The sequence below is a fragment of the Lactuca serriola genome, chromosome 8 (genome assembly GCF_051521515.1).
Source record: "Lactuca serriola cultivar US96UC23 chromosome 8, Lser_US96UC23_V15, whole genome shotgun sequence".
Taxonomy (NCBI): domain Eukaryota; kingdom Viridiplantae; phylum Streptophyta; class Magnoliopsida; order Asterales; family Asteraceae; genus Lactuca; species Lactuca serriola.
In genome coordinates, this window is record NC_136415.1 from 95,599,233 (window position 1) to 95,743,411 (window position 144,179).

Below are 144,179 nucleotides of genomic sequence, written 5' to 3' on the forward strand. Positions count from 1 at the left end.
AGATCACAGGAGTCTGGTCTAAAATATTGCGCGTAACCTCAGATGAAATGAACTCTCTCATCTGCTCATCTAGCTGCCCGACTCCAGAGCCCGAGCCTAATCCCTAGCCAGTGCCTAAAGTGCCAACTGGCCTAGTACGTAGCGTCACCATACTGAAAATACACAATAACAAACATCAGTATACATATCATCACTCAAGGGATTTCACACACTACAAGCTCCCTGGGTTCATCTCAGCCTTCCTTGATTCGAGTACGGATCCTCTGCTTTCAGTAGTACGGGCCCATACTACCTTCCACATATATCCGTACTTTCCTCAGGAACTGCTTTGACTCCACCAAGTCCCTTTCACTACTACTGCTCTATGTTAATCTCGTCCTAGGTTTGCCCTAGGGTAATCACCAACCCACTCTCCGCCATCAGCTGCATAAGAAGTCCCGACTATCTCCCCTTAACTAGCTCGCGAATACCATTACATATCACTAAGACTAGATAATTCTTCGAATGAGAGGTTCTACCCTACAACGGTTGGACTCAAACAATAGCTGCGAAATAGAGCTAAACCTAACCTTCTGAAATTATTTAGTCCTCGCAATATGTAACTTAACATATTCATTCACTAGTTAGTTTGAGATAACTAGAACTCCAAAAAGCACAAAGCAAGAAGCATTCGATCACTGAGTAAACATAATCAAGCATCCTCTACTCAGACTACCATATCACTAACTAATCAGTACTAGCATGCAGTTTATAAAGTTCATACAAATATAACAGGCACATAAGGCATCCTTCCTAGATCCTTAGCCATAATCTAGCATACAGTTCTCATAAGCATATCATAATATAAACTTCTATGGGTAATTTGGGAGTACTTACTTGAGCTCGGTTGATTTCATGCACCACACCCTTTTTCTCTTTTCAAAATCCTTTTTGTAAAAATGTTTTTCCTTTTTAAAAAACTTTTATACTAAGTCCTCAGTTTGAGTTCAGACACACCCGAGAGTGTACCCGAATCCCTCAAACCAAGGCTCTGATACCAACTTGAAACATCCCAAAAATACAGTCCAAAAATTTCAGTTTTTAGTTTAATAATAATACCATGGTAACCCAAAACATCACATAAAAACAATAATGATAGTATCTCAAAACATCATATCAAAATACTATATCAAATCACATGTCCAATATCAGAGTAAATCATCCCAAAATAAATGTTGTAGTGTGTGCAATGCGGTCATCCCAAGCTCTTCCCCTTACTAGTGGAAGTACCTGAAACCAACACTGAAAACTATAAGCACGAAGATTAGTGAGTCTCCCCAAACTACCACATATCATACACATATCACATAATCACATAACATCATAACTTGGGCCTAGCCCACTACATCAGGCCCCGCTCGGCATCAAACCATAGTTCGACATTGGGCCCTGCCCGACATCAGACCGAAATCCGGCATCAGGCCCCGCCCAGCATCGATCAAAGCTCGGTATACATAAGCATATCAATAAATACATATAAACATAATCATATAGCATACATATAAAAATTCCTAGGGCTTGCCCGAGCATCAGACCGAAGTCCGGAAACATTCTAACAGACACATGCAAGAATCACAAAGACACCAAGAATACAAACATTCCTCGGGCTTGCCCCGGCATCGGACCAAAGTCCGGAAACACATAAACCTACCTCGAGCATAGCCCGACATATACTGACATACATAAACAGGCCAACATTGATGCCTTTGACTCAATCCTACTAGAGGAAAACTCACCTCGCAAAGTATCATTATCACAATAACACTTAGTCAAAATCCAATAATCCTTCTTAGGGTAAAATGACCATTTTACCCTTGGTCAAAGTCAACATTCTGGGTTGACTCAACTCGCCGAGTTCTATAAATCTAAAACTCTGAAATCGCGATCCAACTCATCGAGTCATCCCCCTGACTCGCCGAGTTCCCTTGCTACTCGAACTCATTATAAAGCGAGTCAACTCGTCGACTCCCACCTTAGATTCGTCGGGTTCTACCCTATTCAGAATCGAGACAAATCGACTTAACTCGTCGAGTTCCTCTATGTAATCGACAAGTTCCATAGTTTGTTTGGGCCATCTTAATGGATTCAGCCCCTACTCTTCAGATCCAAGCTTTATACTTCTCATATACACTGAAAATGTCCTTTTAAAGGTAAAGTTTCCAACTTTACCCATTAATTCCTTTACTTAATGGGTTTAGCCCAAACCCTAACTCTTTAAGACCTAGTTCTTGGTCCACAAGCAATCTATACTCCAAACTAAAGCATACAAACAGAGATCTAGATCCTAAACACTACATAAACACGTAAAGCTTCCACTTTGTAACACCGTAAATTTCATGATAAAATTTTCATTTAAAATAATCATTTTAATGTTAAAACACTGGTTTAAAATCTCATTCATAATTGAATTACAAAACATAGCTTCATTTTCACTTGCATAGAAAACCAGGATCCTCCAAAATATGACTCTTTCTCTGATGTGTACAATCAAGCCGGTGCCGTCCCGTGATACTGAAAGAAACCTGAAAACAACATAACACAAAACACTGTAAGCACGAAGCTTAGTGAGTTTCCCAAAATACCACACACATAACACATATAAGCCACTCGAGGCTATAACTCTATGGGTCCGTGCACCCAAACTCTGTGAACCCTCAGGTTCTAACTCTGTGAACCTTCCGGTTCTAACTCTAGGAACCCTTCGGTTCCAACTCTGCAAACATGCACAGCATAATTCACATAGAAATAATGCAGTACAACACATAACATAAATAGCATACAAATACTCTGTCACATAACTCTGGTTACCTACTCAAGGTAAAGTATAGTGAGAAGACTCACCTGGCAAGCAGAAAGCAGATATCTCCACACTTGAATCTCGAACTCGCCACCGCCTAACACGTAAGGCAAGAACTCTCATGACTATAACTCTCGAGACTAGAATCAATCCTCTCAATGCACCCTCTTAAGGGTAGAAGACTATTCTACCCCTCTCTTGGCCCAAAGGCCACATCGCTGACCAAACCCTAAAAGTCAACGGTCAATTCTTGGTCAAAGTCAACCCCTGACTGACCCTACTCGCCGAGTCAACCCTATGACTCGCCGAGTTCCCATAATCAGTACTTCACTCAATCCGCGACCTAACTCGCCGAGTCACCCCGAGACTCGCCGAGTCCAACAACTCTGAGTCCACTCGCACACAACTCACCGAGTCATCCCTTGACTCACCGATTCTCGACTCATCCAGCGAATATCGGGACTCTTCGACAAGACTCGCCGAGTCCAAGAATAGACTCGCCGAGTCCAAGACTATCATCAACCTACTCGCCGAGTTCCAGGCCATCTTCATCCAACTCGCCGAGTTGTTCTTCCAACTCGCCGAGTCCCAGCTCATCTTCAAGCAACTCGTCGAGTACACTCATGTGACTCGCCGAGTACCACCGGTCTGAATCCATTCAGAAGCATTCCAGGCCATGCAATTGCTCCAAAACATAGATCTAGCCTCCTACCACTCATCCATCACGTAAAGTGGCAAACTTTACGTGAATCCAAAGAGATCTATGCATTTTCACTCTAGGGTTTGGGTTTGGGACAAAATAGCTCCATCATTCACTCACAAACAGGGACTTTCATGCTCTCTGATCCTTCTCCCTTCCAGATCTGAGGTAGCAACCTCAGATCTAACCTCTATACTCCAATACATCCAAGGATATGGTCTCTAACACCCCCAAAATGATGCATTAAAGAAATAGCAGCACAAAAGCGAGATATTACCTCCAAGAGGACGCCCCAACTGCAATGAAACTCAATTCCAAGCAAAGCCCCTTGCTCCAAACCTCTTCTTTTCTAGGATCTCTTCAACAATCACCTCTCCAAGCTCCAATTTGCTCAACCATGGTGTTTCTCCTCGAAATTAGGGTTTCTGGGACTCAAGGGGTGATAGAGAGGCTGAGAAGGAGACATAATGATCTTTAAATAGGGCTCAACCCTGAGAATTAGGGTTTTCTCCACTCAGCGCCTACTCGCCGAGTCCATCTCATTGACTCGCCGAGTCGGCTACTTAACACGCGACCCAGTCGCGACTCTACTCGCCGAGTCCACACATGGACTCGCCGAGTTGCTCTTTCCCCATTTACTCTTTTAGCCCTTCACTCTACTCTTGATATTTCAGGATGTTACACACTTTCTCTCCATGCATGGCCTTTTGGAGCTTAAAAGGCCAAAATGACATCTTATAGTTTTCATGGGACTTCAATGGCTATAAAGTTTGCACATTTATGCCATGAAAGCCCTCCATGATTCCAAATCTGAAGGTTTACTCATTGGGACATCCATATCCCAAAGATCAAGCTTCTTGGACCAAAAAACCAATAAAGTGATAATAAAGAGATCTAAAAAGCTACTAATCAATTTTGAGACTTGATTACCGGAAAATGATGAGAATGAAATGGAGTCTCTGGATCTACTAGCTTCTTCTTGAATCCCCAAGCTTCTCCTTCCTTCACACGCTTCAAAACACACCAAGATTTACTCAAAAATTGCTTACAAGCTCAAAATGCATTAGGGTTTCTGAATCTAGGGTTTGGGACCTGGAGGCTGGAAATGAGGCTAGCAAGTGGGGATTAGGATGCTTAAATAGGATACAAAACCCCGAAATTAGGGTTTCATCCTGGAAGCCCTACTCGTCGAGTTGAGGCTCTCAACTCCTCAAGTAGGTGACTTAAAATCCCGCATCAATTTTGATTTCTACTCGACGACTTTGGGGCTCCCAACTTTTCGAGTTGCTTTACATAATGAATAAATGATAATTAAATGCGTACCAAGAACCAGACGTTACAGACTGTCCATTAATAGCATGGTTATTTTTCGATTGTCCTAAATGATCCAACTAGTATTAGAATGTTATAAGATATATATATATATATATATATATATATATATATATATATATATATATATATATATATATATATATATATATATATATATAAATAGTTTATTAATTACCCATGTGATGATTAATTAGCTAGAAACCAGTTTGGAATTAATTAGAATTAATCTGGAATTAATTTATGCTAATTAAAAGGTGCATGGACCGAATGTTAATTATTTAATAGTTGAACAATTCAAACATTCTAGAACCCTTGGAAATGGTTGAACAAAATTGCTAAGGTTTATCGCTATAGATTTTGTCAAAGGCTTAAGATAAGGAACATATTTGAATTTGGATTGAATTGGATTATTTAATTATTCAAACCTACTTTCTGTGCAAGCAATTGAAAACTATATATACCCCCTCCCAAGTATGCATTATTTTCGTCCCGCTCTGTATTGATTAGATTTTCGCTTCGCTCTTTAACTCCTTAGTTGATCTCTATTGTTCTAAGTGTTACTTTTTATCATCAATAGTTTGGTATTGTGAGGTGTGAGCCATTAGAGGTTAACCTACTTTGGTTAATCTTCCTTGGTTTCTTGAAGAATTCAAAATCTACACAAAGGTCTTCAAGCAAATTGTTTTTTCTAAAGGTTAGTAAATTTATATCCCTCTTGTAGTTGTTTATATCATTTTAAGTTAATATCCTTGTAGGTTTTAGAATTTGCTTGCCTTGGATTAAAATTGTTTGTTTCCATTGTCATGCTATTAATCTAGCAAGTATATAGAAAACCTATCAAAAGCTAGAAGATGAGAATGCATGTCACCTTTTAAAGGAGCACCATCGACGTAACTAAATTCTTACAGACTAAAGAATTTTGTGTTGAGTTATTGTACTTCTAACATGAGATATATCATATAAATACAATGAGTTGTTTTAGTGTGTGTGTGTGACAAATTTATTCCCTAACCCGTCAGTTAAAATGCATATTAGAAGAAACCATAAAAAACATTTAAAATCCAGATTTTTTTGAACAAAAAAAAAATACCAAATCCAGTTTTACAAATTCAACCACCAATACATTAAGCATACATCTAAAAGTTGTCTAATACAATATGCCACAAACATAATAAACATAAGTATTTTAGAAGTGTCTAAACGAACAAATATAACACTAAGATGAAAACAAATATAATACTAAGATGAGCTGGGTGGGTTGTTGGGTTGGTTACCAAATCGCCATCTACGTTCTTCCACTAGTTGCTGAAGTGTTAGACGTGCTCTTCATTCATGTTCAATTTCCATTTGAAGTGCAACATGAGCTTGTTGCAAGTCTAGTACCTAGGTATGTTAAAATATATATATATATATATATATATATGTGTGTGTGTGTGTGTGTGTTTGTTTGTTAAAATTAAAACACATTACAACCCTTTGATCAAAACAATTAATGGTCATGATTAAAAATGGTTGGTCGGTTACCAATGGTTATATATCGTTCGGTTGGCTACCTACGAATCATAACCTTCGCATGAATTTGATCCAAGGCTTGTGATGTGTTCTCATGGTTCTCATTTGAGCCTCTCTATAGCAACATAATTTACTTTTCAAACAATATAAGGAGTATACTTACATTTTTTACCCACAATAACAATATATTTAGGCAATGCACTTCATATAAAAAATAGAAAAACAAACTTTATATTTGTATCCATTATACCAAAATATTTTACTTTAGATCTATAATAGAAACATACTTTACGTTTCAAACAATACTAAGTAATCTACTTAAATTTTTACCCACAATAACAATATATTTACATTTTTTAATCCATAATATCAACATTTTTTACTTTTATTCATAATAGCAATATACTTTACTTTTTTCTATTACAACATATAATAGCAACTTTGTATGTGTAATAGAAATATAGTACTCTTTTTACCAATATTGGAAATGTATGTACATTTTTTCCAAAATAGTGAGATACTTTATTTCTTATACATAATAGCAATGTGTTTTACTATTTTATCCATAACATCTAGAAATTTTATATTTATACATGTTAGCAACATACTTTACTTTTTTTATCCATATAGTCACACATAGGGTGTAAAAAGAGTTAAGCTGAGCCGAGCTTGAGCTCATGTAGGCTAAGGTTCAACTCGTTTAAAATTTATCGGGCTCGAGCTCATTTTGAGCTTAGTTTTCAAAGCTCGAATTTGGCTTATGGATGATTTAAAAAGCACAAGTTCAGCTCGCTTGTTAAACGAGCTTAAACAAGCCTAACCTCGAGCCAGTTAATAGTTAAATATTAAGCTCCTTTGTGTTTTTAAGCTCCTCAAAAAGATCGTTTGTCACTATTTGATATTTAATATTTAATATTTAATATTTAATATTTAATATATAAAATTAATAATAAAAATATGCTTTATATAAATATGCATAGGCTTGTTTAGGCTTGCAAGCCTAATCGAGCTCCACATATGAAGCTCATGCCCGAGCTTGTTTAATAAATGAGCCTAAAACTCAAGTTCAGCTCAAACTCGTTTAACTCGAGATCGAATTGAGCTTTTTACGAGTCCATCCCGAATAGCTCAGATGTAGCTCGGTTCACTGACACCCCTAGCCACACACAAAACACACTTTTTACCAATATAGGCGATGTTCTTGCATTTTACCTATAAAAGCAACATATCTTATTTTTCATGCGTAATAACAATGTACTTTATTTTTTTATCCATGATAGCATCACACCTTATATTTTATACAAATTAGTAACATAATTTACTTTTTTTATTCATATGGCAACGTACACTCTTACTACCGATATAAGCAACGTAGAAACATTTTTTTATTTGATGATAGCCACATACTTTATTTTCATACATAATAACGATATACTTATATATTTATCCATAATAGCAACATACTTTATTTATATATATTAGCAACATACTTTACTTTTCTATCCATATAGTAACGTACTATACTCTTTTCATCAATACATAAACATTTTTTATTCATAGTATCAAAATTGTTTTTATACATAATCGGCTAACCACAATGTACTTCACTTGTTTAACCGATAATAGCAACACACTTTATTTTTAGACATATTAACAACACAGTTTAATTTTTTTTTATCCATATACCAATTTTCTATACTCTTTATATACAGCGTATTTCAATATTTATCTTGAGTAGCAACATACTTTATATTTTTCTATAAAAAAATAAGTAATTAAATAAGTATACATACTGTCGAGACTGTGTAATCATGTGAGGAGGGGCTATACATACACATGAAATAATAATAACAATAACAATAACAATAACAATAAATAAATAAACCAATTTAAAAATAAATAAATTTCTTATAGATTAACAACAAAAACATGTTTGTAATTAGTTTTCGATAATAATTTACCGATGGATTAACAACAAATTTGGGTTTTTTATAAATATGTAATTATTTCTATGGTAATTTTCGTAGGAAACCAACCTCTTTTTTGGTAGCGTAATCTTCCCTCGAGAGCCGCTGTTTTTCATTACGAGAAAAATCTACTTGGACCGTTAAATAATTACATATTTAGAGAAAAATCTGCTTCAATGTTGATTTTAGAGAAAAAAAGCTTCACCCAATAATGATCACTTATATATATATATATATATATATATATATATATATATATATATATATATATATATATATAATCATTAACTTTTTTAAAATATCAAGGTCAAAATCCCAACCACTAAATTGAAATGGTGCATATTAATAAGTGAATGTATATATACCGGATTATAACAAAAACTTAGTTAATTTATTTTTTATGTTTATTTAATTTTCAGAGTTATTTTTTATCGAGGAAAAACTAACCAAAATTCATAATTTTTTACTCTATGAATAAACATCTATATTGAAATATATATGTTTTATGTTTTTTACATGTCTATATTGATGATATGTACATATGCACATTTGTGTTTGTATATGTATACACATCACATGAAAAAAAAAAGTTTATTTTTTTTTATTTTTTTAAACGTATCACCTTCTATTGTTGTGTTTTAGCATATTAAAACATTTAAATTAAAATCTGAAAAAAGTTCCCAGATGTGCATATATACATAAACACACAATTATGCATGTGTATATTTATGATGTGCACATATGCATATTTGTGTTTGTACATGTAAAAAATACACATATACACATCACATTAAATAACCTTTTGTTTTATTTTTTTTAAACGAATCAATTTCAATAGGATCGTCTTAGCCTATACATAAAGTGTGTGCATGCACATCATTCGAACAAACCTTTTTTTTTAGATTAGAGCAAATGACACTTTATAGCATTTTTTATTTTATTATGTTTTTTTTAAAAGAAAAAGTTATCAAATGTTTATATATACACAAGTACAAATGTGTGTATGTGCACATCACCTATATACACATGTAAAAATATATAAAAAAAAAATTATATATTAATATTAATGTCTATTTATAAAATACAAAAAATTATTAAATTTGGTATTTTTAGTTTTTTTCAAAAGATAAGCTCAAAAAAAAATTTAGTGGGTTTTTATTCCACGTATTCTCGTCTAATTCACGAAAATAAATCACTTTTAATTTAATGGAAAATGTTTTGATCCTTATTATAAATTAAATGTCAAAAAGAAATTTGTACATGTTAAAAATTGTTATTTTTGGAAACAAACACAAACCATGTGATATGTTTATTTTAATGAGTAAATTTTCGATTACAAATTTTTATTACAATATGTTTATTTTAGTTAACTGCTTAACCTAATTGCAAAGAAATTTGGAAAAATAATCCATGTTTCTAACATTATAAAACATCAGGGGCTGTACATGTGTTTAGCAAAATTTCCCATGATAAAATTCACGGAGGCTATACAGCAAGTCTTGATTGTGACTTATGCAAGAATGAAAATAAGATTTTAAACATAAAAATGTTAACAGGAAAATAAACAGGGCAAGGAAATTAATCGGTGGATTGGATTAACATAAAATAAAGAATAAATGTGGTCTTTTGCTCGAGTTTTTGTTGTAATCCGGTGCGTCTGCGTATAATTTACTCAAGTACACCGCTCTCAATTTGATGGTTAAAGTTTTGATCTTAAGATCTCAAAATACTTAATATCTTAATGGATCTTGGTTCCTTTGAGAATTAAAAAAAAAATAAAAAATAAAGATTTTGAGATTTTTTTTTTCTTATACGATTACTCGGTAATCATATATGAATAATCAAAACGGAATAGACATATTCATATATAAATCATATGTATATGATTATTCATTCTTTTTTGATTATTCATATATGATTAACGAGTAATCATATATGAATATAAATAATATGAAAATCTCTATTTTTTATATCAAAGAAAACTCTCTCTCTCTCTCTCTCTCTCTCTCTATATATATATATATATATATATATATATATATATATATATATATATATATATATATATATTAAATTGCATAAATAGTCCCGGTGATTATATTCGTCCTTAATCGATTTAAAAAGACTAATATGACTCATACAAGTTTTTTAATATCTTTTATTAGTTATATATTCTACTATTTGTTACCAAATCATTTGAACCCCTATCCCACTCTACCCCTTCCGTTTATTTCCACGAAGTCAAAATAGTTGCCATTATTCCTTACACCAAAATATACTCTGTGGCTCAAAGTTACACGATTCGCTCAAAAGGTCGTGTACCATGTTTGGAACGTTCCATACCCAAATGTAGTACAAAATCGATCCCAACGGTGGCCGAAACGCTCTCTGGTACAACACCGATTCAATCAATCATAGATACGATGACGGGAACGCGATTCTATTGACTTGGATTGCTCCGATTCGCGTTTCTAGTACACCGATTTGGCTCTTGGGTCGATAATTTGGCGATTAGGCGGGAATTGGATTGTCGAGTCCAAAAAGCAACGATTCACCAAAAACACGCTTCGACTCTTTTTTCAGATTCCTTGATACTAGGTACGAATTAGGGGTGTGTATGGGGCGGTTTGGTTCGGTTATTGGTTAAAACCAAACCATAACCATTATGATTGGTTAATGGATTTTGGTAGCCATTGGGTATGGTTAATATTGGTTATGGTTAATGGTTTTTATCGGTTGACGGTTTTGGTTAATCGTCAATATTGGTTAACCATAATGTTCCAAATAATATAAACGAAGAAAGTATATTGGCACAAAAAATGAAAATAAAATACCAAAAAGTCATCGACACCGATGTTTGTAACCTAACTTATAGTAATAGAATAAAATGTGTACCTTTAATACTTAGAGTGAGATAACACATAGTCACATTCAAAATCAAAAACATTCAATAAAAATATAAAACATTAAAAAAATTGATATTAATAATTTCATATATTGATAATTGATGTTAATATTAAAATAAAGTCAAACATTCATACACGTTCAATACGATTAAATCAAAACTATGAAATAAAAGAACCAAACATTCATATTATGTGTTATTGGATAAAAAAAGTCAATCACCCATATACATTCAATGTGATTAAGTCAAAAACAATAAATAAAAAAGGCAAAAAATTCAAAAAAATACATTCTTAATATATCATAGAGTCAAGAAGAACCAAAAACTTAACTTACCAAGAAGTCTTGATTATAAAGTTAAAAAATCTTTCGAATAGGATTATAAAGTCCAAACAATCTTTGATTAGGATTAACGGTGTGAGAAGCTTTCGATTAGGATTATGAGTGTGAAGATTAAACTAATTGTGAACAATGTTTACAAATTGTAGAATTAGCCGATTAAGAATTACAACATTAATCAATAATCTAACTCAATGCATGATTGGAAGATTGTGTATGTCTGCGTGATCAGCCTTTGATGGTTTGATTGTCCGTTCTTCTTTTGATAAGTGAGGATTAATGGATTATATTTTCAAAATTTTAATGGATCTTATATAAGTGTGACTATATTAATTTATATATAATCTATAATTTATATATATTAAAATATAAAGTTAGCGATTCGGTTAATAATGGTTCGGTTAACCTATAAAACCATAACCGAACCGTTAGTTATCGGTTAACAAAAATTAGAAACCGAACCAACTGTTTTTAAAATGGTTCGGTTATATCGGTTACTTTGGTTTTGGTTCGGTTTTTCAGTTATTATGCTCACCCTAGTACGAATACCTTGTTAATTCATACCCCTCTCACCATGAACTTCATCTTCTTCAATTACATGATTCTTGTAGTAATCATTTTTCCAATTTCTACCTATTAACATTGACCTCCAGTAATCAATTTCCAATTTCTACTTTTTCTTCTCTTCTACTCTTTTACTGCTATTCTGTTAGTTATTGATAACGGTTTCCGGCACTAGTATTCATCTATCATAGAGTGAGAGTGAAACATAAGCACTAGAAAATTTTGTTGACATTGGTGAGGACGACATATCAGTAGGCGTATCAGGAAGCAAAAAATGATAAAGAAGCTGGCAAACCTCTTTTGGAAGAAATGACTGGTTGGTTCGGTGCTAGTAATAATGTTGGTGGATCAAAGTAATGGATTTGTAACCATCGCAAAGTGAAATATACAATCTCGTACACTAGAATTCATACGCATTTCTTTGGTGCTCAAGCTGAGAAGCTGGCAGAAATTAGAAGTTGTCCAGCTATGATTAAAGATCCATCCAAGCTACAACGAATTTCGAGCAAGGTGAAAGAAGCCGAGAGCGGAGGTGTTTCAAGATCCTTAAAAAATTCAGTCCTTTCAAAAAATTCGTCATCATAAAAACGACTTAAGAAGCTTTTAGTGTCATTGACGTAATATAGTGGACATGAATATCATGAGATGGATATAAACCTCCAGCTAGTGAATAGGCAAGAACGATGAATGTGTGAGAGATCGATAAAGAACAAATACAAGTGAAAGATACTTGGTACACTCAAGGTGTTTCTATTATTCTGGATGGGTGGTCTAATATCAAACAAAAGCCACTTCTCAATGTTCTTGCCATCAACGCTCGTGGTGCAGTGGTCATGTATGTGGAAGATTAGTGGGGGGTCGAGAAAACGGGAGTGGCGATTTCCAAGTTTCTAAAAGGAGGAATTGAAGCCGTTGGTCCTAGTAATGTCTTGCAAGTGGTGACCGACAACGCGGCTAATTGCAAAGCCGTCGGACGCGAGATTGAAAAGGTATTCAAACAAATCTTTTGGTCACCTTGTTGTGTTTATAGTTTAAGCTAGACTTTCAAATATATGACATAAGAATTTTATTGGATGAATGATATCTATAGGAGGGGAAAAGCAATTGTTAAATATTTTATTAACCATACTCATGCCTTGTCGATGTTTCGTGAAAATTCAAAACTAGATTTGTTGAAGGTGGATAAAACTCATTTTGCGTCACACTATATTCTTTTAAAAAGAATTATGGAGTATAGGGAGGCTCTTTCCACAACTATAGTCCTTAATTCTTGGAGAGATTGGGCTAAATGTGGAGATGAAAATACAAGAATTAATGGGGCAAAAGTTTGTGATTCAATTAAAGATAACTCATTTTGGGATGATGTTGAAAGTGCTTTGACTATCACTAAACCCAACTTTCTTCTTATAAATTTTTGTGATGGTTAAGGCCCTGAAATGGGTGATGAAGATTTTTAGCACATAGTTTTTATTTAATATTTGTTTTTTATATTATCTTTTAGGGTCTAGTTTATCTATAAGGAAAGTAGTATAGCTAGCCGGCCCTAATTATTTAGTATATATATTCCTTCTGTTTCATTTTTTGTGCAATGGGAATGTATTGATTTTTCTCTTCTCTATTTTCTGTCTCCTATATGTAAAATTCTAAATGGTATCAGAGTAGATTCGATTCTGCCCTATTCGGTAAGTTGTTCTTCTAATCATATACTTTTATCTATCTTGTCACAATGAAAAACAAATCAATCAAGTTTGAGGAAATACCTACTACCCTAGTTAGTGAAGGCAGGGTCGTCATTGGAAAATCCACCTCAAATCCAGCCAAACTCTAATGATGATTACAGTGTTCTTCCCACAGGCTACAAACTAAATGGCCAAAACTATAGTCTTCGGTCACATTCTATCTTGATTTTCATAGGAGGAAAAGGAAAAGAGGGATACTTGGAGGAAGATCTAATTCAACCTGAAGAGAAAAGTCCCCAGTTTAAAAAATGGAAAGCAGAAAACAACATGGTCATGTCATGGCTCTTAAACTCAATGACACCCGAAATTGGAGAACAATTTATGTTTTATAAAACTGCATCAGAAATTTGGGTTGCAGCCTGACACGTTTTCAAATCAAGACAACACCTCAGCTTTTTGAAATTAAAGGCATCCTACATGATCTTCGTCAGGGGAACTGTAACAAGCTACTTTACAGCTCTAAACCGCCATTGGCAACAACCGGATGTTCTCGATACCTTTACTTGGAGTTGCTCTGCAGATGGAAAACACTAAAAGCATATACTGTAGACGGAAAGAATCTACAGGTTCCTTCTTGGGCTAAATCAAGATCTTGATGAGGTTCGAGGAAGAATACTAGGTACGAAGTGAATACCTAAACTCCGAGAAGTCTTCTCAGAAGTTCGTTGGGAAGAAAGTGGAAGAAGGGGCATGCTTGGTACTAGTAGCAATCCAATAACCGAAGGAACTGCTCTTGCAACTCGATTTCCACCCAACACCAAACCAACATCAGGTTCTGGACCTTCTCAGAACCTTCTCAAAAGAAGATTGGACGACCATGGTGTGATCATTGCAAGTGACCAAGGCATATTAAAGAAACCTATTGGAAGATTCATGGTAAACCTGCTGATTGGAAACCCAGTTCACGTAGAAACGTAGCAACAAGTGACACTCAAGAGATGTTTACAAAGGAACAAATTGAAGCTCTTCGGAGGATTTTGCAATGTCCATCCTTCGAAGAGAAAGGAACAGCCGTTGTCACACAACAAAGTGGGTCCTCATCAGCATTTACAACATGTACTTCAGGTACAAAACCTTTGGTAGTTGATTGTGGTGCTACTAATCACATGACCGGATATCAGAGCATTTTCACTAAATTCCAACCATTGTCGAATGGAAGGACTATACTAGTTACAACTGGAGAGAATGCAAATGTTTTTGGCATCAGTACAGTTGTTATATCCAAGAATATAACATTGAATATAACACTGAGATATGTGTTATATGTTCCTAATCTTGACTTTAATCTGCTTGCTCCTATCAAACTGATGAAGGATCTGAATTGCTTCACCGTTTTAACCCCATTTGTTTCTGAAATTGTATTTCAGGCCTTGAATTTGGGGAAGATGATTGGCAGTGCTAAAGTCTTTGATGAACTCTGCCACTGTGAAACTGAGCATTCGGATAAAAGTCAAGTTGCATCTTCATTTAATGTTTCTAGTCAAAATAGTGTGATGTTATGGCATTATAGATTAGGTCACCCAAACTTCTCCTATCTTCAAAAATTGTTTCCATATTTATTCAATAAAAACCCAAATGATTATAAATGTGAAGTGTGTCAAATATCCAAGCACATTAGACATACTTATTCTCCTTTACAATATAAGCCTTCCCATCCTTTTCATTTAATCCATAGTGATGTTTGGGGACCTAGAGTGAAAAACATATCAGGTGCGAGATGGTTCGTAACATTTATCGCCGATCATACTCGCATCATATGGGTCTTTCTGATGAAAGAAAAATCTGAAGTTGGATCAATCTTTCGGTCATTCTATCAAATGATTCAAAATCAATTTGCAACCAAAATTCAAATCCTTAAATCCGACAACACAAAGGAATATTTCCACTCTGAATTGGGCAATTACCTAACTCAACAAGGAATTGTCCAAGGAATTGTCCATGTTACGTCGTGTGTTGATACCCCACAACAAAATGGCGTCCTTGAGAGGAAGAAACAAGAACAGACGTCTTCTTGAGGTAACCCAGTCTCTATTGTTCTCAAGTCCAGCCCCTGCCTGAAGCACATACTCCTGTCGGAATTATGTGGAATATCAGTATTTAATGTATCATAATTTGAATTCCTCAGAGTCTATTCATCATGCAGAAATTCCCACTTCAGCACATACTCTTGTCAGAATTAACTTTGAAATCGCTACTCCACCGTTAAATGAAACATCAGATAAAGAGGGTGATAAGGATTACATTTTTTAAACTAGACGCCAAAACAACATGTGGTGGTAAAGCAAGTCACAACTGTGGCACACAATCATGAATCATTCCTGGATTCTCAAGGTAACACTCAATCTACAAACTCCGGTCTTAATATTCCTCCTGATGAGTTAAGTGATCTTCATATTCCAATTGCTCTACGGAAAGGGAAGATAAGTTGTACAATTCATCCAATAAGTGATTTTGTTTCATATGATAAACTGTCACCCAAGTAGAAATCGTTTGCACTTTCGGTTTCTGAAATACAGGTTCCAAGAAACATACACGAAGCAAATTCAAAAAAATTAATGGTCTGATGTCGTTCTTTAAGAAGTTAATGCCCTTATGAAATACAGCACATGGGAGTACACAAGTCTTCCGATAGGAAAGAGAACTGTGGGGTGTAGATGGGTGTTCACTTTCAAATATAACTCTGAGGGTAGTATTAGTAGATTCAAAGCAAGACTTATTGTTAAAGGCTTTACACAATCGTATGAAAATTATTATGCAGAAATGTTTGCTCCAGTAGAAAAATTAAACTCTTCAAGTTTTGCTATCATTTTCTCCAAATCTTGATTGGTCGTTGCACCAACTAGATGTGAAAAATGCTTTCCTAAATGGAGAGTTAGAAGAGGAAGTCTACATGGACATCCTCCAGGTCTCGAATCACAAGAGAATAAAGGAATGATGTGTAGACTCAAGAAGTCCTTGTACGGGCTAAAACAATCGCCTCGAGCATGGTTTGAATGTCTTACACAAGTGGTTAAACATAACGGGTTTATTTAAGGACAAACCGATCACACTATGTTTACCAAACACTCGAGTGATGGGCAGGTTGCCATCATGACTATCTATGTCGAAAACATCATCCTGACGGGAAACTACATCAAGGAGATTAATGAGCTTAAACAGGTCTTGGGAAAAGCATTTGAAATTAAAGATCTTGGCCAACTTAGATATTTCCTTGGGATGGAGATCGCACGTTCAAGGAAAGGAATCTCTGTGACACAACGGAAGTACAAACTTGATCTTTTAAAGAAAACGGGGCTTCTGGGATGCAAGCCAGCTAGTATTCTTATGGAACCTGGAAGGAAATTCCAGACAGAAAATGGAGATGAGTTTGAAGATAAATGAAGATATCGGAGATTGGTTGGGAAATTGATCTATCTTGCTTATACAAGACCTGATATTGGATTTGACGTCGGTATGGTGAGTCGATTTATGAATGCCCCCACTAATCGTTACATGGAAGTTGTCTTTCAGATACTTCACTACTTAAAAAGGAATCCAGGATATGGATGATACTTCAAAAAGACTGGTGAAAGGGGAGTTAAAGTCTACACCGATGCGGACTTGGGAGGATATGTTATGGATGGTTGGTCAACAACCGGATATTTCACTTTCGTTCGGGGTAATATCGTTACTTGGAGAAGCAAGAAACAATCTGTAGTTTCTAAAAGCAGCGATGAAGCTGAGTTTTAGGCTATGTGTCAAGGTATTTGTGAAGGAATATGTCCAAAAAGGATGCTTAAGGAACTTAAAATCCCAAATAACCAGAGGATGACTCTCCTAAGTGACAATTCAGCTGCTATTGAAATAGCAAAGAACTCAGTCCATCATGATAGAACGAAACACATGGATATTAATCGTAATTTTATCAAGGAGAAGCTAGAAGCTAGAATATTTGAGTTGTCATACGTTCCCTCCGAATTCTGACCAAATCCCTTCCAAAGAACAAATTTGATACTATGAAGAACAAGCTGGATATGATTGATAATCATATCCAACTTGAGGGGGAGTGAAGATTTTTAGCACATAGTTTTTATTTAATATTTGTTTTTTATATTATCTTTTAGGGTGTAGTTTATCTATAAGGAAAGTAGTATAGCTAGCCGGCCCAAATTATTTAGTATTTATATTCCTTGTGTTTCATTTTTTTGTGCAATGAGAACGTATTGATTTTTCTCTTCTCTTCTTCTCTATTTTTTTGTCTTCTATATGCAGAATTCTAAAGGTGGGATTAATGAGAGGATGGATAATATGATGGGGGGAAATCATAGACATAATGCAAGAAAATACTTATGCTAGCTATTACCAACAAGTGAAGATAATTTTAAATAGATGGGAGAAGATGAATATCCCACTACATTGTTTGGGGTTTGCATTAAACCCACGGTTTTATGATAGGCAATATCTTCAAAAAATGACACCTGGTGGTATGCAAAGGAAACCACCAAATTTAGACAAAGAGGTTATGCAAGGTGTCATGGAATCCTTCAATAGAATTTCTGAAAATGAAGAGGAGGGGCGATCGTTACGAGAGCAATTCGTAACATTCCATATGACGAAATGTATCTACTCTACAGCGGAAACACAAACTTATGCTTTGACAATTGATCCAATAGATTGGTGGTCTACCTATGGAGCCAAAACCCCAAATTTGGCCTTTGTAGCAAAGAAGGTACTTTCACAACCTGTTAGTAGCTCGTTGGCGGAAAGGAATTGGAGTACGTATTCTTATATTCATAATGTGAAAAGAAACCGGTTGAATGAAAAAAGAGCCGACAAATTGGTTTACATTCACTCCAACATTCAACTCGTATCTCGTTTCCATGAATCATACAAATCCGGCCCACACAAAAAGTGGGACATCAATCCCAAAAGCACTTACATTGAAGGCTCAAGTTCTCGATTAGATGACATGATTTGGGAGAATTTAGATGAAGAAAATGTGGAAAATGGACAAGGAAAAAGGCAATGGGTAGATTGACTTGTTAGGTTTTTATTTTTGTTTGTTTACTCTTCCTGTTTCTGTTTTTAAGTGGTTAGAAAACTGTTTCTGTTTTTGATTTCCAGCATGTAAACTTTATAATCCATGCACTTTGATATTATTAATTATGGAATCATGAAATACGCTGCAATTGAGTTTATAAACATACTATTACTGGAATTCTGCTTCTAAATGAAATATGTTGCTGGAAATTGTGTTTATAAGTAAATTATTGCTAAAAATATGTTCTAAAAACAAGTACACCGTATCGGGACCAATGATACACCGTACCGGACACGTATCGAAATGAACCTACCCCCCTCGTCCCCGATACGTCCAATCTCATGAATCATGTTCCCGTTCCTTGTTACCGTACCGGACTGTACCACGAACTACGTGACTTTGTTCCGCCTCCAAAACCTTCGTGAATGTTGATCATCGGCATTCTCTCCTCCTCCAGAAACCCTTTGTCAATTTCTTTCACTGGCACAAAGAAAGTAGGTGGCGACGAGGAAGGATGGCAAGAAGGTGGGCTGTGGTCACCGACTGCGAACGAAATTGAAAAACCGGGAAAATGAAAGAAGTTCTAGATAGATTTTGGAAGAGAGAAAGGGAAATATTGGGAGATTGATAGAAGCACAAGGTATAGGCACTGGTGGCAATGGCGGTGTTGCGAAAGTGGCAAGGGATAAAAGCGCAAGGCAGTGGTGCTGTTGACGATACTGCGCCAGTGGTGGTGGTGTGAGCCCACTGGTAGCGAATTTCCGTTCGAGAACTGATTAGCAATTCTTCTGATGCGCTTTATAAAACTCGATTCAAATGCAGGTAAATAATCTTTGGATGCAGAAACGTGTTTGAGAGTAGGTAAATGAATGTATGGTTTTGGAGATAGAAATAGACATAGAGGAGGTAGAGAAGGTTTTGGAGGTAAATAAATGTATGGAGAAGGCTTTGGTTGCAAAAACAGATTCGAGAGCAAGTAAATAAATGTATGGTTTTAGAGATATAGAAATAGAGTTGGAGAAAACGATGGTTATTGGAAAGACAACCGCTACCGATAGTAGTGCTCGGTAAACAAAAGCGAAACGGAGGAGGGGTGGGGTGGGGTTGGGTGGTGGGCCATTCATTTTAAAATTTTAAAATGATAATTTAAGACAAAAGTATAAATAAAAAAATATGATAATGAAAATTTAGTTATTTCATATTTGTTAGGGACCAAAATCAAATTAAATACTATTACTGAGATGACCAGCGTTACAATTAAAAAAACGGGAGTTGATTCAAAAATACCATATAAACCACAGGGACCATTTTTGTAATTTATTCATATATGAAAGGCTTGTGTTTAGTGCTCTATTGAACACAACTTAAGTGACTTACTGAAAAGATCTCAGATGACTTGTTACCCATTTATCTCATTAATACTAAAAAAAATACTATGTCCTGTGAGTAGGAGGAACGTGAAGAAAAGTACCTCAGCTTTGAAGTCCCTAGGAAATTGATACTTTTTATCCCAAGATATGTCGACTTCCACACGACTCAGCATCAAAGTACTTGATTTGATGAATGCTGTGTTGAACATGGCACGATACATAATCGTCTCCTCCACCAGATCATCATTTAAGTTAATACACTCCAGCACAACGTCGCCTTGAATATCGCAATTAATATCAATTTTAACGAGCTCAATTTGTGCCTGAAATGCATGGAAATTATAATCTATCAGAATAAGAAACGTAAACCTAGAAACATTGTAGTGATATATCCTACCTGATTGTAAGACTGGACATTCTTACTCCTCCTTCGGGTTGAGAATAAAAGTTTAGGGGTTTTATCAAGATGTAACAACCGATCGCGTCCATAAATTCTAAATGCAGGACAACAACCTCCATTTTCATTAAAATCAGGAATCATTCTCATTATCACACAAATTAATTTAAGTGGTTTGTCTGCTGGAGGCCATCGTTCATAAGTGTTCCCATACTATAAGTACCTCAACTGAGAAGCTGTAGCATCCAATTCTGAAAGCAGGGGTACTAAGGGTAACTTATCAGGTGGGGCCTGTTTCAAAACCATCTCAAGGGCCCTACTTTCAGAAGTGAAATGTTTTCTGTCAAGCAAAAGAGCAGCCAACATGAAAGCCAACACAGGCCAACCACCAAGCTCAATGTGCATTAGAAGAACGTTTTGTTGTCCATGTGAGAGCCAGCTTTCGCTTGATTTAAGAAAATGGTGGATCACCTCTATTGGTACCAATGGGCAACCTTCATAGTCCCGAGGGTAGTCCATTATAGTAATATAGTGTTCTAATAGAATTTGGTGGATCTTGCTTGCTGTATCTCCCTCCTGGAAATTCACAATCATGGGTGAAGATTTAGGGTATGTTTCTTTAAATTGAGTTATGATTCTGCTCACGTAGCCTTTGTATTCTTCTTGTTCCCAGGTTTCCATTCTGAAACAGGTGTCGAAGACTATACACCAAAGGGAGCGTCATCAAATCAAACTGATACAACTTCTATTCTTGAATATATATTCATGCATCGAGTTGTACGTACACACATGATGCTTGCCTCTAATCTACTAGAAGATGTCATCATTTTAAGAACAAAAACTTTATAATAGGAGAGATGAAAAAAAAAATATTAATTTTACAATTTTCGTTTACTAATTTGTCCGGAGATGAAAAAAAAAATCTCAATGTTACAATTTTCAATTACTAATTTGTCCAGAGATCACAGGTTTGCAATTTTCGGTATTGTTTTATTTCAATAGTTTCGCTAGAGCTTTAAAGCATTCAAGAATCACAATAATACCACAAGTTCATAATCCAACACTGGTTTGAAGTGTAAAGCTGAACGACAATAATCATACAACTTTTTGCCTCGTAATTCAACTACCTAACGTATAAAAAACCCCAAACTAGAAGTAGCATCTAAGCCTAGATGGAAATGAAATGATAATTTAAGGAGAAAGGTTTTCACAGAAGAGGTAATTGTATTACATAAATACACATATCAAACCAATGACTCCATGGAAGGGGTAAATAATTACCATATAGTCTGTCAAAGACGCAGAAAAGTCCATCGGGCGGCTTCTTATATAACAATTTCCGTAACAGCGCCATTCGAATTCACTGATTTCTGAAACCCTAGAAACAATTTTGATAAATCCCCCAACCTCTGTAAAACAGGTACATTAGCGTTGTGGTTTTCTACATGAGAAAAAACTGTATAACTTTTGGTTGTCTATAGAGTCTACCAACGGCGACTGATTCGTGTCGTGTTGTGCATGAACGAAGTTTTTTTTAGGGTAAATTACACGAATGGTCCCTATGGTTTGGGGTAATCTGCGTAGTTGGTCCCTAAGAAGAATTTTTAACTCGGAAGGTCTCTATTATTTGTTTTTGTTGCGCCGTTAGTCCCTATTTGACCTAAAATGACTTTTTTACCCTTATTAATTTCTTTTTTAATTTGTTTATTTATTATTCATTATTTATCATTTATAATTCTAAAATACAAAAATACCCACCCAGCTCCTCCGACAACCTCTACAGTCCTAGACACAGCTTCTGACAACCTCCACAGCTCCTCCGATAACCACTACAATCCTCTGCCGCCTGGAAAAAGGCAGGTAGCAGACCCACACAACCAACTCGTCTTCTTCCTTCTATTTTAAAAGATCTATGATACTGCATCCATTTCATCTCCGACAAACCTAACAACGTAAATGAAACCAAAACCAAAATTCATACTTGAAATCAAAATCAAAACTAAATATGATGAATATCATAGTCAAACCTGTGAAAATGAATATCAAACCCGAAGGAAATGAAAACCAAAATTGACGTTAATAGAAACTGGGTTTGATGATAATCAAAATAAAATCAAACGATCAAGATGAAAATCAAAATCAAATGAATATCAAAATTTGATTCAATTGTTGGGGTGGCTCTAGTTCACTTCAAGCACCAACGATTTCAAAGGGGGGTTTCAGTGGTGCCCTCACCTTATGAATCATCAGTTTCAATCGGAGGAGAAGGTTGTTAGGGTTTTTAATATAAAGTCTCGACAGTAAGGAATAAATGGGTGGGATGAGCGACGAGGGTGAGGCTAAAATAGAAGGACAACTCGTCGGACTCTCTAGTTTCTCCGGCTTCCTCCACCTTCTCCGGCGATTTGGTTTCTGTAAGGTTTTCCCGATCTGATTTCTCCAATAATTTCGTCGGGTTTGATTTCCAAATTTCCTTTAGATCTGTCGGTTTCTTTTCCTAATTTCTTCGACATTTATTTCGAGTGGAGGTTCTATGACGATCTTGTTGAAGAAGACAAACAGGTTGATGATGGTTGGGTGGAGGATTACCAGAAGAAAACGGTGAACGGGGGGAGGAGTGAGGGGGTGGGTTGGATTGGAGGAGGTAATCCGATTATGTTTTTCAACAATAACAATAATAATATAACTAGTGAAAATAAGAAATAATTATTAAAATGAATTTAAAATATAAAAAAATAACAGTAAGGGCAGAACAGTCTTTTTAAGAGTGGTAGGGACTAACGGCGCAACAAAAACAAACAATAGGGACCTTCCGAGGTAAAAATTCTTCTTAGGGACCAACTACGTAGATTACCCCAAACCATAGGGACCATTCGTGTAATTTACCTTTTTTTATTTCTATAAGTTCTTGAATACCATTTTTCTTTTATTAACTAATTAGTAATTAATACTAAAAATGCATGCATTCATATTTGTTAATCTATTCCGAAGCTTGTGATGCCCTTAATCGATATTAGGTACGCGATACACATTCATAATTGTAACACCTATAAATTCAGGCCGTTTTAGGTATAATAATAATTATTATACATTTAATCAAATAACTCAAACCCTTGAATATGATAATTGTTCTTTGTGAGCATTACGATGTAAATAATATTTATGGTTTACGCGATATGTAAACAAATATTATTATTGTATGATATTTGTAGAAAACATTAACATAAAATTTAATGTTAAGCAATAAAATAACATTAAAAATAAAAGATTGTTTAGGATAAATAATCATAACGAAGGTTGTAGTAGTCGTAATGACAATTTCGTGGATAAAAAGAACGCCTAAATCTAACTTCGTATAAGGACGTTATGATTTTTCTAAGTTTCGCGTTCAACACAATATGACAATGTGTGTCATAAAAAAGTAAAGTAGTAAACCGAACATATGTTTCTTTTTAGCCAAAGTAATGTAAATGAGAGTCGAAGTCCTCGCGAACACAAAACCATTCTTAACAAGAATGCCTAAATCTGAATTCGTATAAGGAAATTATAATTTTTCATAACGACACAATATAGTAGTATGTGTTACAAAGTACAAAATAAAAGATCAGTTGCTCGTTAGACAAAACTATCTAAACGAAAGTTGAAGTCCATGAAATTACAAATATGTCGAGAATGGAGCTCGTATGCAAAAGATATCAACGGAACTTGTTCCTTACTCTTCGAGCGCAACGAATTTGATACAAATTTGTAAATTTGAAGTAGAATGAGAATTAGTCAATGGAGTGTAACATCCGAAAAATTCAAAGAAAATTTTTCATTTTAAAAACAATAAACATACAAACTAATTGTTCCAAAACCAATCAAAGTGAATATATCACTTAAACATTAGAGTAATAATCACAAGGGATAATTACAGTAAAGTCCCAATATTTTGACGAAAGTTTTAAAAAAGTCCCAAATTATTTTTTTTGAATAAAAAAGCCCAGAAAACCGGATAATTCATTCAGTTTAGTCCCTTTTGACATTTTCAACAGGTCACCCATGTCACATGGCATGACAACTGGACAGGTGCTGATGTGGCGAATTATCTTTTTAATATGAAAAAAGAGTTTTTTGAGGAAAAGGAGGAAGTGGGATTCGAACCCACAACCTCCCAAGAAACAAACCAACCACCTTTCCACTAGGATACATGACATTTTATGTTTTTATTCCTCAAAACTGGAATATAACCTTTTAAACGCATAAGTCTTAATTACAATTATTACTATTATTGTTATATTTATTATTGTTAATATTATTAATATTATTATTATTATTTATAAAACGTAAATACTTTTAATATTTCGTAATGCATAAAAATATAAAACGAAAATAATTTTAATATTTTATATATAAAAAATATATAAAATGCATAAAAAAGATATTTAATATACATAAAAATTATGTTTATATATATATATATATATATATATATATATATATATATATATATATATATATAGAGGTTTAGGTTCTACGGAAAACGAAAAACCCTAAAAATCATTAAAATGCATAAAAAAAATACTTAGAGATCACAAAACTTTTTTATCAAAAAATCGCAACTTTTATGTCAAAATCGCTGAAAAAAAATATTGAAAAAAAAAATTACAAAAAAAAAATGATTTTTTATTTTTTTTTCAACGAAATTGTAAAAAATGCTGCGATTTTTTTGATAAAAAATTTCAAAAAAAAAAAAAGTTTTGTGATGTCTTGGTATTTTTTTTATGCATTTTTATGATTTTTTAGGGTTTTTTTGTTTTCCAAATAACCCTATATATATATATATATATATATATATATATATATATATATATATATATATATATATATATATATATATATATATATACACACATACATGTTTTAGAAGGTTTTTCGTAAAAAAAATACATAAAAATTATGCATGTGTATAAATATATAAAATGCATAAAAAAATATTTAATATAAATAAAAATACGTAAAAATACATATAAATACGTATAAAAAACTTTATATATTTAATATATTTTTTACGAAATATTAAAATTATTTACGTTTTATATATTTTAATAATATTAATAATAATAAATTTAATAATAATAATAATAATAATAATAATAATAATAATAATAATAATAATAATTGTAATTAAGACTTATGCGTTTAAAAGGTTATATTCCAGTTTTGAGGAGTAAAAACATAAAATGTCATGTAGCCTGGTGGAAAGGTGGTTGGTTTGTGTTTGGGAGGTTGTCGGTTCGAATCCCATTTCCTCTTTTTCTTCAAAAAAAACTTTTTTTTTTCATATTAAAGAGTAATTCGCTGACGTGGCACATCAGCACCTGTCCAGTTGTCATGCCATGTGGCATGGGTGACCTGCTGAAAAGGTCAAAAGGACTAAACTGAATGAATTATCCGGTTTTCTGGGCTTTTTTATTCAAAAAAAAATTGGGACTTTTTTAAAACTTTTGCCAAAATATTGGGACTTTACTGTAGTTATCCCATAATCACAAATAGCCAATGCGAAAACTCGAGGGGGGGATGTAGTGCAGTCACGTCGAACCCTTCCCTTTGGAACTGGAAGTACCTAAAATGGTAAACGTAAAAACGTAAGCACAAAGCTTGGTGAGTTCACCCAAAATACCACACACAACCAAACAAATAACAACATGCATATATGAGCCTTTAGCCTATCTGGACCGGCTCGTAGGGCCTACAACCTATCTGGACCGCTCTCCGGTCCTTCGGCCTGACTGGACTGCCTCATAGGGCCTACAACCTATTCGGACCGCCCCAGGTATCTTGGCCTTCAACACAAAGCAGGACCGCCTCAACCCAACCAAACAATAACATGTCGACATATACATTAACATTCAATAGACAATAAGTACATTTAATCATACTGATCTACCAATCTAATAGTTTGCTATAGCTAAGCAACATCCTATATACCATGATACATAACCAACCTAGTGGGCCAACATTGGTGCCTTCGACCCACGAGTGTAGTGAGGAAAAACTTACCTGAGCCACAACGTCGACTACAACCCAGCTCAATGTCGCGCCGACCACATCTACAGCTCTCACCGCCAAAAGATGGGTGCTAAACACTTCCTAACAATCCATATGATGCAAACTCTAAGTCTGCCTTCTAAAAAGTAGAACTTTGACCAAAAGTCAACCCATGCCAAAAGTCAACGGTCAGAGTCAACGACCAATGTTGACTTGAGTCAACCGCCACATCGTCGCCCCCCATGGCCATGTTATGGCCTTCATAAAATTGAATAGACTGATAATTCCAAGTTGCCACGTCGTGGCGACCTATGGCCACACTGTGGGCATTGGGTTTCCAACAACTTAATCCCTTAAGTCATTTTCTTTGATTTCAAGAACTCCAAAGCTCAGATCTGATCCATTATATGGTCTAAATGTAGGGCTGTAAACGAACTGAACAATCAACGAACTGTTCGTGAACCGTTCGGCGGGAAGTTTGTTTATGTTCGTTTATTTAATAAATCAACGAACATGAACACAAATTATCGTTCGTTTAGTTAAACGAACGAACATGAACAATAGGCTCGTTTGTTCAATTATGTTCGTGAACGTTCGTTTATATTGTTCGTTTACGTTTGCTTATTTTCGTTCATATAAGTTCCTTTTATCTTTATATATGTTTAATTGTGTTTGATTACATTACTATATTATATGTTCATTTATGTTCATATATATTTGTTTATCTTTGTTCGTTTATATTCGTTTGTTTATGTTAGTTTAACATGTTTACGAACATAAACGAACGAACATGAACAATGTAATTTGTTAAACAAATGAACATGAATAAGAAAACTCGTTCGTTTAACCGTTCGTGTTCGTTCATTTGTTCGGTTAACTTAAACGAACGAACATGAACAAGTTCCGTTCGTATTCGTTCCGTTCATTTACAGCCCTATCTAAATGGATAAAGTTTACAACTTTATCCAATAAAACACACAAAGAGATCAGGATCTCCAATCCTAGGTCCAAATAAAGCCAAATAACATAATGTCTTAACACCATTAAGCCCTTAATCTGAAAAGTCCTCAACCCAACTACTCCAAAAGGCTTTCTAATACTATTCTATCATAAAGATGAAAGATTTATAGACATACGTGTCCAAAACATGTCTATAATCCATTTTAGGCCAATTTGAGCTAAAGAGACCAAAACTCAAGCAATTAACAAGAACTCCAACCAAAGTCTAGATCTACAACATATGTTACTCATGGGACTCAAGAGAGTCATAAAGTTGCCAACTTTATGTGTTACTTCCTTTCAAACTTGCTTAAACATGAAGAATATGGGACAATATCTTAGATCTAACCACTACAAGCAACAAAGTTTGAGCATTTGACACTTACAAAGGTACATAAGCAATATGAGATGGTGATGGTGTTTCTTCCTTGCAAGATCCAACAGTAGAGCACATTCTTCTCCTTTTTTTCTTCTTCTCCAAGCTATCAAATGCTCCAAAAGGGCACAAATCACCAAAGGAATGAAGGCTAGGGTTTCTCTCAAGTGTAAGGACGTTGGAGGATGGTAATGAACCCTAGAAATGGCTTAGAGGGGTTTAAATACAAAACAAAACATAAAAGAATCATGGGTTTGGTCCAGAACAGCTGCCACGCCATGGAAACCCTTGACCACGCCGTGGTCGTCCTAATAAAACACACGATCCTTCTAATCATTGCCATGTCATGGGCATCCTTGCACCACATCGTGGCATATAGTTTCCTCCAAAACTTCATCTTTGGTCCTTGATAAAATAAAGCTTAACCAATCTAGAATATGGGTGTTACAACTCACCCCCACTTAAATTAGATTCGTCATTGAAATCATTCATTACAACTTACTCTGTCACACCCAACAACCCTGCCAAAACTTCTTGAATACTAATTAGGGCTGAGAAATCCTCTTGTGAAGACGCTTGTCATATAATACTGCTATCAAAGTCCCAAACTTAGAATGGTTCACATACCCAAATGAAAAATCAAACCTTAATCATCCGCCCTCGACCAACTATAGAAAATCCCAACTACACTACCTAAAAACCGAAACCCTAAACCATGTCTGAATTCCCAGCAGATCGAACCATCTTATCCCACATTCATAAAGAATCCAATTCGAAACTTGAACTGAACGAAACCTTTCTGACCCTGAATTATATTGTTGACAATCGGAAAAGAGAACTCATGACCTTTCATTGTTGTTGAACTCTTCATTTGAAAACAAAGGCAGCTCACAACACAAGTCTCAATCATTGGTGCCATACAAAAATTTTAGTCACATCCTGCTGACCAACATTTGCATTTTCTATCTAACCGAGATCTCCATGACTTGCACTTACCTACTAATTAATAGTAGTATTAGATTTCCAACTAGTTGTTGTAGCTGACAGCCCCGCAGACGACCGTACCACGAGACTCCAACGAAGAGTCTATCTGACTAACGTTATCCTAGTCTGTTAGCCAACATGGCCCCAATGGCCTACAACCTTCCTCAATCCCATGAATGTTGTGGCCCTCCCACAGTCTCACAACCCATCCTGCCAAGGTCTAACTCTACTTAGTGAAGGCTACAATCCAAATCATAAATTCACAATACTCCCATACTAGTCGTTGTCCTGGTGAATGCTACAAGCACCCCACAGTCTTACAACACTTCCACACTACCTACCAACCTAGTGAATGCTACGGGCCGCCTCACAGTCTTACAACACTTCCACTCTACCATGGCCACAGCCCATGGTCTTACTAAATACCCATATGAATACCTTGCTAAAAATTAACACGATCCGAAATGCTATTTGTTATACCCAACCAGGCGTTAAGGTCATGTTTCGAATCCCAAGTCCTTTATCAGCCAAGAACATGTAGAGAGGTTCTAACACAACCCTCAACCTGAGCCTAGTGACGAATCCATTTTGTGCCATTGTTGTTGCCTCATATCCTCAAACTTGGTAATGTTGAATCTTCACCTATAATCCCCCGATTAAAACTAATCACTAACATTATCCCCTGCATCATCCTTGATTCATACCCCAACCTAACTAGCTACTCCTCACGTTTTTTTATGGAATTTCATGTTGAACCTCATTTGGAAATATCTCCATTGATTCCTAAACGTTTCTCCCCCACTTGGATTCATATATACTCTAAAAGTCTTCTTAACCATTCGAACTTCCTAGTTAGCCCCATTTGTTACCTATTTTATCCTTGACACCCGCTCCTGCCATAACAGGGCATAAGAGAATGCGGGTTTCTCGAACAATATTCCCAAAAGGTTTTACTATATGACTATCGTTCATAGCGACATAACTCTAAGCTTTCCAACATGTGATCACAACCTATGTCAAAGAGTATCCCAACCAAAAGCCTTCTCAACTCAAAGCAAATATCGCAATTATAGTATCCAAAAAGATCCTTCATAAATACACGATATTGGCAGAACTCCCGGGACTGAATAGCATTGATCCGACACCCTAACTCGCAACTAAAATGTCCTCTGTCCCATACTTACCAAAAGATCGTTGCACCTTTAACAATGTCACTAATATAGCTCGAACATCTTCAACAAACTCAATAGCTGAACATTTTCATTTGAAAATGCATTACCCACACCCAGAAGTCGATAGATCATAGTAGTTCTTACTTTACTAACGATAGCTATCAACCCTACGAGATAACCAACCCTACAACTGACATTTCAACATAGAGACACAAGCATATATGGACCCTCTCTCCGTTGTCTTATAAGGGTCAACCGACTACAATGAGATCTTTGTTTAGAAGCCTCTGATGTGGTGACCATATGCACATCCCTGAAAACGTGAATTTAACAACAATTCCCACCGAGCTCGCATTCTGACCAGTCCACGAAAGATCTCAACCATCTTGGATTCTGAAAATAGTTAATATACTAATGCTGCAACTTCTTCTGTCCCCAAAGCACTGAAGCCATCAAAATCAATCTAGCTGATGATCCACCAAAAAATACCCAACTCGCTCAACCTAGGGTTCATGCTAACAATGATTGTCTCCTCATGTGTCAACGCTTACAACCGACTCAATCAGTTACCCTCGAATAGGATTCTCAATATGAAAAAATAGCATATGACAATTTTTGAACGATAACTTAAGAAATCATAAAGGAACCCTGAACCTTAGATAAGGACATCTGAAGCTTTCCAGCTCCATAGCTTTGATCCTAACAAGAGCGATCTACACACCATAATTGATGAGGCACCCTGAGGACTGCACCTTAATCTGCTAAAATTTGTAGATATCCCAATATATTTCTAACAATCTCATCATGCAAAAAGGATTTCCAATCCACCGACACACCACTAGACAAGAACATACTTAATCTAGATAGAAATATTAATACATAAATGGGGATCAAAATACATACCAAATATCTCTTGTGGCTCGACCTTGACCTCATGAAGGACAATGGGTGTTGGGGTCTGTACTCCCTCTACCACACACAGAGGACAATCAGATTTGAAATGACTCGGCCGGTGACAATGAAAACATATATGATCCTTCTTACAATCTCGGTGCACATGCCCTCTTTCTCCACACTTAAAACTTGATGGTTCCTTATGAAAAATCTAGTTTAGGGCTTGATTTTGTGCCTTTTTGGGTCCCTTAACTCATATTTGGGAGTATGAGATACTCCAGAAGCTAGGGATGATAGATCTTGGCATTTCCTAGGTTCGTTGTACATAAAAATGATAGCTTGATAGGTTTAGCTCAACCATACAAGGCTGATGTCCCTTTTAATGGAGTTAAAATGCTAAATTTGGACTTTGGGGTGTTTTTAGCCATGCAAAAGCTTAAGTTTTCAAGTTTATAGTTTAAGGATTTGATATGATGTTATTTTGAGGATTGGTAGTTAAGTTCTTAAGTGGTTAAGACCTTTGGGAAATATTGAAATTCAGGTCATTACGCTGAACATACTCCTGAGTAGTATGGCATACTGGATGCGGGCCACGATTATGGATCATTCATGTCTACATGGAATACTATCCAGGTACGCCAAGCGTATGCTAGTCAGTGGGCCTTTGGAGTTTTGGGATTGGATTTAGTTGGGCCTTGTTTCATTGGGGTTGGACCTTAGACGTTTTATACTATTAGATCATTTTAGGATCTTGGGCCCATATTGGACTTTGGATAACCTTGAAGGAATTAGGCCACTGTTGGGATTTTAGTGCCATTGGGTTGGGCCTATGATTTTGGGCCATGAATATATTATGGACTTAGGCCATTTTGGAGCCTTGAGTGCTACTCAGTTTGGGCCATGTGAGGAAGGGTAAAATGGTCTTTTATCCTTGGAGTTGATAATTATGAATTTATGTCTCGGTTATGATTTATGACCCTAATAATTAATTAGGGTATTATTCGATGACATTTAGTGCAAAGATTTCATGGATCAGCAACCCGAGCTTTTATCTAATTTTTCAGCAGTTTGAGGTGAGTCTCCTCACTGTGTTTGATGGGTTAAAAGCACCAATGCCGACCCTTGCTATATATGATTAGGATGCTAGTTGTTTGTTTTTGGGTTTTGAGCATACTAACACTCCTATAGTGTACATGAAACCCTAGAAACCTTGGATCTATGTTTTCTCTAAAATACATGCAAATATGATTTCCAAGGTTCACAACCTAACTAGCATGTTATGGGGTACTTGTAATACAAAACTTTTAGTAGAATAACATACCTTTCTTTTGTGGTTGATTGCTTGGAGTTTATGAGCCAAGAACCAATAGTGTGGATGCCTCAAGTGGTGTCAGAAATCATCAAAACAAGTTGGAAGCTCTTGAGAGAATAAGAACACTTATAGAAATCGGCTCACTCTTTTGCTCATACACACTCGTGCCATTTCTAGAACCATGGACTCCTTTATATAGTATGGAGGATTAGGGTTAAACCCTAATACCCATGACTCTTCATTTACCTAGGATCCATGGGTTAAAAGCTCATCCATGGATTCCATATACTCTTAGCCCATCCTAAATAAATCTTAGCCCAATCTATATATATAAATAAGAGTCCATATTTAATTAGCTCCATTTTGATCAATAAATTAATTCTAAATTAATTCTTGATCAATACTAATTAAATAATTATGATATCATATTAATATATTATAACTAATAATATATTAATATATCATAAACATCTTATTCTCAAAAGTATATCCATACAAGTTGTTAAGTGAAGTGCAACCCAAATGGACCATGTCGGGTCAGGTCAAGTTGATACCAAATATAGTTACGGACTTAGACACCTTATCCAACAGTCTCCCATTTGGATAAGTCTGATAACTATAGTTGCAAGTATAACTTTAGGAACCAACCAGCAATCGTAGCTCTTTAAAACTCTGTTGAACTATGAAGCGCTATTTTAGATAAGTGATCATATATTCCTCTGTTCTCAAGATATCAGTCGAACAAACACATGGAACAAGGTCTAACTTATTTTCCAACATTTGTTTCTCGATCTCTGATTTGTTTGACATAGAACTAAATTGAACACATCAATTAGGTTCGGACCAGGCCCGACACATAAGTCAAAACCAAATCATCGAGGGCCCAAATATCGCTTTTATTGCTAGAAGGAACACATAAACTTCGACTCATATGTTTGTACTAACTACTTGTTGAATTATGCACAAAAGCACGTTTTATGACATCAAGTTACTGATGTGTTTTCGTACAATCAATGGATAACCAACTCATATCTCTAGGTTTGAAGATATATATGATATTACCGTCTCGCGATCACCCGAGATAAATTCCATGAAGTGATACAAGCGAGCGTGGGTTTAATCCAATACTCATACCTTATGAGCACTCATGAATGTTGTAGCAACCATTGCTATGTCTAATGCACCTTAGACAAATCTTACAAGCCAAATTCATGACAGTCTTGATTCATATCTACTTCCGACATATGACCGACTGTGGAGAGTTTGAATAAAATAATTATTCTAGAAGTCAAAACATGCAAAATTGAAACAATAGTAAATAATCAACATAGGATAGTAACACTTTACTCATAAATAAATAACAACTTTTATTTAATCATCAAATGTCAATTACATTTTACAAGTTTCATAAATCTATTTATTAAAACTAATATCGTCCCTCAGCCCGATGCTCCTTGCATGCTGCAAATGCCTAACCCTAGTCAGTCCCATAATGAGGGGATCTGCAGGGTTCTCTTCTGACGATACCCTCTTTTCCACGAGGAGTCCTTCTTCTATCTTGTGTCTTATGAAGTGGTATTTTCTGTCAATATCTCTGGATCTACCATGATCTCTTGGCTCCTTGGCTAAGGCAACCACACTATTGCTGTCACATAAAATTTCCATAGGCTCTTGTATAGCTGGCATAACTCCAAGGTCTCCAATGTAGTTCTTCAGACATATCGCCTCCTTCGCCGCCTCACTCGCTATTATGTACTCTGATTCACAAGTAGAATCAGCTACTGTCTCCTGCTTGGAACTTTTCCAAGTAATTGCTCCTCTATTTAGGGTAAAGACCCAGCCTGACTGAGAGCGGAAATTATCCCTATCAGTCTGAAAGCTAGCATCAATATACCCAATCACTCTCAAGTCATCACTCCCACCAAGGGTAAGGACCCAGTCCTTAGTCCTCTACAGGTACTTGAGAATATTCTTTACCACAGTCCAGTGCGCCATGTCAGGATTTCCCTGAAACCTGCTAACCATGCTCAAAGCAAAGGCCACATCAGGGCGAGTACAAGTCATAGCATACATGATCGAGCCAACAGCGGAAGCATATGGAAATCGAATCATCTCAGCTATCTCAGCCTCTGTACTTGGACTCTAAGTCTTACTCAGCTTGGCATTGTGATGGATCGGCAAGTCCCCTTTCTTGGAATTCTGTATGTTGAATCTTTTCAACACCTTATCCAAGTAGGTACTCTGACTAAGTCCAATCAGTCTCTTACTCCTATTTCTCATTATCCTTATCCCTAGTATATAGGCGGCTTCTCCAAGGTCCTTCATAGTGAAACACTTCCCAAGAAGAATCAATGTTCAGATGGTTCAACTTGCAATAAAACAACTTAGGGGGTAGGTAAAGAATAAAAAATCGAAACCAATGAAGAAAATTAGGGTTTTTGTATGTACTCATGATTGATGACCAAAATGCCCTTGATAGCAGCGACAATCATAAAGCTTTTATCTGTTCAAGAATCAAGATGAATTTGTTTTATATTACCTTTTCCATGAATTCCCAAAACCAGTCCCACTTGAAGCTTGATTAAGAATTTTTTTTACATGTGTGTATGTTTACACACACATATATATACACACATAAAGGGGATAAAACATTAACTTACATAAACTTGGGTGGTTTTTATGCATGTATCAAACATGAATCATCCTTCAAGTCACTCATACGGTCCTGTTTTGCATTCTCCAATTCAAACAATTCCTACATTGGAAAAAAACAGTACATTTTTGTATAATACAATTGTAAAAAAAAGATTAAACAACAGCTTCAAAAAAACAATCAAAATCATTTACACTCATAACCATTTACTTTTAAGGCAAAACAATCAACTTTAGAATATTTATAATACCTGCAACAATTTGACAAACTCATCACATTCTTTTGCAAGACTCTTATTCTCACTATGAACATCAAAGGCCTGTACAACACTATAATTAGACAAATTTATCCACACACCCACATTAGCAAGTAGCGAATGGCAAATGGTAAATAGCAAGACAACAATCAATTACGGAAAAGAGCTTACATTTCCTCGTCATTCGTTCGCTATTGATGATAGAAGCACGTGAGATGAAGCAATCAACGATTGAAGGAGGGAAGAATCAGTAGTGGAGTTCTTGGATAATTGTAATAAAGTCGAGTAAAGGGACGATTTTTCTGATTTTGAACTGGGTAGTGAAAACCCCCATTGTTTCTTGTCCAAATGTGGAGAAATTTGAGGAAACGATTGCATTTTTGGATTAAGGGATTATAAAGAGATAGAGATGGAGATGGATTGTGATGGGGTTGCGAGGCCGAGGTTTAGTGGAGACAGGTGGTGGTACGCTGCTGGTGTGTGATGTCGCCGGAGTCAGGTGGCGATAGTAGAGACGTTGAATGGTGTTTGATGTTGACGAAAAATTAGGGTTATGATTAGGGTTTCTGGTAGAGAAAGGAGGATATGGCGGTGTTTACAACAGAAAGGGGATTTGGTTTGATGGCGGTTGTTTGTGTGTAGAAGAGATTAGGGTAAATCAATAGATAAGGTATCTTAAGATTTAGATATCACGTACGTATACCATGTACATTGTAAGCTTAATATTATTGTACATTATGTTAAGATAGTGATACCTCTTAAATTTCAAGAAATGTTGAATATGTATTATATAATAGTAAAGATATATATATATATATATATATATATATATATATATATATATATATATATATATATATATAGGGAATGGTTATTTGGAAAACAAAAAACCATAAAATCATAAAAATATATAAAAAAAAAATACTTAGAGATCAAAAAACTTTTTTTTAATTTTTTTTATAGAAAAATCGCAGCTTTTTTAATAAAATCGCTGAAAAAAAAATAAAAAATCAATTTTTTTTAAAATTGTTTTTTTTTTTAAATTTCAGCGATTTTATACTAAAAGTTGTGATTTTTTCATAAAAAAATTCAAAAAAAAGTTTTGTGATCTCTTAGTATTTTTTTAGGGTTTTTTGTTTTCCATAGAACCTAAACCTATATATATATATATATATATATATATATATATATATATATATATAGAGAGAGAGAGAGAGAGGGGGGGATGTGAGTATTATTGCGAAAATAAAAAAGGTTGAAAATGGGGGAATCATTCTCAGCCACTCATTTAATCTAAGCATAAAAAGACACAGTGACAAACTTGTAAATATGTTAATAACCTTCAATCTACGTAACTATAGAGAATTTGATAACAGTTCGTTCATCATCAAAATTTCTCCTCCAACCTTCAACAATCATCTAGATTTCTTCAACTAAACCATCATCAATGTCATCCAGTGTTAATCAATCATCGATATTCGTGGCTGGGAGGTTCGTCGTTCAAGACAGATTCGCAATCCAAATTCATCAAATTTATCGATTTCTTTGTTGAATACTCCGAATGTTCGTAGCTTGCAAGCATTTATTAAAGTTCATAACAGATTTGGAATTGGAATTTCCGAGATTCGCAAACGAAATCAGTTGGAATCGGAATTTCTTCGCTGTTCATGAAATTGGAATCGTAGTTCTGGACTCGCAGTCACAGTTGACATTGAAGGACTCAGAATCGGTACTCACAGGTTCCGAATCGGATTTTCGGAAATCAAAATCAAAATGAGAAACCGATCAGACATAGGATGTCGCATCTGAAATCAAAATCGGAAGTATATGATGATTTTGAATTGATAACTTGATGTTTTTAACATTTTTAAAATAGTTAACTTGTATGCACTCCAACTGTTTGATGAAATGCATAAACTAAATTACCACGTTATATTCACATATGAATATGTTTTCTCACCCGAATCAGTATATGATTATTAAAAACACAAAACAAATATGCAAGTTTGTATGTTATTCATATGTGAATAACATATAAAAATTATATATATTTGTTAAAATACCTTATAATATTCATAAGTGAATATATTCACAAGTGAATATACCTTTTAATATTCATATGTGAATATATTGTGTAATATTCATAAGTGAATATATCATCTAATATTCACAAATGAATATACTATGTAATATTCACATGTGATATACCATATAATACTATGTAATATTCACATATGAAATATCATTTAATATTCATAAGTGAATATACCATCTAATATTCACAAGTAAATATATTATGTTAATATTCACAAATGAATACATCGTCCAATATTTAAATATGAATATACTATCTTTATTATACGCTATATTCATATATGAATGATACTTAAATTGTAAAAAAATATCATACTTTTTATTCATAAGTAAATAACAAATGTACTGTAATAAAACTTGATGCATTTTTATTCACTTATGAATAACGATAGCTGAAAATATAAAAAAAAATTAATTTATCTTAAAACTATATCAATATGGATGTCTATTTGTAGAGAATAAAAAATCATGAATTTTGGTATATTTAAAATCATTTTTTGGTAAAAATAGCTTCTAAAATTTAAAAAAAAAACGAAAAAAAAGTATGTTTTTGTATATATCCTTCCTGTCTAATAAATGAAGGTTTTTTTTGCCACTTGTCAATCTCTCATTAGTTTTGTCACTTGTCATTTTGTAGTATTTTTGAAATAAATATTATCCACTTGTCAATTTCTGATTTGTTTCAATTTTTAAAATTAAAGTCATATATTTATATATGTAAAATATTAAATATAATATATATGAAATTAAATTGCAACGAATACATTTTTCCTTTTTTATTTTAAAGTTTTACATTAAAAAAATATTTACTACTTACGCTTTAATGTTTAATTTTTTTTTAAATTAACCCGTATAATATACGGGTCTCACACCTAGTTAAGGTAATGATTAACATAGTTTAAGGAAATATGTTTTGTTGGAAAACACATGTCTATTCATTTCCCATTTCCGCTGGTACGACGGATGCTTTTGCGGCAAAAATAAATGAGTGACTGAGAATGATTCCCAATTCTCAACATTTTTTTTTCAATTGAACCCTCCTATATATATATATATATATATATATATATATATATATATATATATATATATATATATCATACATACTTATAAAGCTAGCATTTTTTCTTAAATCTCTTGCATTTGAAACCCTCATTCTTTTTTCCTTTAACCACATTCATTTGAAACTCCCATGACTTTTCAATTTCTTTATAATAATAATTATAATTTGGTAATTAGATTAAATAAATATCAAATCTAAAGTGTATTCATATATAAATTAAATTTCAATATTAAAATAATATCTTTAATTCTACTTATAAAATTATGTTTTTTAACTTTTAACATATTATACTTAATTTATTAGTTTTAATATATTGTTGAATGTAAACCATTATCATTTTAAAGGTATAATTTTTGAACAATTTGAATAAAATACTTAAATTATTAATTAAAATATAACATTATAGGCTCAACTTAAATATATATTTTATTTAACTTAAACAATCCAAAGATTATTTTATAAATAATTAAAAGTGATAAATTGTAGTGTCTTTCTAATAATGATTGTAGGTTGGTTAATAAGGTTAAATAAATATCAAACCTAAAGTGTAATCATAAATAGACTAAATTTCAATTTTAAAATAATATCTTTACTTCTATTTATAAAGTTATGTCTTTAAATTTTAACATATTATACTTAATTTATTAGATTTAAAATGTTGTTGCATGTAAACTATTATCAGTTTAAAGCTACAATTTTTTAACAGTTTGGACAAAATACTTAAATTCTTAATTTAAATATAACATTACAGTGTCAACTTAAATATAAATTTCAGTTGGACTAAAAAACCAAATAATATTTTGTAAATAGTTAAAAGTGATAAATTATAGTGATAAATGCAAAAAACTAAATTGTAATATCAATTTAACTAAAATATTTCCTAAATATATTTATATAATCGTTAAAAAGTTTCGAATAAGTAGCTTAAAATAACTTATAATAACAATAGTTAAAAATAACTCTATATATATGATTATATTGTTACCTTTAAAATCAAAAAATAATGTTTGATGTTTTAAATTAATAATTATAATGATAGAAATTAAAACATTAAGCAAATAAATTTTAACAAATTAATTAATAATAAAAACAACTATAAATAACATCAAATCATATATTATATTTAATTTTATTCATGTGTAACTCGCAGGTAAAAGTCATTCAAACGATTGAGATTATGAAGTTATAGTAAATGTATATATTATCATATAATTCAAAATAATCAATATATTATATCAATTTAGTATATACAAATTATTATATCAAATTTAACAACAGCGTTATTGTTATATTCAAAAAATCATATATTTGTAAAGACTTCAACTATATAGGTGTTTCTGCGCAACGCGCGGACATTCGCCTAGTATCTTATAAAGCTAGCATTTTTCTTTGAATCTCATGCATTTGAAACTCCCATGCATTTTTCCTTTCACCACATCCATTTGAAACTCCCATGACTTTTCAATTTCTTTCTAATAATAATTATAAGTTGGTTAATAAGGTTAAAGAAATATAAAACCTAAAGTGTAATCATATATAAACTAAATGTCAATATTAAAATAATATATTTACTTCTACTTATAAAGTTATGTTTTTTAACTTTTAACATATTATATTTAATTTATTAGTTTTAATATATTGTTGGATGTAAACGATTATCATTGTAAAGATATAATTTTGGAACAATTTGAATAAAATAGTTAAATTATTAATTTAAATATAACATTACTGGGTCAACTAAAATATAAATTTTAGTTTACCTTAAACAACCCAAAAAAATATTTTGTAAATAGTTAAAAGTGATAAATTGTAGTGTCTTTCTAATAATGATTATAAGTTGATTAATAAGGTTAAATAAATATCAAACCTAAAGTCTAATCATAAATAAACTAAATTTCAATTTTAAAATAATATATTTACTTCTACTTATAAAGTTATGTCTTTAACTTTTAACATATTATATTTAATTTATTAGATTTAAAATGTTGTTGTATGTAAACCATTATCAGTTTAAAGCTACAACTTTTGAATAGTTTAGAAACATACTTAAATTGTTAATTTAAATATAACATTACAGTGTCAACTTAAATATAAATTTCAGTTCCACTTAAAAAAACCAAAGAATATTTTGTAAATAGTTAAAAGTGATAAATTGTAGTGATAAATACAAAAACTAAATTATAATCTTAATTTAACTAAAATATTTCCTAAAGATATTTTTATAATCATTAAAACTTTTCAAATAAGTAGCTTAAAATAACTTACAATAACAATAGTTAAAAATAACTATATATAAATGATTATATTGTTACCTTTAAAATCAAAAAACAATGTTTCATGTTTTAAATAATTATAATGATAGAAATTAAAACATTAAGCAAATAAATTTTAAAAACTTTATTAACAATAACAATAACTATAAATAACATTAAACCATATATTATATTTAATTTTATTCATGTGTAACTCGCGGGTAGAAGTCATTCAAACAATTGAAATAATACAGTTATAATAAATGTATATATTATAATATAATTCAAAATAATCAATATATTATATCAATTTAGTATATAAATTATTATATCAAATTTAACAACATTATTGTTATATTTAAAAAAAAACATATATTTGTAAAGACTTCAACTATATAGGTGTTTCTGCGCAACGCGGTGGTATTCGTCTAGTATATATATATATATATATATATATATATATATATATATATATATATATATATATATATATATATATATATATATATATATATATATATATCTTAGTGACAGATGGCCTCCAATTGGCAAACCTATAGTAATTAATCATATTTAGTTGTTTATAATTGATGTTTTGTCCGCGTGGATCCCGTTACTAATATTTTTAATTGAAATTTGGTCAAACAATGCAGTTTTGGAACTTTGTTTAATGGTTTATTTGAACTTTGTGTAATAGTTTATTTGATTAATTTTACTGAGACCAGGAAGCAAGACAAAGGTCTTGTGGGGTATTAAGTGATTGTTTTACTCTATCTTGTGTGCAGGTTTTATAATGGTTAGAGGCATTCAAGATTCTTAAATCTTGATGCACATGACCTTAAAGGCTATAGCCCCCTTTTCTGGACCAAGGAACAAGTTTTAATTCCTAATATATAAAACATTTTGGAATTGAGAGTTTCATGTTTTCGGGAAAAAACAATTTTATCAATCTTAGAAGCATTATGTTCAGAGGTTAAATATAGGGGTGTGCAAAAAAACCGCAAAACCGATCCGATCCAGTCAATCCGAAACCGAAAAAACCGAAACCGTAAAAACCGACTCTCTACGGGTCGGTTTCGGTTTCGATATTTAGATATCCGTGGATACCCGAACCGAACCGGTGTGTGTGTGTGTGTGTATATATATATATATATATATATAAAATACTAATCAACATTGTTTGGAATGATCCCTGTGATACTGCGCAATGGCCAAAACAAAATTTAATTGACAATTTTCAGTTTCATCTTTTACATTCATTTTTTTTTATTAATTTTATTATTATATTTATTATATAAATTTAATAAATGATATTTGAACTTTATATTTTCTTTTTGACTTCGTGAGTTACTACTTTTAGAAAAAAAATTGGTCGAAATAGAGTTTATAGTTTTGATTAAATTTGATTTTTTATTTAGCGGGTGTTAGGCGTGTCAAACTCAACAAATAATAGGGGTACAATAGATTCCAAATACACTGCTTTAATGCACTAAAAAGTAGTACAAGGCAAGCAGGGTCGAACCACAGAGACACGGGACAAAAGTCTATACCTTTTTGCACAAGGTACTTTGGTCACAAAGGGGGGTTTGTTCGCAAAAGTAAATAACTAAATAACAATCTACTTTAAAAGCATGCGCAAAATGAAATAGATTTGTAAACAAATTGATTGAATGGTTCTAGTTCTAGTTCTCAATGTTGTTGTTCAACTTGATTATGACTTGATGTAATTCAAGATTGCTATTTTATGTTGGTACTGAAAGATATTAACACGCTCTAATAACTCTCGCTTGCCAAATTATCTAACCAAAACACGCTCTTTGATTAGACCTAGCTTTACTAATTCAACCTAAACACGCTCTTAGATTGTATTGAAAAACTGCATTAAGTTTTGTACAAGCTTCCCAACAATGTTCATTTCTTCTCATACGCTCGGAAGTGTGAAAACATGTGATATATGTTTTACAATAAGAAAACTTATTGCTTGTTACCAATTATTAACTTAATAGAACGATTAGGTGCCCTGAAAGTTAATTAACTGCACAAAAATTCAATTCATGAAAGTGGCCAATCAAACACAAATCAAATTCAAGGATTCTAGTTTAAACAAAAACATAATCACTAGAATAGAATCACAAATCAAACATCAAATCATATGCTTCAAGTCAAGCAATCAACATGTTTTGAACAAGAACTAGAAACTAGGGTTTCTTAGCCACACATGGCTAAGAACAAATCAAACAAGAATAAAGATGGAATTGGGATGTTTAATCCTTACAAAAATGAAATCCAAATGTTTGCAATGATTAAGTCTTCTCAAAAGCTCCAAGAATTCTCCCAAAATTGCCCTAGATCGCCAGAAACTACTCCCAAAACCGTTCTTCCCTTCAAAATGACGTCTCCTGCTCTTTTATTAAAGTTCACGTGACATGCCATGAGGCCATGCGTTTTTAGCATGGCCATGCCTTTTGCCCATGTGTTTTTCTTTGGCATGGCCATTTGTCTTGACCATGTGTTTTTGGCATGGCCCATGCTTTTTGCTAAAATTGCAAAACGTCTTCACTGTTGGCTCCATCTTCATGTTTTCTGCCATGGAATGACCGGTTCATCTTCTCTTCATGTTCCAAAGCTCTACGCTCCAAGCATCCAAGCATCCATGCATCCAAGCTCCACGTTCCATGCTCCATAATGGCTGCAAAATAAATCAAAAATAGTGAATTACCAGGCATTCTTAATGAAATATGTAATTGCCCTAATAATCAACTAAATGCAAGAATTATGAAGTAGAATGCTATAAAAAGACGGAAATAAACATGCAAAATAGGTGCATAAAATGCACCTATCAGCGGGTATCCGTGAACCGAACCGTGGTTATCCGTCTTCACACGGTTCGGTTCGGTTCAGTTTTTTGGCCAATTCGGTTCGGTTTCGGTTAGTGCACACCCAAGATTTTTAGCAATGTACAAATTTAAATGTAGGTCAAAACTGAAGTGACTAGAGGTACAAGTGAACAATGCATATACACTTATACAAGGTCTGTAGCAATGAAATTTTTCCCAAATGTTCCCATACCCTATAATTAGGTACAAGTGAACAATGCATATACACTTATACAAGGTCTGTAGCAATGAAACTTTTCCCAAATGTTCCCATACCCTATAATTAGGTACAAGTGAACAATGCATATACACTTATACAAGGTCTGTAGCAATGAAACTTTTCCCAAATGTTCCCATACCCTATAATTATGTTACCTTATTTTTAAGTATAAAAAGTGGTAGATCCCATATGCTACATAATCACTGTAAGCAGACAGCCACCAATACAAGAAGAGTTAGTTCCGAAGTCAGTTAACAACCACATGGCCAAGAATCACTTTTCAAAAGTGTATGGTCAAAAAGAATTCGGATAAGCTCAAAAGGCCCAACCTAGCCCAGTAGCCCCCTTTCCAATGTACAAGTTTCAGTGCAAAATGTACAAGTCGTTATAGGTACGTTGCCTTGATTTTAAAATTAAAACGCGAGCGTATTAGTTCTAATAGTTTTAAAATAGCATTTGGATTTTTGCATATGAACGAAAATAATAAATAAACTGACTAGAACAAAACAAACTCCTTTTAAATCGTGATAACATATTTTCTATGTGTACTTCTAGAAACAAGTTTTTCAAAGTTTTTAATTTTTTTCGTTTTAAAAAAAGTTTAATTAAAAAAAACGGTATTCAAAATACGAGCCAAAAGTTTCTCATTCAAAAACATTTTTAAATAGCTTTTTTTTTTTTTTTAAATATTAGAGTTCTTAGTTTTTATTATTTTTGTTTTATTGAATTTACACGTAACATATTCAAAACAATTCAACATAAAATAAAAGTTACACATTCGGCAACGTTTATCAAATTTCAAGTACATTTGGGCTATGGTTATCAAATACACTATTAATTTTTGGTAGCATTAAACAATTTAACCTCCTTTTATAAATCTCTATGATTAGCAAGTGATAACTAAACACACTAAAACAGTAAATCACTATGATTAGCATCTGGTAAACTAAAACACACTGAAACAATAACAAATGGAAAAAGAAAGAATCACACAATGGGTGGTGGTGGAGTTTCCCAAATATCGAACACATTTTCTTCACTATGAAGAGCAAAAAGACGATCACCCCCAATTGAAAAATCACAAATCGACCCACCAAAACTCCTTCGAAGCCTCGAAGTAAGAACCCAATCAGACCCACAAAACACCGAGATGCAATCATTCATGGAGGAAAACAGTTGTCCATCGTGCAAAGCTAATTTAGGGTAACATGGCTCGTCGGGCATTTTCCCCTTCATTAATCGAGACCTTGAACTCCATCGAACTGAACCAGCGTCACGTCTCAAATCCATAAACCCTAAATCTTCAAACTCATTCACAACACAAATCGAGCTGTTTTCTTCCATAGCTATGGCGTCACGGACGCGCCGGTCGTCGCTGTTCACCGGAGACCACATGTCGGACCATGACCAGACCATGGATTTTGACCGGAAGTCTAGCAGACTAATGTAACAATTGTCTTTTCTGGGGAACAAAGTGGCGACTAATAAACAGTTGGACCCGTTTAGCCATTGGAGCTTATCGGCGTCTCCGAGCGACCACCCTTGTGGTTCGTAGAAGAAATCGACTTGTTGACCGGTGGTTTGATCCCAAACGCCGATTCCGTATTCGTTACTTCGGCCTTTACAACTTGAGAATAACTTACAATCATCGGAAAAACTCAACGCACCTGCGGTGTAACTTTTGGCGACGCCGTCGTGTGTGACGTTGAATTTGTATCGTAATTCGCCGGTTGTTGAATTGAATAGCCCCATTCCGCCTTGACCACGGCCGAGCCGCTCGCACGTGCTGATCACGAGCCCGGTTGGGTCAACCGGGCCGACCCAACCCGCGTCATTGACCCGTTGGTAATCGAGGTTGATTGGAGGATGTTCTTCTAACATCCAATCGTAAATGTGGACCATGCTTCCATGAGCAACACAGCAGCCGCCGTCGGAGGATGCTCGGATCGCTGTTCCATCGCCTGGTGCTCGGCCGGTGACGGATTTTGACGGCTGAAGACGGTTGCCGTCGAACTGCCCCCATTTCGCTGACCGGACGTGGTCCATGAGGCCGTAGAACAAGGCTTCTCGATACAGGAGTTTTTCCGGTAGGCTTGGTGGAATGTAAAGCTCGCCTGTTCGTAATAAGTCTAAGAGGATTGAAAAACAATCTGGGTTCCGATCAATGAAGTGTTCTCCGGCGGGATTGATTTGAAGGTCCCAGTTTTCATCAAACATGGCTCCGAAGTAAGATTCCCGGCCGGCGATTGCTAGGGTTGTGGCGGTGGTTTCGAAGATCTTACCACCAACGTTAAACCTCACCCTGTCTTTTTGAACCGCCATGAATGAATTATGAATTCCTCTAAATTTGAAACAAAATTCAACACGAATTCAAAATCTAGAATTAGGGGAAGTGTAATAACATCAATAAAAAGCCGATTTCGTAAGAAATAAGTCAAAGGGTTCGATCATTTTTGAAGCTGACCAACCATGAAACAGGACAGCAGTTGAGAAGACGAAAAAGGGTTGATCTGATTAAGAGGAAGATGCTTAAATTTATGAGAAATTGGGATGTGGGTATTGATTAAACAAAGATTTAGGGCGTGGGTATTTGAACATGGAGCATTAGGTAAGAGAGAATTGGGAGAATTTCGGGGGATTGGGTTCAAAATATATACAATTGAATTGACTCTGTTTTTCTTTTTGATCTTTATGCTCTTCTTTGTTGTCATATCTTCCTATTTCCAATTTTGTCCTTCGCACCTTTGAGGTGTTTTATCATCTACTCAAAGTTTAGACTTTAAACAATTGTGGGGCTCTTTAAGGGGATAATCACCAAAATGATTGATTAAAATGGACTATCATATTGGTTTTTGAATGTTTATTATAAATAATTATTGGTTTGACAAAACAAATTGTGTACAATTATTTTATTAATTAAGGTCTCTGTTACAAAAATCTTAGAATTATTCTGTGATTTTTTTATATATAATTTTGCAAAATTCAGTTTATTTTGATGGTTATATCTTTTTTTAGACAAATATTCAAAAGGTGACAATTACTCCCCTCTTCTGATTCTGTTCATATGCTTTTTTTTACCATGAAATGTTCAAAAATTGCACGATTCATTTCATTTTCATTAAATAATTCAATATCCATCATCCATAACAAAACAACGACAAAAGACAGATAAAAAGTAAGTGATGTTAATGTTTGATTATGAAATTTGAATCTTTTGTTATTTGATATAAGGAAATTAGAATGAGGTTGAAGGAAAGTAAACGACATAAACAATACCATATGTGATGATTTTGCCAAAAGGATATAAAGTTTCTATAAAAAAAAATACATATACTTCATGTGATGTTAATTAGATATATACATTAATTTTGTATATTTTAACGCATATGGTCTATATAGTTTTTAAATTTAAAGTATATATTTTAAACAATAGATTAAAGAATGTTTTAATTTTATACAAAGGTCATCAATATTATTACAATTACCTTTATTGTTATCTATGGAGATAAAGAACAAGTTTATTTATAAATGATGGTGGGATTTCATTGTCATATATTGCACCTCATTAACTCATTATTTATTACAAAAACTAGTTTTGAATTTGAATTTGAATTTACTGAGTATCCTATTAATTGGACTTCAGATTTTCTTAAAGGACCCCTCATTAATGATTTTTAAGACATAATTTTTATCATTTAATTCCTATAAACTTTTTATTTATTATATATTTTATTTTTTTTATAATCAAATAATAATACAACACGTCAACGTTTTTATATATTTTAATATTTTCTATATTTTAATATTTATATAAACCAAAAAATAAAAATAAAATGATATTAAATATTTAAATGAAAACTAAGTATTATTATTATATCGTATTTGAAGTCACTTATTATTATGCTTTCATATAAAAATGATTTTAATAAATTGCACTAAAAAACCAAAAATAAATTAAATTTTTTTGTTTAAAATATTTCATTTTATATATTTGAAAAAAAAATAAATATATTTTTATTTTAATACTTTTTTATAAAAATAATATTTTTTTTCTATAAACAAATCTTTATATTGAGCCATTTTATTATGTAATAATTAGTTTTATTTAAAATAAAATATAAAATAATCATGAGGGTCTACTATTATGTAATGATAATTAATAAAAAGATAATTATTTGATAATGATTAGCTTATTTTAAGAAAAAGTTAAAATAATTATTAAAATAATTATTAAGGGTCCTTTAAGAAAATAAAAAAGATCCAAATAGTTGAACCCTTTACTGATTAAAGAAACTATTTTAGTTACTCATTCGATTGATTTAAAAAATAAATAAATAAATTGGAAACTGATTTGTACATAATAGTTTTTGCCATACACAACAATTCATTCATTATATATTTGTATGATACAACATTTTAAAGCACCAACTCGATAAAAATTATTATGTAACATCAATTTCCAAATAAATTATAAAAATAGTTTTTCCCAATTTTAGGAAACTGACCAAAAAAACGTGTATACATTAATTATTAAAAATAACCCGTATTTTTTTTGTAAGTTATCTTTATTTTGGCGTTGTTAATTATTAAAATATTAATTAAAGATAAGATCGTGTGTTGCGCGTTGTTGGTCATGCTTTCAATGTAGCTTCTTTCTCTTTCTTTTTTTTTTTCTTTTTTTCTCTTGGATTTCCCAAATATTTTCTTTAAAATTTACGATGTTTACATAAATAAATTGTTTCTTTTTGTCCTTTTTATTTTGAATCAAAAACTAAATCATTCTTTTTGTCTTTTTATTCGAATTCACATAATAAAACGTTTAATTTACGGATGAGAACAATCTTATAATTTACGATGATAAATTGATAATTAAAAGGTAGATAGGTAAGTTTGAATAAAAGATAATTTACGATGATAAATTATTTTTAATCAAGCAAGTTTTCTATATTTTATACTGAAAGTTAAAACTCCATTTTTTTCTAAATTTTTTTCCCAAAAAGTGAAAATGAATTCCACAAACAAACAAGCCTTACATTTTCTTAAAATAAAAGTTTGTTCTAATTTTTTTTCTAAATTATATATTCTATAATATCTTGTTTAATTATATTCGGGCATGTGGTATTTAAGAGCAAAGTACATCTTTGGTGATTGAATATACTAGATTTCTTTAATTTTTGTAATGATATTTTTATAGCATTTTTGGTCTCTAACCCAAAAAATATTGTAATTTTGGGACTAAAATTTTAAAAACTAGTTGTAAAAATTAAATTAGGAACCAAAAATATAATTCACTCTTAATTTAATTATTGAAGTTTCATATTTGTTTGAGGCTTAAAGTTAAAGCATGACCCTTAAGCATTAATATATCGATATATCCTTATAAATTTAATCGCGATAACACTCTTAATGAATTTGTATTTATTTGGTCCCTTTCCTTTTTTAGGGATATTAAAAAAATATCATATTTGTTTGAGGCTCAGATTTTTTTGGGAAAATGATTCTTGAAGGTAATTAACTTTTGCGTTTGTACTCATTTGGTCCTTTTTTTGTATTCAATATACCATCGAACTTGTTGTTTGTGTTCATCATAACCCTTTTGACCGGCTTTTGACCTGTGATAGTCGGTTAAAGGGTTATGGTGAACACAAACAACAAGTTTGATGGTATATGGAGTACAAAAAAGGAAATTGACCATCACCAAAAAAAAGAAAATGTCTCAGGAGGGTAACCAACTGTTGAGTTCATTCTCATTTGGTTCCTTTCCTTTTTTTGTACTCAATATACCATCGAACTTGTTGTTTGTGTTCACCATAACCCTTTGACCGGCTATCATAGATCAAAAGCCGGTCAAAAGGGTTATGGTGAACGCAAACAACAAGTTTGATGGTATATTGAATATAAAAAACGGGGACCAAATGAGTACAAACGCAAAAGTTAATTACCCTCAAGAGTCATTTTCTCTAAAAAGTAATCAGTTTTAAACAATTGAAGAGGAGTTTTAATAGTTCCATTAGCAACATTTTAATCATATGGTTTATTTCTTTGAATGACACGTTTCTCACGAAATTCAGGTTTTACGTTCATTTCTAAAGCCAATTCTTTTGCATAATCTAAAGCATTTTCAAATCCGTTTTCTCTATATTCTTCAAAGAAACACAAAAGTCCATTTAGTTGATCTATAACATCATTGATACACATATCACTTGATTGCAAGCTTTTAGTAACAGTGTTAATAGCAAACAAAACATCATACCAAAAAATCATTCATAATAACAATTCATAATTTTCAAGTTTATATGTAGCTAAACATTTAGCCTCACTTTTAATTTTTTGATCTCCACACAGGGGCGTAGTATCTATGGGGCCAGGAGGGGCAGTGCCCCCCCCCCCCCCCTGATTTTTGGGCTAGAAGTAGGAATTGTAGTCTAAAAAAAATAGTTATAGGCCTGCTATATCAAGAAATCATAATATACACATATTTGGCCCCTCCCGATTCTTAATCAGACATGTCCACTAGTCCATATTCTCCAAGCGATATCAAGAAATCAGAATCGGTTCATCCCCATTTGCCTAATTCGTCATCCGCTGCCTATTTTGCCTGCTGTCTCCGTGTCTCGCTAGTCGCTTGTGCGACTTGTGTCGCTGTCTCGCCAAGTCGGCAAGTCGCTGGTCTCACTCTCGCCATCGCCATTCACCAAGTGCCCTAATCGCCATTCACAAATTACAGAAAATCAGGTATGGAATCCCGATTACCTTCATCTCGAGACCCGAATCCTACTCTTTCTTTTCTGATTAATGATTGTTGGTGTTGCACTGTTGCTGCTGTTTTATGCTGCTTGCGTTATTGAGTTTCTTTTTTAACTTGGCTGTCATTTGCAATTTGCCAATTTAATTTATGAGTTAAGTTGTGAACTTATGATTTGTCAATTTAGCTCTTCTAGTTTTCTTTTAGTTTTGATTTAATGTAAGATCTACTGCTCTAGGACACCAATTCACCAAACAAAATTAGAAAAAAAATTGATTTGGTTATGTTATGCACTTATGCTGATTTTTTATTTGGTTATTGATTTTCAGCTTTGATTTCTAATTTTTGATTTGGTTATGCTTCACAGCTTCAAACAAAACTGAAAACAAATATTGATTTGGTTATTGTTAAATGAGTTATTGGTTATTGTTCTAATTTTGATTTTGAATTTTTGATTGAATCAATTGTTTCTTCATTTTGATTTTTCTAGATATAATCATGGGAAAGATGAAAACCTTAGATTATTTTTTCAAAAGAAAGGTAGATGATAAAGAAACTAATCATGAAAGTGAAGAGAGTAAACGTCATAAAGCTTCAACAAGTGAGCCACAACCGCAAAAAACGGAAAATCAACAAGAGATTGAGCCACAACCGCAAGGAAAGGAAAATCTACAAGAGAACGAGCCACAACCACAAGAAAAGGAAAATCCTAATGAACTTGATTTGAAGAATCTAGAAAGAGATCCCGCTAAACGCAAGCAAATGTGGGATTATCCGGTCAATTTAAGGGAGCAAGTGAGACGAGCTTATATGAATTTAGGACCTTTCCAAATACGTCTTAAGGATATCAAGCTAAAGGTTCAGCGAAACATCCTTGTAGATTCCAATATTCTTGGTTCAACATTTTTCCTAATTGGCTAGAGTATTCTCCAACAACACACGCCTCTTATTGTTTTATTTGTTATATATTTAATGATAAACCAAGTGTGTGTCATGGTTACGATGCATTTACTGTTAAAGGATTTGATAATTGGAAAAAAGTTAATGACGGGAAAAATTGTGCATTTTTGAAACATATTGGTTGCTCACAACATAGAAATGTTGTTGCATTTGCTGAAAACTTGATGAACCAAGAAGCACACATTGAAAATATCATAGTGAAGCAAAATGAAGCGCAAATATTGAAAAACCGTTTACGATTAAAAGTTTCAATTGACACGGTTCACTGGTTGACCTTCCAAGCTTGTGCTTTACGAGGACATGATGAAAGTCCTAATTCCAAAAATCGTGGTAATTTTCTCCAACTACTAAAACTTCTAGCATCTTATAATGATGAAGTTGCAAACGTTATATTAGAGAAAGCTCCTTATAATTCAAAGTATACTTCTGGGGAAATTCAAAAAGAAATTCTTAGTATTATTGCCATTAAAGTTCGAAAGCATATTCATAGTGAAGTGGGGGATTCATACTTTTGTGTCATGGTTGATGAGTCACGGGATGAGTCTAAAAAAGAGCAAATGGCGATAGTTTTGAGATTTGTTGATGCAGAAGGAATCATACGAGAAAGGTTCTTGGATTTGGTTCATGTTAGGGATACCTTATCATTAACCTTGAAAACAAATATGTGGAGACAAATTTTACACTATCAATTTGATGTTAGTAAAATCCGTGGCCAAGGTTATGATGGTGCTAGTAATATGAGAGGGGAATGGAATGGATTACAAGCACTTGTTCTTAAGGATTGCCCTTATGCATATTATGTTCATTGCTTTGCTCACAGATTGCAACTAGCCTTGGTGGCTGCTTCAAGGGAAATTATTCCGGTACACCAATTTTTCACAAACTTAATTTTTACAATTAACATAGTTTGTGCTTCCAGTAAGCGTCATGATGACTTACAAAAGGCAAAGGCAACTGAGATTGAACAATTATTGGAACTAGGTGAAATCGAATCAGGGAAAAGATTGAATCAAGTTGGGACATTAAGAAGAGCTGGTGATACACGTTGGGGTTCTCATTTTCGTTCCGTTTGCAGTTTGATTGACATGTTTGCTTGTACTCGTGTTGTTCTCCAAGGAATAATTGATGACGTATCTGCTACTTATTCTCAACGCGGAGATGCTGATGCAACTTACTATTATCTGAAATCATTTGAGTTTGTGTTTATTCTTCACCTGATAAAGGAAGTAATGGGAAAGACTGATATACTTTCTCAAGCTCTACAAAAGAAATCCCAAGATATTCTTAATGCTATGGAGTTAGTTTCAGCAACAAAGGAGGGTCTAAATGATTTCAGAAACATAGGATGGGATTCTTTACTTGCACAAGTAAAGTTTTTTTTGTGAAAAACATGAAATAAATATGCCAGATATGAATGCTCCTTATACTTCTACTCGATATCGGCCTCGAAAAATAGATAATCATGTTACTTTTGAACATTTTTATCGAGTGGATTTGTTTATAGCCACATTGGACAAACAGCTACATGAGTTGAATAGTAGATTCAATGATCAGGCAGTGGAGTTGTTAAGTCTTAGTTCTACTTTAGTTTCTAAAGTGATTAACGTTGATCAAATTTGTCTTCTTGTTGAGAAGTATTATCCTGAAGATTTTACGGAGCAAGAGAGGATTCAATTACGATATCAATTGGAGATTTTTAATATTGATATGACAAAGAATCCAAGGCTAAGTGGTGTATCAACTATTGCCGAACTTTGCAAGCATCTTGTGGAAACTCAGAAACGTGAGACATATTATTTGCTTGATAGAGTGGTTAGGTTAATCTTGACACTTCCAGTTTCTACCGCAACAACAGAGAGGGGATTTTCAGCAATGAAAATATTCAAGAACCGTCTTCGCAATAAGATGTCGGATGATTTTCTCGCAAACAACTTGGTGATTTACATAGAAAGAGAAATTGCTGAAAACATTGATTCGAACTTTGTAATTGATGAAATTAAAGACATTAAAGGTCGTCGGGCTAAGTTGTAATTCTTTTTATAGGTGTTTATTTGTTGAAAACAATCTGTGTTTTTTAAGAATGTTAATTTCAGTTTATAATATTTTCGGCCCCCCAAGTTATTTGTGCAAGCTCCGCCACTGTCTCCACAATTTTTGGATAATTGTAAAAGTGTTTTTCTTAATTGTGGTGTTTGAAATCTAATTGTTTTTACACTTTTTACCCTACGTTCCCAATGAGTTTGTGATAATGATTTAAGTGTTAGGTTTGCTATATTATCTTGTAATATTTTCCACATTTAAGTCGATGAAGCAAATATTGGATATATATGTTGTATAACTCCAAAAAATTCACTAGCTTTATCACACGAATTAGCCATATCACAAATTACTAAATTTAAACTATGACAACCACAAGTAGTGTAGAATGCTCTAGGGTTAATATCTAACAATCGTTTATGTACACCTTGATGTTTTCCTTTCATATTTGAACCATTATGGTAACCTTGACCCCTAATATCATTTATATATAGTCATATATTTTTAATTTCATTAACTATAATATCATATAAGCCTTTACTAGTTGTATTATCTACAATTAAAAATCTTAGAAAGTACTCATTAACTTCTATTGGAGTTATTGAAAGATCTAAACATCGTAAGATAATTGACATTTTGCTCCTTATGACTTCTATCAGGAGCACGATCAAGTATTATTGTAAAGTATTTAGCCTCTTTTACTTTTTTTTAATAATTTTAGTTTTAACTTCTTCTCCTAATAAACTAATAAGTTCATTTTGCATATTATGTCCAAGATAATGATTATGAATTTCTTTGTCATTAATTCTCCTAATATGTTCTTGAATAATAAGATCAAATTCCACAATCATTTCAATTATAGTTAAAAAATTACCATTATTTTCTTTATAAAATTTTCATTTGTTCTACAAAATGCTAAATTATTTTTTCCTAAAGTTTTTATTACAGCAATGATTCTTATTAACACATTTTTCCAATGTTCTTTTTCTTTATTTATTTGTTCTTGGATTTTCTTTTCAATTGTTTTATTATTACTAATCTAGTTTCTAAGTCAATCTATGACCTCATTCATGTCTTTTAGTATACTAGAAATATTGTTCCAATTATTGTTACATTTATGTGCTAATGAATATGTAGATGTATTCACATTAAATAATTTACAATAAAAACAAAAACTTTACCTACATCTATGGAATAAACCAACAATGTTTTGTTCGTATTTTTCTCCATTTGGTATTTTTTGAATATAAAGAGATGTACTAAAGGTTATTAAATGTTGATCTTTTGGAAATTTAAAATCATACATTTTAATAGGACCTTTTTCTACAATTAAATTTCTTAAATTAGTACTAATATTATTCCATCTACTTGGATCATATATGTTTAAAGACGTGTTATCATTTTTACTATTAGTTTATTCGTTATCAATTTCAATATTAATATGTTCGTTATCAATTTCAATATTAGTTTGTTCATTATCATTTTCATTATTAGTTTGTTCGTTATCAATTTCAATATTAGTTTGTTTAATATTATTATCAACATTAGCTTGCTCTGGTTCATTATCAACGTTAGTTTGTTCTTGTTCATTAACAACATTTTTGTTTGTAGTTAAATATTTTAAAACGACCCTTTTTGTTTATCTATAAAATCTTCTTCTTGCATTTTTCGTTTCCTTTTTGAAGCACCTGATTCATATTTTCTCTTTGACATGTTCATTAATTATTTAATTAATAATAACTATAAGTATAGAAGATATGGATTAGGATTATACCACCCTTAAGATAATAGAAAGCTCAAAAACAATGGAATCTGCCAATATGGAAATAGTGAACAATGTAATCTGCCAATCTAAAATCAAATATCAAAAAATTGAAAAGATTAACAAATTCGATCATTCACGGCATTTAGAAAAAGCCAAAAACAATTAAAATACAAATTACATAACTTAATAATAAAACACTGTGTTTTAATCAAAAGACATTATATAATTATATGTCAAACAAGAATCTCATTAAAAACAAAACCAAATATTGAGGTCAAACCACAGAATTCAAATCAAATATTGCATGTTTGATCAAAAAAGCTTGTTCTATCATTCGATACAATGCGTACATTCCATCATAATTCAGTTTTGTAGTATTGATGAGACTTTTCCAGATATTGGAGTTTGGGGCCAATCAACCAAATCAAGAGACAAAAAACATAAATCTTTTTAAGGAATGATTCACCAAACAAAGAAAATTGAAGCACTGAGACAAAGATTATTGGCTAGGTGACCATTATTCCATAAATCATCAATATCGATTGAGATTTTTAAAACACCGGTTTCAACTAATCGGCTATTATTTGACCCGAATTACATAATCAGACAATAGGAAAATCGAAACTCAAAAGGGAAAATACAAGCAGTCAAGAACATTACCGTTTCAAATTCAATGAAGAATCAATTGTCTGTGGAGAAACCGAGAGGCAAGAATAGCAGCGAGAATTAGAACAGTTGCGATTCAGTTGACAGCAGTGGAACAGTAGAATAATTGATTAGAGAAGAAGGCCTGGATCGAGTCCGAGAATGTAGAAAAGAGCGGAAGTTTAATCGTCTTTAATGTTGATGTCGTCGCTGGTGTGATTGTAGTCTTTATAATTACAAGCGTGATTTTTTTGGGGAATGGGGAGATGGACCGTGAATAGATGGATAGAAGAGCTGCACTTGGAATTAAATGGGGCCCCTTACAATTTGGGGCCCTAAGCCCTACCTTTACAAATTGAAGCATAAGGTCGATCCTGTGACCACCAAAGCTTCATTATACCTTCTCATTATTGTAAAGTGTTTATTAAGGCTAAAAGGTACGAGCAACGGGAATGTAAGTGTTACAACACCCAAAATTTGCTATATCACCTTCCAACATGCTATAACATGAAGTGGGGGTGGTCTTCTCATGTTATAACATGGTGGAGATATATATATATATATATATATATATATATATATATATATATATATAGAGAGAGAGAGAGTTTCAATATGTTATCACACCCACATCTCTTAACATAACACCCCTTAACATGAAAGGGAGATGGTGTTCCCATGTTATAATGGTGTCAAGAGGTGCCATCTCACCCATAAAACTCTTTCCTATTGCCCACACCGTATAGTCTAAAAACATTGTTATATATAAGTTTCTATTAGAGTTTGCCCGATGCACTTATAGAGGTAACTTTAAATTTTTTTTAAACTACTAGTGAGATTTAGTTATTTTTCAATGTTTTGCCATAAGAAAAATTATCTTTTTTTTTTGAACTTTAAAGAGCTTTAAATTATACAATTTTTTAGAAAATATGTCCTATCAAACAAATTAAGGGTACTCAAAACCTAATTTTTAATTTAGGTTTTATGCAGAAAAATCTCATTATTTTAAGAAAATTTTCAATAAAGTTCTAAATCTTTTTTTAACAGAAATGCTTCATTTCTTTGAAAAATTCACATAATCTGTCGTTTCATGTTAAAAGTAAAAAAAAAAAAAAAAAGCTTTTTTTCGTTAGTTTGGGCAAAATGTAAAATAATCGGTACTTTTCTGTTAAAAAAAGATTTAGGATTTATCAATTTTTTCCAAAAATAATATAACTTTTCTATATTAACCCTTCTAATTTTATCATTCAATATGTATATTGTTTTATTTTTGGTTTATGTAAGATGTTGCTACAGGTCTTAAATCAAAGACAAAACTGCAACAATGGTCCCTGTGGTTTCTCATTTTATGTGGTTAAAGTCCAAAACTTTGAAATGTTGTGGATTTGGTCCTTTTCAACAAGTTATGTTGTGATTTTGGTCTCTTTTCCGTAAACTTTAATGTGATTGTTAACTTTTTTAAAATGACTATTTTATCTTAGGGACCATTTCTGCAGCCAAACTACAAGGATCATTTCTACATATACTCTTTTCATTTTTATTGAATTATTATATATCAAAAAATGTTATTTTTAATATATACTATTTATATATTAATAAATATTGATTAATTAGATTATTAATTTCTTATAATTAAATTATATTAATTTCTTTGTTATCAGATATTTTAATTTGCTTATTATATACGAATGAATATTGTTTTTAGTAAATAATATTTATATATATTAATAAATATTATTATATTGGATTATTAATTTATTTTAGTTAATTTTGTTTATTGGAGTAATTAATTTTATTGGATTATTATTATATATTAATAAATATTATTTTTTTATAATATTTATATCCTAATATAGATAACATTACCAAATTATTAATTTCTTTTAGTTAATTTTTTTTAACTCCTTTTTTTGGATTATTTCTTTTTTTTATTGAAATATTATTTTTAATTTATTATTTTTTAATATAATAAATATAATTTTCTTGGATTCTTAGTTTATTAGTTTATTTTTAATGTATATTGTTAATTCTTTTTAATTTTATCTGTTCTACCACAAAGTTGTCAGAATACGCAAAAGTTTCGACTGCTCATCAACGAAAATCGTCGGGTTCACTGTCAAACCTTTATCAGAGGTCCAACGTAAACCTTACTAACTTTTTCCATCCAAATAAATTAATAATCAAATATAATAATATTACATATTAAAAATAATATTTATTCATATATAATAAATCAATTAAAATATTCGATAACAAAGAAATTAAAAAAATTAATTAAAAGAACTTAATAATCTAATTAAACAATATTTACTAATATATAAATAGTATATATTAAAAATAACATTTATTAATATATAATAATTCAATTAAATTAAAAAGAAGATATGTAGAAATGGTCCTTGTAGTTTGGTTGAGAAATGGTCAATGAGGGTAAAATAGTCATTTTAAAAAGTTAACACCCAAACTGTTAAGGTTAAAGGAAGAGGGGCCAAAACCACAACAAAACGTGACCAAAATGACCAAATATACAACTTTTCAAAGGTTTGGACCTTAACCATATAAAATGAGAAACCACAGGAACCTGTTTTGTAGTTTTGTCTAAATCATATATATATATATATATATATATATATATATATATATATATATATATATATATATATATATATATATAGAGAGAGAGAGAGAGAGAAAGAGAAAGAGAGTGAGTGAGAGAGAGAATTGGTTTAATAACCAATTATTTTAAACCATGAAACCAATGAACCAATCCTGACTGTTAGAGATCTATTGATCACAAGCGTAAAAAATAATTGTACATTTAAACGTTAGATGCGCATGCACCGAATCATAGCAAAAGAAATTGACAACTTTTTTTTTCGTTTTTTATTTTTAAGATTTATTTTTTATCAAAAAAGAACGGATATACCCAAATTCATAGTTTTTTATCCTCTTTTCATATACATCAATATTGATATATAAAAAAATTGAAAAAACCCCACCTAATTTGTTTTTTTTAATATTTACGTTTATTTTTTATCGAAAAAATTAAATATATCAAAATTCAAAAAAATAGAAGACATTCATATCGATGTAAAAAAAATCACTTTGCAAGTTAGATTCACATTGTGAATCTTTTTATTAGAACGATAGAGATTTTATAAAAAACTAACAAGAAGCTAGAAAAAAAAGAGTCATCGCAACAAATTACAAGCTAAAAGAGGATTATGAAGCCAATAGGTCCAACTAATTTTAGCTTTTCTCATAACGTCTGGTTTCCTAATAATTATTTAATTTAATTATTTATTTATTTTGAAAGAAGGACTCGACGAGTTGGGGACCCTAACTCGTCGAGTAGAGGGCAAACTATGCGCGAGGTTTAAGCTATCTACTCGGCGATTCGAGTCCCTGACTCGGCGAGTAGCTCGGCCAGGGTGAAACCCTAGTTTTAGGGTTTTGCACCCTATTTAAGCATCCTAATCCCCACCCCTTGGCCTCATTTACAGCCTCCTTGTCCTAAACCCTAATCCATGAAACCCTAACGCATTTTGGGAGTGTGTGAGCCATCTTTGAGTGGTTTGTGTGTTCTTGAAGCCTAGAAGAAGAGGAAGGAGCTTGAAGGTTCAAGGAGAAGGTTATAGATTTAGGGATTTCGTTCCATTCTCATCACTTTCTGAATCAAGCTCTTAACCTGCCTTATAGTTCATTAGATCTCTTTGTGGTCACTTTACTGGGGTTTTAGTCCATGTAGCATGACTTTTGAGTCATGGATGTCCCAAGTTGATTATACTTTCAGATATGGAGTCATCAAGGGCTGTAAAGGCATAAATGTGCAAACTTTATGCCATTCGAGTCTCATGCAAACCCTAAGGATGTTGTTATGGCCTTTTAAACCCCAAAGGGGCCATGCATGGAAGTAAGCTCGAGACTTTACATGGTTAACTGGTATCTAGGCCCTAGATCTAGGTTTTCATGCTTTGGTTTGGGATACTAAGATTTTTTGGACAAGATCTATGTTCTAAAGGAATTAGGGTTTTAGCTAAACCCTTCAAAAGGGCTATCAACGGGTAAAGCTGGAAACTTTACCCTTAGAAAGGTCATTTCTAGTGAATAAGCGAAATATGGGCTTTAGATCTAGAGAACAAGGGCTTAATCTATTAAGATGACCAAACAGACAGAAGAACTCGTCGAGTCCATGAGGGAACTCAACAAGTCGGGTCGTGTTGTTCCATTCTGGTTTATGGTAGAACTCGACGAGTCTGTAGAGGGACTTGACGAGTTGATTTGCTAAGTCGTGACTACGAGAAGCTCGATATTACTCGACAAGTCGGAGGAACGACTCGGCGAGTTGAGTCGCGATTTCAAGATTTCTGAGTTAAAAGAGCTCGACGAGTTGGTCAACTCAGAATGTTGACTTTGACCATAGGATTGACTTTTACCACGGGTAATAATGGTCATTTTACCCTTAGATGGATTTTCAGTTTTCTTACTAAGTATTATTGTATAGAGTTAGTCGGGGAGTCGTGGGAGCAGCCAGCAGAGATTCCTCACGCATGAGATCAACATCCAGTTTGAGGGGTGAGTTTTTCTCCAGTAGGATCGAGTCAAAGGCACCAGTGTCGGCCGTTCATGTATGTTAGTGTTTTTCGGACTTAGGTCCGATGTCGGGGGATAGCCCGATGCAACTTATATGTTCCGGACTTCGGTCCAATGTCGGGACAAGCCTGAGGAATGTTGTATGCTTGATGTCTTTGTGATTCTTGCATGTACTTGTTCGTATCTTCCGGACTTCGGTCCGATGCTGAGGCAAGCCCGATGAAGATTTAGCTTATATGTCATGTGTTATGTGTCCGATGTCGGGGCAAGCCCGAGGAAGCTTTATATGTTATATGCTATATGTTTATGTGTTATGTGTTTGTTGTTATGATATACGTATTCCGGACTTCAGTTCGATGTCGGTGGGGACCGATGCTCGACTTCGGTCCGATGTTGGGCGAGGCCCGATGAAGTGGGCAAGGCCCCGTATATGCTAATATTTGTTTATAGTAAGGTATGTGGTAGTTTGGGGGAGCTCACTAAGCTTCATGCTTACAGTTTTTAGTTTGGTTTCAGGTACTTCTGCTAGCAAAGGGAAGGTCTTAGGTTGATCGCATGGCACACACCATAGTCTTCTAGGCTGGGATATTTCACTCTGATATTTGATACGATATTTTGATACTTTGACAAGTTGTGATGTTATTTTTGAGATACATGGTTTATGATGTTTATATGTTGATGATATTCATGGTTTTAATAATGACTTAAAAACGAAATTTTTGGACCGTATTTTTAGGATGTTACATTTCTGCACCTATTGGAAATCCAAAAAAAGATCTATCAATCACTTCATCTAAAATGAGAGATTTCCTAGGTTGAGTCGTTCCAAAAATTGTGGAATTACTAAAATTCCATAAACACCATAAGGTAATCAATATGACAGTGTCAAAGGCTTGTCGTTGCCTTCTTTTTAAAGAAAGAGAATCAGACCACGAAAGGAGTTGATCAATAGAGAAAAAATGAGGAGTTTGGACTCCCTTCCAAACAGCAACACGAGTCCATATATTAATCAACTAATTACAATGGAGAAAAAGGTGATCAATAGATTCATCGGTGTTGGAGCGTATGGGGAAAAGAATCAAACCCATAGTAATTCCACGAAGAGAAAGGTTCTCTCTAGTAGGAATACTTCGTAACTGCAATCTCCAAATAAAGATATTCACCTTGATAGGCACCCAGTTATTCCAATGAGTTTCAGGACCCCCAAATGAAACATATGACTATCCAGAAAAAAGCTCTAAGAGAAGAAACAGTAAAGGAATCTAAAACATCAATAGTCCACCCGAAATGATCTGGAGTGGAATGATGAAGAAACCCTTGCATTAAGGTAGTGAAAGCAGTCCATTGAGTCTCCTCAATACCCCCTCTAGGAGCCCGCCTAAGACAATCAAAATCCCATCCAAGATGCACTCTATCACAGACCAATATAGATTTATGAAGATCAAGAGCATAAATCCTATGAAAAGAAGCAACCATGGGGTTATCCCCCTTCCACACATCATGCCAGAAAGAAGTCATATTTCCATCACCAACTCTAATAGGAATAAAAGGCATGAGGTCAAGATCACGATTATTAAGCTGCACCAGCGTCCGAATAACACCATTCCATGGACCAATCGAGCCTCTTCTCTGAGAGAGAGAACTGCAACCACCATTCGGACCATAAAGATCTTTGACAATTTTAACCCATATCAGATCCGGATTATGAAAGAATCTCCAGTGCCATTTATATAACAAGGCCCTATTGAAAGAAAAAAAGACTGCCAACACCAAGACCCCCATCCTTTTTTTGAGCTAAGACCCGATCCCAGCGAACCCAGTGCATGCATCTTTCATCTAAGTCAGCACCCCAGAAGAACCTAGCTCGAAGAGACTCCAAGGTGTTAACAACAGAGATTGGAACCTTGAAGATAGAAATCAAGTAACTACCAAATCTTCCAAGAACCGATTTGATCAAAGAGAGGCGACCTCCAGACGAAGGGCATTTCACTTTCCAACCTGAGAGTTTTGAGCGAAAACGATCAACAACAGGGGACCAAGCAGAAACCATGAGACATATTCTGACCAATAGGGACTCCAAGATGAATAAAAGGACAAGTATCAGGAGCACACCCAACCTTACGAGCCGCTACCTTAACCTGAGTAAAATGAACTCACACTCCGATCAACATACTTTTTTGTAAATTGATTTTTAGACCCGAAGCTAAATAAAAACACCTCAAGATACGAATGATTCAAGATCATTTGTGTCCCAATTTGACATCAGGTTAACATCATCAGCATAAAACAAGTGTGAGATATCAATCTCACTAATAGAAATGCCACAAAACATGCTTGCATTATGAGCTTTCCGTAAAGCTACATGAAGCCCTTCCATAACCAGAATGAATAAAAAAGGGGACAAGGGGTCATGTTGTCGTAGACCACGTTGGATTTGAAATTCATCAGTAGGGGACCCGTTAACAAGAACAGAAGCCTTAGCAGAATGGAGAAGCTCCATGATCCAGGCACACCACAACTTACCAAAGCCCATAATCTGCATAATCTCCAAAAGATACTACCATGAGACAGAATTAAAGGCCTTCTCAAAATCCACTTTAAAAATCATAAGAGTATTATTCGTAGACTTACTCCAAGCAACCACCTCATTGAGAAGAAAAGGACCATTCAAGATTTGTCTACTTTTAACAAAAGCAGACTGCTTCAGACTAATAATAGAACCAATAACCTCCGCCAACCTATTAACTAATAATTCACCAATAATTTTGTATTGTCACCCTATTAGACTAATAGGTCTAAAATCTCTAATATTCTTAGGGTCACGAACTTTAGGGATAACCGTAAAGAAAGAAGCGTTGCAACCTTTAGGAACCGAACAATGACTATGGAAATGTTGAATGAAAGCCACAAATTCATCAGAAGTAAGATCCCAAAATCTTTTCAAGAAACCAAAAGAGAAACCATCTGGCCCAGGAGCCTGATCATCCCAAACAGCCCTTTTAATATCATCATGAGAGAAAGGAGCTTGATGAAAAAGAATTTGATCTTCCGTGAGAGTACAAAACAGATTAGGATCAGTAGAAGGGCATCTTCCTTTTTTTTCTTCTCAAGAAAATATTTTTTTTAATAATTATGGAACTCCATTTTAACTCTCCCAGGATCGTACTACCAAACACCATAAATCCTGATACCTCTTATAGCAAGATGAAACCTCTTCTGATTAATAATGCCATGGAAAAAACCAGAGTTCTCATCCCCTTCATTGGCCCGCTGAATTTTCGCTTTCTGCGCCAACTCGACTCTAGAAAGATGATCTAAGTCCTTCAATTCTTTAATAGCTGAACTCTTTGTTCACGAAGATCAGCACTGCCCCCATCAAGCATAAGAGAAGCATCAATCTCTTCAACATTATCTTGAAGAATTTTCCTTTTACTACTCAAACGATCTCGAGCACTAGAGTTCCATAATCTTAGGTTAGATTTAAGAATTTGGAGCCTCTTCTTGAAAATAACCCAAGGATTATCAATCAAATTCCCAACAACAGTGGAGTTCCAAGAATTATGAACCACTTCATCAAAACCCTCCAGCTCAAACCAAGAATGAAAAATACGGAAAGGAGACAGACCATAATCCACGCGATGCTCTAATAAAACAATAGGACGATGATCTGAGATGTTTTTATCCAGAGCCAAACCTATAATGTGAGGAAAATGCAGCATAAGACCTTCGGAGACCAAAAAACGATCAAGCTTGGAAAACTTAGATCCCCATTTATCACTCCACGTATAAATAGGCCCACCCATAGGAATATCAACTAATTCATTCTGATGAATAAACTGATTAAAGGTTCTAGCTGGAATATGTTGGAATTGAGAACCAAACCTCTCAAACTCGTTTCTGACTTCGTTGAAATCTCCCATAACCACACATTCTCCTAAGAAAGAAGCAATCAAGGTAGAGATTTCATCCCAAAGTTGTCTTTTACAATCGTCTATTTGGGGAGCATAGACGGAAATCAGCAAAACATCCATTCTAGAGACAGCCCAAATCCCCTCCACCGCCACATACCAATCAAAGATTATTACTTTATTATGAATAAATATATTTGGGTCCCAGATAACCAAAATACCACCCGAAGCACCGCGAGAAGGAGAGAAAGAATGAGAAAACGCGAGGTTACCCCAGAAAGAATGAACGAGAGAGAGGTAAATTAGCTCCTTTTTTGTTTCTCGAATAGCCAAAAAGTTAACTTTAAATTTGACACAAAGAGATTTTATCCACACCCGTTTCTATAAAGAACCCGCTCCTTGAATGATAGTATTTTTAACATGTTCAGAACAACTATTCATATTAAGACCAATATTTTCTCCCAGTGCAATTGTTTTTTTTGGATTCAACCATAATTGAGTCGGTGTTGAAAGAGCCTTATGAGAATACATCATTCTCTCCATGAATCATATTTGAGAAACTAGGTGGATGAGATAAAGAATCATCCATAGATGGAATGCCCGACATGCGGATATATCCACCTAAAAAACCAACCAGATCTTGTTTATTTGAAGTATCTGTTCCATTTTTAGAGACCCAGAATTAGCAGTGTGAGCTGAAGAGTTCTCAGAATTCACAACAGGAATTGCTGTCAGATTGGGTGAAGTAGCAGGGGCTGCTTGCAATTCTTTAGCAGCAGCGAGCGGAACAGCAGCAGAGACCTAAACAGTTGCAGCGACAACTAGAAGGTTGACAGCCAGTCCAGGGGCAGTAGAGGAATTTGCTTGTGAAGCAGCAGGTGAACTTGAATCATGAAAGTCAGCAGGAGAATGGTAAAGAACGTTTTCTGTTGCTAAATTCCCATTTTGCCCCTGAAGCCCTTGTCTATTATTTTTATTCTTTTTTCCATTACCCCAACTATTAAATCCTTTTTGAATATCATTGTTGACCTCATCCACTTTCATTTTTTCAGTTGCATAATAAATACCAAACGGGTCCGATGAAACCTCCTCATTCCTTTCAAAATAATGAGAATGTTCTTCATTTTGTTCGTTGCCTTGTAGTTCACTGTTGTCCAGTTCAAGATTAGAAAAATCATGAACAAAGTAGGGAGTCACCTCGGAGCTTCTTTTACTCTAATCTAGTATGTAGCCTCATCGACACGGACTTTGATTACCTCTGAAATTATAGTTTGAATAGAAGTTAATATGCAAATCCTGTTCTTGTAAATATCTTCTCCAAGGTCATCATACTACGCAACTATTCCCCATCTAGAGAAATTTTTTCTAAATGGCTCTTTACTCCAAGCGGAAAGAGGTAATCCTTCAACATCAACCCACACTATACGTTATAAAGGAACAAAGGTTTGATCCCATGCTCTCTTTTCTGAAATCCAATGATCTATTGCAGTACTACACATAAAGTTTTTGCATGCATTATTGAAATTAAGTTCAATCAACACCCACAAACCTCCAATGTATCTTATTTCAAAATTATCAAATCCCTCATCCAAGCATAGCACCCGGAGATTAGGGAGTATGGAAAAATCTCTTGCCTTAACAAGACATTCTCTTTGTTTTTTTTTCAACTATGAAGTGCCCAGAAGTAAGTTCGATAATCTCTTCCATGTTTTTACTGTTTCTCATATCGTTGGCTGAGCCACGGACCACATTCGCATAAGAATTTACACTCACATCACAATGAACTACTGTGGAGAAGCCAATGGTTTGGGATGTACGAACATTTTTTTTCCAAGGAACGAGGGAGGGAGGCAAACCGTTTATATGAACCAAACCATACTTCACGAAGTTGTATAATCAGGGAGTCGCAATTACCAAGGCCTAAAAACCTAATAAATCCAAATTGTTTCCCCGATTTTGATAGTGTTTTTGCAATAAAAACACCAAATAGCTTACCTAAACGATTACAAGCTTGCCTGCAAACCCTCTGAATGTCTCCGACTTGAATAGAATCCAAAAAATTGGTGATAAAGAGAGAGGTTATATTTGACCTTACGTGACTATTTCTTGAATCAGGGCTGATACGATGAATCCTACGGTTTCCATGCACGTTCCTATTCCTGTGACTGACTGTCGTCCATGAGGTATTTCCCATCATATTGAAGACGTGAGATCACCGGCGTTTGATCCCGCCAGTGACTGATTGAGGATCAAAGGGTTTGTTGAGGACCAAAATCGCCGGTGACTTTCGTAAAAAAATTATGTTTTAATTTATATAAATTGATTAATTGATTAGATTCACATTGTGAATATGATCTGCATATAATTTTGTTTTAAGCACTCACAATGTGAATCTGACTTACTATTTCAACACTTTTGATCATTAATAAATTAATTTACTAAAATTTACATGTGAACCGATGTATATTTCCTTGTAATTGTATAATATTTTAACGTTTTAATTACTCATAAATTGAGTTTGTAAAATTAACAAATGATCTTGTTCAGACTGTGAATCTGAATTGTATATACAATTCAATTTTCAAAGATTCATAATAGGAATCCGACTTACTATTATTGCCATTGTAAATATGAATTGTATATAATGGTAATCTGAATTATTATTATTCATACTATGTATCTGAACTATATATATATATATATATATATATATATATATATATATATATATATATATATATATATATATATATATATATATATATATATATATATATATATATATATACTTGAGTTTTTAACATTCACAGCATGAATCTGAGTTAAAATTTCGATTTTCTTTTAAATCCATATGAATGTCTATTTTAAAAGTACCAAAAATTATGAATTTTGTTATATTTATTTATTTTATTTTTTTGATAAAAATAAGCATAAAAATTATAAAAAACTAACAAAATGAAGTAAGTACTTTTTTTTAAAAAGGTTTTTTTTTTTTTTTTTTTTTTTTTTTTTTTTTTTTTTTTTTTGATCCGTTGTATGTGTGTTCAACCTCTTAATGTGCATCTCTTTTTTTTTTTTTGGCCCTTGATCATATTGCTTGTAAGAGTTCCACGGTTTATAATGGTTCCTTGTTGAACTTATATATATATATATATATATATATATATATATATATATATATATATATATATATATATATATATATATAGAGAGAGAGAGAGAGAGAGAGAGAGAGAGAGACGGGGAGATATAAGTCCAATTGAGAAAATAAAAAAATGTTGAGATTGAGGAATCAATCTAAGCCACTCACATATATTTTACCATAAAACCCTCCGTCGTACCAGCACGACGGTGGAGAGGTAAAATTCATATGTGACTATAAATTTACGTATAATCACATATGAATCCACCACGTTCCCTCTCATTCGCCACATATCTACTGCCACTTTCACCACCACCACAACCTTCGTCATCGTCATCACCATCGCCACCACCTCCGTCACCGTTGCCACCACTAACTCTGCTATTACTACCACCTTCTTCACCGCCATGACCACCGTCACCACTGTCACTGTCGCCCCTGCTACCACCTCCGCTACCACGTCAACCGTCATTGCCACCACCACTCACCACAACCAAAACCACAACTACCACCACCACTGCTACCACAAATACCTCCACCACAAATTGCGATATTCATATATAAATAATCACTTGTGAACAGACATATATTTATTCATAAATGAATAAGGGTGTATGTGTGTGTGTGTGTATATATATATATATATATATATATATATATATATATATATATATATATATGAATACATATTCATATATGAGTAAATATTCATATATGAGTAAAATCTGTTTCGTCCTCCCAATACGTTAGAGTGCTTAAGCGACAGATTCGAAATGAGAGGTTCACATTTATTCCCTTGTTCTCAATATTTTTTTCTCAATTGAATCATTATCTCTCTCTCTCTCTCTCTCTATATATATATATATATATATATATATATAGAGAGAGAGAGAGAGAGAGGAGAGAGAGAGAGATAGGTTCAAGTATTGTAACTAATTATTGTGTGGATGTAGGAATGATATCTATTAATTAATTTTGGTAATTAAATAAATATTTAGTTAATCCCAAAAATAGTTGATTACATACCCTTAAAATCCCGTTTCTCTATAACCGATCCATCTTGTCTTCTTCAACCTAAACCCTAAACCACGACAGCTTTGCAACCTTTAATATCATCATCTTGTCACTGGTGCTTCATCCTCCTCATTCTCTATGGTCGGCTCCGACATCGATAGTCGGAATAGGTCCATACACCAATACCCTAGCCCCGATATGTTCACCCTAGTCTTTCATTCACACCACTGTCAACACCTTTTTTTCGTGCAGATATTCGCGATTGCGTCTTCCCACATTTACCCTACTCTGCCACAAGCCACTTGCATTTACGCCTCGTATTCAGCGATCTCCCTCCCCCCGTTTTTCTGGCAGCTTCATATGGCATCTATAGAGAAAGGGTTTCAGTGAAAGATCATTAGGGGCAGTAGGAATGGAGCAATGGAGATTGAATGCAAAAAAATAGGGTCGGTGCCTTGTCGGCAATGGCGACGTCGAGTGACATAGGTGGCCGAAATTTTACCAGTAAATAAGCCTGAATTTTACCAGTACATCAACAAATCAGATGGTGAATGTGACAACTGTCAATTTCCGGTCAAATCAAAGTCAAATAAAGTCAACAAGTCAAATCGATCGACTCAATTAACCCTTGTGTACTAGGGTTTACATTAGGTAATTACTGTACAACTCGCTATTCTAATGAGAAATCATCAATTGAAAAGTTCGTATATCTAGATTTCCTTAACCTAAAACTATGGTAAGTAATGAGCCAAAGCGATAAAACACTATTGCATACTCAACGGGAGTGTGTAAGATCCTTAAACATGGCTTAACGGGGTTTACGGACCTTGCGTTGTGAAGCCAAACACTCAAAAAGGTCACAAAAGAAGCCTCTCCCAATCTCTTTCACTCTATCTCTTTATTTAAAATCTCCTCCAAATCTCTCTCAAAAGTTCCTTTGACTTTTTATAATCATTCGGGTCATCCCGACCCTTAATCGGGTCAAAAACCACTTAAAACGGAGTAAAATGGGCAAAATAGCCTTAAGGAACCGAAACCCCTCTTTATGGGGCGAACCCTCTTAGAACTAAAGGTCCCCTATAGGGACCGAACCTGCTAAGAACCGAAGCTAGAAGAGCCGAACCCGAACCTCGCATAGGACCGAACCCGAAGGTCCTCTCCGACCAAACCTTCCTTTCGCCTTCGCCTCATCTCGCCTTCAGGCCATTTTGCTTCATGCACCTTCGGTCCTATCCTTACAACCGAGCTTCGGTCCCACCCTCTAAAGGAACGAAACCTCGCACCTTCGGTCCCCCATGCGAGAAGCTTCGCAGACTTCACTTTTCCTTCCCGATTTTCGACTAGTTTTGCGTTTTAAGCCCATTTTTTATTATTTTAACGCGGGATTTTTACCCAAAAACATATTTTAACACATAAAACCCCTTATTTCATAATTAATCACGTTTTGGGGCATAATACTTATCCATGAAGAGTGGGTGGGATATTATTGGTGGAGTGTTGACTTTGCTTTAGTGTATGACACAAGCAACCACCCCATGCCCACTCCATGACCAACCCTTGCCCTCCCACCATACCTAGTCATTCCATAGTACCTTTCCCACCATTTTTCAGCCATACACTTTGTCAAGTGCTAGAAAACCCTCATCTCTCCTCACATTTCTCTCATTTCTCTCCTTTTTCCTCCAAAAGACAAACACCTTTTCTCTCTCAATTCTCTCTCTAAATTTTGAGATTCAAGGCTATTCTCCAAGCTTTTCTTCTACTTTTGGTAAGTATTATCATCATCCATATGATTATTTCACTCCTTTCTACTCAAATCATAGATTTGTTACACAAACTCCTTCATATTTGTTTTAGATCTTCGAATCTTCAAACAACCTTCCAAGTGTTCTTGAGTTGAACACTTCCCTTCTTCAACATCCATCCACTGAAATCAATCAAGGTGAGTTCATACCTCTATATTTTCATGTTTGCCTTAAGTTTTAAAGGGGGGGGGGGGGGTAATACAAGTTAAAACACCAAGAACACAACTAAACTCATCCAACAGCTTTCATTAGAAAAGTTTAACTCCATTCACGGACTATTTTGGTCAACTTAAACATTTATTTTTCAAAACTGTATTAGGTGCAAATAGTTCAGGTTTATACCTTTAAAATGACTACTTTCACACCACCATAAGATTTTTCTACAATTTATGGTGATTTTTACAAAACTGCCTATCATTTCAGAAACGAATTCGGACCAGTCTGTGAATATGAACATTTTAACACAAGTTAAAGACTTACAAAAAGCATAATAAAAATTATGAATAAACTAGACACATTTTATGAACTCTAAGAATTTACGGATTCATTTTCGACTTTGTAATATTTTTGTATGATTTTTATAAAACAGTGCAGAACGGTTAAAAACTAGTTAACAACTTATAACTTTCATAACACTTTGTATTATGTTGAGAAAAGTGTATAACAATAAATTCTAAATATTGAATGTATTTTGTTGTTAGTTTATCATCATAAACTGAAATTTAGTCATTTATGATAAGGATTTTTCATTCATTTCGAACACATGTAATAAACTATAATAAGCATTGTTTATGGATTTTTACTGCATGAGAAAGGTTTATTCTCAAAACAAATGAGTTTTTCATATACTACATAATAGTAATAGTTTATGGACTCATAGCACTAGTGTATTTTCATAAAAGGGGTTCTTTTACATTATAAACGTTTTGGATAAACTATAATAGGTATAATTTATGTATCATCTACCTTTCAAACTCATTTACCAAAGGTTTTCAGTTCAGTTCACGTAAATCTGTTAATGAATAAATTTGTGAGACATTCGCTTCGCGTTACATCCAAGTAACGAAATCAAAAGTCCTGTAAATTGTAACCAAAGTCTCTTGTAGGGAGAACGTGATAGTTGTTTATAGATCTATATTGGGTATGACAAACCCACACCTGAGCTGCATGCAACAGCTAGACCGACAGGTCTGAGGTGACAGGTGTCATTTAACTTGCGACGCTTGAAGAACGTCGTATTATGAGGCCGTCTGAGTCATAGTATGGTTATAATAACTCACATGTGGTATTAACAAAACATAAGATTTACGAGTTTTTACTTGTAAAATAATCGAGTTTATGTCGATTTAAACTTGCATAAATTACTTTAAGTATGGAAAAATACTTGTACATTTCAGTCTTGACATTTAAGGCTACATGACTTTTATAAGGAAAATATTGGATTTTCTGTGGAAAGATATTGCTATTAAAACTACATTCATCTAGAATTGTTAGGCTTCAGCTATAATTGCTAAGTGTATATGCTAGAGTTATATAAGACTTTAGTCATAATCGACTTAGAATTGGTGGGCCCTCCTTACTTCTTGTTCATTGTTTGGTTGTGGGCCTAGGGCAGACCCATTATATTCGACGGTTTATTTAATTTAAATTTTATATAACTTATATACAGTGGGTGATTATAGAAGGGATCCACGGGTCTTTCTAGGGTACATTATCACATAACATAGGAGCATTCATTTTACACTTAATAAAGAAAATATTGGATTTTCTGGAATCATACTCTGTCGCTTTTATAAGGAAAACGATTTCTTCCTCAATCAAAACTCTTATGAACTCACCAACTTAATTGTTGACACTTTTTCAAAACTAGTTGTATTCTCAGGAAATCAGTGAAACAAGAAAACAACAACATTGTGAGGATGGGAGGTTAAATCGTCAAACAGTTCATTTTGTCATCATAATGTAATTGATTTTGAAACATGTAAACTTACTATGATGTAACTTTTTCAGTTATATTTATGATGGTTGTATTTACTTTTAGCACTATTATACTCGTTGTTGGGATACTATACATGAAGTCCTCCACCCCCGGACGTTTCCGCCATCCTTGGTTTGGGGGTGTGACAGTGAAGTCATCCAACTTCAGGTACATAGAATATCCATTTTTCATTTCGAATTACATTCAAACAAAACTCTTTGTTTCACAAATTGTTCATTTGTTACCCGAAATCTACTCATTAGTCCTCACAAATTTCTTCTACTGTCAAAGTCCCTCAACTTATGCTTTGGGTTACATTTATGTGAAAGAATATGCAAATTATTTTGCTATCTTTCTACAGTGAATTAAATAAGTGGTTATTTCAGTGACATGAATTTTCTAGTTTCAATTTTGTTATTTTTTTACTATCGATATTGTTGGTGCTACTACTTATTGATTATTTGTTTTGCATTGGTTTTTTTTGGGCAATACCACTTTTTTAATTACAGTTTCAACTTTGTTACCACCCGACAATTGGTATCAAGGAATTTTTTTTGATAAAATCTTGAGTTTAAACATTTCTATTTGTCCATCCTTACTTGATTAAGTGGAGTATTTTTTTAGGGGAAATGTACGCTGATATTAGCGATAACTAGATGCGGTTTTGTATGTGACTGATTATAGTTGATGACTTGAAAAACCCAATTTGGGAGTATGTATTTTGAATTATATGAGTTTCTTTGTTTTTTTCATAATATATAATGGGGAAAGCTAGGTTGTGATTTTACAAAAACATAGATAATATGAGCAAAAAAAAGTAGTTGAGTGTATAACTGTATATATAGCCAATGACTTACAAATGTTTAACTGAAAAGGACATTGGTGAAAATTTTATCTCTCATCTTCATGAATATCAAGCACCAAAGGAATAGCCTTCAAGTAGTAGCACTAGCAACATCACATTGGTATCTAATATGATGAGGGTAATTCTGCTAGAATGGAATCTCGAATTCCAAATCGGTTAGAATGAAATCCTGAATTCCAATGCTTAAGTTCCAATTCAACCTAAGCATTGAATTTTGTATGAGCTATCATGTCTAAAACTTCTTATTTTTTCTGCACTTACTCATTGGTTTGTGCAATTTTCTTCAATTTTTACTTACGGGTTTTGGTGCAATTCACAACTCCTCATATTTGGACAAAGGACTTTAGTTTTTTATTTTTCATTTGGTAATGTATTTTTCGATTCTAAACTAAATTTGGATTTGGTTTCATAGAAGTAGGCCCAAAACCAAAACTCGTGTTGAGAGTGATGGGCTTAAAAGGTCTAGTAATTGTACTATTTGAAGAGCTATTTATTGGTACATTTTCATAATCTCCATTCATCCAAAATACTTCTAGGTTGATTGGAATGGAGAATTGAAAATGATGCTTGACAAATGGAATGTCGAATTGAAATGATACTTGAAGAATGGACTGCAAAATTGAAGAATGGACTGCAAAATTAAAAGTGTTATTCATTTTGATTACATTCTGTTAGAATATGTACAATTATTATAAGATGTATCAGTCTGTAAAAATATTTATGAATTTGTATTTAAGTTCGGATGTGTATGAATATATAAGAATGTTGTTATTATTCAATTTCAGGTTCAAGAATTTTATTATTCTTCATTAATATTCTAATAGAATAACATTATAAAAAAGCAATATAATAGAACATCATTCAAACAGAATAACATTATGACATAATTAAAATTGAATTAATTAAAAAATTTTGAATTCAAAATTAAGATAATAAAAAATACCTTAAAATTTGAAAATTTCCTTATTAAATTTTTGTTTCCTAAATTGAAAGTAATGTAAATGTACATTTTTACCCTTCATTTAATTAAATGTTATTATTCTGTTTTTTTTAAATGTAATAATATGTATGGATGTCTTTATGAAAATAACTAAAATGATTGGTTCAAAATCATTCCTACATTCACACAATAATTAGTTAGAATACAATAACCTATATATATATATATATATATATATATATATATATATATATATATATATATATATATAGAGAGAGAGAGAGAGAGAGAGAGAGAGAGAGAGAAAAGTGAATATACCTTAAAGGTATACAAGTTTTGGTACCCAAACCCACTATAATATATTGTTTGTTTTATATATGCATTATAATTTTCTTGAACTTTAACTTGATTTATTTTCAAAATTTTTGAAATGTCACTATTATCTTCTTTTTAGATCACATCTTTTTGTCGAACACCTACTAGACTATATATATTATAGTTGAAAATGAAAATTATATAAGAGGAAGATAAATGTGAAATTTATAAAAATCTTGGAAATAATCAAGTAAGAATTTGAATTATAAAAACATTTGACAATTATAATTATAATGTATATATGATACCAAACGACATATTATTCTAATATACTTATTAAACTCTTTAATGAGACTAAGTTCAAAAATTATATAAAATACACTTTTGTAAAGTCAAACTATAAATGAGGTTTTTGCATGAATATGAATGAGAACAAGTTAGGATTAGGTTAATGAAGTCTTAAAATGGCATTTGAAGCGTTCAGTCAATATTTTAAATATATAGTTACGTTGAAATGAGATAGAAAAAAAATCACGTTTCATCAAAATATTATTTTCAATCAAATTTGATTCATTTTACTTAATTTGGTAACGATGTTATGAAATGTTGTGACTTTATACATAAGGTCGGTTTTGAGAAATTAAATATTTTCAAAGCCCAAGATGAATTAGTAAAAAAATGCTTTTATTAAGTCTAGCTTTTATTTTTAAATATAATAAGATTTTATTTTTAAATAAATCTATTCTATTAAATGAAAATCTTTTTGACACATGTCATACTCTTATTGATTTGGTCAAATGTCATTTTGTGGTTATTTTCAGTTAATTTTTTTTCCACATGTCATTTTGTGGTTTTTTCCATTTTATTAAATTTCATGTAATATTTAAATGTAATAATTACAATAAATTTAATAATAAATGCACATCAATTTTAATAATTGACTTTCCTTCTAATTTCAACATTTCTAAATTAAAACTTCATTAGTTTCCTTTGTTTATTTATCTAAATTATTTGTTTAAATTTAAAAGATAAAAATCGCTTTAATTTTAATAATTCAATATTTTTTTAATTTTTCTTATAAATTCAAACTTTTTGAAATGTTTAGAATTTTCATATTTTTTTTAAACAAACTCATATAATACATGAGTCTTACACCTGATATATATAATAAAAAATAAGAAAAATTGAGTTTAGTTTCCGCTCTGCCCATGCTTATAGGAGTTCCCTAATGGAGGCCTTTTAACTCATGTTAAAGAACATTGAAATCAATAAAGCACACAACTGCCCTCTAAAGGGTAGCAAAAAAATTAATAACGAAATTGTTTTAAAGTTAGACAATGTAAGAAAAATTATTTGTTATAGAGAATGCGTTTTCATGATTAGCAAGACAAATTTCAAGAACCAAAAAGTATGAAAGTATCTCAAGTTCGACTTGAGAATCATGTGCTTTGATACTAAAATGTGATATATGAAAATAATGTGTTTTTACATATATGTGTTACAACTTACAAATGCGAGAAATGATGCATATGCGATGCATTTGTTTGGGAATTAAGTTGTAGGTTTAGATACAAATGTGCATGTACAATCAGTTTTAAGTGTAAGTTTATTAAAAAGGAAGCGCATCGACAATTCATTTAATGGTTATTCATATAAGTAATTAATTTGGTATACAATTTTATCTTTTAATTTTTTCAGTCGAGGAACTCTATTAAGATTATTTATGTTAAATAATTAAGAATATGAGCCCTTTTATTTTTATTCTTTCAAAAGTTGAATAGACTTGAACTCCAAATTCTAACTTGACATCCCATAGTGTTGAGTTTAATCCATTATGGGGTATTGGGTGAACATCTCAATTTCACAACCAATTTTCATTTTTAAATTAGGTAAAAACATTATTTTCATAAAACCAAGTCAAAAAAATCATAAGTATCAGAATACAGTCATCTCAAAATCAGAATATCATGATAATACAGAATCACAAAAGTTGTCAATGAGTGTGTACAGTCAAGTCTTCGTTTTTCCACGATCATATGAGTACTTGAAACACATTTAAATTCACAATTGTAAGCATAAAACTTAGTGAGTTCGTCAAAATATCACATACAACACAACATAATAAATAGCTATGGGTTATCAACAACCTTAAGACTATCAGCAGTCTTGAGGACTATCAACGGTCTTATGGGCTCATAGCAGCCTTATGGGTTATCAACAACATCGTGGACTATCAACAATCTTAGAATTATCAGCTACTCAATAAATACACATAACAATAATCAACAAATAAGACTCAGCTAGTGTAGTATACACACCATTATGAGAAATGTAATATAGTGAGAAGGTTCACCTCGCAAATAGCAGACTAACACAACAACTCTCTGACAGTGAAGACCGGTACTAAAAATCACCTAATCATCAATATAGAAGTACCTTCTCAGTCTACACCCTAAAATCCTCAAGTTGACCAAAAGTTAATTTATTCAAAAAGTCAATGGTCAAAGTCAACCCCAGCTGACCTCCACGTCATGGCCACCCATAGGCTAGGTCGTGGTACCTACACGACAAAACAGTCGTGGTGACACCAGCCACTATGTTGTGGCAAGCAGTCTATCACGTTGTGGGAACCAGTCTCCCACAGTTTATGGATTAATCTCGTAACCCCATGAGTTACAAATCTCATATCTAAATCTTCCCAAGGTCTTGAGAAAGTTTCCAAATTTATCCATTAAGACATCCCAATAAGCCAAGATCGCAAATCCTAATCTCTTAATGGTTACACCTATTGCATAGACACCAAAATAAGTCATGAAAGTCCCCTTTCTAACCACCACCATGGTTTAGGAGTCAAATAAGGGATAAAAATGTTCTGGAGTTAACTCAAACTCCAAGAACACGAAGATATGGACCAAAAACCTCATAAAATGACCTAGAACTAGATCTAGATATCTAATGAACAAGGTGAAGACTTTATCCCTCCAAAAGACCAGAAATGTGTTGAAGATGTTGATGTGTGTATAATGCACTAGTTTTAATCTTACTACTTCAAACACAAAATAAACACATGAAAGGCAGTGTAACTGTCGATTAGCAATATAGCTCAAGCAAGTAGGGTATCGAACACAAGGAACAGTAACAATTAAGATTAACTACTAGAACTACCTAATTAAAAACAAGTAATAAAAGATAGTTTCTCTAGTTTTGCAAGACTAGAAACTTAATTAAGCAAATAACACTTAAGCAAAACAATTAACAACTAAAGCAAATAGAAGGTAACTAGATTCAATAATTGAAGAGACTTCTGTTTAGAATCGACTCATTTATTCCTATAGTTGATTTCATGGCAAGTGCAATGGACTAATATATCATTGGCTACCGATTCCTAATGTGATTAGATTCATGTTCACTATTACCAATCCTTAGCAAACAGGTTAATTCAAACAGTGGTCAGTTGGTTAAACTAACATGCTTCCTAGTATTTTATTCAGATCAAGTAAGACTTGTAATATTAGCTAACTAAAATTTTCAATTCAATTAACTCATGTATGGTTGTTCATCATACATGCTTACGCATTGATGTACTTATTTTCTTGTTAATCCTAGGTTCATGTTCACTAATACTAGGCATATAATATTGTTTTCACAAAACCATACGATTCAAGCAATTAAGATGATATTCATGCAACTCAATAACTTGATTATTAATAGAAAATATTTATTATCAACACATAAGGGTCTTTAACAAGCTAAACAAGACAATTCACCAAATCAAATTAATCCAAGCCATAAAATCATACCATATTCATAAATTCATCTACTCTAAACAGAAGTTATAAGCTTTTAGCTCATATCTACAACAATTAACGACCTAAAAACGAAATCTAATGATGTAAACATACTTTATGCAAATGATTAAGCAAAAGAATAGTGTTTATTGCCTTTGATCTCTCCTAACTTGATGTCTAAATCGAATTCTTGAAAAACAGAGCTTCCAGAACCCTTTTAATCACCAATGAGTCGCCAAAAGTCGTCCACTCGTCTTTAGATTTCGGGAATGACCGATATATGTATATATATATATATATGTATATATATATATATATATATATATATATATATATATATATAAGAATGTTCATAATTACGCACCGAATCGTCGAGTCCCTAGACCGACTCGACGAGTTCTTTACTTAAATCGTGTGTACGGCGTGTACAGTAAGGCACTTTTGGTTCACGAATATTCCTACTTACTCGTATGGCCAACTCGCCGAGTCTCTCTTCTTTTAAGACTTATTTCTTCAAACTTTAATTCCCAAGCTTCTAATTGCTAATTCTTCTTCCTTTTTCACTTGAGCATGTCTTTAAGGCATAAAAGATAATTTTAACATAATTAAGTACCTTTTGTTCATAAACCATGACAAAATAGCCAAAAAGTATTAAGATATTATACAAAATAAATGATTAAATATGCACATATCAAAATACCGCACACTTGACTTTTGCTTGCCCCCAAGCAAAACTGAATTTTAGCACACTAGCATCTCATAAGACAATCCTAATCAAACCCAACCATTATGCCAAGACTGCAATGCATGCATTTGTGTCCAAAATTTTTCCTAAGGACCCCTCTAATCCTAAATACTTACAATCCTCATAAACACTTGTTCACTTCTTTTACAAAATGCTCATTTTATGCATCCCTCTGAATCCATCTCCAAAAAACTTTCTTAACCTCATGTCGTTTTTGGTTAAACCCCCAAGCACATATACAATAAAATAACATAGAAAATAAAATTACAATGCAAATAAAAATACTCGATACTTTGAATCTTTAATAATTTTTAGCTTTTCTTCTTTGTCTTCATAACTTTATAGATTCTTTCTTTCAAAGATTGCATCACTCTTTTTTTTTTCTTTTTCAATTTCTTTTTTTTCCTGATTTTTTCAACACTCATTTTTTTTCTCTCAAAACTAAAAACATAGAAAAAAAACATATGCTTACGCAAGGGGATTTAACTTCATCCTTTATTGGTTAAAGACATTAGTCTCATGTGCAATGACTACTTAAGTTTTCCTGGATATATTTCTGGTACACGATGCTAAACATAGTACATCCCTCAAACTAAGCGAGGTTATGTTTTTGTCCCATGATTTTACTAAGATAAAGGGGGCCACAAATGCACTATAACGTATATAGGCTCAACTAAACATTTGGGTTCTCATACAATCATCAAAAACAACACTAGCATGGAATCCTAATTGCTTTTACCAAAATTTTCTAAAGTAAGTCCTAGCAATTTTAATGATTTTTTTTTTAAAATTATACTTAAAATTAGGATTCTAATGTTACTAATGTAACCAACCCCCTACCCACACTTAATTCATGCAATGTCCCCATTGCATGTTATGCATGATAATGAAAACATAAAAATAAAGAGAGAATTGGAACAAACTCCCATGAGATAGTAGTTGCGAGGTTGATCTTCTTCTTGTTAAGCTTCATCTTCAATTGACTTTAGGCATGGGAACAAATCATCCATGCCTTGGGTGTCAAAGTCTCATGTGATACAACTCCAAATATAGATGAAAAAAGCTCTTTGAAATGCTTGGAAAATAGTCTTCAAAGAATATGATTAATGTCTGCGTCAAATAAAAGCAAATTGTAAACATGGAAATAGAAGAATGAGCAACTCGTCGAGTTGTAGCTTTAATGGAAGAATGGTCGCGTTTTCTCGATTGGACTTGTCAAGTTCAGATATGGACTCGATGAATTTCCTTCACTGTATGTATAAAACCTTATTTCCTGCTTCAGGTTTGGTTTGGAATTTTAGGATAGTATTAAGGCAATACTCCCCTTGTTTTTCTCCAGTAAAAAGACACTTTTTTAGGTGTTCTAATCGTCGGACTCGATACCAGACTCAAAAATTCTCTTCTTTTTGTCTAGACTCGACTTCTCACGTTATTCCCTCATGCTCTATTCACGCATTTAATCCCTCATCCTAATTCTGAAAAGATCAAAAACAACACACAAGTAATAAAAAAACAAACTAAAAATCCTATTTACTAATTGTTCAAACATCAATCAAACAAATAAAAACAAGAACACACCAAACCAAACAAAAAATGTTTTTAAACAAAACATACAAATAAAACTTAAAAAAGGATAATTAATTTTCATCTTCTTCCTCGGCTCCTCCAAATCCGCTTCTGCCCGCTCCACTTCTTCTTTCATTCAACCGTTCCTCCCAACTTCTGACATAGGGGTACTCGGGGCCATCCATCCTCAGAATGTTCAAGTGGCTCATCATGTAGGCGAGGGTCATATGGTTGTAGTTCATGCTACACCCCAAATCATCTTGATATTGCCTTAACTCCACACTAGCCCAATCCATAGGCAACTCATCATCAACTGGAATCTCGGGCGGGTCTTCATGTACACGCTCTTGCCTTGGCCTTACCCTTCTTCCCGGTTGCTCAGGTGCCACTACTTCATTCTCATCCAAGATAGCATAATCACCACCATAGTCCTCAACAATCCTCACCCTCCTATAAAGAATAATATTAAATGAAGGTGTTGGTAACATGGTCAACATATTCCCGAACCCCCTTTCCAAGACACCAGATGACCTTGCTAATTTTGTTACAAACATTCCCCCACAATTTTTTGAAGTTTTCTTATCTTTCACCGCCCATTCACCCAAATACCTTGGCAAACAGTCTGGGATATTGCAGAAGGTATTTGGCATGATAATACACCACAAATAAAATACATCAAGGCTTGGAACCTTGTCATCATCCTTGCACATGTTGATGGTGTTTGCAATGAGCCGATGGATTAAATGGTGAATCGGGGACCGTATGCTACCCTCTTGGGCCACGGATGGAATATATACACTTTTGCTATTGTGGTCCACCAATTTGAACCATTTGTTCCATCCGGGAACACTTTATGACAACTTTCCAAGAAAATCCTGAAAGCTGAAGTCATGACCACATATTTTTCATATATGCCCATTCTCCAACTCAACTCCACCATGCTGCATTCCCGATACTCACCACCAAGACAAAAAGTCAAGGCATTTGTATTATACAAATCTGTGACATCCCCATTTTCACGGCCAGAAAAGACCGACTTGTTTATGCTTTGTTTTATAAAATCAGAGTAATCTTTTAAAGAAAACGGTTGCGGAATTTGTTCCCAAAACAAATATGATAATAACTTATCAAAACATTTCTCAAAGAGAATGTATTTTCATTTAATAATAAAACCTCGGGATGTCATGTTCCGATACAAACATATAAGCATAAACAGAACTTACATTCAATTACACTAATGATTTATATCTCCTTTAAATCTCTCTGTGCAATATGTCTTCATATCGATACCTGTGATACAAAGAAAACTAAGTGGGTCAGGCTTGGGAGCCTGGTGAGCATATAGGGTTTTCATCCCACAATGTTATATCATATATTTATAAATATAGAACATTCAAAATTGTACAATTTCACCATATAAAGGCAACTCTTATCCCACCCCATCGATCCTCACAACAACACGATCTAAACCCTCATATCTAAAATTTACCTCTTTACCTGATCCCTACTCACGGATCTAAAAACTATCCTCTTCACCCGATCCATACTTACGGATCTAAAACTAACCTTTTCACCTGATCCATACTCACGGATCTAAAACTACCTGATCCATACTCACGGATCTAAAACTAACCTCCTGATCTGATCCATACTCCCGGATCAATAATTATACCCAATCCATACTCCCGGAATAGGGACAGTTAACTATACCTTAATCCTGATCTGATCCATACTCCCGAATCAATAATTGTGCCCAATCCATACTCCCGGACTAGGGACAATTAACTTAGTCTTAATCCATACTCCCGGACTAATAACAAGTTTTATCTCTTTACCTGATCCATACTCCCGGATCTAAAACTAACCTCTTGATCTGATCCCTACTCACGGATCTAAAACTAACCTCTTGATCTGATCCCTACTCACGGATCTAAAACTAACCTCTTGATCTGATCCATACTCATGGATCTCATCTACCCATGTCCTACCCAACATATTTGTAGATATAAATTACATATATAGTTTAACCCATTAAAATCTATATAGTTCATCCATTCCACCAATACCTCAAATAAACAACAATATATAAACACATAGCACGTATTTCGTAGCAAATACTTCATACTTATGTGTTAGAAGAAAGTAACCACACACTCACACATATAAACAACAATATACTTAATACACTCAAACCATACTTGTATTATTATCGTGTTTATGAAAGGTAGTATACACTCACTTGATCAGAAGATGATCGGACAACACTACGGCTTGTAGAAGTAGTATTCTTCGGTGAAACCGGGATCACTTCACACACCGGGTTTCTCGTGGGCAGAGCTTCGACTCGGAAACTCTTTTCTTCTCCGGATCTTCGGACTTCGGGAATTGCTTCGGGTCTCGGGTTTGATACCGGGGCTTCAGGGTTACTTCTTTGCACATAAATCGATGTAATACGGGAGAGAGATGAGAGAATGAGCAACCAAACTTGGCTGACCCTTCAAATCTATTTATAGGGCAAAACTGGCCTTTTCCACGTCGTGGAACCTTTTGCCACGTCGTGGGCTTGGTCGTCACTGCATGCGTCATCGCAAGTTGCATCTGGGGGACTCCCGGAGGTGTCAGGAGACTTGCCACGTCGTGGTCTCTGATAGTTTTGGGGTTTCGCACCCCGAACTTCAGAAATTCATAACTTTCGCATACGAACTCCGTTTTCGACGTTCTGGTGAGATTATGCTTTACAACTCTTGTTTAGACTCCATTGGCTAATTTTGAATTTATTTTTAATATATTATAATTATATTACTTATATATTATTTTTAGTAGGCCGGGACAGGAAAACTCCGTTATAAACTCATAACTCCTTCATCTGAACTCCGTTTTCGTCTGTCTTTTTATCGTTGGACTACTATCGAAGACATATTCGACTCTCGTTTAGATCACTAAGGATAGATATCTATCTACCTTAAATTCACTATTTACGTCACGCTGGGTCGCGCTGGGTCATGCCGGTTCTGTCGCGAAACTTCGACAGGTCATAACTTCTTCGTTATAACTCGGATTTTGGCGTTCTTTATATGCACGGAAACCTTGTGACATATACTAAAACTTGGTTAAGATTAATCCTTCTAAATAATCTTCCATCAAAAAGTCATTTTTGATGCTTATCGTCTCTAATTTGACTAGCCCAGATCTACGGGTGTTACAATTATCTCCCCCTTAGGATGATTACGTCTCGGAATCATCAACGAAATACAGCTTGCATAATGATTCCACATGTTATCTCTTCATCCTAGTTAATAACCGTAACTTCTATGTTTTCCTCGATAGAGTATTTAACTCTATGGCTTTCTTGACCGCAGACGATGCCCAATCTTGCATCTGCCTATCGTACTATGTTGTACTTTCGATCGTAACCTTCGAGTTACCAAAGAAGTCCTTATTGTGGACTCCTTCTTCTTCTTAGGATAAATACTTTCCTTTATCTATTGTAACAGATCGATGGGTCGTGCTCTATTGACCTCTCATCGCACAATGCAACGCTTAGAATCGGTCTTTTTAAAGTTAAATTCCAGAATGGAATATACCTTCCTTCATATTCTAATGTGATATAATCACATTCCAGCATGTAGCATTTCTAGCTACAAACTTTATGAACAACGAGTGCGATACCAATGATCGCATTAACTTCAATCTCTGACTTACGTCCGATGTTACTTCGAACTTGGTTCTTTGAACCACGTAACATACTCACCGTAGTCGGACTCAATTTGAATATGACCACTAGGGTCGGATTAACAATCATCTTACTAGTCACTACCGAAACAAGGGTAGTGACACACTTGAACAAAACGGAATCAATTACTAGCTTCTTGGTAACCTTGTGACTTTCCCTGATCCAAGTGCGAGTCCTGTGCTTCCGGTAGTATATGCATCTACTACCTTTCACACCTACTCATACTCGTCCCAAGTATTGTCCCGCAGTCGACCAATTCACCATACAAGAAAATCAGACAATCATTCAACACATCAGTTAGCAAAACTAGGGTTTATATTAATTCCTTGAAACGATTACACAAAAGTTCAAGTTCACCCTATACTATGCCTCTAATAGGCTACACCACATGTTACTTTTCATATCGCTACTTTATAACTTGATCTTTGGATATAAAATCCTCATTCCTGATTCTTTGCATTGCCATTTGCTTCATCAAGGATCATTTGAAATGCTCTTTCCTTTGGCCTTGGTGGCACATTTGGCTTTGTAATTTCTTCCCTTCCTGGGCAGTTTTGTTTGAAGTGTCCTTCTTCACCACACTTAAAGCAGGCTTCTCTTTTGTTTGGGGATTTGCTGGCGTAATGACCCGTCTTCCCGCATTTGAAACAGGTCATTTCTTTAGAGCATTCCCCAATGTGCTTCCTTTTGCACTTGTCACACCATTGTGCTCCTTCTTCGAGCTTCTTCGAATCAGACTTCAAAAATTTTATCTTCTCATCGGACCTTGAAGATCCTTCAATCTTTCTTTTCTCGCCAACTTCAACCTTGCTGGCGGTTCTTCCCTTAATCATATCTTCAACAGACTTGGCAGCCCAGATAGTTGCCTCTAGAGTAGGCGCCTGACGAAATGACACTGCATACTCCCATGAGAGTCCCTTTGCGTACCGGTCAACCTTTGTCAACTCATCTGGAACGATGCGCAAAGCAAACACCATCTTGTCTGTAAAGTTATTAGTGTATTCATCAACTGACATGTTGCCTTTCATCAATGTCAGAAACTTATTCTCCAATTCCAACAGATTTTGAGCCGAGCAGAACTTGTGCTTGAACTGTGCCAAGAACTCTGCCCATGACAATTGCAGTGGCTCATTAGGGCTTAAAGTCTTCCCTAGAGTGTTCCACCAACGAACGGCTCCACCTCGGAACTGACGCACTACATAGGTATTCTGCAACTTGCCTCTGCAGCCACAAGTCATGAAGGCTAACTCCATTTCGGAGATCCAATCCATCACTCCGATCGGATCCTCCTTTCTAGTGAAGGTCGATGGTTTGCAAGTTAGAAAGTCCTTGTACTTGCATCCCATTCCATCATTCCTTCCATCATGGTTGTTTTGCCTAACTATCGGTGGGTTGGCTTGACCAACCGATCCATTGAAGTTTCCACCTTCCGAGTGCCCTTCATTTAATTCGGGCTCTTCCACTTGAATTGACAGTTCTTCAAGATTCTGTTGAAGCAACCGTCTAGTCTCCTCCATTTGACGATCCAACATCGTTTGAATCATCAATTATACACCAGCCATTGTTATCGGCTCAGGTGCTGCTGCTACGACAGGTATTTGCTCAATCACTGGTGGTTGATTCCTGTTTTCATCAGCATTTCCAACTCCACTTCTTGTTCTCACTATTTTTGATCTACACACCCAATAAGGTGAAATTAGATCCTTATTCACGATAGATATTCAAATCATACTTACCACTCCGAAACGTTTACATGCTAGTTCTAATATCGTAGACGTACGCTTAGAATCCTATACACAGAAGGTTTCCAGATCCGGTCAGCAACAGACCATAGATCCGAACAAATAATAGCATCAAAATAGTAATCACACAAAACATTTAGCACATAAAAGCATTTTAGGCATCATTCCTAAAATAAACTAGTGCTTGTGTCAAATTAGGTGTACTGCCTAACATATTTTAGACACACTCCTCACAATCATTACTTAGCATTCTAAGTTTAAGTCTAGAAATTTCCTACAAATTCCTAGTTCGCTTAAACTAATGCTCTGATACCAACTGTGACATCCCCATTTTCACGGCCATAAAAGACCGATTTGTTTATGCTTTGTTTTATAAAATCAGAGTAATCTTTTAAAGAAAACGGTTGCGGAATTTGTTCCCAAAACAAGATATGATAATAACTTATCAAAACACTTCTCAAAGAGAATGTATTTTCATTTAATAATAAAACCTCGAGATGTCATGTTCCGATATAGACATATAAGCATAAACAGAACTTACATTCAATTACACTAATGATTTATATCTCCTTTAAATCTCTCTGTGAAATATGTCTTCATATCGATACTTGTGATACAAAGAAAACTGAGTGGGTTAGGCTTGGGAGCCTGGTGAGCATATAGGGTTTTCATCTCACAATGTTATATCATATATTTATAAATATAGAACATTCAAACTTGTACAATTTCACCATATAAAGGTAACTCTTATCCCACCCCATGATCCTCACAACGACACGATCTAAACCCTCGTATCTAAAATTTACCTCTTTACCTGATCCCTACTCACGGATCTAAAACTATCCTCTTCACCCGATCCATACTCATGGATCTAAAACTAACCTTTTCACCTGATCCATACTCATGGATCTAAAACTACCTGATCCATACTCACGGATCTAAAACTAACCTCCTGATCTGATCCATATTCCCGGATCAATAATTGTACCCAATCCATACTCCCGGAATAGGGACAATTAACTATACCTTAATCCTGATCTGATCCATACTCCCGGATCAATAATTGTGCCCAATCCATACTCCATGGAGATGAAGTCTCAAATTCAAAGTACATTCCTTTGAACATCCTTCTCTGCATTAAGTTCTTTAATCTTACATAGATTCAAAGAATAACTTCCACATATGGAAACAATTCCATATTCTCATCTTGACCATCACTTTTGAACAAGAGTTGCCTCTTTCCAAAATATGTCTATACGATCCTTACTCTATACTTCCAATTGTCCATGAGTAACCAAACTTTGGAAAACCCCAAATTGTTCTCGACAATTGCTTAATCATCTTAGTCTTATCCAGTTCTAATCCCTTTTCCCTTCTTAACGCCCTAAGCATTAGGAAAATTTAGAATGGATGAATATTATAACACATGCAATCGATCCTATATCCGAAGCATATGGGATACGATTCATGTTATAAAATTTTTATTTGCCATGTTCTCATAATTCGAACTATGAAGAGGGATGCCGTAATCATAATCGAATTTTGAGAAAGCAACATATATAGAAATTCCTTATGTTGAACCATTCCACCATAACATTCATATATATTCTTGACTAAAGTTGATTAAAATCTCAATCTAAGCTTGTAGAATTGGAATGAAGTATAAATTTCTCTCCCTTAATTATAGAAAAACAACGTTTTCAAAGCGAGTTGAAACTTTTGTTTTCTATAATTAACATTGCTAGCTTGCAACATAATCATCATGCTCCCACTAGCATAATGATTATTATCTATCTAGCATAACACTTTATGCTCCTACTAGCTTTGACATGTACCTAGAAATCAGTCAGATTTCTGATACTAGATTGCCTTGATAAGACTTTATCAAATCATACACCTGGAGTCTAATCCTTTCCTTAGATAGCTCACATGTGAGTCTAAACCTTTTCCATTCTCATTAGTTAGTGTGCCGGTTAACCACACACGCTCCACTAACGACATAAGAATGCAAACTTCACACTTACTATCCACTTAAATCTACTTAGTGAAAGAGTTTCCTCACTATCATTTTCATGAATCAGAGAGAAACCTTATGACACTTAGATTTTGATGGTGTATGTGTTCGTATCCATGTGAATTTGACATAACCATAATCACACGACAAGGTTAATGACAAATCCAAATTCATATGGACTGAACTTGTGCAGTCTTAATTTCTTGCCACCTAGTAGCACAAGGGCCTGCCATTGCTTCCAAGTTGTTATGCAACCAGTTGAGAACTCTCAGAACTCCAATGCAAAACCAACTTTAACTGGAATGGGCACATAATATGTCAACACGATAGGTTCCAAACCTCAAGTTGTGGTCTAGTGATTAACAAAACTCTTGATTAGTTCTTGAATCTATCTTAAGATCCTTTTAAGACTCCCACTGACCTCTTGACATATAAGATTTCTCTTTTTCAAGAACCATTCCTTGACAAAAACGAATATTCAAGAGTTAGTGCAGATTCTTATCAAGTTAAGCACTTCTCACAACTGGTCTTAGTTGGTCTTTGTTTTATCCAAAACATCACAACTTACCAATTTCAAATGTACAAGAGTAAGAACACATTTTACTCTACATTTAACAAGTGTTTTAAACCTTTCTTAAGATTATGTCACTCAAGGCTTAATGTTGGAGTATGACTCTAAGATTTAATTTTGGAACGAAGTATAATTTATCTTTTGATCTAACCATTTCAATAATTCACGATTCCTCTCCTTAGTCAAACAAAATGAACTAAGGTGTCCTCAGAGGATCAATTGTGACATGGTTTCATAATCACTAAGATAATCATAAAACAAGATACTCAAGTACTCTCCCATCTCTTCAGATTAGAGAAACTTTTATCTTTCTGCCTTATTTGATTCTTCTTACTCATTATGTCTATCATTGAAACTTCTCCAATGATCCAGAACTATACTTAAACTTGTAAGTATAACCACATTTACTAAAATTTAGTAAATCATAATGAATAATCTTATCAAATTTGTGGTGGACCTGATCAGCGCACACCCAAGTGTATCCGATCCCTTTGTCGTTCACTTGATTCACATATACAAGTGAACAAGGAATTAGACTTAATTTCCCAAATATATAAAAAAATTCTCATGATCATATAATACAAGTTGCATGATTCCAAGTTTCTATCCAACTGAAACTTGGGCGATGAGAATCTTTCCTTATTTGGTAAATTATGACACTTCCACTAATGAAAGAATCAAATCCATTTACCCATATTGCTTATCAATGGAAACATCTAATCAACAATTTTTTCACAAATGCCATTGTAAGGATACTTAAAATAAATAAAATCAAAACCATTTTTCTTTATTTTAAAACTTTGCGGAAAAATTTATCCTTACAATCCATATGGAAAACTTGTTGTTATCTATTCCTAAGCAATATATCATAACTCTTAAGTAACAACTCAAAATTCTGATCACCGAACCATGCGATCGAAATCCATCTTCGCGATCAGAATCAACATATACTTCCTTTAAGTTTCTTCACTTTTTCTTTGATTCTTAAAACATCAACATATGACCTCGTCACATTATGCAATAAGAATCTCATAATAGAAACTTAATAGAGTTAGACAATAGACTTTACCTGAAGTAGAGTCAAACCTATTGACTTTACCATCCTTAAGATGTTTCAGGTAAATTTAGCAGCTTCGCAACCAATGTCTTTCCTTTGGCAACAGAATCTTATGGACTCTTTGGAAACGGTACATGGGACTATCACAAACTTAACCTTTCTCTTTACCATTTGGTCAACCGAGTTGACTATGGCTGATCCCTTTCCATTGGGAAGAGAAAGTTTTTCCTGGACCTCCAATGTCACCATTTTCAATGTCCAAATAGGTTTGGAAAGTAGATCTTCCAATCCAATTTGCTTTACTAATTCTCCAAATCATTTCTGATTTAGCATCATCAAGCAAATAGGTAAGATCATTAAGGGTCTTGTCGCGACCTGTCATCAGGGAGTGACTGAAGAACCAAGTCAGCAGCCAGCTACCTTGAGACTTCGACACCCGACTCTCCCGACTTGTCAATATGTGGCTTAATCCCCAAGATCTAAGCACATATAGACTTTGCTTGCCAATAGGGATTGCGTGACTTAGAACTTATCAAGTCTTAAAACTTGGGGGATAGGAGATTTATTGGAGGAGGTGGATGAAGTGAAGTATGATTTCTAGTCCCACAAATGCCCAACAAAGGGATTGATCTTTCACCTTGATTGCCATTTGGGATATCATCTTCATTAGGAAGCTTGTTCCTAAAGATTTGGGAAGACCATAGCTATCTAAACTAGACATCTATAATGGGAGAAATTCAAGTTAGTTGATTTAAAGTCCTTAATATAACACCCAATATGAAATATTAAGGCTAGGACCCAACAATCTATTTATAACCGGAAGAGGGATGCCGTAATCCAAATTATAAAATAGTTGAAGGTAGGTAAATGACGATTTACCAATTTCCACCATGAAAACGAAATATTTTATTATTAGGTTTTATTGGTTTTGAAACTCCTAGATCTTTTGAGATACATTGAACTTTCAATGGAATGTTTGAATCTCAATTGTGTCCTCTCAAGTTTGTGACTGGGATGCCGAGGATCACAAACAAGGTGTGAATAACCATACAAATTGACTTGGTACCCTCAACAATATTACCTAATCATGTGCCGGTTAACCACACACGCTCCACCGATATATAATAAAGTCAAGTTACCCTTTGCCACTCTTACTAGTCCATGTTAGTGTGCCGGTTAACCACACACGCTCCACTAACGACTTGGTAAGGTACAAAGTGTAATTTTATGGGCTAGCACCTTTTCACATTTTCCTAAGTAACTAAGATTGGGAATTTATAAGTGGTTAGTTACTTAGTATTTTTCATTATACTTTTAATGAAGGGAGAATTATAGTCCATTCCTACCCGTTCGACTAACGACCCTCCACCAGTCAAGGAAGTGGTGGGTGAGAGTGGACACCCATTAAACTGCCATTTTATAGGTAGTAACCTTATACCCCCCTTATAGACCGGCTTCGTGAATGAGGCCTACTAACGGTAAGATTGACTTCCTCTTATACATACCTATATAATTAAAATTATAATAATAGTATAAGGGTTGAATTTTAAAATTTTTAAAATTTCAATGTTCAATTTGGAATTAAAGTATACATGAGTAACTTTTTAAAAACTTGAGGGCAAGTTTTGAAACTATTTCAAGACTCTTTAAATCATAACTTATGAGTTTAATGGTTCATTAAAATGAAGACTCTTCATTTTAATGTAACCCCTTATTCTTTAAAAACACTTTAAAGAAGTGTCTCTTCAACATCCATAACTTGAGGACAAGTTATGTAGTCATTAAACTATTTAATGGAAAAAACTCTTACATTTTATGTAACCTACAAAACTTTTATGAGTTTTTAAGATTCATAAATATGACTTTTCACATAACTTGAAGACAAGTTACAAAAACATATTTTATGAACTTCTTTTAGACTAATATGGATTGAAAACAACTAAAACATAATTTTTTCATTATCAATCTAAACTAACTCATAAATCAAGGAAACATGAAATTCTTGAAAATTCATAACTTGAGGACAATTTATGAACTCCATACAATTTTCAACAAGATCACGAATTATATCTGTTGGATAAGGTGTCTAAGTCCATAACTTATTTGGTATATACTTGACCCGACCGACATGGTCCATTTGGGTTGCATCTCATCCAAACTATTTATGGATAATTTTATGAGAGTTATACACATATGTTTATTAATATATTATAAGTTATAATATATTAATATGAGGTTATGTTATTTAATTAGTCTTAGTCTTAAATTAATTATGAATTAATTTAGAGATTAAAAGAAAGACTAATTAGATTATGGGCTATTGGTTTTATATGGTGTGGGCTAACACTCATTTGTTAATGGGCTAGGCTTGGATGGAAGTCCATGGATGATCCATGGAGCTTTTAACCCATGGGTCCTTGGAAAAGGAAAGGTCATGGGTTATTAGGGTTTCACCCTAACCATGTACACTATATAAGCATGCTTATGGTGCATGAACTGGCAACTAGTGAACTAGTGTGTGTGTGCTTGTGTGTGGCCGAAAATACAAAGTGTGTATACTCTCTCAAAGTTTTCCAAGAGTTTGTGGTGTTTTGTGATTCCATTTGAGGCATTCACACTATTGGTGCTTGGCCCTCAAATTCCTCAAGAACCAAACTCATCAAAAAGGTATGTAATCTCTTTTAACTTTTTATGTTGAAATGTTCCCCATGCCATGTTAGATAGGTTATAAACCTTGGAAAATTATTATTTTGCATGTATTTAGACAAACATAGATCCAAGGTTTATTAGGGTTGCATGCACACTTAGGAAGTGTTAGATTGCTCAAAACCCAACAGTGGTATCAGAGCCTAGGCTTGCTTGTTTGATACTTGAAGCAAAATAGTTGAAAAAGTCGAAAAACTTGCTGTCTGCCTGATGAAATCGCCGAGTCCATGGGGGGACTCGCCGAGTCCTTGTGTATCTTCAACCTACTCGCCGAGTAGGTTCATGCACTCGACGAGTAGGAGCGACAGAGTGCAGATTTTCGACTTTTGCTGCTGGAAATGGACTAGAAACATTACCCTAACTGTTTTGATGTTTTAAAACTTGTTTTAGTTGGTGTAATGGTTGTTCTAATCCATTTACAATAGCATATATCAAAATTCCATGATTTTTATGTATTCATATAATTCTTGAAATTTTGATGATCATGTTCATATTCTTATGAATTTAGAAGATGATAGGAATTATTTGCTGAATAGTTTAGAATTAATTCTTGATCATTTATGTGTTTTAATGGAGTCCATAATTTGTCCTCAAGTTATGGATATCCAAAGGTCACTTTCTTTAACACACACATTTAAACACATAAGTTACATGAAAGCGAATAGTCTTCATTTTTATGAACCTTTAATTCATAAGTTATGAAATGAAAAGTTTTGCATAGTTACAAAACTTGTCCTCAAGTTTTGGAATTTGTAAAGTTTCACACACTTTAATAAACTTTAATTCCAACCCTTAGAGTTTTAATAGTTAAAATTCAACCCTTATACTATTTATAACATTAATGGTTAATTATTATATATATATATATATATATATATATATATATATATATATATATATATATGTATAAGAATAAGTCGTTCTACGTTAGTAGGCCTCATTCACGAAGCCGGTCTATAAGGTGGGTATAAGGTTGTTGCCTATAAAATGGTGACTTAATGGGTGTCCATTCTCACCCACCGCTTGCTTGACTGGTGAAGGGTCGTTAGCCGAACGGGTAGGACAATGACTTTAAATCCTCATTAAAAGTATAATGATTATTATAAAGTAACTAAACCTTTTTAATTCTCAATCTTAGTTATTTTAGGAAAAATGTGAACATGGTGCTAGTCCATGGAATTCACACTTTGTACCTTACCAAGTCGTTGGTGGAGCGTGTGTGGTTAACCGGCACACTAACTTGGACTAGTAAGGATCACGAAGGGTGACTTAATGTTTGTCATGGATCAATGGAGCGTGTGTGGTTTACCGGCACATTGATTAGGTGATAATATTAAGGGTACCAAGTGAATTAGCATGGTTATTCACACCTTGTTTTGTGATCCTCGGCATCCCAGTCACAAAACTTGAAGGGCACAATCGAGATTGAAACATGCCATTGAAAAGTTCAATGAATCTCAAAAGAATCTAGGAATTTCAAATCCAATTAAAACCTAATAATTGATTTTGTTTTTCATGGTGGAAATTGGTGAATCGTCATTCACCTACCTTTCAAATATATTATTACTTAGATTACGGCATCCCTCTTCTAAGTATAATATATTGTGATTGGGTCTTAGCCTTAATATTACATTTGGGTGTCTTATTAAGGATTCTATATATCTAATCTAAACTTGTTTTCTTCCTTCAGATGTCTTCCAACACTAATGCTTCAGGCTCTAACCCAACTGGTTCTTTCTCTCTCATGAATCTTTGTGGGAGGGTCATCTTTGATGGTTCCAACTTCATGGATTGGATTAGGAACATCAGGATGGTTACTCGTTATGAGGACAAGGAATATGTCCTCGATAAGGAGTTAAAAGAGCTTGATGAGTCTACTGCTACTCCTGAGGAGATCGCTGAATTCAGGACACACGAGAGAGATGCTACTAAGGTGGCATGTATCATGATGGCCACGATGACAACCGAGCTCCAAAAGTCATATGAAGATTTCTACCCTTTTGAGATGCACCAAGACCTGATGGAAAGGTACCATCAGAGTGCTCGTCAGGAGCGGTATGAAATAATCTCCGCCATAATAACTACCCGCATGAAGGATGGTGATTCCTTCACGGCTCACATGCAAAAGATGCAAAGGTATGTGGACCGTTTGCTGAAGCTGAATGTGAACATCCCTGAGGAGTTGGCAATTGACATCATTTTGCACTCCTTACCTTCTTGTTATGACCATTTTCGTATGACATATCATATGAACAAGGAGGAAGTTACCCTCAGCAAGCTTCAAGGACTCTTGAAGACCGCGGAAACCGGTCTTAAGGGCAAGGCGGTTCTTACCTCTACTACTCCTACTCCAACATCTACCCCTGTTTTGGCTATCGGGCAAGGCAAAGGGAAAAAGAGGAAGCACCCTTCGAAGGGTACCAAGGGAAAGTCTCTTGAAGGCTCCTCATCGAAGACCAAGAGCGGTTCTGTCACTCCTTCTGCCATTCCCGAGGATGCTGAATGTTTCTATTGCCATGAAAAGGCACACTGGAAGCGAAACTGCCCTAAGTACTTGCAGGATCTAAAGGATGGGAAAGTGAAACCCACCCATGCAGGTATTTACACTATATTGTCTAATTACTCATCATATTCTAACTCTTGGGGTGCTTGATACAGGATGTGGTATTCACATATGTTCTGATATGCAGGGCCTAAGAAGAAGTGAGGATGTGGAGCACGGGAAGATAAACTTGATCATGGGGAATAGGAAGGCTTCACCTGTTTCCAAGATTGGAGTTTATACTTTGTTGCTTAATAATGGGTTAAAATTAGATTTGAATAAATGTGTGTACTCGTCTGAAATGGCGAGAAATATTATTTCTTTTCATGCTTTGTACAAACAAGGTTTTACCTTTTCGTTTGATAATGAATGTGGTGGTATTAATGCTTTCTTTAAAAATGTGTTTTATTTTAAAGCGTTACCTTGTGATGGTGTGTATGAAACTGTGTCGATTGTAGACAACTTAGGAAATAATGTGTTGTATATTGATTCTTCTACTAGCCTAGATAAAGCATCATTGTGGCATTGTCGTCTTGGACATGTAAACAAGAAACACATAGGACAACTCCAAAAGAGTGGAGTTTTGGAATCATTCGACCTTAAATCGGATGATAGTTGTGAATCTTGTCTACTTGGAAAGATGACAAAATCATCCTTCAATGGAACTTGTGAAAGGGGTGAGGGTTTGCTGGACCTAATACATACTGATGTATGTGGGCCATTCAAAACCGCCACAAGGGATGCTAATCGGTATTATGTGACTTTTATTGATGATTTTAGTAGATATGGGTATGTCTACTTAATCAAACATAAGTCAGAAACCTTTGAAAGGTTTAAGGAATTTAAACAGGAAGTAGAAAATCAATTGGGCAGGAACATTAAGATGCTTCGATCCGATCGAGGTGGTGAGTATCTTAGTACCGAGTTCCTTGACTATCTTAAGGAGTGTGGGATTGTCTCACAATTGACTCCTCCCAGGACACCACAACTGAATGGTGTAGCTGAGAGGCGTAATCGAACCTTGTTGGACATGGTTCGCTCTATGATGAGTCGGGTTTCGCTACCAATCTCTTTTTGGGGGTATGCCTTAGAGACTGCCGCCATATCCTTAATTTAGTCCCTACAAAGAAGGTTACCAAATGTCACACCCCAAAACCAAGAACGGCGGAAACGTTCTGGGGCGGAGGACGTCATGTAAGGTAATCACAACACAGTAAATGTAAATAGGCAAACAACATCATCCATTGCATTAAATATATAAATTTAATACATGCGTGTTCTGTACAGTTTTAGACACCAAAAATATAACGTAAATCAAAATAATAAAATGATGAGTCTTGAGTACGCTCCATCATCTCAAAAGCTGGCATCGGTACCTGTCTACTGATGACCTGAGAATACAAGTTATTTTGAAAGAGTTTATCAGCATTAAGTTGGTGAGTTCATAAGTATTTTAGTGTCAATGTTCGTTGTCAAAAACGTTTGAACCTGCCTCAATGTATAAGTTTGTAAAAATGTAAGTAAATGTTTAAAAGTGTTTGCAAAAGTTTGAATCTCTCAGAAAATCCTATATTTTCTATAAAAGTAACCTTCTACCGAGGCTTAAATGTTTTGTAAACTCGTCTGTTGTAAAAGTGTGTAATTACCCAAGTATAACTATCATTTGATAAAATATAGTTCATACATTAATGCTTAAGTGAGATTATCACCAAAATATGTAATGGGTAAATCATTGTAGTACTGTAGTTTTGTATAATAAGAACTACTGTTGTACTAATTACTACTACCTTAAACCGGATTTATATTAAGGTATAATGTGATAATTGCACCATACTATCGACTGATAACAACGACATAAAGAACGGTCGTAATAACGGAATGACGTTTGGCACCCGCAGACCTGCAGGTCCGGCTGTAGCTAGCAGCAAGGTGTAGGATAGTCAATCCAGTATAGATCTATACGCAAACTCAATGCTCTCCCTCCAAGAGAATTCTGGCTACAACTCGGGCCATGACATTTAAGGCATGCTCCGATACAGTGGATCACATTTGTTATCGTATTCTTGCATATGTGATGAAATGTTTCTTGTTCTAGTATAGTTGTATATGTTCTCGTAGTATAGTTGTATATATTCTCTTCCTAGTATAGACTCATGAATGAACTGACTCATTGATCTAGCAGTTGTAATAGTATGGTTCTGTGTTACCCCGATGGTAACTTGTTAACGGTGCGTCTAGTACGTATGGTTATGGAAGTACTTTTATGTCTATATATGTATATTTGATATATACTTAACATGGAAACGACCTTCGGATGGTCACCCAAAATCCCACCAGACCACATCCAAATCGAGGAAAAGGAAATAGGGTGGATGGCCTTCCTAAGCCCTTTAAACATTATTTATACGTTTATACATGTATGGGCATGCAATTTATAATATAAAAACATAAATAAGTATTTATAAGACATTTGAAACATAAGTATTATTTTTAAAGAAAGATTGACTTGATGTCAATCTATAAAACAATTTGAAGGCGTAGATTTGATTAAAACAGATTAAGTATAAGGAACATTTGTTTAAATCACAGTTGCAGTGTAAATTCGAAAAGTAAATGGGTTTGGAAAACAATTAGAAGTAAAACAGTTTGATAGATAGTTTGAATAGTGATAAAATCACTGATTTCCCTAGTTATTAGTCACATGTGATTAGTGCAATCACATGTGATTGAAACAATAACTATAAGTATTTAACTTGTATCCCCCCCCTTTGAAATCATATAAAAGCATTTAGAATATTTAACAGGTTGATTAAGGGGTATGAAACTCACTTGATTGATTGAAGAAAGCGAGATGGAAAACCGGGTAGAGTTTCGTCTCGGAAAACGGATTTTTCTCGGGATTCTCGGGAATCTCGGGAGTAAAATCGACCCTCGGGACTTGAGCAAAAAGACTAGAGCTTCGGGTTATAACGGGCACGGAAAACGAGGCAAGGTTGTGAGAGAGAGAAGAGAAATGAGCAACATTTTTAGAAAGCCTCGCATCCTATTTATAGGAAGGCTGAACTGCCTCCGTACGCGGGGCGTACGCTCGTACGCAGCGCGTACGCGTACGTCATGCATGACCGAAGCCTCGACTGCCTCGGTTCGGATGGGACGGGTTGCTGGGTACGCGGGTCGGATGGGACGGCGAGTCGGACGGGACAGCGGGTCGGACGGGTCGGAGCTTCGGACGGGTCGGACGGTTTAGAATTCTTCGGATAGTGCGACGTGGACGATCCGAGACCCTCGATCTCAGTACGCGGGGCGTACGAAGGTACGCAGGGCGTACTTCGGTCCAATCCGATGCCTCCCCTTCGGATATTACCGGGAATTTATAATTAAATTTATATTTATTATAAATAAACTTCAAAAATTCATATCTCCCTCATACGAACTCCGTTTTTGACGTTCTTTATATCCACGCGAAGGTGAGACCATGATCTACAACTTTCGTTTAGATTCCGATAGCAAATTCCGAAATTATTTTTTTTATTATTTATTTATTAAAATGACGTGATTAAGGAATTTCTTCAAAAATTCATAACTTCCTCATCCGAAGTCAGATTTGGACGTTCTTTTTATGTACGCATACCTTGATATGATTCCTACTACTTTATTTAATCCGAATAAGATTTTTGGAAGGTTACATTTTGACCTAAATTTGATCGGTTTTACATTACATTGACTCGAAATATCGGGTTGTCACACCAAAATACCTCATGAGATGTGGACTGGGAAGGTTCCCAATTTGAACCACATCAAGATTTGGGGTTGTGAGGCTTTCGTGAGGCGTGAGACTCATGATAAGCTCGAACCCCAAAGTGAAAGGTGTATTTTCATCGGCTACCCAAAAAAATCCTTCGGTTACCTCTTCTACAGACCCAGTAAGAATGTGGTCTTTGTAGCAAGAAGAGGGGTCTTTCGTGAGAGAGAATTTATAAGCCAAGGAGACAGTGGGAGGCAAATTGATCTTGAAGAAATTCAAGAAGCAATTGGTGAAGGAACCTCAGACACTAGCAATCAACCTGAGGAGGAAACTCCTGTTGAGCAAGCTGACATGTCTATACCTGCGAGGCGTTCCACACGGGTTAGGAACACACCTTTTGTTTTATTATGGCTTTCATATTACTACGGAAGGTGATACGTTTATCAGTGATAGTACACTGGTAAATTTGGATGAACCTAGCAATGTTAAGGAAGCCATGGCAGGCCCGAAGTCTGCTAAATGGAAGGAGGCTATGGACAGCGAGATACAGTCCATGTATGACAATCAAGTTTGGAACTTGGTTGACCATGTACCAGGCCGTAAAACAGTCGGGTGCAAATGGATCTTCAAGAAGAAGATCGACATGGAAGGAAAAGTGCATACTTATAAGGCTCGACTGGGTGCGAAAGGTTTTACTCAGACTCAGGGTATTGATTATGATGAAACCTTCTCGCCGGTAGCAAAGATTAAGTCTATTAGGGTTATGCTAGCCATTGCAGCATTTCATGATTATGAAATATGGCAAATGGATATCAAAACCGCTTTCCTTAATGGAAAGTTGGCTGAGGATGTGTACATGAATCAGCCAGAGGGTTTTTTCAGTGCAGAGTACCCCAATAGAGTATGCAAGCTTGAGAAATCCATTTATGGATTAAAACAAGCATCTCGTAGCTAGAATCTTTGTTTTGATGAGAAGGTAAAAGAGTTTGGCTTCTCGAGAAGCAAAGATGAGTCTTGCGTGTATGTCAGAGCTAGTGGGAGTATAGTTAGCTTCTTGGTACTATATGTGGATGACATACTACTTATAGGAAATGACATCCCAACCTTGCAGGAGGTTAAGTCCTGGCTTGGGAAGTGCTTTGCTATGAAGGACCTAGGGGAGGGTGCCTATATCCTAGGGATAAGGATATTAAGAGAAAGGAGTAAAAGACTAATTGGACTTAGTCAGAGTACCTACTTGGATAAGGTGTTGAAAAGGTTCAACATGGAGAATTCCAAGAAAGGAGATTTACCAATCCAAAGCAGTGCTAAACTGAGTAAGACTCAGAGTCCGAGTACAGAGGCAGAGATAGCTGAGATGAGCCAACTACCATATGCTTCTGCTGTTGGCTCGATCATGTATGCTATGACTTGTACCCGCCCTGATGTGGCATTTGCTTTGAGCATGGTCAGCAGGTATCAGGGGAACCCTGGCAAGGCTCATTGGACCGCGGTCAAGAACATTCTCAAGTATCTGCGTAGGACTAAGGAATGGATCCTTACCCTTGGTGGGAGTGATGACTTGAGAGTATTAGGGTATAGTGATGCTGGTTTTCAGACTGATAGGGATAACTTCCGCTCTCAGTCGGGCTGGATCTTTACCTTAAATGGAGGGGCAATTTCTTGGAAGAGTTCCAAGCAGGAGACGGTGGCTGATTCGACTTGTGAATCAGAGTATATAGCAGCGAGTGAAGCAGAAAAGGAGGCGATATGGCTAAAGTGTTGGATTAATGTCTAAGTCCATAACTATAATTGGTAAGACTTGACCCGACCCGACATGGTCCATTTGGGTTGCATACCATCATGCACTTGGATGAGAGAAATAAGACACTTATGGTTATTAATATATTATAAGTTCTAGTATATTAATAATAAGAATAATAAGATTATTTAATTAGTATTGATCAAGAATTAATCTAGGATTAATTAAGTGATCAAAAGAAGACTAATTAAATATATGGGTTGATTGTGTAAATCATCCATACTTGTATAGTGGGCTAATGCTCCATGGATAATCAAGTTGGGCTAAAACCCATAGGATGGTCCATGGATGCTCCATGGTGTATTTGAACCCATGGATCCAAGGAAATGGAAAGTCATGACAATTAGGGTTTGCCCTAATTGTAACACTATATAAAGATATTATTCTTGGCAAAATTGGTGACTAGTATTATTCTAGTGAGGGCTAGCCGATTTTGATAAGTGTAGAATTCTCTCAAGTCATTCCAAGTGTTTTGATGATTGTGATTCCATTTGAGGTGTCACACTTGGGGCACTAGGCACTCAAGCTTCATGAAGACTTTCTAAATCAAGAGGTATGTATTCTATCTTGTTACATTCATTGTTTTTGTATGCTAGATTAGGATAATACCTTGGAAGTTCTTATTTGCATGTATAATAGAGAAAACATAGATCCAAGGTATTTAGGGTTGCATGTACACTTAGGAGTGTTAGAATGCTCAAAACCCAACAGTGGTATCAGAGCCTAGGCTTGTTTTCTTGTTATACTTGCAAAAGAAGCTGGAAAATCGAGTTTTGATGCTGTCTGCCCAGCAGACTCGCCGAGTCCATGAATGAACTCGCCGAGTCCAAGGCAAAATGCATCCAACTCGCCGAGTTGGTTGATGCCACTCGCCGAGTAGGAGCCCCAGACAGCATATATTCGAGGTTTTTGGCTAGAAATGGACTAGGAACATTACCCTAAGTTGTTTTTGAACTTATAAACTTGTTTTTGATGTGGTAATGTTCATGCTAATCCATTTTCAGAGATAATTGTCAATAGATTCATGTTTTGTATTAGTTTAAGGTTTAGACTAATTACATGAAAAAGTTTGATTTGAATTATCTTGTTCTTATGAGTTGCTTAGATTAATAGAAATGTTGAGTGAAATAGTTGTTTTCAATCCATTTTAATCTAAGAGTTGAGTATAAAATGTGTTTGTGTAACTTGTCCTCAAGTTACATGAAGAGTCACATTAAAGACTCATAAAACTCATAATAGTTGGCAACGGTTACAAAATGAAGAGTCTTGTGTCATTGAATGTTTTTTTTATGACTCCATAACTTGTCCTCAAGTTATGGAAGTTCAAGAGTCACTTCATTAAAGAAAAATATGTAACCATAATTAAATCCATAAGTTATAAATAAAGAAAAAGTTAGTTCTTTTATTAGTTTAAAGTCTTCCATAACTTGTCCTCAAGTTATGGAACTTGAAGAGTTTTTGGATTAAAACTACTTTAAACACATAAGTTATGGAATTAATTAGTTTTGAATAGTTTCAAAACTTGCCCTCAAGTTTTGGAATTTGAAAAAGTTTTCAAGTATGAATACTTTAATTCCAAGTTAGCCCTTAGAATTTTAAAAGTTAAAATTCAACCCTTATACTTTATAATATTATAAGTTAATAATATATATATGTATAAGAGTAAAGTCAGTCTTACCGCTAGTACGCCTCATTCACGAAGCCGGTCTATAAGGTGGGTATAAGGTTGTTGCCTATAAAATGGCAACTTAATGGGTGTCCACTCTCACCCACCGCTTGCTTGACTGGTGGAGGGTCGTTAGCTGAACGGGTTTGACAGGACTAGAATTTTCCCTTCATTAAAAGTATTAATGAAAATACTAAGTAACTAAACTCTTAATAATACCCAATCTTAGTTACTTAGGAAAAATGTGAATAAGGTGCTAATCCATGAAATTACACTTTGCACTTTGTTTAAGTCGTTAGTGGAGCGTGTGTGGTTAACCGGCACATTAACTTGGACTTAACAAGGTAGGTAAAGGGTGACTTAATATTTATCATAGTATCGATGGAGCGTGTGTGGTTAACCGGCACATCGATTGAGGGGTAATTTATTAAGGGTACCAAGTGATTTGCATGGTTACTTCACACCTCGTTTTGTGATCCTCGGCATCCCAGTCACAAAACTTGGAGGGCACACTCGAGATTGAAACATGCCTTTGAAAAGTTCAATGAATCTCAAAGATCTAGGAGTTTCAAAACCAATTAAAACCTAATAATACATTTCGTTTATCTTGGTGGAAATTGGTGAATCGTCATTCACCTACCTTCAAATATTTTATAGCTTGGATTACGGCATACCTCTTCTAAGTTATAAAATAGTTTGTTGGGTCCTAGCCTTAATATTTCATATTGGGTGTCATATTAAGGACTTTAAATCAACTATCTTGAATATCTCCCAAAAGATGTCTGTAATAAACATCTATGATCTTCCCAAATCTCTTGAAACAAGGTTTCCTAATGAGGATGATGTCCCATGGATATCATACTTCTTTCTCCTCCTCCAATTATTCTCCCTAACCCACAAGTTCTTGAAAAATTTAAGGTCACTCAAGCCCTATTGGCAAGGCAAGGTCTAGGTGTGATCACATCTTGGAGATGTAGTCACATATTGACAAGCCGGGAGAGTTGGGTGTCAAAGTCTTGAGAAAGTTGGTGGTTCAATCACTTTCTAAGTCACATAGTGAGTTCCTTTGGAACACCTATGTAACAGACTATGACAAGACCCTTAATGATCTTATCTATTTGTTAAGATCAACTTCCTTAAAACATGATGGACATTGACAATAGTGACACAGGAAATCCAGAAAAGCTCTCTCTTCCCAATGGAAAGGGATCGGCCATAGTCAACTCGTTTGACCAAATGGTAAAGAGAAAAGCTAAGTCTGTGATAGTCCCGTGTACCATTATCAAAGGGTCCATATGTTTATATTGCCAAAGGAAGGGGCATTGGTCACGAAGCTGCCAAATTTACCTAAGGATGTTAAAGTCAATAAGTTTGACTCTACTTCAGGTAAAGTCCACTATCTAACTCTGTTAAGTTTCTATTCTGAGATTCTTGATACATGATGTGACTGGGTCACATGGTGATGTTTAGGAATCAAAGAAAAGTGAAGAAACTTAAAGAAAGAATATGCTGAATCTGATGGCGTAGATGGATTTCTATCGCATAGTTTGAAGATCGGATTCTTGAGCTACTTCTTAGGAGTTATGAGATATTGCTTAGGAATAGGTAACAACAATTTTTCATATGGATTGTAAGGATAAGTTTTTCCGCAAAGTTTTAAAATAAAAGGAAATTTTTGAGTTTATTTATTTTAAAATATCCTTACAATGGCATTTGAGGAAAAATTGTTGCTTATATGATTCCATTAAGAGCAAGAGTGGAAATATGAAATTGATTCTTTCATTTGTGGTAATGTCTAGATTTACCAAATAAGGAAAGATTTTCATCACCCAAGTTTCAATTGGACCGGAACTTGGAATCATGCAAGTTGTAAAGCATGATGGATGACAACTTTCAAGTTTTGGAAAATTAAGACTAATTACTTGTTCACATGGATGTGTGAGTCAAGTGATGGACTAAGGGATCGAGTACATAGTCTTGTGCACTGATTTAGTCCACCACAAAAGTTTGATAAGACTATTCGTCATGATTTACTTAAGTTCAGTAAATATGATTATACTTACAAGCTTAAGTGTAACTCTGAGACATTGGAAAAAGTTTCAATGTATGGCAGAGCGAATAAGAAGAATCAAATTAGGCAGAAGGATAAAAGTTTCTCAAATCTGAAAAGATGGGAGAGTACTTTAGTATCAGCTTTTGTGATCATCTTAATGATTAAGAAACCATAGCACAATTAGTTCTCTAAGGAAATCTTAGTGCATTCTTATGACTAAGAAGAGAGATCTTGAATTGTTGAAATGGTTAAATCAAGAAGATGAGTCATACTTCGTTCAAATACAAGTCTTAGAGTCATACTACAAGATTGTAACTTGAGTGACATGTCTCAAAAGAAGGTTTAAAACACTTGTCAAATGTAAGAGTAAAAGTTTTCTACTCTTGTACATTTGAAATTGGTAAGTTGTGATGTTTTGGATAAAACAAAGACCAACTAAGGCCAATTGTGTGAAGTGTTTGTCTTGATTAGAATCCACACTATCTCTTGGATATTTGACAAGGGAGTCTTATAGGTCAAGAGGACAGTGGGAGTCTTAAAGGTCTTGAAAGTCTCAAGAACTAATCAAGAATAAAAACCTGAAGTTCTTCACTAGCACACGACTTGAGGTTTATAACCTATCGTGTTGACTTATTCTGTGCCCATTCCAGTTAAAGTTGGTTTTGCATATGAGTTCTTAGAGTTCTCAATTGGTTGCACAACAACTTGGAAGCAATGGTAGGCCCTTGAGCTGCCAGGTGGCAAGAAATTAAGATTGAGTTCAGTCCATATGAGTTTGGATTTGTCATTATCCTTGTCTTGTGACTATGATTTTGACAATTCACATGGATAAGAACTCATACACCATTAAATCTAAGTGTCATAAGGTTTCTCTCCGATTCATGAAAATGATGGTGAGGAAACACTTTCACTAAGTAGATTTTAGCTAGATAGCAATTGTGATATTTGCATTCTCAAAGTCGTTAGTGGAGCGCGTGTGGTTAACCGGCACACTAACATGGACTTGTGAGCAGTGGCAAAAAGGTCTAAACATTATGATTACGGCATCCCTCTTCATAATTGTTTAGACACACAAGTGTGCTATCTAAGGGAAGGTGTATGTTTTTGATAAAGTTTTATCAAAACAATCTAGTATCAGAAATCTGAACTTTGGTAAGAAAGTTAGCTGATTTTTGAGTACATGTCAAAGCTAGTGGGAGCATAAGTGTTATGCTAATAATCATCATGTTAGTGGGAGCATGATAATTATGTTAAGTATTGCAAGCTAGCAATGTTAATTATAGAAAACAAAAGTTTTAATTGGAAAAAAAAGTTGTTTTGCTATAATTAAGGGAGAGGAAATTATACTTCATCTCAAATCTATAAGCTTAGATCGTGAGGTTTTAATCATTTAGTCAAGGTTATATATATGAATTTCATGTTGGAATGGCTCAACATAAGGAAATTCTGTATATGGGTCCATTATTTGCGTTCTAAAATTCGATTATGATTACGGCATCCCTTTTCATAATCTGAATTATGAGAACTTGGCAAATTGAAATGGAAATGTTATAGCAAAAGACTGGTTTAGTCTTTATGTGAGACATCATGAATCGTGTCCCATATGCTTCGGATATAGGATCGATTACATGTGCTATAATCATCCGTTCTAAAATTTTCCAAATGCCTGGGGCATTAAGAAGGGAAAAGGTTTAGAACTGGATATGACTAAAAGGATCAAACAATTGTCGAGGACAATCTAAGGTTTACCAAAGATTGGTTGCTCAAGGACAGTTGGAAGTATAGTGATAATTCTGGAAGGACCATATTGACATAATCTGTAAGGAGGCAACTCTTGTTCAGAAGTGATAGTCAAAATGGAATCTAGAAATGTTTCAAAGTTAGAATTTTCAATCTGTGTAAGATTAAGGAAACTTAATGCAAGAAGGATATTTCCAAGGAGTTGATCTCCTTTGGAATACTCTGTAATGATTGTTGCCAAGTCTTTATGACTTTGTGCATAATCATTACAAGAGGATCAATGCATATAAGTTTAGAATCTGACAGATTTCAGTAAATGGCATGAATTTGGAATTCTTGCATTTGCAGTAAGGATTTGGGAGTGTGAAAAGAGAATCATTGAAGTTATGTTCAATTGATCTAGTTCACAAAGTAAAGATCATAGACAAACATAGTATGCATACTTGGTGTATGACATGACTAGTGTTTGAGAAAAACATAGTGTACATGCTTGGAGCATGGGACAACTATTGTTTTAAATTCAAGATTAAAGTTGATAGCTGAAACAGTATACAATGAATAATGTGTAATCATATGGTGATAAATAAAAGGTGTTTTATTTATATTCATAAGTTCTGAGACCATATTGGATTCAATTATTATTGTGTTTCACTTTGCATGTTTTGACTTCCCGAATAAACTAGGTTATTCTTCCGGAATGACTAAGTTATTCAAACCATCCACAGTCGGTCATATTTTGGAAGTAGATATGAATTAAGACTGTCATGATGGGTTGTAGAGGTCTAAGGTGTTGGACAAGGCTACAGCAATCATGAGTGCTCATAAGTTCTGAGTATTGGATTCAACCCGCGCTCATTGGAATCACTTCATGGGTTTTATCACGAGTGATCATGAGACGATAATATCTTATATTCTTCAAACCTAGAGATATGAGTTGTTACTATGAGTTGATAGTACATTGATAGCACGAAAACGCATTTGGTAACTCGGTGCTATAAAACGTGCCTTTGTGTATGATTCAACAAGTAGTAGAACAAGCCATATGAGTCGAAGTTTATCCATTCCTTTTACCTTCAGGATAAAAGCGATATCTGTGGGCCCCTCGATGATTTGATGATGACAAATGGAAGTGCTCGGCCGGGCCAGGACTGATTTGATTTGTTCAATTAGTCAGTCGTCATAAATCGGAAATCGGGAAACAACAAATGGACAGAGAGAATGATTATAATCCATGTCTCAGTCCATATGATATCTAGAATGGAGGAATATATGATCCCTTATCTAATGGACAAGTCACTGACAAAGGTCAGAGTTCATCTACAAGGTCAGAGTTCAACAGAAGCTTTTGAGAGCTACGATTGCCAGTTGGTTCTTGAAGTCATACGCAATAATAGTTTTAGACTTATCCAAGTGGGAGACTGTTGGATTAATGTCTAAGTCCATAACTATAATTGGTAAGACTTGACCCGACCCGGCATGGTCCATTTGGGTTGCATACCATCATGCACTTGGATGAGAGAAATAAGACACTTATGGTTATTAATATATTATAAGTTCTAGTATATTAATAATAAGAATAATAAGATTATTTAATTAGTATTGATCAAGAATTAATCTAGGATTAATTAAGTGATCAAAAGAAGACTAATTAAATATATGGGTTGATTGTGTAAATCATCCATACTTGTATAGTGGGCTAATGCTCCATGGATAATCAAGTTGGGCTAAAACCCATAGGATGGTCCATGGATGCTCCATGGTGTATTTGAACCCATGGATCCAAGGAAATGGAAAGTCATGACAATTAGGGTTTGCCCTAATTGTAACACTATATAAAGATATTATTCTTGGCAAAATTGGTGACTAGTATTATTCTAGTGAGGGCTAGCCGATTTTGATAAGTGTAGAATTCTCTCAAGTCATTCCAAGTGTTTTGATGATTGTGATTCCATTTGAGGTGTCACACTTGGGGCACTAGGCACTCAAGCTTCATGAAGACTTTCTACATCAAGAGGTATGTATTCTATCTTGTTACATTCATTGTTTTTGTATGCTAGATTAGGATAATACCTTGGAAGTTCTTATTTGCATGTATAATAGAGAAAACATAGATCCAAGGTATTTAGGGTTGCATGTACACTTAGGAGTGTTAGAATGCTCAAAACTCAACATAAAGAACTTCATCGGAGACCTTGGAGTTGTACCAGCTATTAAAGAACCTATGGAGATTTTCTGTGACAACAATAGTGTGGTTGCCTTAGCCAAGGAACCAAGAGATCATGGCAGATCCCGACACATTGATAGAAAATATCACTTCATAAGACACAAGATTGAAGAAGGACTCCTCGTGGCAAGGAGGATATCGTCAGATGAGAATCCTGCAGATCCCCTTACGAAGGGACTGACGAGGGTTAAGCATTTTCAGCATGCGAGGCGCATCGGGCTGAGGGACGATATTAGTTTTACAGATTAGATAGTTTTTCTGAAACTTGTAAAATGTAATCGACGTTTGATGATGAATAAAATTTGTGATTTATTTATGAGTAAAGTGTTACTATCATTGTCAATTATTTACTATTGTTTCAGTTTTGCATGTTTTGACTTCCAGAATAATTAATTTATTCAAACCTCCACAATCGGTCATACATCGGAAGTAGGTATGAATCAAGATTGTCATAAATTGGGTTTGTAGATGGCTAAAGGTGTTTAGACATGGCAATGGTGGCTGCAACATTCATGAGTACTCATAAGTTATGAGTATTGGTATAAACCCACGCTCACTTGTATCACTTCATGGAATTTATCTCGAGTGATCGTGAGACGATAATATCATATAAGTCTTCAAACCTAGAAATATGAGTTGTTACCTATGATTTGGTTATGCATTGATTGCACGAAAACGCATCAGTAACTTGATGTTATAAAACGTGCCTTTGTGTACAATTCAACAAGTAGTAGAACAAGCATATGAGTCGAAGTTTATCTGTTCCTTCTAGAAATAGAAGCGATATCTGGGCCCCTCGATGATTTTGTGTTGACCCATGTACCGGGCCCGGTCAAAACTAAACTGATGTGTTCAGTGAAGTTCTTAGTCAAACAAATCGGAAATCGAGAAACAACTGCCAGACAATAAGCAAGACATAGTTCCATGTGTTTGTCCGGCTGATATCATGAGAACAGAGGATTATATGATCACTTGTCTTAAAATGGCGCTTCATAGTTCAACGGAGTTTTCACGAGCTACGATTGCTGGTTGGTTCCTGAAGTTATATAGGCAAATACAGTTATTAGACTTATCCAAGTGGGAGTCTGTTGGATAAGGTGTCTAAGTCCATAACTTATTTGGTATATACTTGACCCAACCGGCATGGTCCATTTGGGTTGCATCTCATCCAAACTATTTATGGATAATTTTATGAGAGTTATACACATATGTTTATTAATATATTATAAGTTATAATATATTAATATGAGGTTATGTTATTTAATTAGTCTTAGTCTTAAATTAATTATGAATTAATTTAGAGATTAAAAGAAAGACTAATTAGATTATGGGCTATTGGTTTTATATGGTGTGGGCTAACACTCATTTGTTAATGGGCTAGGCTTGGATGGAAGTCCATGGATGATCCATGGAGCTTTTAACCCATGGGTCCTTGGAAAAGGAAAGGTCATGGGTTATTAGGGTTTCACCCTAACCATGTACACTATATAAGCATGCTTATGGTGCATGAAATGGCAACTAGTGAACTAGTGTGTGTGTGCTTGTGTGTGGCCGAAAAGTGTGTATACTCTTTCAAAGTTTTCCAAGAGTTTGTGGTGTTTTGTGATTCCATTTGAGGCATTCACACTATTGGTGCTTGGCCCTCAAACTTCTCAAGAACCAAACTCATCAAAAATGTATGTAATCTCTTATAACTTTTTATGTTGAAATGTTCCCCATGCCATGTTAGATAGGTTATAAACCTTGGAGAATTATTATTTTTCATGTATTTAGACAAACATAGATCCAAGGTTTATTAGGGTTGCATGCACACTTAGGAAGTGTTAGATTGCTCAAAACCCAAAAATATCACCAAACAATTTGCACACAATTCCTATGATCTAGCAAAACTCATAAGCATGATTATTCATAATCAACAATTTTCAAGAATAACATGAACACATATAAACTTGAAACTTTTATTATAGCATTGAAATTGGTTTAACATAACCATTACCACATTCAAAACAAGTTTTATAAGCCCAAAACAGTCAAAGGTAATGATTCTAGACCAATTCCAGCACCAAAACTCGAAAATATGATGTCTGGGGACCAAATCGTCGAGTGCATGAACAAACTCGGTGAGTTGGATGCATTTTTCCTTGGACTCGTCGAGTCCCTTCATGGACTCGGCGAGTCTGCCGGGCAGACAACACCGAAAGTCGATTTTTAAGCAGTTTAAGCAAGTACAACAAGAAAACAAACCTAGGCTCTGATACCACTGTTGGGTTTTGAGCAATCTAACACTCCTAAGTGTACATGCAACCCTAAATACCTTGGATCTATGTTTTCTCTATTATACATGCAAATATCAACTTTCCAAGGTATTGTTCTATTCTAGCATACAAAACTTTGAATAACACAATTTAGAATAACATACCTTTTGTTGGTGCTTGTCTTCATGAAGCTTGAGTGCCTAGTGCCCCAAGTGTGACACCTCAAATGGTTCACACAACACCATAAGCACTTGGAATAACTTAGAGAGAAATTAGAACACTTCAAGAATCGGCTTGCCCTCCATGCATATCTAGTGGCCGATTTCTCACATCAATAAGATGCTTATATAGTTGTTACAATTAGGGTAAACCTTAATTGTCATGGCTTTCCATTTCCTTGGATCCATGGGTTCAAATACACCATGGAGCATCCAATGGGTTTGAGCCCAACTTGATAATCCATGGAGCATTAGCCCACTATATAAGTATGGATGATTTACACAATCAACCCATATATTTAATTAGTCTTCTTTTGATCACATAATTAATTCTAAATAAATTATTGATCAATACTAATTAAATAATCTTATTAATATATTGGAACTTATAATATATTAATAAACCTTAAGTGTTATTTCTCTCATTTTAGTCTATTCAACTGCATGATGCCATGCAACCCAAATGGACCATGCCGGGTCGGGTCAAGTCTTACCAATTTTAGTTATGGACTTAGACATTACTCCAACAGTCTCCCACTTGGATAAGTCTAAAACTATTATTGCAAGTATGACTTCAGAACCCGACTAGCAATCGTAGCTCTCAAAAGCTTCTGTCGATCTCTGACCTTGTCGATGAACTCTGACCTCTGTCAATGACTTGTCCATTAGATAAGTGATCATATATTCCTCCATTCTAGATATCATATGGACTGAGACATGGATTATAATCATTCTCTCTGTCTATTTGTTGTTTCCCGATTTCTGATTTATGACGACTGACCAATTGAACAAATCAAATCAGTCCAGTCCCGGTCGAGCACTTACTTTTGTCATAACTAAATCATCGAGGGGCCCACAGATATCGCTTTTATCCCGAAGGTAAAAGGAATGGATAAACTTCGACTCATATGCTTGTACTAACTATTTGTTGAATCATACACAAAGGCACGTTTTATAACATCGAGTTACCAATGCGTTTACGTGCAATCAATGTATAACCAACTCATAGTCAACAACTCATATCTCTAGGTTTGAAGAATATAAGATATTATCGTCACATGATTTACTCGTGATAAAATCCATGAAGTGAATCCAAATGAGCGTGGGTTGAATCCATTACTCAGCCCTTATGAGTACTCATGAATGTTGTAGCAACTATTGCATTGTCTAAAGCACTTTAGACAAATCATACAAGCCAAATTCACGACAGTCTTGATTCATATCTACTTCCAACATATGACCGAATGTGGATGGTTTGAATAACTTGGTCATTCGGGAGAATGACCTAGTTATTCTGGAAGTCAAAACATGCAAAGTGAAACACAAAATAATACTAGTCCTATATGGCCTCAACACTATGAGCGTAAATAAAACACCTTTTATCTAAGCACCATATTGATCACTCATTATTCATGTTTTGATTAATCAACTTAATACTTGAATTGAAACAGTAGTGATGCCATGCTCCAAGCATGCATACTATGTTTCTCTAAACAATAGCTATGCCATGCTCCAAGTATGCACACTATGTTTACATATGGTCATCTCTTTGTGAAATGTATATCAATTGAACATGACTTCAATGATTCTCATTTCACAATCCCAATCCTTATTGTAAATGTAAGAATACCAAGTTCTTGTCATTTACCGTAATCTATGCAATGATCCTCTTGTAACGATATTCACACAAGTCACAAAGACTTGGAAACAAATATTACAAAGTATTCCAATGGAAAGCAATTCCATGGAGATGAAGTCTCAAATTCAAAGTACATTCGTTTGAACATCCTTCTCTGCATTAAGTTCTTTAATCTTACACAAATTCAAAGAATAACTTCCACCTATGGAAACAATTCCATATTCTCATCTTGACCATCACTTTTGAACAAGAGTTGCCTCTTTCCAAAATATGTCTATACGATCCTTACTCTATACTTCCAATTGTCCATGAGTAACCAAACTTTGGAAAACCCCAAATTGTTCTCGACAATTGCTTAATCATCTTAGTCTTATCCAGTTCTAATCCCTTTTCCCTTCTTAACGCCCTAAGCATTAGGAAAATTTAGAATGGATGAATATTATAACACATGCAATCGATCCTATATCCGAAGCATATGGGATACGATTCATGTTATAAAATTTTTATTTTCCATGTTCTCATAATTCGAACTATGAAGAGGGATGCCGTAATCATAATCGAATTTTGAGAAAGCAACATATATAGAAATTCCTTATGTTGAACCATTCCACCATAACATTCATATATATTCTTGACTAAAGTTGATTAAAATCTCAATCTAAGCTTGTAGAATTGGAATGAAGTATAAATTTCTCTCCCTTAATTATAGAAAAACAACGTTTTCAAAGCGAGTTGAAACTTATGTTTTCTATAATTAACATTGCTAGCTTGCAACATAATCATCATGCTCCCACTAGCATAATGATTATTATCTATCTAGCATAACACTTTATGCTCCCACTAGCTTTGGCTCGGAAACTCTTTTCTTCTCGGGATCTTCGGGCTTCGAGACTTGCTTCGGGTCTCGGGGTTGATACCGGGGCTTCGGGGGTACTTCTTTGCACATAAATCGATGTAATACGAGAGAGATGAGAGAATGAGCAACCAAACTCGGCTGGCCCTTCAAATCTATTTATAGGGAAAAACTGGCCTTTTCCTCGTCGTGGAACCTTTTGCCACGTCATGGGCTTGGTCGTCACTGCATGACTTGCCACGTCGTGGCACTGCTTGCCACGTCGTGGTCTCTGACAGTTTTGGGGGTTCGCACCCCGAACTTCAGAAATTCATAACTTTTGCATACGAACTCTGTTTTCGACGTTCTTTATATCGACGCGAAGGTGAGATTATGCTCTACAACTTTCGTTTAGACTCTATTGGCTAATTTTGACTTTATTTTTATTATGTTATAATTATATTACTTATATATTATTTTTAGTAGGCCGGGACAGGAAAACTCCGTTAAAAACTCATAACTCCTTCATCCGAACTCCGTTTTCGTCTGTCTTTTTATCGTTGGACTACTATCGAAGAAATCTTTGAATCTCATTTAGATCACTAAGGATAGCTATCTATCTACCTTAAATTCACTATTTACGTCGCGCTGGATCGCGCTGGGTCATGCCGGTTCTGTCGCGAAACTTCGACAGGTCATAACTTCTTCGTTATAACTCGGAGTTTGGCGTTATCTATATGCACGGAAACCTTGTGAAATATACTAAAACATGGTTAAGATTAATCCTTTTAAATAATCTTCCATCAAAAAGTCATTTTTGATGCTTATCGTCTCTAATTTGACTAGCCCGGATCTACGGGCGTTACAAAATCATCCCCCCTCGGAATATTACCGTGGAAAAGAACTCCAAGAATAGATCTTGATACACTGGTTCCTGAATCTGGAACAACCTCCTCCAAGCATCACAAGTGACCGAAACCCCATTCTGTACAAAAATCTTAGTCAAATATGGATTTAACGCCTACACCAAACCCACTTGACCCAGCCAATTTCAGCTTATCTCATTTGGGACATAGATATCCTTTGACATGAGTGTTTCAAGCCTTTTCCTCCACCTAACTAAAGTTGACTTTGATCCAATTTGTTGGAAGTTAAACCAAGGGAAGTCCCCTTGGCTTCCTCAGGAACTTTGGCCTCTTCTGCTGTACATCTTCTGCAAAATCAAAAACAAGACAAAACCACACAAACCATAGAAGATATTAAAATAAAATTTGGAAAATAACCGCTTGGACTCGTCGAGCTCATAGACTGACTCGACGAGTCCGATGAACAACTCGAGTTTCTTTTACTGATTCGAACAAATCCAGTCCATTATACTCAAATTGACTCCAAGTGTTTGTTCACGGTGGTAAAAAAATATTAATTCACAAAAAATCCAGTCAAAACACTCTAAATTAGCCCGAATCGGAATCCTAATGTTCATGTCAGAATCAGAATTCGGGCTTTTAACAAATTTTAGTCATTAAACTACTAAAGATCGAACCTTTAACGGAATTATGAGTGAAAGTACTAACCTTTATGCAAGAAATGGGAAGAAATCGCGACAATGGAAGATGATCGCTTGAGAGAGTTTGTTCGTCGAGTGTGTGGCGAGTGGCGACTAGAATGAACAAAATTTACCCTTTAGGTTTAAAGCCCTAATTTAAAGAGTTTAATTTTTTTTCCGGTATTAAAATTCTACTCGTTGAGTCTGAGGGTCCTAACTCGTCGAGTAGAGACGCATTTTCGCAAAATATTGTGGATTTTTAGGTTGACTCATCGAGTTTAGGTATGGACTCGGCGAGTTGTTGACTCTGTTTGAAAATTTTTGAATTTTTTTTGCTTTCTTTAAATTAATTCCACCACACCCCACACTCAAACTTTGTTTGTCCTCAAGCAATCATTTTAAGCTAATAAGAAGATTTAGATTGGAAAATCCCAATAAAACACACAAACGAAAATAAAAGACTAAAAATAAAATGAAAAGGAAAGGGTAAAAGAAAGCAAACTCAAACAGTTGGTTGCCTCTTGCAAGCGCTACTTTTTGAGGAGTCTTTAGCTGGACTCCTTCCCGCTCTACGTTACATCAACTTTCTCCAACGGGGATTCCTTCTTCACTTTTAGCACTTTCCAACTTCTTTTATAAGCGATAACTTTCTTGATATATATCCTCTTCATATCTTCCCTTGTCTCATTAGGGGTATTTTTGTCATACTTACGTTTTGTCCCTTTACCCCTCTTTACAAGCCATGTCTTATCTTCTTCTTTTTGTTGTCCCGTCTTCTCCACTTCCATTTTTCTATCTCGATTTCCCTTTCAGTCATCATTTTATCATCACTTGAGGTCACAGATTCTACCTCACTTTCTTCATATGCTTGGAAATCCGGTGGTTTAAAAGTGAAAACTTCAAAGGTGGTAGAAACTAAAGCTCGAGGCTTGGTTCTCTTAATTGTTTTTGGATTAACTTCTTTCACTCTTTGATCAATCATGTGCAAGCCAATAGAAGAGTTATGATTCTTGTTATTCCAAGCCTTATCATCTTCCAAACTTTCCTTCTTGTCATGTTGATTTGATTCATCACATTGCAAATTTTTGTCAAGACATGTCGAGTTTGTTTCTTCAAAGCTGCTTAGATCTTCATTAGCGTCACTTTCTTCAAGTAGCTTCTCCAATTCTCTTAAGTCTCTTTGGTCATCAAACTCTTCTTTTAAAGAGAATGTGAATTGCTTTGAATTATTTTCATACCAAAGTGCTAGCTCTTTTTCTAATAATCCATCATCCAAATATATTGAGGAAATCTTATCTTCACTTGGTCTTGTTTGCTTATTTTCTTGATCGATCCCTAACGTAACTGAATCATCCCCCACTCGAAGAGTTAGTTTTGATTCTCGCATATCGACTATAGCACAAGACATATTAAAAAAATGGTCTTCCAAGAATGATTGGAACATTATGGTCCTCATCCATATCAAAAATTATGAAGCCAGCAGGAAACACCAATCAATCTACTTTGATTAAAAGATCTTCACATAGTCCCCTTGGATGCGTCACTGTTTTATCAGCTAGATGGATTGTCATTTGAATATGATTTGGTTTTGGAAAGTTTAACTTTTTGAAGAAAGAGTATGGCATAATGTTTATACTTGGCCCTGAATCAGCCAATGCACGAGTGGTCATCAAGTTTCCAAACTGGCAAGGTAAAGTGATGCTTCCTGGATCACCCATCTTCTCTGGCAGTTCGTTCAAAACTATTTCTGCTGCTTCTACCATATTTCTTCTATTCGCGATGAGGTCCTTAAGCAAGCTTGCATATTTTGGCGCTTGAACAATTTTTTAATAAACGAGATGTTTACTTGGAGTGCCCTTATATGCTCTATAAACTTCCTTTACTCTTGAATTTGTTTATGTTGTATGGCTCTAGTTGGAAATGGCATGGGAGGTTGATATGGTTTTAAAGGAGAACTATTTTTTTCATCAGATGGAGAACTCGTCGAGTTCCTTCCTGGAACTCTTCGAGTTGTTTTCGCTGTTTGCAATTCTTGACTTTTTTCTCCTTTCCCTTGCACCTCTTTTGATTCTATTTTCTGAATTGGACTTAAAGGAGTGAAAATTTTCTTAGAGTTTGTTGTTATTGCATTTACATGAGCTATTCTTGGATTCTTTTCGGTATTACTTGGAAGTCCACTGGGTGCTCTTTCGTTGATTTGTTGTGCAAATTGGCCTAATTGTTTTTTAATGTTTAGCATAGAGGCTTGCTGATTTCTCATTAATGCTTGTTGCACTTTCATCATTGCTTGTTCTTCTCTTGTTGCAACATCGGTTTCGTTGTGTCTTTTCTCAGATGCGGCTGCAAATCTTGTGAGCATATCTTCAAAGTCCATTATATTCTCTTGCACTGACTCCTCCTTTTGATAGAAACCTATTGTTTTCAGCCTATATTTCTCCTCCTTTGCCTTCTTGTACTCATCGTATGGTAGCCACTACTTTTTTGGTTGTCGCCAATCCTCATCATATCTATCACCACTAGAGTAACACACTTGCACTTTCCGGTTCCCATGCTCATCTAGATCACAATCTTTAGTAAGGTGAGGCATGCTACAATTTTCACATCCTACCTGGATGGCGTGGATGGATTGATCCATCTTTTTCATTCTTCGGTGCAAACTCTCCAATTTATCCATCACCGCTGCCATGTTATCGGAAATTGAGTTCACCGTCCCTCGAGTTTAGTCATTCCTTGGGTTATGATATTCTCTAGAGTGCTTAGAGAATCCTTCAATTAGCTCCTTTATAACCGCGAGTGCTTTCTTCATGAGTAGTGCTTGGGAGTCAAGGAGTTGCCTAGTTGTCACGTTCACTCCATCATAGAAAATGGAGAGTTCTTGCTGAATGTTTAGATACTTATGGGGCAGTTCCTCAACAAGCCTTTGTATTTTTCCCACGCCTCATAGAGTGACTCACCTACTTTTTGCTCAAAATTTGCAATCGCTTTCTTCAACTTTGCTATTTTTGAGGGAGGACAAAATTGATCAATGAAATCTTCATGCAATGTAGCCCATGTAGTGATGGATCCTAGAGAGAGTGATTTCAACCAATCTTTCACGGCGCCCTTAAATGTGACCGGTAGCATACAAAGCGAAACAGTCTCGCGAGGCACATAAGAGTGATACATTGTAAACGAAATTAATTGTTTGACCAGTGTAGTCAGGGACAAATATGGCTTGGAAAAATATTTGAAGTAACGAAGAATCAGATACATACTTACACATAAATCATATTCCACAAAACAAAAGTGCTTTTGGATCTTGTATGGTGAAAATGTCGTGGGTTTCAAAAATTTTAGCAAGACCATGAAAATAGACAAAATATGATTTTAAGTATCAAAATTTGGTACTGAAACAAATGTTTCTTAAAAAACTGGAACAAAGTGATGGGTTTTGAGCTTTCTAACACCCCTAAGTGTACATGCAACCCTAGAAAACCTTGGATCTATGTTTGTCTAAAATACATGCAAAATATGATTTCCAAGGTTCATAATCCTATCTAGCATACATGGGGAACTTTATCCTAAAAGGATGGCTAGAATTACATACCTTGTAGTTGATTTGATTCCTTGAAAACCTTGTGAGCCTAGCACCCCAAGTGTGATGCCTCAAATGCTTCACACAACACCAAATGCCTTTGGAATGACTTTTGAGAGAATACACACACTTGTGAAATCGGCCTAGCCCTCTTATGTTCTTAATGTAGCCAATTTTGGTAGATAGAATATTCCTTATATAGTGTGACACATCTAGGGTTACACCATGTAAACCTTAATGTGTCATGACTCTTCATTTCCATGACCCATGGGTTTGTAACTCCCATGGAGCATCCTATGGGTTTAACCCAACTTGATAATCCATGGATCCTTTTAGCCCACTATAGAAGTTATGGATGATTTACATAATCAACCCATATATTTAATTAGTCAGATTTTGATCACTTAATTAATTCCAAATTAATTCTTGATCAATACTAATTAAATAATATTATTAATATATTAGAACTTATAATATATTATTAAACCACAAGTGTTATTTCTCTCATTTAGTCTATCCAAATGCATGATGCCATGCAACCCAAATGGACCATGCCGGGTCGGGTCAAGTACATACCAGAAATAGTTATGGACTTAGACACCTTATCCAACAGTCGCCCACTTGGATAAGTCTAATAACTATAACTGCAAGTATGACTTTAGGAACCGATCAACAATCGTAGCTTTTTCAAGGTCTCTTGGAACTGAGAAGATGATGATATGCCATTTAAGATAAGTGATCATATAATCCTCTGTTCTAGATATCAGCCGGACCAATACATGGAACAATGTCTTACTTATTGTCCAACAGTTTGTTTCCCGATTTCCGATTTGTTTGACATAGAACTTAGTTGAACACATCAACTTAGTTCTGATCGGGCCCGGTACATAGGTCAAAACAAAACCATCGAGGGGCCCAGATATCAGCTTCTAATCCAAGAAGGAACAGATAAACTTCAACTCATATGTTTGCTCTACTACTTGTTGAATTATACACAAAAGCACGTTTTATAACATCGAGTTACCAATGCGTTTTTGAACAATCAATGCATAACCAACTCATCGGTAACAAATCATATCTCTAGGTTTGAAGACTTATATGATGTTATCGTCTCACGATAAATCAAGATGAATTCCATGAAGTGATACCAGTGAGCGTGGGTTGAGTCCAATGCTTAGAACTTATGAACACTCATGAGTGTTGTAGCCATGTCCAACAATTTAGACCTCTGCAACCATCTCATGACAGTCTTGATTCACACCTACTTCCAACATATGAATGACTGTGGAGATTCGAATAATATGATATACCAAACATAATTATTCTAGAAGTCAAAACATGCAAAAGAAATATAGTAAACGATTGACAAGAGATAACAACACTTTACTCATAAATAAACATACCTTTTATTCATCATCAAATGTCAATTAGACTTTACAAATTTCAAAATTATCTAACTACTAAAGCTAATATCATCCTTCAGACCTATGCTCCGAGCATGCTGGAGATGCTTAACCCGATTCAGTCCCTTCGTGAGGGGATCTACTGGATTCTCATCTGATGATACCCTCTTTTCCACGAAGAGTCCTTCTTCTATGCGATGGCTGATAAAGTGATATTTTCTGTCGATTTTTCTGGATCTCCCGTGATCCCTTGGTTCTTTAGCTAAGGCAACAATACTTTGACTTTCACAGAAAATTTCCATAGGCTCCCTTATAGCTGGCACAACTCCAAGATCTCCAATGAAGTTCTTCAGCCATATCGCCTCCTTTGCTACTTCGCTTGCTGCTATATACTATGATTCGCAAGTTGAATCAGCGACTGCTGCTTTCTTGGAACTCTTCCAAGAAATTGCTCCTCTGTTTAAGGTAAAGACCCAGCCTAACTGAGAATGAAAATTATCCCTATCAGTCTGAAAGCTACTTGAGGATATTCTTTACTGCAGTCCAGTGTGCCTTGCCAGGGTTCCCCTAATACCTGCTAACCATGCTTAAAGCAAAGGCTACATCAGGTCGAGTACACGTCATAGCATACATGATCGATCCTACAGCCGAAGCATAAGGTACTCGACTTATTTATGCTATCTTAGCCTCAGTACTTGGGCTTTGTGTCTTACTCAATCTGATGTTACTCTAGTTGGGTAACTCTCCTTTATTGGAGTCCTGCATGCTGAACCTCTTCAACACCTTATCCAAGTAGGTACTTTGACTAAGTCCAATTAGTCTTTTACTCCGGTCTCTCAAGATCCTTATCCCTAGAATATAGGCAGCTTCTCCTAGGTTCTTCATAGAGAAACACTTCCCAAGCCAGGACTTAACTTTCTGCAGAGTTGGGATGTCATTTCCTATGAGTAGTATGTCATCCACATACAATACCAAAAAGCTAACTATACTCCCACTAGTCTTGACATATACACAAGATTCATCTTTACTCCTAGAAAATCCAAACTCTTTGACTTTCTCATCAAAGCAAAGATTCCATCTACGAGGTGCTTGCTTTAATCCATAAATGGATTTCTCAAACTTACACACTCTATTAGGGTACTCTGTATTGGCAAAACCCTCCGGCTGACTCATGTAAACATCCTCAGCCAACTTTCCATTAAGGAAAGCGGTTTTGACATCCATCTGCCATATTTCATAGTCATGAAATGCAGCTATGGCTAACATAACCCTAATAAACTTAATCTTGGCTACTGGAGAAAATGTCTCATCATAATCAACTCCCAGAGTTTGAGAGAATCCCTTTGCAACCAGTCGTGCCTTATAAGTGTGTACATTACCATCCATGTCAGTCTTCTTCTTGAAGATCCACTTGCACCCAACTGTCTTACGACCTAGTACATTGTCAACAAAGTTCCAAACTTGATTGTCATACATGGACTGTATCTCGCTGTCCATTGCCTCTTTCCACTTGGCTGACTCAGGGCCTGCCATGGCTTCCACGTAACTGTTAGGTTCATCCAGACCTATCAGTGTCTCATCACTGATAAGTGTATCACCTTCCACAGTAATATGGAATCCATAGTAATGCTCAGGTGCATTCCTAACCCTTGTGGAACGCCACAGAGGTACAGACTTGTCAAGTGGCTCAACAGGAGTTTCCTCCTCAAGTTGAGTGCTAGGGTTTGAAGTTCCTTCACCACTGGACTCTTGAATTTCTTCAAGGTCAACTTGCCTCCCCATGTTTCCATGGCTTGTGAACTCTCTCTCTCTCTCTCTCTCTCTCAAGACAACCCTCGTAGCTACAAAGACCACATTTTCACTAGGTCTATAGGAGAGCTAACCAAAGGATTGCTATGGGTAGCCGATGAAAATACACCTCTCGCTTCGAGGTTCGAGCTTATCATGAGTCTCGCGTCTCATGAAAGCCTCGCAACCCCAAATCTTGATGTGGTCTAGTTTGGGTACTTTACCAGTCCACATCTCATGAGGAGTTTTGGCAACTTTCTTTGTAGGGACCAGATTCAGGATATGGGTGGCAGTCTCTAAGGCATACCCCCAAAATGAGATTGGTAGCGAAGCTCGAATCATCATGGAATGAACCATATCCAACAAGGTTCGATTACACCTCTCAGCTACACCATACAACTGTGGTGTCCTGGGAGGTGTCAATTGGGAGACAATCCCACATTCCCTAAGATAGTCGAGGAACTCTGAACTAAGATACTCAACACCTCGATCGGATCGAAGCATCTTAATGTTCCTGACCAATTGATTCTCGACTTCCTGTTTAAATTCCTTAAACCTTTCAAAACTCTCTGACTTATGCTTGATTAAGTAGACATATCCATATCTACTGTAATCATCAGTACAAGTCAAATAATAGCATGCCTTGTGGCATGTTTGAAGGGTCCACAAACATCCGTGTGTATAAGATCCAACAAACCTTCACCCCTCTCACACAAACCTGTGAAGGGTGACTTTGTCATTTTTCCATGTAAGCATGATTCGTAACTATCATCTGACTTTAGGTCAAATGACTCCAAGACTCCATCCTTTTAGAGTTGGCCTATGCATTTCTTGCTTATATGTCCAAGACGACAATGCCATAAAGATGCTTTATCCAAGTTATTATCATTAACAGAATCAATGCACAATACATTATTTCCTAAGTTATCAACAACAAATACAGTTTCATACACACCATCACAAGGAAATGCTTTAAAATAAAGAACATTATTAAAGAAAGCATTAATCGAACCAACTTCATTATCAAATGAAAAGGTGAAACCTTGTTTATACAATGCATGAAAGGAAATAATATTTCTTTCCATTTTTGGCGAATAACAACATTTATTCAAATCTATACTAAATCCACTACTTAGCAATAAAGTATAAACTCCAATCTTGGTGACAGGTAAAGCTTTCCTATTCCCCATGAATAAGTTTATTCTTCCATACTCCACATTCTCACTTCTTCTTAGTCCCTGCAAATCAGAACAAATATGAATACCACAACCGGTATCAAGGACCCAAGAGTTAGAATGGGGTGAGTTATTAGATAAGATAGTGTAAATACCTGCATGGTTGGGTTTAACTTTCCCATCCTTCACATCTTGCTGGTACTTTGGGCAGTTCCGCTTCCAATGTGACTTTTCATGGCAATAGAAGCATTCAACCTCTTTTGGGTCAGAAGAAGGAGTGACGAAACCTTTCTTGGTTCCACTTGAAGAAGATCCATCAAGGGTCCTAGCCTTAGTACCCTTCGAAGAGCTCTTCCTCTTCTTCCTTCGACCTTTCCCGATTGCCAAAATCGGGGTGGAGTTTGGAGTAGGAGTGTTAACAACCGACTTACCCTTAAGACCTATTTCTGCGGTCTTGAGGAGTCCCTGAAGTTTGCTGAGTGTGACCTCTTCCTTATTCATGTGATATGTCATGCGTAATTGATCATAGCATGATGGTAAGGAGTGCAAAATGATATCTATTGCAAGCTCCTCAGGGAATTTCACATTAAGCTTCAGCAACCGATCCACATACCTTTGCATTTTCTGCATGTGGTTCGTGACGGATTCCCTGTCCGTCATCATGGTTGTTATGATGGAGCAGATGATTTCATACCTCTCTTGTCGTGCACTTTGATGGCATCTGTCCATCAGATGTTGGTGCATTTCAAAAAGGTAGAAGTCCTCATAGGACTTTTGGAGTTCTGCTGTCATGGTGGCCAACATGATGCATGCCACTTTGGTAGCATCCCTTTCATGTGCCTGGAAGTCAGCGATCTCCTGGGGAGTTGCAGTGGTCTCATCAATCTCCTTAAGCTCCTTGTCGAGGACATATTCTTTGTCCTCGTAGCGGGTAATCATCCTGATGTTTCTGATCCATTCATTGAAGTTGGATCCATCAAAAGTGACTTTCCCACACAAGTTCATAAGGGTAAAGGAGCCATTAGGATTAGAGCCAGAAGCAACATTGTTTGAAAACATCTAAAAGAAGTGAACAAGATTTGTTTAGATATTAAGAGAGTCCTTAATAAAACACCCAAATGTAATATTAAGGCTAGGATCCAATCACAATATATTATAACTTAGAAGAGGTATGCCATAATCCAAGCTATAATATATTTGAAAGGTAGGTGAATGACGATTCACCAATTTCCACCATGAAAAATGAAATATAAATATTAGGTTTTTAATTGGTTCTTAGAAATTCCTAGATTCTTTTGAGATTCAATGAACTTTTCAAATGCATGTTTCAATCTCGAGTGTGCTCTCCAAGTTTTGTAACTGGGATACCGAGGATCACAAAACGAGGTGTGAAGTAACAATGCAAATCACTTGGTACCCTTAAAGTTTATCACTCAATCGATGTGCCAGTAAACCACACACGCTCCACCGATACTATGATAAACCTCAAGTCACCCTTTACATACCTTATTAAGTCCAAGTTAGTGTGCCGGTTAACCACACACGCTCCACAGACGACTTAAACAAAGTGTAAAGTGTAATTTCATGGATTAGCACCTTATTCACATTTTTCCTAAATTAACTAAGATTGGGAATTTAATAAAAGCATGTAGTTACTTTATAATATTCATCATACTTTTAATGAGAATTTATAAGTCCTTGTCCTACCCGTTTGGCTAACGACCCTCCACCGATCAAGGAAGTGTTGGGTGAGAGTGGACACCCATTAAGTTGCCATTTTATCGGCAACAACCTTATACCCCCCTTATAGACCGGCTTCGTGAATAAGGCGTACTAGTAGTAAGACGACTTGATCTTATACATACATATATATATATATATATATATATATATATATATATATATATATATATTATTATTATTAACTTATCATACTATAGAGTATAAGGGTTGAATTTTAACTTTTAAAATTCTAAGGGTTGGAACTAAAGTTTTAATCAAGACTTTACTTGTTCCAAAACTCGAGGGCAAGTTTTGCAAACTTCCAAAACTTTTCATTTATTTTAACTTATGAGTTAATTGAGTAATAAAAATGAAGACCCTTGATTTTTTATAACTCTTGTGTTCTTTTAATGGCTTTAAAAAAAGTGAGACTTTTGGTTTTCCATAACTTGGGGACAAGTTATGGACTCCATTAAAACACATTATGATCATGAATTAAACTACCATGAAGGTTACAAACAATTCCTATGATCATCTAATCTTCATAAGTTCAAGAACATGAAAATGAACACTTTCAAGAATAAAAAATTACACTTAAAACTTGTAATTTTGATAATTGCCATTGTAAATGGATTAGCATAAACATTACACCATCTAAAACAAGTTTTAAAACACCAAAACAGTTTAGGGTAATGTTACTAGTCCATTTCCAGCAACAAATGTCGAAATTCTGAAAACTGCACCCTCTACTTGTCGAGTGCAAGAACAGACTCGACGAGTAGCTTGCATTTGTTCATAGACTCGTCGAGTTCCCCCATGGACTCGGCGAGTTCATATGAGCAGAAAACAAAAAATCAATTTTTTTCAAGCAGTTTACGCAAAATCAACAAACAAACCAGTCTCTGATACCACTGATGGGTTTTGAGCATTCTAACACCCCTAAGTGTACATGCAACCCTAGAAAACCATGGATCTATGTTTGTCTAAAATACTTGCAAAATGTGATTTCCAAGGTTCATAATCCTATCTAGCATACATGGGGAACTTTATCGTAAAAGGTTGGCTAGAATTACATAACTTGTAGTTGATTTGATTCCTTGAAAACCTTGTGAGCCTAGCACCAAAGTGTGATGCCTCAAATGCTTCACACAACCCCAAATGCCTTTGGAATGACTTTTAATAGAATGCACACACTTGTGAAATCGGCCTAGCCCTCTTATGTTCTTAGTGTAGCCAGTTTTGGTAGATAGCATGTTCCTTATATAGTGTGACACATCTAGGGTTACACCATGTAAACCCTAATGTGTCATAACTCTTCATTTCCATGACCCATGGGTTTGTAACTCCTATGGAGCATCCTATGGGTTTAACCCAACTTGATAATCCATGGAGCCTTTTAACCCACTATACAAGTTATGGATGATTTACATAATCAACCCATATATTTAATTAGTCATCTTTTGATCACTTAATTAATTCTTGATCAATACTAATTAAATAATACTATTAATATATTAGAACTTATAATGTATTATTAAACCACAAGTGTGATTTCTCTCATTTAGTCTATCCAAATGCATGATGCCATGCAACCCAAATGGACCATGCCGGGTCGGGTCAAGTACATACCAGAAATAGTTATGGACTTAGACACCTTATCCAACACAAAGTTCCCCACCAATTTCTTATGTTTCAAAAGTTTGGGTTTCACTTCCATCACGGTCTCATGATGTTAGATCATAAACATAAAGTTTTGATATGTCTAGATCCTAATTGGTTTATACCAGAATTCTCTTGGACGTATGTCATTGTGTGTGATCGTGAAAGAACTTTAGGATGAAAAAGATTGGTTTAAAGATTCGAAAGTACCATTGCTATTCATTGAACTAGAAGAAAACTCTAAACTCAATTGAGTAGAGTATGGTAGCTCAATGACTAAATGGATTATAGCCTAGTTAGGAAGAATCCTCATAATGAGAGATTCATTAAGGCTTCGAAACCCATTAAGTCTTTGAGGCTTGGGTCGATATGCTGCAACATGCATCTAGGGACATCCTAACTAGGACATAGTTTCGAAAATATACCTTTCCCTCAAGCAGCAAGCATGAACCACCAAAAATCTTTGCTAATATCTACACATGAAAAGATTAACAAAAAACTATTTTTGGATGTTTGAGTTTTTGAATAAAAAAAATAATGAGAAATCTTTTTGGTATTTTTGATATTTGAAAAAGAAAGACAAGAATGAAAATCTTTTTGTTGTTTTTGATTTTTGAAAATGAAATACAAAAATGAAAATCCTTTTGGTTGTTTTTGATTTTTGATAACGAAAATAATAGACAACAATAAAATTGTACCTGACTAACGAAAATTTTAACATAGGAAAAATAATGAAGATTTTTGTCAAACCAGTGAGCATGATGTCGAGAGTGAGGCATATCGAAGCGTTGACTATGAACAGTAACCGCTGAATCGTCGTCTTTTCAACACTTTGGCTTGTCATTCTAACGAAAGCTATCTGGGAACGAAATTCGCATTCATCATTCGTAAGACATTTAGAATTCTTACAAATGATTTTTCATTCAATGGTTTTGTAAAGATATCAGCAAGCTGATCTGTAGTCTTTACAAAATGAACTTCTATGTTTCCATCTTCAACGGGATCTTTTATAAAATGGTAACGAAGAGCAATATGTTTGGTTTTCGGATGTTGCACAGGGTTATGACATATGAAAATGGCACTTTGTGAGTCACAATACAATGGAATTTTCTTCATGTTGATTGCATAATCATGCAGCTGACTTTATATCCATGTGATTTGTGAAGTACAAGCTGCAACAACAACATATCCTGCTTCTGTTGTGGAAATCGACACACATTTTTGCCTTTTCTATTGTCAGCTTACTAACTTCCTATCCAATATGTAACATCCGGACTTTCAGATAACTTAATGTGTGTTTAACCTTAAGACTTATAGAGTGACTCGACGAGTCGTGTGTCCAAATCGTCGAGTAGGGCCGAGTTGCCAGCGTGGATTTAATGAGTGGACTCGACGAGTCAGAGAGCTGACTCACCAAGTAGGTGCTCGGTAAAGAAACCCTAATTTCCTGGGGGTTGGGGCCTATATAACGGAACTTATAGCCTCATTTGCAGCTCACCTTCACTAAGAGTAAACCTTAACGTCCTTTTGAGCTAGAGAGTGTGAAAGGAGCTAATTTTGGGGTCTTTTGGTACATTTCTTTTGAAGAGGAGGGAAGGAGTCATCAAGGAACAAGAAGGGGGCCAACGGATCAATGTTATTTCGTCCAAGAGCTTCCGTAGAAGGTAAAAAGCTCCCACCTTTCTCCTTGTGGTGATTAGATCTCATGTTTTGATGAATAGGGCTTTCTATCACCTTTTTGGTTGAGATATGAGTACATGAAGTCCCTTTCGAGGTCTAGACTTCAGATCTGGACCTTGTGAGGTCCAGAGGGTCAAAGGCTCAAGCTTTATCCAGTCAGTTAAAGAGTTATTGTGTTTTGGTGCCGTGTTGGAGCGTGTATTGGCAATATGAGCCTTATATGCCATGTTCGAACGTAAAGCTTGCAGCTTTACATGACAATCGACCCTTAGGATGGTAGATCTAGTGTTTGGAGTGATAGATCTGCCTTAAATCGTCTGAATGAGGAATCTGATCGAAGGGACTCGCCAAGTCGATGGCCTGACTCGACGAGTCGGCGAGGGTTTGTCCTGATGGGTTTGATTGTGCGATAACTCGACGAGTTAGGGGTTAACTCGACAAGTTGAGCAGCACTTTCTTGAGATTTCTGAGGAAACCAGGGGACTCGACTAGTCACAAGAGTGCACTCGATGAGTCGGGTCAAACATGGACTGTTGACTCGAGTTTGACTTGTGTTGACTTTAGGGTTTGGTTAACATGAGTATTGGAGACCATGGAAGGGTAAAATGGTCATTTACCCAATTCGAGAGTTGTAGAGAGAAGAGTAACATTTGGTTACTTAGAGTCAAGAATCGAGTATTAATTAGAGATATTTACCATATGTGTTAGGCAGTGGCTAGTTCGATATTCGACTTCAAGGATAATTGCTTGCTGCTTGCAAGGTGAATCTTCTCACTATACTTTACCTAGAGCGGTTCTTATGTGTAACCGGAGGGTCTTATATGCTTACATTAAGTAAAATTTTATCCTGCCTTATGTTTTATGAATCATGTTGTGCATTATATCTTTGTGATTTATGCTACGCGGTGCTTTACAGACCGGACCAGAGGGTCCAACGAACCATAGGACCTGAGGGTCCCACCGAGACACATTGACCGGAGGGTCTTACAGTGATATAGCCTCGAGTGGATAATGAGCTATATGTGTGGTATTTTGGGGAACTCACTAAGCTTCATGCTTACCGTGTTATGTGTTATGTGTTTCCGGTTTTCTCAGGATCGCGGGAAGGCACTGGCTTGATTGTACACACTAGTGAAAGAGTTATGTTTTTGAGGATCCTGGATTTTAACCAAACAATTATAGAGTTGTGAATTGTAAATTTAATAAATAAGATTTTTTTGAAATATGTTATGAGAATTATGTGATTTTAAATGAAAATTTGTTTTAAAAATTTTCGGTGTTACAAGTTGGTATCAGAGCCTTGGTTTGAGGGATTCGAATGCACATTCGGGTATGTCTGGACTCAAACTAAGGATTTGAGAAAAGTTTTCAAAAGAAAAGATTTTTCTAAAACGAGTAAGAGTTTCTAAGAGAAAAACAAGAAGGAGCAGTGTGTACAATCAGCCAGAGCCCGAACGGTAATTTCCCAAAGTACCAATTTTTTTTTACTTTATGAAATATTGTCGAGATGTTATGAGATATCATTATGCATGCTAGAGAACAGGCTAGGTAATTCATGTTTAGGTCTAGAGATGCCTGGTTTGTGATGCCTTAGCCTAGGGATTATTACTATCTGTTTTGTGCCTTGAGTATGTGCTGAGTAAGGGTATCTAGCAGGAGTCATTTAGTGAAGTAGTTCTGAGTTGAGAGATAATTTGGGAGTGATACCTAGATGAGCATTTGAGGTGTCTATTGAGAAGAGTAATTAGATACCATGAGAGGTGAGACAACCTGAGTTCAATGACGCCTTTGAGTCATAAGTAGAGCAAGCAGAGTTGGGTGCTCGAGTGGTGTGTTAGTATCGGTGGAGATTATTCGATGCCCGAATGTTGCTTGTTTTGTGGTTTGTGGAACTCTTGATGATGGGAGTCAGCTACCGAGTGAATATGACGATATTCAAGAGGTAGATGGCTGGAATTATAAGGAGTTCTTCAGCAGTTGATGGCAGAGAAGTGTGAGGACCTAGGGGAGCCTAGTGAGTAATTTAATTCCTATGAGTATGCTGTTTGGTGAAGAGTATACGTCGGAGGAGTGCGTGTATAGAGAGATTGGTGATCGAAAAAGTTGAGCAGCTACTTATGAAATCTGGGACGATCCGTGTGGAAAGTATGGGTAGATGTGGCAGGTAGTATAGGCCCGTACTATTGAAAGAAGAGGACCCATACTTGAAACAGGGAGAAATCCAGAGGTTCTAAGTAGCAAATTGAGAGGAGATAACATGGTTCGGGTACCATGATTTATAGCGGATTGAGAGGAGATAACATGGTTCGGGTTCCATGATTCATAGCAGATCGAGAGGTAGTCACATGGTTCAGGTACCATGATTTATAGCAGATTGAGAGGAGATAACATGGTTTGAGTACCATGACTCGTGGCGGTTAGTGCTTCTGGTTTTACCAGTTATCCTATTGTGCTTGATTAGACTGAGATCAGATGTGATAGAGTGTGGGGCCAGAGGGCCATATTGAATGAGTTTCAATGGAGAATACCTTAAGAGGGAAATCGAGTTAGTTTCCGAGAGATTTTTGGTGAGATGTCAGTTGGAGTCGCAAGACTCAAGGATGAGTAGAGTTGGTGCTTTATGGAGGACTACAGTCTGAGTTGAGCAATCGGCCGATAGTGGAGATGTCACTTTCTATGGCCAGAGTTGTGCTATTTCCGTTTCCTGTGAGAAGCAGAAGAGATATTGAGCTTCCGATTTCCCCTGTGGGGTAGCATTTTTTGCTATCTTTAGAAAGAGTATCTGGGCAGTATGTCTACCGCAAGGTAATATTATAGCATGAGAGGGTCATCTTTGGGGACTGAGATGGTCAAGGACAAGGATATACCGTATTTGAGTACAGTAGGGCATATGTTGGCAGCAATGTCGGGTGATCAAGAGGAGTATTTTGGGTCCGTGGCTCTCATTTTCTATGATGGATATCGAGTGTGGGGGTGAGGTCTCTGTTCTCATGATAATTCTCATGATGGGATGCTGGTTGGGGAGTCAAAGTTGAGGAGTGTGCTAGTTCATTATTTTCAGACTATGGGTCATGGCAACTACAGGACAATTGAGATGTCCGGTAGTGTATCAGTGTGAGATTTTGGATAACACATTGGGAAGTTTTTCAAGGATTTTATCTGAGATTCGGGATGTTTGGAGTTGCTTGGTATCTATCGGGAAGATCATCGAGTGTTATGTGGTACTTTCCAAGAGTAAGTGTGATGTACCTGGCGGAACAGTCTGTGGAATAGATTGTTGGTGTGCCAAATGGTGATGGTTCGAGCCCTGAGTGGGGGAGAACTGGGTATTTTATTGAGAGTATCAGAGATTTGTTCAAGGGCGGTTAGAGAGCTGGATATATTGACCTACGGTACGGATGCATGAGACCAAGGGTGTTGGTGGTCGAGGCGAGGTGCAGAACGAGATGCATGTTGTACGTGTTCAAGAAAGGATGAGTGTCACCATGGCAGGTGAGTGTTGTTTGGAGACCTTGTGGTGGTTAGGAATTCTTCGAGGTTGTAATGGTAAATTCAAGGTGAGTGGCTCGTAAGGGTAGTTTCGGTGGTTGAGAATTTTTGGTTCAATAAATGGGTTGTTATATGCACTCTGGGAAGGGTAGAAGTTGATTGGCAACCAACGGCAGGGTCGGTATGTGTATTCTTGCATGGATTTTGAGCAATAGAGGAGGGAGTTTTGGATGGTCGTCAACATGTTCTGAGTCATTGATGATTCCCGTGTGTTTCAACTGAGAGTTGGAATATTCTGAAGTTACAAGTTGTGTGAGAAAAAGATCATTTATGAGATTCTGAAAGGATGCATTGTTGTATCTGAGTATGATGCCGTAAGTAGGAGATCAGTGGTTGAGGCAAGACATCGTGAGGTTCTGTGATGGTGTACCGAGGTATCTGAGTAGAATGCCCTGAATTTCGTATTATTTTGGGACTTGAGTTATGAGATGGCAAGTGAAGTATCAAGTGACTATGGTTCCATCGGGATCCCTACAGCTAATCGTCATCAAATGGGAGTATCCAAGAATGTGAATTGCAGTGAGAAAAAGTGTTGGTCATGACGGTTGCTGTCAGGAGTGGTGATGCTTAACCTAGGTGGGTGTGGGTACCTATCTATGTTGAGTCTTGGAGTATTCAATAGTGAACTCAATAGGGTGATGACTCGAGGAGGAGATTATGGGGGATAAGAGGGTGAGTGGATCCGGGTGGGAGTAATCACTTCGGATTATCATGGTAAAACCATGGAGTGAGCCCTTGGTGAGTCAGTGAGAGAGAGAGAGAGAGAGTGTTGTGATACTACGGGAAGCCGTAGTGTTCACCGGTTAGCGAGGGAGTGTTGTGATACTATAGGGAGCCATATTATTCATGAGTCAGTGAGAGAGTATCATAGGCCTACGAGGAGCCGTATTATTCGCTAGTCAGAGCATGATGCAAAAGAGTTTTTAGGCTTAGGTAGCCTTATTATTTGAGTTTCAGGAACCTGGCGGTCGGACCACGGGCGAGACTGGGGTCTCCATATGTGTCAGGAATCATTATATTCTGAGTTAAGTTGTGGTTATCTCAATCGAAAGTAGTTGGAGAAGTGATGTACGTGTGGGTTGCAGGTCATGGGTCATGAGTTGAGTGCTTCATTGGGACATTTGGTTCCAATTCGGTATCAGACCAGACTCTCGAGTTTGAGTTTGGATTTGGTGGTGTATTGAGTAGGTGAATGAGATTCCGGATTCAGAGATGGGTTTCATTTTGAGGGGTATTGTGTGTCATCTGATGTCTTAGACCTGAGTGGGTCAATTCGTTTGTATGGGAAAGACCGCGAGATGCATGGAACTAATGAGTGGTAGACGACAGAGGTCGAGGGTGAGACGATTTCAGTTGGGATTGTAGTATTCGCTTGGGGTAAAGCGAACTTTGTGACTTGTGTGTCACAATGGGCCGAGATAGTTGCTGCGGGAAGGAAGTCATTGAGACATTTTAGGGCATTCTATGGGTAACCTTTGGAGGTTCAACTGTGGGGTCGAGAGTTGACCGGGTGCTCAGTGTTGAAAGGGATATATGGGAGGGAGCTGAGGCTTATGATTGCTAGATGTCAGAGGATGCTTTTGTGCAAGCATGATCATTTTCTTGTGTTTGAGGGCAGGGTGTTGAGAGTTCTTGGTTCAGATGGGATTTCGATTGTAGTATAGTGGATGGGTCTCTGGTGTAATGTGACCCTTTCACTCCTTGGAGTATGATATGGAGCTCTTAGAACGTTTGGTACGAGTGATCGGTGACAAGTATTTGGGTTTTGACTTGTTTCTATCAGTCGCTACGAGAGAATCAGAGGGACAACGAGTTTTTAGGGTTCGTTATTCGAGGAGCGAATACCATGATGATAGCTTGAGAGGGCGGCCGGGCAGTTCGGCAGGCCACTAGAGTTTTAAGATTCTGGTGAGTCAGAAGGGTATCGTAGCAGCATAAGGGTATGTCCTCTTCTGGGTTTGGGAATTCCTATTGGGTTTCAGGTGTCTATGTAGGAAGTTAGTTGTTTGGTATGAGATCCTTTCGATGCTACTTTTCGGGTTGTTGGATTTGATCTTTGTGACGTTGAGAAGCGATTTCGAGGGCGAAATCTAATTCAAGTGGGGGAGAATTGTAACATCCGGACTTTCGGATACCTTAATGTGTGTTTAACCTTGAGACTTATAGAGTGACTCGACGAGTTGTGAGTCCAACTCGTCGAGTGCGACCGAGTTGCCGGTGTGGATTTAATGAGTGGACTCCACGAGTCAGAGATCTGACTTGCCGAGTAGGTGCTGGGCAGAGAAACCCTAATTTCCCAGGGGTTGGGGCCTATATAAGGGAAATTATAGCCTCATTTGCGGCTCACCTTCACCGAGAGTAAAACCTAACGTCCTTTTGAGCTAGAGAGTGTGAAAAGAGCTAATTTTGGGGTTTTTTGGTACATTTCTTTTGAAGAGGATGGAAGGAGTCATCAAGGAACAACAAGGGGGCCAGTGGATCAGTGTTATTTCGTCCAAGAGCTTCTGGAGAAGGTAAAGAGTTCCAACCTTTCTCCTTGTGGTGATCAGATCTCATGCTTTGATGAATAGGGCTTTCTATCACCTTTTTGGTTGAGATATGAGTACATGAAGTCCCTTTCTAGGTCTAGACTTTAGATTTGTACCTTGTGAGGCCCATATGGTCCAAAGGCTCAAGCTTTATTCAGTCACTTAAAGAGTTATTGTGTTTTGGTGCCTTGTTTGAGCATGTATTGGCATTATGAGCCTTATATGCCCTGTTCGAATGTAAAGCTTGCAGCTTTACCTGACAATCAACCCTTAGGATGGTAGATCTAGTGTTTGGAGTCATAGATCTACCTTAAATCGTCCGAATGAGGAATCTGATCGAAGGGACACGCCGAGTCCATTGCCTGAGTCAACAAGTCGGCGAGGGTTTGTCCTGATGGGTTTGATTGTGCGATAACTCGGCAAGTTGGGGGTTAACTCGACAAGTTGAGCAGCACTTTCTTGAGATTTTTGAGGAAACCAGGGGACTCGACTAGTCACAAGAGTGCACTCGATGAGTCGGGTCAAACATGGGACTCGACGAGTTGGGGGTCAAGTCGACGAGTTGAGCTGGACTTTCTTGAGTCTTCTGAGGAAACCATGGGACTCAAGGAGTTGGGTCAAACATGGACTGTTGACTCGATTTTGACTTCTGTTGACTTTAGGGTTTGGTCAATATGAGTATCGGAGTCCATGGAGGGGTAAAATGGTCTTTTACCCATTTCGAGATTTGGAGAGAGAAGAGTAACATTCAGTTACTTAGAGTCGAGAATCTTGTATTAATTAGAGATATTTACCCTATGTGTTAGGCAGTGGCTAGTTCAAGATTCGAGTTCGAGGATAATTGCAATTACAAGGTGAGTCTTCTCACCATACTTTACCTAGAGTGGTTCTTATGTGTGACCGGAGGGTCTTATGTGCTTACATTGAGTATCATGTTTTCCTGCCTTATGTTTTGTGAATCATGTTGTGTATTATATCTTTGTGATTTATGTTATGCAGGATTTACAGACCGGACCAGAGGGTCCAACGAACCGTGGGACTGGAGAGTCCCACTGAGACACATTGACCGGAGGGTCTTACAGTGATATAGCCTCGAGTGGCTAATGAGCTGTGTGTGTGGTATTTTGGTGAACTCACTAAGCTTCTTTCTTACCGTGTTATGTGTTATGTGTTTCAGGTTTTCTCAAGATCGCGGGAAGGCATCGGCTTGATTATACACATGAGTGAAAGAGTTATGTTTTTGAGGATCCTGGATTTTAACCAAACAATTATGGAGTTGCGAATTGTAAATTTAATAAATAAGATTTTGTGAAATATGTTATGAGACTTATGTGATTTTAAATGTAAAATTAGTTTTGAAAATTTTCGGTGTTACACAATAGTTGACACCCACCACGTGTGCTTTTTCGATCAAGATTACAACCTCCCAAATCAGCATCTGAGAATGCTTGTATGAAAAAGCCTGACTTCGAAGGATACCACAATCCTAACGAAGTTGTTCCTTTGAGATAACGAAATATATTCTTTACAAGATTTAGATGAGGTTCCCCGGGATTCGATTGATACCTGGCAAAATTGCACACAAAAAACATAATATCAGGTAGAGTTGCCATAAGATAAAGTAACGAACCTATCATGCTTCGATACAATGTGAGATCAACATCTGGTTGATTGAATGATGGACTAAGCCTTGTTCCAACAGCCATTGGTACTCTCAGCTTTGTGCTATTCGTCATTCCGAATTTTTCCAGCAGATTTCGTGTATACTTCTCTTGATTGATAAATACGCCTTCTCTACTTTGACGAATGTTTAGTCACAGAAAATTGTTTATTTTCCCCAACATACTCATCTCAATTTGACTTTTCATCAAATTTTCGAATTCTCTTGATAAAGCAGGGTCAGTAGAGTGAAAAATAATATCATCAACATAAACTCGAACAAGCATTAGATGATCCCCAACTTTCTTTCGAAAGAGAGTGGGATCAACTTATCCTTGTTTAAATTTCAATTGTTTTAAGAAATTGGTAAGAGTTGCATACCAGGCTCTTGGTGCTTGTTTTAACCCATAAACAACTTTGTCTAAGATATAACAATGATCATGATATTTTTTGTTAACAAAACATGGTGGTTGTTCAACATACACCATCTCTTCGAGTTCACCGTTGAGAAATGTACACTTGACATCCATCTGGTAGACATCAAAATCCTTGTGTGCTGCATAGGCCAAAAATATTCGAATTGCCTCGAGTCTTGCGATATGGGCGAAGGTTTCCTCATAGTCTATACCTTCTTCTTGCGAATAACCTTTAGCTACAAGCCTAGCTTTGTTTCGAACAACATTAACTTCTTTATCAGTTTTATTTTTAAAAATCCATTTTAATCCTATCACTGACATGTCATTTGGTTTAGGAACTAGACGCCAAACTTTATTTCCTTCAAATTCAGCGAATTCAGATTGCATAGAAATAATCCAGTCAGGATCTTCCATTGCAATCTAGACTGTTTTTGGTTCGATTTTCGAAATAAAGACATTGAACATGAAAAGTCCTGGTTAATATTGAATACCTTATTCTTGGCATGAATTTGAGCTCTCGTTAATACTCCAGCTCGTGGATCACCAAGAATTTGTTCATGTGGATGATTTTGAGTCCATCTGTCCATCAGAGGACATGCTGGGTCAAAGTCCAACGGTGCATCTTTGAATGTTTCATCATTCTCTGAACCTGCAATTGACAAATTATCAGTCGAATCATGAAAAATTTCGTGTTGATTATTTGAAATATCCGTTTGATTATCATTTTGCCCCCCTCAACAAAATTATCTTCTTGATGCTCCCCCTCGACATCAACATTCATTCTCCCATTATCCCTATAGAAAGTATGCTCCCCCTTAATATGAGTAGTCGAATTCAAGTGCTCCCCCTCCACTTGATCAGTTTGTAAAACTGGTAGACTTTCGTCATTATGTTTAGAATTTGTTGTCGAGTATAAATCAACAATTTGTTGTATCACTGTCGAATCAATAGAGTGTTTTGATGTTTCCAGAATTTGATTATCCTCAGCATGAATTTAAGTATCAATAGCCCTATCAGGTGTACCAAAAATTAAATCATAATCAACATCAAATGAATTAATACTCTCATATTCATTAATGATTGGTTGTTGTGGAAAACATTTTTCGACATTTTTGACATACTGATCATCGAATGTGAGATTAAAAGTTTCTTCGATCTTCCTTGTTCGCTTGATGAGCACCCTGTATTCCACATAATTATGAGAATAACCTAAGAATATTCCTTCATCTACCTTTGACTGAAATTTTGAAAGACTATCCTTAATATTCATAATGAAGCACCTCTTCTTGTTGAGTGTTTCAACTGTCGATGGACCACAAAGGTCAATATGAAGAAGCTCCAAAGGTTTGACGATCTTTGAAGCAATCACAATCGGATGACCTTGTCTATGTTGTGTTCCTTGTTCGCAAGATGCAAAAAGAGAATCATTATCAAATTTTAACACAGACAAACCTCGAAAAAGAGGAAGCCTTAGAAAGTAAACAAACAGAAGGAACTCTAACAATGGGTTTGATTTCAAGTGTAAACATATATCTTTTTTGTTTTGATTTATGAAGAACTTCTTTTGTTTCGATATTGGAGATGCTACTTCCTTCTACATTAAAAACAACTTGATTGCCAGTACCCTCAACAAGTTGCGAAACATTGATCAAATTGTGTTGAAGACCTTCGACATAAGCAACTTTGTTAACTGTAAACTTCCCATTGGTCACTTTCCCATAACCTTTGACTTGTCATTTGTTGTTATATCCAAATTTCACAATACCAGCATTGTCCAGACTTTGAAATCTCTCAGGTTTTCCTTTTTCCTAGTCATGTGACGAGAGCAACCACTATCAATATACCATTTTTCATTGTATTGCTTGTCACACAAAACCTGTAATCATTTAAAGAATTTAGGTCCCCAAGGCTGTTTGGGTCCTGGGATATTAGAATAAAAAGCTTGATGTATCGAAGATCCAATTATCCTGTTTTTCACTTTAGTTTTAACACTATCAATTAAGTCCACATCATTATTTAAGGGTATCAAAATGTAATCATTCAAAGATTTAAAGTCAACATCAACGTGCACCTCATTCTTCTTAGGTTCTTTCTTACTGACTTTTTCTGTCGAAACTACTCACCATTTTTTTAACAGAAGGATTTGATTCTCTTGACGAAGAACTTCTATTTGAGGATTCATTCAGATACTTCTCATATTCATCCTTAATCTGTTTTTGAGAGAATTTCCTAGATTGAAAACTCTTTCCCTTTCCTTCCAACCAATGATTGATATTTTTCACATCTGTTTTTCCTTTCACAAATGTAGCTTTTATGGTTTGTTTCGAAGGTGGGTTTTGAAATTGAGGTTGATCAGGCTTGAAAGATTCATTTCTCCTCCCTCTAACTTTCAATTTCTCAATGTGTCTTGTTGGCTTTCCTGTCGAAACATGAGGATCACAATGATGCAAAAATAGGCTTTGATATCCAACATTCTTTTTTTGGAAAAACTGTTTGTGAATTTGAAAACTCATTTTGATAAGGAACACGATGATAATTCTTTTGTCGGTTTGATCGAAAATCACTTCTCTAAAAATTATTTTGTGAAAACCTTTGATTGTTAGAATTCTTAACGAAACCTTTTTGTTGACTTTTCACATAATTCTCATGATAAGAAGTTTAAAATTTTGACTTTTGGTTTGGTTTCAAAACATGTTCCATGTTTTTAGAAAAATCAATATTTTTGTGATTTGAAGGTTTTGACATTGATTTCTTTTCACCAAAAAATGAATTTTATGATTTTGTCTTAAAAGATTCATACTTTTTATTTTCAGACTTTTTGGAAGAAAAATTATGTTGTTTCTTTTTAGACACATAAGTATTCCAATAAGCCTTATTTCGTGTCTTATTCATTGAAATCCCATTTTCTTGTGAAATCTTTTGAACATTTTCTTTTTGACTTTGAACTTTTTCAAATTGTTTTTCAGAAACTTTAACGTTTGTTTGTTTTTCAACCTTTGACAATTCAGCTTTTACCACCCAAGTTCGACTTGGCTTTTTTCGTTGAAAATTGTATGAGTTTTTGGTAAGATTGTTCTCAATGGTGCTTTGATTTGAGAATAATCCTTCCTTTGAAGCTTTCTTATTGTCTTCTTCAACCAATTTTTTATCTCTGGATTCACACTATCTCCATTACCCTTTGTGAAAAAAACTTGGTTTGGAAAGACAACATTATCAGTGCACTTGATGTTTGGATAAACCACAGAATTAGGTTCAAGATAATGAGAACCTTTTTTTGTCATGATTTTGTCAAATTTCTTTGTTTCTTCATACACCCGATCTTCAACAATTTGAGGAATTTTTGTTTCTTCCGAAACATTTGGATCAATTGTTTCTTTCAAAACATCGTCATCATCATCATTGTCAGTCTGACTATCTTCGACAGTCACATGGTCAGGGTCAAAAACTTTTGAAGTAGAGGGTTGGTATTTGTCAACTTTAATATTCGAATCTTGACATTTTTCTTTACCCTATGCTAATGATTTGACATAAATGACAGATAACTGAGAACAGTTAATAGCTTCCTCGGCTTCAATTTCACTAATATTGTTATATTCGATATTAGCAAAGTTGTTTTGGGAGTCAGAAATTGAATTCTCAGTCTTTTTCAAAATCTTGCTTTGTTCATTTATAGTCAAAGTCTTAGTAAGTATATCAACAAGATCATTAAAATCTGGATGTTCTTCAATTTTCACTATTTCATAGGGATATCTATTATCGAGGACTTTATCAAAGTCAGAAATAGTCATCTCACAATCATAAGAGGTTGCATCTACTTTTTCCCTTTTGAAAGATAAGAATGGTAGAAGCTTCCTATGTTGTTCTTTACTTATGTCACTAGAGTGATGCAATTCAGTCACTTTACAATAGAGTCTTTTAGAAGCATTACAGTAAATATTCTTTTGTTTTAACAAAATCCTATTATCTGCATTCAAACTATCTCTATCAATCATGATGTCCATTATTTGTAACTCTAGATGATTTATCTTAGCCTTCTTCGCCTCCAACATCCTTTGGGTATCTAGTAACTGGGTACTAGATTTTTTAGCTTCATTTCTAGCATAAATCACTAGATTATTAATATAAGTAACAACAACATCAAACTCAGTTAACACAAAATCATAAGCACTTGAAGGATTATTAAAGGATTGAAGTAGAGAACGTACCTTCGAAGTCATTGGTGCTTTGTCTGCTGATGTCGAAACAAAGCAACTATTGGATTAGTGTCTAAGCCCATAACTATAATTGGCATGTACTTGACCCGATTGGCATGTTCCATTTGGGTTGCATGGTATCGGAACAATTTGGATAGACTTTTGTGAGAAAAGGATATTTATGATTTGTTAATATATTATAAGTTCTAATATATTAATATGAAATAATATTATTTAATTAGTATTGATCAAGAATTAATTTGGAATTAATATTGTGATCAAAAGGAGACTAATTAAATATATGGGGATTGATTGTGTAAATCATTCATTCTTATAAATGTGGGCTTTTGATCCATAGTTCTTCATGTTGGGCTAAACCCATGGATACTTCATGGAAGTTTTAACCCATGGAGCATGAAGAATATGTAAAGACATGAGTTACATGGTGTAACCCTAATAGCCACCATATATAAGGACCCCATGGCTCATGAAATTGGCACTAGTGTGTGTCTACATTAGAGCTAGCAGATTTGAGCATAGGAACCTTTTCCTCTCAAGTTATTCCAAGATGTTGGTGATATTTTGTGAACCATTTGAGGTGTCACATTTGAGGCACTAGGCTATTAAGCTCCATGGAATCAAGCTACAACAAAGAGGTATGTAATTCTACTAGAATTTATATTATATGTACTTCATATTATGCTAGTTAGAACAATACCTTGGAAAATTGATATTTTCATGTATAATAGAGAAAATATAGATCCAAGGTATTTAGGGTTGCATGTCCACCTTAGGAGTGTTAGAATGCTTAAAACCCTTCAGTGGTATCAAAGCCAAGGCTATTTCAATTATACTTGATGCAAATTGCTGAAAATTTTGATTCTCTGCTGTTCTGGACAGTGGACTAGCCGAGTCCACTAATGGACTCGCCATATCCATGAATAAAATCATCCAACTTGTTGATTTGGTTCATGCACTCGACGAGTTGGACCCCTAGACAGCATATTTTTGAGGTTTTGGCTGGAATTCGACTAGGAACATTACCCTAAGCGGTTTTTGAACTTCTAAACCTGTTTTTGATGTGCTAATGTTCATGCTAATCCAATTTCATAGATAATTGTCAATAGATTCATGTTTTGTATTAGTTTAATGGTTAAGCTAATTACATGAAAGGTGTTTGATTTTAATTATCTTGTTCTTATGAGTTTATTTAGATTAATAGAAAAGTTATGTGATAATATGTTTTCAATCCAAATTAATCTAAAAGTTGTTCATAATTTGTTTTTTTTGTAACTTGTCCTGAAGTTATATGAAAAGTCACATTAATGATTATTAAAACTCATAAGATTTGCATAAGTTATGACAAATGGAGAGTCTCATTTTTAAATGTTTTAAAGTCTTCCATAACTTATCCTCAAGTTATGGAACTTGAAGAGTTTTTCATTAAAACTACTTTAAAAACATAAGTTATGGAATTGAATAGTTTTTTAATAATTCAAAAACTTGCCCTCAAGTTTTGGAATTTGTAAAGTTTCCCCTCATGGATACTTTAATTCCAAATTAAGCCCTTAGAATTTTAAAAGTTAAAATTCAACCCTTATACTTTATAGTATTATAAGTTAATATATATATATATATATATATATATATATATATATATATATATATATATATATATATATATATATATATATATATATATATAAGAAAAAGTCATTCTTACCGTTAGTAGGCCTCATTCACGAATCTTGTCTATAAGGGGGTATAACGTTACTGCCTATAAAATGGCAGTTTAATGGGTGTCCACTCTCACCCACCGCTTCCTTGACTGGTGGAGGGTCGTTAGCCGAACGGGTAGGACAAGGACTAGAATTCTCCCTTCACTAAAAGTATTAATGATAAATACTAAGTAACTAAACTATTATGAATTCCCAATCTTAGTTACTTAGGAAAATGAGAATTTGGTGCTAACCCATGAAATTACACTTTGCACTTTGCTTAAATCGGTTAGTGGAGCAGGTCTGGTTAACCAGCACACTAACTTGATTTAACAAGGTAGGCAAAGGGTAACTTAATGTTTATCATAGTATCGATGGAGCGTGTGTGGTTAACCAACACATCGATTAAGTGATATACATTAAGGGTACCAAGTATATTTGAATGGTTATTCACACCTTGTTTTGTGATCCTCGACATCCTAGTCAAAAAACTTGAGAGGGCACAATCAAGATTGAAACATGCCATTCAAAAGTTCAATGAATCTCAAAAGATCTAGGAGTTTCAAATCCAATTAAAACCTAATATTCGTTTTTCATGGTGGAAATTGGTGAATCGTCATTCGCCTACCTTCAAATAGTCTACAGCTTGGATTACGACATCCCTCATCCAAGTTTTAAAACATTGTGTTGGGTCCTAGCCTTAATATTTCATATTGAGTGTTATATTAAGGAATTTAAATCAACTATCTTGAATATCTCCCAAAATATGTCCGGTTCAGACAATTATGATCTTCCCAAAACTCGTGGAACAAGCTTTCCTAATGAAGATGATGTCCCGTAAATCATTCTTCACTTCCTCCACCTCCTCTAATTATTCTCCCTAACCCACAAGTTCAAGATCACTCAAGCCCTATTGGCAAGCAAGGTCTATGTGCACTCACATCTTGGAGATGAAGTCACATATTGGCAAGCCGGGAGAGTTGGGTGTCAAAGTCTTGAGGAAATTGGATGTTAACAAAGTTCTTCAATCACTTCCTAAGTCACATAGTGATTTCTTTAAGGACTACCATGTAAAAGACTATGACATGACCCTTAATGATCTTATCTATTTGCTTGATGCTGCTGAATTAGCAATGATTTGGAGTACTGGTAAAGAAAATTTGATTAGTAGATGAACTTCCCAAACTACAATGGACATTGACAATTGGTAACATTGGATATCCAGAAAAGCTTTCTCTTCCCAATGGAAAGGCATCGGCCATAGTCAACTGGGTTGACCAAATGGTAAAGAGAAATGCTAATTCTGAGATAGTCTCGTGTACCATTCTCAAAGGGTCCATATGGTTCTATTGCCAAAGGATGGGGTATTGGTTGCGAAGCTGCCCTAACTATGTGAAAGATCTGATAGAAGGTCTAGTAAAAAATTTTGACTCTGCTTCAGGTAAGTCCACTATCTAACTCAATTAAGTTCCAATTTGGAGATTCTTAATACATTTTGATGTATGGCAGGATCAAGCAAATGGAAGGAAACTTAAAGGAAGAGTATGCTGAATCTGATCGCGAAGATAGATTTCAATCGCATGGTTCGAAGATTGGATTCTTAAGCTACTACTTAAGGAGTTATGATAGATTGCTAGGAAATATGCAATAGCATAAAATTTCATTTAAATCTGCATTGTAAGGAAAAAGTTTTTCCACATTTTATAAATAAATAAAATTTTGTTTTACTTTATTTTATATCTCCTTGCAATGGCATTTATGGAAAATTGATGTTTGTATGTTTCTAGCAATATTGGAAATATGAATTTGATTATTTCTTTTGTGGTAATGTCTAAATTTACCAAATAAGGAAAGATTCTCATCACCCAATTTTTCAATTGGACCGAAACTTAGAATCATGCAAGTTGTATAGTATGATGAATGAGAATTTTCATCTTTGGAAAATTAAGAATAATTCATTGTTCACATGTATATGTGAGTCAAGTGAATGACTAAGGGATCGAGAACACATTTGTGTGCACTGTTCAAGTCCACCACAAAAGATCGATAAGACTATTCATCATGATTTACTAAAGTTTAGTAAATCTGGTTATACTTAACAGTTTAAGTATAATTCTGAAACATTGGAAAAGTTTCGATGTGTGGCAGAACGAATGGGAAGAATCAAATTAAGCAGAAAGATAAAAGTTTCTCAAATCTTAAAAGATGGGAGAGTACTTTAGTATCATGTTTTGTGATCATCTTAATGATTAAGAAACCATATCGCAATTGGTCCTCTAAGGACATCTTAGTGCATTCCTATGGCTAAGAAGAGGAATCGTGAATTGTTGAAATTGTTAAAGCGAGAAGATGAGTC

At 35.1% G+C, this 144,179-nt stretch overlaps 6 protein-coding genes across 6 annotated transcripts; 2 read left to right on the top strand and 4 right to left on the bottom strand.

Moving 5' to 3' along the window:
- Window positions 1-18,208: 18,208 nt before the first annotated feature.
- On the top strand, window positions 18,209-18,913 carry LOC145067187 (uncharacterized). The gene has a single exon (XM_079014380.1). It carries the CDS (start codon window positions 18,209-18,211, stop codon window positions 18,911-18,913), a length of 705 nt encoding a protein of 234 aa, XP_078870506.1.
- A 26-nt stretch (window positions 18,914-18,939) lies between these two features.
- On the bottom strand, window positions 18,940-21,202 carry LOC145067188 (actin-binding FH2 (formin-like) protein). Its single transcript, XM_079014381.1, has 4 exons — window positions 20,907-21,202; window positions 20,684-20,780; window positions 20,388-20,609; window positions 18,940-18,954 (listed from the first exon to the last, which is right to left on the bottom strand). The coding sequence occupies exons 1-4, from the start codon at window positions 21,200-21,202 to the stop codon at window positions 18,940-18,942; spliced, it is 630 nt and encodes a 209-aa protein (XP_078870507.1).
- A 23,421-nt stretch (window positions 21,203-44,623) lies between these two features.
- LOC145068953 (BTB/POZ domain with WD40/YVTN repeat-like protein) lies at window positions 44,624-46,608 on the bottom strand. Its single transcript, XM_079015914.1, has one exon. The coding sequence runs from the start codon at window positions 46,184-46,186 to the stop codon at window positions 44,852-44,854; it is 1,335 nt and encodes a 444-aa protein (XP_078872040.1). The 5' UTR covers window positions 46,187-46,608; the 3' UTR covers window positions 44,624-44,851.
- Window positions 46,609-51,107: 4,499 nt separating this feature from the next.
- Window positions 51,108-53,600, top strand: LOC145067189 (uncharacterized). The gene is made up of 3 exons (XM_079014382.1): window positions 51,108-51,504; window positions 51,651-52,889; window positions 52,978-53,600. Exons 1-3 carry the CDS (start codon window positions 51,108-51,110, stop codon window positions 53,598-53,600), a joined length of 2,259 nt encoding a protein of 752 aa, XP_078870508.1.
- An 8,203-nt stretch (window positions 53,601-61,803) lies between these two features.
- Window positions 61,804-63,109, bottom strand: LOC145067190 (uncharacterized). Its single transcript, XM_079014383.1, has 4 exons — window positions 62,837-63,109; window positions 62,657-62,747; window positions 62,469-62,607; window positions 61,804-62,350 (listed from the first exon to the last, which is right to left on the bottom strand). The coding sequence occupies exons 1-4, from the start codon at window positions 63,107-63,109 to the stop codon at window positions 61,804-61,806; spliced, it is 1,050 nt and encodes a 349-aa protein (XP_078870509.1).
- Window positions 63,110-63,932: 823 nt separating this feature from the next.
- On the bottom strand, window positions 63,933-64,640 carry LOC145067191 (uncharacterized). The gene has a single exon (XM_079014384.1). The coding sequence runs from the start codon at window positions 64,638-64,640 to the stop codon at window positions 63,933-63,935; it is 708 nt and encodes a 235-aa protein (XP_078870510.1).
- Window positions 64,641-144,179: the final 79,539 nt, after the last annotated feature.

What these genes read in the sequence shown, in the direction of transcription:
- LOC145067188 (XM_079014381.1), bottom strand. Translation starts at nt 21,202, where the DNA reads ATGGACTACCCTCGGGACTATGAAGGTTGCCCATTGGTACCAATAGAG. An exon ending in GCTACAGCTTCTCAGTTGAG is followed by an intron (nt 20,781 to 20,906) that starts GTACTTATAGTA and finishes TCCTGCATTTAG; the next exon opens with AATTTATGGACGCGATCGGT. An exon ending in ATGTCCAGTCTTACAATCAG is followed by an intron (nt 20,610 to 20,683) that starts GTAGGATATATC and finishes CATGCATTTCAG; the next exon opens with GCACAAATTGAGCTCGTTAA.
- LOC145067189 (XM_079014382.1), top strand. Translation starts at nt 51,108, where the DNA reads ATGGGAAAGATGAAAACCTTAGATTATTTTTTCAAAAGAAAGGTAGAT. An exon ending in TGTAGATTCCAATATTCTTG is followed by an intron (nt 51,505 to 51,650) that starts GTTCAACATTTT and finishes ATTGGAAAAAAG; the next exon opens with TTAATGACGGGAAAAATTGT. An exon ending in AGTTTCAGCAACAAAGGAGG is followed by an intron (nt 52,890 to 52,977) that starts GTCTAAATGATT and finishes TAAATATGCCAG; the next exon opens with ATATGAATGCTCCTTATACT.
- LOC145067191 (XM_079014384.1), bottom strand. Translation starts at nt 64,640, where the DNA reads ATGGATGTTTTGCTGATTTCCGTCTATGCTCCCCAAATAGACGATTGT.
- LOC145068953 (XM_079015914.1), bottom strand. Translation starts at nt 46,186, where the DNA reads ATGGCGGTTCAAAAAGACAGGGTGAGGTTTAACGTTGGTGGTAAGATC.
- LOC145067190 (XM_079014383.1), bottom strand. Translation starts at nt 63,109, where the DNA reads ATGGAGCTTCTCCATTCTGCTAAGGCTTCTGTTCTTGTTAACGGGTCC. An exon ending in CAAATGATCTTGAATCATTC is followed by an intron (nt 62,748 to 62,836) that starts GTATCTTGAGGT and finishes CATTTTACTCAG; the next exon opens with GTTAAGGTAGCGGCTCGTAA. An exon ending in TGGTCAGAATATGTCTCATG is followed by an intron (nt 62,608 to 62,656) that starts GTTTCTGCTTGG and finishes CAAAACTCTCAG; the next exon opens with GTTGGAAAGTGAAATGCCCT.
- LOC145067187 (XM_079014380.1), top strand. Translation starts at nt 18,209, where the DNA reads ATGCAAGAAAATACTTATGCTAGCTATTACCAACAAGTGAAGATAATT.